At 51.9% G+C, this 126,246-nt stretch overlaps 2 protein-coding genes, 2 long non-coding RNA genes and 1 pseudogene across 9 annotated transcripts; 3 read left to right on the top strand and 2 right to left on the bottom strand.

Annotated features, from left to right (window-relative positions):
* Positions 1-15,478: 15,478 nt before the first annotated feature.
* Positions 15,479-33,943, bottom strand: LOC141581270 (uncharacterized). The gene is made up of 4 exons (XR_012513837.1): positions 33,863-33,943; positions 28,455-28,645; positions 26,108-26,337; positions 15,479-20,917 (listed from the first exon to the last, which is right to left on the bottom strand). It is a non-coding gene; the product is annotated as an uncharacterized LOC141581270 (long non-coding RNA).
* LOC120362793 (ATP synthase F(0) complex subunit g, mitochondrial-like) lies at positions 25,637-25,949 on the top strand (annotated as a pseudogene).
* A 1,407-nt stretch (positions 33,944-35,350) lies between the features above and the next one.
* Positions 35,351-60,763, top strand: ACP7 (acid phosphatase 7, tartrate resistant (putative)). Its single transcript, XM_003943126.4, has 12 exons — positions 35,351-35,471; positions 50,526-50,726; positions 51,020-51,202; positions 52,268-52,391; positions 52,626-52,688; positions 52,784-52,898; positions 52,996-53,103; positions 53,208-53,265; positions 53,346-53,413; positions 53,523-53,594; positions 55,897-56,034; positions 58,355-60,763. The coding sequence occupies exons 1-12, from the start codon at positions 35,351-35,353 to the stop codon at positions 58,418-58,420; spliced, it is 1,317 nt and encodes a 438-aa protein (XP_003943175.1). The 3' UTR covers positions 58,421-60,763.
* LOC141581271 (uncharacterized) lies at positions 41,283-45,008 on the bottom strand. The gene is made up of 2 exons (XR_012513838.1): positions 44,822-45,008; positions 41,283-42,554 (listed from the first exon to the last, which is right to left on the bottom strand). It is a non-coding gene; the product is annotated as an uncharacterized LOC141581271 (long non-coding RNA).
* A 12,158-nt stretch (positions 60,764-72,921) lies between the features above and the next one.
* Positions 72,922-124,574, top strand: PAK4 (p21 (RAC1) activated kinase 4). 6 transcript variants are annotated; one of them, XR_012513836.1, is made up of 11 exons: positions 72,922-73,080; positions 109,360-109,432; positions 110,436-110,661; positions 113,795-114,256; positions 114,459-114,899; positions 116,006-116,139; positions 116,395-116,521; positions 117,969-118,094; positions 119,044-119,178; positions 119,773-123,149; positions 123,410-124,574. XR_012513836.1 is itself a non-coding variant. In XM_039466423.2 (10 exons), the coding sequence occupies exons 3-10, from the start codon at positions 110,458-110,460 to the stop codon at positions 119,926-119,928; spliced, it is 1,785 nt and encodes a 594-aa protein (XP_039322357.1). In that variant the 5' UTR covers positions 72,922-73,080; positions 109,360-109,432; positions 110,436-110,457; the 3' UTR covers positions 119,929-124,574. The 6 variants fall into 6 exon arrangements, 5 of the variants coding, with proteins under 5 accessions (XP_039322357.1, XP_074242478.1, XP_010329265.1 ...); XM_039466423.2 differs by having other exon boundaries at positions 119,773-124,574; XM_010330963.3 differs by lacking the exon at positions 72,922-73,080 and adding an exon at positions 101,100-101,436 and having other exon boundaries at positions 119,773-124,574.
* Positions 124,575-126,246: the final 1,672 nt, after the last annotated feature.

Raw genomic sequence — 126,246 nt, 5'->3', positions numbered from 1 at the left:
CCCGCCTCTACCTCCCAAAGGGCTGGGATTATAGGCGTGAACCACTGTGCTCACTAAAACTAATATGTGAGTTTCAATGTAATGGGTAAGCAGTGGGAATCTTTTTGATAATGAGATACAATGACCCAACTCTATTATTATTATTATTATTTTTGAGACATAGTCTTGCTCTGTCACCAGGCTGGAGTGGTGTCACAATCTCAGCTCACTGCAACTTCCATATCCCGGGTTCAAGCAATTCTTCTGCCTCAGCCTCTCAAGTAGCTGGGACTACAGGTGCACACCACCACGCCCACCTAATTTTCATATTTTTAATAGAGACAGGGTTTCGTCATATTGATCAGGATAGTTTCGATCTCTTGACTTCATGATCTGCCCAGCTTGGCCTCCCAAAGTACTGGGATTACAGGCATAAGCCACCGCACCCAGCCATATATGAATTTTTAAGAGCTTTTTGAGACAGAGTCCCACCTTGTCACCCAGGCTGGAGTGCAATGGCTTGACCTTGAACTCCTGATCTCATGTGCTCCGCTCACCTCAGCCTCCCAAAGTGCTGGGATTACAGGCATGAACCACCACACCTGGCCTGAATTTTTTAACAGTTAAAGGGTTTAAAAAATTTAAGTAGGTTGGTCAGGCACAGTGGCTCACGCCTGTAATCCCAGTACTTTGGGAGGCTGAGGCAGGTGGATCACCTGAGGTCAGGAGTTTAAGACCAGCCTGGCCAACACGGTAAAACCCCCATCTTAAAAACCCCCTACTTAAAAAGTTAGCTGGGTGTGGTGGCATACACCTGTTGTCCCAGCTACTTGGGAGCCTGAGGCAGGAGAATTGCTTGAACCTGGGAGGCAGAGGTTGCAGTGAGCCAAGATTGTGCCACTGCACTCCAGCCTGGGCAAGAGAGTGAGACTTTGTCTCAAAGAAAAAAAAAGAAAAAGAAAAAAAAAATTCAAGTAGGTCAAAAGGGCAGATACTGGAAGTCAGTTTCCTTTTCCAGTACTCACTTCTCCTCCCAGAGGAAGACTCTTGGTCTTCACCCAAGTACATCACACCCAGATGTACATTCACCAATCCTTCCAAGGACTGCTACCTGAGAGACTTATTTGCAAATAAGACCACCTATGTTCTCAGTGCCGTTCTGCCCCTCACCCTACCACTGTCCAGAAGCCCCCTAGCCCCTATCTATTTCTGTAGCTCAAAATGCTATTTAAGCTTCAACCATCTGGCCCTTCTTTGAATCTCATACTTTGTGGGGTTCCTGTGTGTGCGCACATAAGGGATTTGCATGCCTTTTCTCCTGTGAATTTGTCTACCATCAAGTTTATTTCAGAGACTTAAATTGTCAAGCCTTGGAGAGGGTGGATGGAAAGTTTCAGTTGTCCGCCGGGCGTGGTGGCTCAAGCCTGTAATCCCAGCACTTTGGGAGGCCGAGACGGGTGGATCACGAGGTCAATAGATCGAGACCATCCTGGTCAACATGGTGAAACCCCGTCTCTACTAAAAATACAAAAAACTAGCTGGGCATGGTGGCGTGTGCCTGTAATCCCAGCTACCCAGGAGGCTGAGGCAGGAGAATTGCCTGAGCCCAGGAGGCGGAGGTTGCGGTGAGCCGAGATCGTGCCATTGCACTCCAGCCTGGGTAACAAGAGCGAAACTCCGTCTCAAAAAAAAAAAAAAAAAAAAAAAAAAGAAAGTTTCAGTTGTCCCTTCACTTGTTAAAAGTTTTAAAAAGTTAGCCGGGCGCGGTGGCTCAAGCCTGTAATCCCAGCACTTTGGGAGGCCGAGGCGGGTGGATCACGAGGTCGAGAGATCGAGACCAACCTGGTCAACATGGTGAAACCCCGTCTCTACTAAAAATACAAAAAATTAGCTGGGCATGGTGGTGCATGCCTGTAATCCCAGCTACTCAGGAGGCTGAGGCAGGAGAATTGCCTGAACCCAGGAGGCGGAGGTTGCGGTGAGCCGAGATGGCGCCATTGCACTCCAGCCTGGGTAACAAGAGCGAAACTCCGTCTCAAAAAAAAAAAAAAAAAAAAAAAAAAGTTTTAAAAAGTTCTTTGAGATGAGGTCTCACTCTGTTGCCTAAGTTGGAGTGCAGTGATGGGATCGTGGCTCACTGCAGATTTGACCTACGAGGCTCAACCCATCCTTCCACCTCAGCCTCTCAAAGTGCTGGGATCACAGGCATGAGTCAGGTCACTGCAGGCACGAGTCAGGTCACTGCAGCCCTGCCCTCCCGGCCTCAGGTCATCCTCCCACTTCAGCCTCTTGAAGAGCTGTGATTATAGGCACAGTTATAGTTCCACCATGTCTAGCTTTTTTTTTTTTTTTTTTTTTTTTGAGACAGAGTCTTGCTGTCACACAGGCTGGAGTGCCATGATACACTCGGCTCACCGCAGCCTCTGCCTCTGGGTTCAAGTAATTCTTCTGTCTGCCTGGGCCTCCCGAGTAACTGGGATGACAGGCGCAAGGCACCATGCCTGGCTAATTTTGTGTATTTTTAGTAGAGATGAGATTTTACCATGTTGGTCAGGCTGGTCTCAAACTCCTGACCTTGTGATCCACCCACCTCGGCCTTCCAAAGTCCTGGGATTACAGTTGTGAGCCACCACGCCCGGCCCAATGTCTGGCTAATTTTTGGTAGAGATGAGACTGGACTACAATGCCTCAAACCGTTGGTCTCAAGCGATCCTCCTGCCTTGGTCTCCCAAAGTGCTGGGATTACAGGTGTGAGCCACCACACTGGCCTTGTCCCTATACTTTATTGACAGAAAAGGGCTGAGGAAAGCAGAAACAGAAAACAAAAAACGGATTGGCACTTTCAAAATTACCTTCCTTGTAATGGATAAAGCAGAGTTGTTCTTCAGTTCAGCAAACCGGAAAATCTCTTAATCTAGGAGGGCCAGTTGTGGTTTTTATGGAGCTGTTGCTTCAGAGACTCCACACAGAGGGTCAAACATTCTAGAGCTACCACAAACCCCGTGGGGATTCCAAATCATCAGGTCTGCATTTGTAACAAATTCCCAGGAGATGCCAGAGCTGATGCTCCCAGGATCAAGCTTTGAGTAGCTGAATCTTACAGGAATCAAGCAAGCATCCCTTGCATGTTGCTACACATATTCCTTTGATTTTTGAGATGGAGTCTCGTTCTGTTGCCCAGGCTGGAGTGCAGTGACATGATCTTGGCTCACTGCAACCTCCGCCTCTTGGGTTCAAGCTATTCTCCTGCCTCAGCCTCCCGAGTAGCTGGAATTACAGGCACGTGCCACCAGGTCCGGCTAACTTAATTTTCTCTCCTTTTATTTCCCCTTTACATAATAGCTAGGGCATTTTGGAGCTAGGTTTTATTATCCAAGTATTTCATTTCAAGGTGATAAAGGCAGCGTGAGAAATGAGTTGCTGTAAATCGGGAGCATTGGCTTTGATGAGGTTGGGCGACACTGATGCAAAGCAAGAGATGAGTGGGGGCTGCAAGCTTCTCTCTCTGCTAGGGGTGTGGGTGGGAAGCTGGGGAAAGTCCTGTGGTCCAGTTTGCAGAAGCAGAAATGTCATGAGCCTCCAGGAATAGGAAGTGGGCAGCACAGATAATCCAAGGGTATTAGAGGTTCGACCAATGCAGGTTTCTTGATTACAGCTCCCCCTAGAGGCCACGGTGAGCAGGATTAGAGTGAGGTAGGACCAGAGGCGGGGTTGGTCAAACCGGGCGGTGGGAGGGTGGGAAGCATCTTTCTTTATTATTATTATTATTATTATTATTATTATTATTATTATTACTATTGAGAGGGAGTTTCACTCTTGTTGCCCAGGCTGAAGTGAAATGGCATGATCTTGGCTCACTGCAACTTCTGCCTCCTGGGTTCAAGCGATTCTCCTACCCTCCCAAGTAGCAGGGATCACAGGCATTCACCATCACACCTGGCTAATTTTTTGATATTTTTAGTAGAGACGGGGTTTCTCCATGTTGGTCAGGCTGGCCTCGAACTCCTGACCTCAGGTGATCCTCCCACCTTGGCCTCCCAGTGTTGGAATTACAGGCTTGAGCCACCACACCTGGCCTATTATTATTTTTGAGACAGGTCTCATTGTGTCTCCCAGGCTGGAGTGCAGTGGCACAATCTCAGTTCACTGTAACCTCCGCCTCCCAGGTTCAATTGATTCTCCTGCCCCAGCCTCCTGAGTAGCTGGGATTACAGGCGCCTGCCACCACGCCCGGCTAATTTTTGTATTTTTAGTAGAGACATGATTTTACCATGTTGGCTAGGTTGGTCTCAAACTCCAGACCTCAGGTGACCCACCCGCCTTGGCCTCCCAAAGTGCTGGGATTACAGGCCTGAGCCACCACGCCCCTCTGGAAGCAGCTTTCAATGAGATGGGCCCACCAGTGTTTCCACCTGGGACGACAGAGTGAGACCCTGTCTCAATAAAGAAATAATAAAGGCAAAAGCTGCTCTGTTTCCAAAGCCCTGTAAGGTGAAACGAGACCGATTTTTAAGAAATAAACCTTGTGCCCAATGTATGGGCCACACACAAGCTCACCAAACTGTCTGATGTCATGTCCAAAGACACAAACTGAAAATCAGGAGTAAAAGTTGATGTTTTCACACTGTAGACAGCTTTTCCCAAGACATTTGGAACAAAACTAACTCATAATAAGATTTTTACCCCCTTAATGCTATCTTTTTCATTTGGCAGGATAATGGTGTAATTGAAATTTTTTTTTCTTTTTTTTTTTTAAAGATGGGGTTTCACCATATTGGTCAGGCTGGTCTTGAACTCCTGACCTCAGGTGATCCACCCGCCTTGGCCTCCAAAGTGCTTGGATTACAGGTGTGAGTCACCAAGCCCGGCCAGTGTAATTGAAAATTTACAACCAGGCTGGGCTCTGTGGCTCACACCTGTAATCCCAGCACTTTGGGAGTCTGAGGTGGGAGGATCACCTTGAGGTCAGGAGTTTGAGACCAGCCTGACCAACATGGTGAAACCTTGTCTCTACTAAAAATACCGAAATTAGCTGGACATGGTGGCATGCACCTGTAGTCCCAGCTACTCAGTTGAGATAGCGCCACTGCACTCCAGCCTGGGACACAGAGGGAGACTCCATCTCAAAAAAGAAAGAAGAAAGAAAGAAAGAAAAAGGAAAGAAAGAAAGAAACAAAGAAATAAAGGAAGAAAAAGAAAAGAAAGAAAGAGAAAGAAAGACAAGGAACATCCATATCATAGGTAGACAAAGGTTCAAGGATGACATCCCGCTGGAACAAGGGCCAGAACCGCCTCATCATGGGAACATCTCGTAAATATCTTGCTGGGCAGCCGGCCATTCTGCCCAGACCCCTCCCACCCATACATTTAAATTGCCCCAGCCTGTAAGCAGCGGTGGGCTCTGGCATTAGGCTGGTCCCCAACTTCTGCAGGGTTTATGCCGGACATAAAGCCTGTATTTGCTGTCTAGCCGCCCTCTCTGTCTGTCTCTGTCTGTCTGTCTCTGTCTCTCTCTCTCTCTCTCTCTCTCTCTCTCTCTCTCTCTCTCTCTCTCTCTGGGTGTGTGTGTGTGTGTTTCTTTAACGTTTGCATTGCATTGAAAACCTAACAAACAAAGATGGGTTTTCACTATGTTGCCCAGGCTGGTCCTGAATTCTTGAGCTCAACCAATCCTCCTGCCGTGGCCTCCCAAAGTGCTGGGATTGCAGGAGTGAGCCACAGCACCTGGCCTGAAATTGTTTAGTTAATTAATTAATTTGTAGAGACAGGGTCTTGCTCTGTTGCCCAGGCTGGTCTCAAACTCCTGACCTCAAGTGGTCCTCCTGCCTCAGCCTCCAAAAGTGCTGGGATTACAGGTATGAGCCACCACACCCAGTGAGTCTCAGAACTGAACAGAATGAGAGGGCACCCAACTGGTGTCTGCTGTGGAATTGCTTGGTGTGGGGGAGAAAACCCCCCTATACATCCAGAGTCCCTGAAGTATTTTGCGTTGCGAGAATATATCAGGAGAAATAGGGTTTGTTTTTCTTTGTGTTTGGGTAAAATACTTAAGGACCTCTTCTCTATGCATTCTTTTATATCACTGATAAATCACTATATGTCACTTGGGTTGGTGAAGTTTGTAACAAATTCAAAGAGGCTGTAACAAATTGAGGGGAATAGGCACCAATTCTGTAACAAATTGATAGGGCTTGCAACAAGTTGACCAGGCATAGGATAGGGTTTGTAAGAAATTGACCAGGCATAGGACAGGGTTTGTAACACATTTAGGGGAGGCGCTGTCACAGGTGCCAATTTTGTAACAAATTGAGAGGGTACCATAGCCAGGAGAAGTGGCTGATTCTGGATAGATGTGTAGGTGCCCACAGGATCTGCTGGAGAATTGGGTGTGGGATGCTGGGCCACACAGAATATGTTCAGGGCAGCAGGTGATGTGTTTTGTGAACTCCCAGTCCATAGGAACAATGTGATTGAAAGATGTGGCTAGGTGTGGTGACTCACACCTGTAATCCCAGCACTTTGGGAGGACAAGGTGGGCAGATAGTTTCAGGTCAGGAGTTTGAGACCAGCCTGGGCAACATGGAGAGAGCCCATCTCTATATTAGTAAAAGAAGGGAATTTTTTTTTTCAATTTCTTTTTCATTTTTGACTAGAGATAGGGTTTAGCAATGTTACCCAGGCTGCTCTGGAACTCCTGGGCTCCAGGAATCCGCCCACCTTGGCCTCCCAAAGTGCTAGGATTACCAGTACCCTAAAAAAAAAAAAAAAAAAAAAAAGAATTTTTTTTTTTTTTTGAGACGGAGTTTCGCTCTTGTTACCTAGGCTGGAGTGCAATGGCGTGATCTCAGCTCACCGCAACCTCCGCCTCCTGGGTTCAGGCAATTCTCCTGCCTCAGCCTCCTGAGTAGCTGGGACTACAGGCACGTGCCACCATGCCCAGCTAATTCTTTGTATTTTTAGTAGAGACGGGGTTTCACCATGTTGACCAGGATGGTCTTGATCTCTTGACCTCGTGATCCACCCGCCTTGGCCTCCCAAAGTGCTGGGATTACAGGCTTGAGCCACCGCGCCCAGCCAAAAAAGGAAATTTTTTATAAAAGAAAACTTTATTACAAAATTCATGGACCCAAGTCAGGTATAGTGTGACTTATCGGTGATACAGAGTAATGCATAGAGAAGAGGTTCTTAGGTATTTGCTTATTGGTTTTTGCTTTTATTTTTGTTTTTGTTTTGAGACACAGTCTCACTCTGCCTCCCAGGCTGCAGTGCAATGGCACGATCTCGGCTCACTACAACCTTCTCCTCCTGGGTTCAAGTGATTCTCCTGCCTCAGCCTCTGGAGTAGCTGGGATTACAGGTGCCCACCACCACGTCCGGCTAACTTTTGTATTTTTAGTGGAGATGGGATTTCACCCTGTTGGCCAGGCTAGTGTCAAACTCCTGACCTCAAGTGATCCACCCACCTCGGCCTCCCAAAGTGCTGGGATTACAGGTGAGACCCACCACACCCTAAAAAAAAATGAAAATAAAAAGAAAAAGAAAAATTTGTTACAAAATTAATGGACCCAAGTGAGGCATAGTGATTAATCAATGTTACAGAATAATGCATAGAGAAGAGGTTCTTAGACCGGGCACGGTGGCTCAAGCCTGTAATCCCAGCACTTTGGGAGGCTGAGGTGGGTGGATCACAAGGTCGAGAGATCAAGACCATCCCGGTCAACACGGTGAAACCCCGTCTCTACTAAAAATACCAAAAAAAAAAAAAAAAAAAAAATAGCTGGGTATGGTGGCACGTGCCTGTAGTCCCAGCTACTCAGGAGGCTGAGGCAGGAGAATTGCCTGAACCCAGGAGGCGGAGGTTGCGGTGAGCGGAGATCGCGCCATTGCACTCCAGCCTGGGTAACAAGAGCGAAACTCCAACTCAAAAAAAAAAAAAAAAAGAGGTTCTTAGGTATTTGCTTATTGTTGAACCCACGGCCAAGAAATCCTCTGGAGTGTCCAGGTACCATCTCTTTATGTTCTTTTTTTGTCAACTCTGTCATTTTGGGCTAATTTAATATCCCTCAGCATATAAAAGAGGCAGCAATGCTGTTACCCTCAACATCCTTGCCTCTGCTGACCTCTAGAGCTATTTAACGCTGGCCATGTGGTTCTTGAAGACACTGCCTCGTCTGTTGTGACATCCACGAATACCGGTTTCTGGTGACTTTGTCAGAGGCTTTCCTGGGCTGGGTGGATAGCGAACACAATTGCAAATGCCCATCTTTTTCCATTTCATGTCAGATGGTAAAGTGCCGATACCGTGACAAGGCTTGAGGGAGACACACTGTATTACTCTGTTTTCACAATGTTGATAAAGACATATCTGAGACTTGGTAATTTATAAAGAAATTAATGGACTCACAGTTCCACGTGGCTGAGGAGGCCTCACAATTATGGAGGAAGGCAAAAGGCAAGTCTTACATGGCAGCAGATAAGAGACAGAGTAAGAGCCAAGTGAAAGGGGAAAACCCTTATAAAGCCCTCAGATCTCATAACACCTGTTCACTACCATGAGAACAGCATGGGAGAAACCAGCTTGATGACAAAATCATCTCACACTGAGTCCCTCCACAACACAGCCAAATTATGGCTGGGATTTGGGAACTACAATTATGGGAACTACAATTCGAGATGAAATTTGGGCGGGAACACAGCCAAACCATATCACACATCTCACGCAAGAGTGTGAAAAACCCTATCGGCAAATGCAAGTCTTTTAAAATTGTTTTTGCAGCCGGGCAGTGGTGGCTCACACCTGTAATTCCAGCACTTTGGGGGGCAGAGGCAGGCAGATTACAAGGTCAGGAGTTCAAGACCAGCCTGGCCAATATGGTGAAACCCCATCTCTACTAAAAATACAAAAGTTAGCCAGGTGTAGTAATGCACTCCTGTAGTCCCAGCTACTTGGGAGGCTGAGGCAGAAGAATCACTTGAACCCGGGAGGTGGAGGTTGCAGTGAGCTGAGATTGTGCCACTGCACTCCAGCCTGGGTGACAGAGCGAGAGTATATCTCAAAACTATATATATATATATGTGTATATATATATATATATATATATATATATATATAGACACACACACACATATATATAGTTGTTGTTGTTTGTTTTTTGTTTTTTAGTTGGAGTCTCTGTCATTCAGGCTGGAGTGCAGTGGTTTGATCTAGGCTCACTGCAGTCTCCACCTCCCAGGTTCAAGCAATTCTCCTGCCTGAGTCTCTTTTAAAATTTAAAAATATATATATATATTTTATATTTATATAAATATTTGTATATATATATATTTATATTTATATATTTTAACAGAGATGAGGTCTTGTTACATTGCCCAGGCTGGCCTCGAACTTCAACCTCAAGCAATCCTGCTGCCTCTGCCTCCCAAAGTACTGGGATTACAGGCGTAAGCCACTACACCCAGCCAAATAAAAGTTTTAACCAGAGTAATGTGGAGTAATGTGAGCAAGAACTTTTCTGGTCATGGTAAACGATTATATTTGGAATTTCCTGGTAGAAATGTAGAACCACACACCTTCCACCCAAGTCTGTCTTTAGGCTACCATCCCTGCATTCCTAGAGGTTTTTTTGTTTTTTGTTTTTTGTTTTTTTTTTTTGAGACAGGGTCTCAAGGCTGGCTGGCGTGCAGTGGAGTGATCTCAGTTCACCGAAGCCTCAGCTTCCCAGGTTCAAGCAATTCTTTTACCTCAGCCTCCAAGTAGCTGAGACTACAAGTGCATGCCACCACACCCGACTAATTTTCCTGTATTTTTAGTAGAGATGCCGTTTCCTCATGTTGGCCAGGCTGATCTTGAACTCCTGACCTCAAGTGATCCACCCTCCTTGGCCTCCCAAGGTGCTGGGATTACAGGTGTGAGCCACCTAACCTGGCCAAGATTTTTTAAACTTAAAAAAATTTTAGTTTTAGAGCTGAGGCCTCACTACGTCGCCTAGGCTGATCTCGAACCCCTGGGCTCAAGCGATCCTCCCGCCTCAGCCTCCCAAAGTGCTGGGATTACAGGCATGAACCATCGTGCCTGGCCCCTAGAATCTTTCGGCATTTACCTTGTCTTGGCCTTCAACACCCCTGCAACCTGTGAGAATAAGGAAAGCAAATATAGTGACCACATGTCTGTCCCTCCTGGAGCCCAGCTATGGCTGAATGGAGAGCATCTGGTGCCCATCATGTTATGGAGTCATGGTCTCCAAAACCCCGGGAGGGGAGAAGCCTTAGAATTTGCCCATTGTGGAGAAGAAACTGGCCAGTTCTTTAAGAGCCTGATGTCTCTCTTACCAGCAACAGGAGTTACAAGCCATGCATACTAGTTGCTGTGGGAGAAATAAAGGCATTTTCACAGATAGCAAGGGAAAAAAATAGCTCCTTTCTAAAAGGACATTGCCTGTCGGGCACAGTGGCTCATGCCTGTAATCCCAGCACTTTGGGAGGCCGAAGCAGGCAGATCTCTTGAGCTCAGGAGTTCAAGAGAGCTGGGCAACATGGTGAAATCCTGTCTTTACAGAAAAATAGAAAAATTAGCTGGGCATGATGGCACATGTCTGTGGTCCCAGCTACTGGGGAGACTGAGGCAGGAGGATGGCTTGAGCCCGGGAGGCAGAGGTTGCAGTGGGTGGAAATCATGCCACTGCACTCCAACCTGGGCAACAAAGCAAGACTCTGTGTCAAAAGAAATGATAATAACAATAATTTAAATAAAATAAAGGGACACATTGTCTTATTGTAAATCCCAGCACTTTGGGAGGTCAAGGCGGGTGGATCGTTGGAAGTCAGGAGTTTGAGATCCAGATCAGGGTGAAATCCCATCTCTACTAAAAATACAAAATTTAGCAGCGCACGGTGGCACCCGTCTGTAATCCCAGCTACTGGGATACAGAGGCAGGAGAATCACTTGAACCCGGGAGGCAGAGATCGCAGTGAGCCAAGATCGCATCATTGCACTCCAGCCTGGGTGACAGAGCAAGACTCCATCTCAAAAAAAAAAAAAAAAAAAATTTTTTTCCCAAGAATAGAACTCTAAAAAAAAAAAGAAAAAAGAAAGTTGATACATGAGCCCGTCTACTTGGCTCCAGTGCAAGAGATGGTCACGGACCATTGATGACCCAGTGCCCTGAATGTGTCTGGTGTCCAGGTGAGTGAGCTGGTGTCCAGGTCCAGAATCTTCTTGGCAGCACCATTCTGGTGGCCGCCAGGGGGCGCCAAGGGCTTGCCAGGTTCCAGCCACGAGGCCCCAGGACCACGCCACAGGGCGTGTCCTACAGCTGAACCTCTGCACACAGGGGCGGTGGTGGAGGTGGCACCAGATCCCTGCAGAGCATCCGAAAGTGGAGAAATGGCGCAGGCCTGCACAGGTCCCAGTCTGAACTGGGCATATCCTGCCCCGAGAGCCCGGTAGCCACAGGCTGGCCCCCGCTGCCGGAGAGGGACTTAGAGGAACTTGCAGGACCCCCACACAGTGCGGGGCCTGGGAGAGAAACAGCAAAGTCCAGCATTTCCAGACTTGGTCCCTCCAGGATTTCCAGTCGTGTTGCCATTGACTGGGAAGGGGACTGGGGCAAGAAGCGGGGAAGGAGGAGGAAAATCAGGGCTTACTTTTGGGGAAACTGAGGCCCAGAAAAGTTAAGCCCAGAGGCACAGAGCAAGGATGTGAAACCATTTGCCTCTTAACCCTCAGGTGACACCGCCTGCCCCAACTCCACATGAGGCTGTAAAGCACTGGTGATGCTCAACGATTTCATACACGACTCCATTTATTCTCATCCACAAGGGGGAATTTTGATCCCATTTAGGGGAAACAAAGGGAGGCTCTAAAGACCTTGCCGAGGTCGTAGACGGAGGAGGTGGCAGGTGTTAGTGCGCTCTGAGTCCAGGCCCATATTAGGCTCACAGAGCCACCTCGGCCCCTTCCTGCCCCAGGCGGGGCTTTTCTGAGCCTCCCTCTGCTCCCTTCCTTCCTCCTTCCAGGATCCAGGGCACTGGGGGACTTCCTGCCTGCCCACAAGGGGCCACAGGGCCCTGCTCCCGTCCATTCCTGCCTCTGAGCCTTGCTCTAACCCAGCTGGCCACAGTCCCACCCGGCCCGGGTGCTGCCGGCCCCGCTCTGTCCCCTTACAAAGGCCTGTGGGAGAGGCTGGGGAAATCGCCATCCACCTGAGTGGGAAACAGTCACCATCGCCAGCCTGTCCACACCCAGGACACACTGCTGCATCCCGGCTCTCGATCGGGAGCCAGAAGGCAGCACAGTCCCCGCAGGGCTGGCACGGGCAGCCTCACTGTGGCCTGTGCCAGGGGCGGTGCCGGGCAGCTCCATCCTGCGGTGGCCAGGCGGAGTCCATCTCTCACGCCCACGCCCAACCTCTCAGCAAACCCAGGCAGCTCCAGCTGCACAAAACCCTCACGGCACCTGTCCCCTCTCCCCCGACCGTGGCCGCCACCCTGGGTCCGTCCGCCCCGTCTCCATCTGGACCATCACTCCCATTCACGGGCTCCCCGTTCCTCTCCACGCCACCCTCGCAATCTGTTCCGCGGCCACAGAGGGGCTGTGAACTTCTGCGTCACTCCTCTGCCCAGAACCCTCCCAGGGTGTCATCCCACCTCGAGTAAAGGGCAAAGTCCTCCCCAGGGCCCACCAGGCCCAGCATGACCTGCCCCCCAACCCCCGGCTCTGACTCTGTGGCTCCCACGGGCTCCTGGCTCCCCCGGCCCGGCCCCTGCTTCGCATTCTATTCCCACCACAGGGCCTTTACTCAGCTGTCCCTCCCTGTGGGTCACTCCCTTCCCTCCTTCCAGTGTTTGCTCAAATCTTGCCTTCCCAGCCAGGCTTCTCCTGACCACGGCCTTTAATACTTTAACCACCCTGCCTTTTCTTGAACTCCTGGTATTTTGCTTTGTTTTGTTTTTGAGACAGGATCTAGCTCTGCTGCCCAGGCTGGAGTGCAGTGGCATGAACACAGCTCATTGCAACCTCGAACTCCTAGGCTCAAGTGATGCCTCCTGCTTCAGCCTCTCAAGTAGCTGGGACTACAAGTACATACCTGGCTGAGTTTTGTAATGTTTTGTAGAGATGGGGTCTCATCATGTTTCCCAGTCTGGTCTCAAACCCAGCCTCAAGTGATTTGCCCACCTCAGCCTCCCGAAGTGCTGGGATTACAGGCGTGAGCCACCACACCTGGCCATCATCCTGCCCTTTTTACCCCCTTCACCTGCTCTGATTTTCTCCAAAACCTTCCATGGACTTCTCAGTTCCCTCTCTCCATCCCACTCAACCAGCCACTGGCCATGGCCACCTTCTCTGTCACTGCGACTTGTGGACTGTGTGCAGGCTCCAGGAGAGCTGGTCAGCTCAGCCTCTCTGCTGGAGTCCTGTATTAGTTTTCCATTGCTGTTGTAACAAATTACCACAAACTTGGTGGCTTCAAACACAGACATTTATTCTCTTGCTGCTCTGGAGGCCATAGTCTCAAATCCGTTTCACTGGGCTGCAGTCAAGGAAGAGGCAGGACTGCCTTCCTCCTGGAGGGATAGAGGGGAGCCGTCTATTGACTCTCCTGGCTTTGGGGGCCGCCAGCATTCCATCACTCTGATCTCTGCCTCTGGAGTGATTCTGTCTTTTCCTCTTCTGTGTGCAACCTCCTTCTGCCTCTCATTTATAAGGACACTTGTGACAGCATATATGGCTCACCTGGGTAATCCAGGATGATCTCATCTCAAAATCATTAACTTGGCTGGGCATGGGGGCTCCTGGCTGTAATCCTAGCACTTTGGGAGGCTAAGGCAGGTGGGTCACCTCAGGTCAGGAGTTTGAGACCAGCCTGGGCAACACGGCAAAATCCCGTCTCTACTAAAAATACAAAAATTAGCTGGGTGTGGTGGCATGCGCCTGTAATCCCAGCTACTTGGGAGGCTGAGGCACGAGAATTGCTGGACCCTGGGAGGCGAAGTTTGCAGAGCCGAGATTATGCCACTGCACTGCAGCCTGGGTGACAACAAGACTCCATCTCAAAAAAAAAAAAAAAAAAATGTCAACTTAATCACATCTGCAAAGACCCTTCTTTTGTATAACATTCAGCATCTGATAAGGGCCTCACTTCCTCATAGACGGGGGCTTCTCCCTGTGTTCTCACATGGTGGAAGAGGCAAGGGCACCCTCTATGGCCTTTTTTTTCTTTCGAGACAGAGTCTTGCTCTGTCACCAGGCTGGAGGGCAGTGATGTGATCTCTGCTCATTGCAACCTCTGCCTCCTGGGTTCAAGCAATTCTCCTGCCTCAGCCTCCTGAGTAGCTGGGATTACAGGCGCGCGCCACCACACCTGGTTCATTTTTGTATTTTTAGTGGACAGAGGGTTTCACTATGTTGGCCAGGCTGGTCTCAAACTCCTGACCTTGTGATCCGCCCACCTCGGCTTCCCAAAGTGCTGGGATTACAGGCGTGAACCACTGTGCCTGGCTGAGGCCTCTTTTATGAGGGCACTAATCCTATTCATGTGGCCTTTGCCCTCGTAACCTAATCACCTCCCAAAGACCCCTAATACCATCACCTTGGGGGTTGGAATTTCCATATATGAATTTTTTTTTTTTTTTTTTTTTTGAGACAATGTCTCTCTCTGTTGTCCAGGCTAGAGTCATGGCTCACTGCAACCTCGATCTCCTAGGCTCAAGTGATCTTCCCACCACAGCCTTCCCAGGTAGCTGGGACTTCAGGTGTGTCCCACCATGCCTAGCTGATTTTTTGTAGAGATGGGGATCTTACTATGTTAGCCAGGCTGATCTTGAATTCCCGGCCTCAGGCGATCCTCCTGCCTCAGCCTCCCAAAGTGCTGGGATTACAGGTGTGAGCCACTGCTCCTGGCCTCGGTATGTGAATTTTGGAGGGGATGCAAACATTCAGACAGTCAAACAGACCTGAATATATTTGGGGGCCGTCACTCAGCCTGCCGATAATCAGTTCATGACTGAGGGTGGTTCCAGGAGAACAGAGCCTTAGGGAAGGGCACCTGCAGCAGATTCTCTAATCATCAGGGCTTAAGAGCATCATTAACCCTGTTGCCATGGTTAAGGGGGCACCTGCCATTCGCAGTACGCAGAGGCAAAATGGTGACTTATATTGTCACCTTTGGTCACCTGTCATTTACAGAGTCAGTTCCATTCTGCACTGGTCTCCCTGTTGAGCAAGGACGGTGGCTGTTGTCAATCCAGGCTGCCCACCTGCTTGTTCTTATTCTTACTGAGTCTCCCGGAAGCTCCTCTTAAACACTCTTTGTTGTTGTTGTTGTTGAGACAGGGTCTCACTCTGTCACCCAGGCTGGAGTACAATGGCATGATCATGGCTCACTGCAGCCTCTACCTCCTGGACCCAAGCAATCCTTCTGCCTCACCCTCCTGAGTATCTGGGACCACAGATGCGTGCCACGCCCCTGGGTAGGATACCTCCGCCAATTTTTTTTTTTTTTTTTTTTTTTAGCTGGAGTCTCACTCTGTTGCCCAAGCTGGAGTGCAGTGGCACAATCTTGGCTCACTGCAACCTCCGCCCCACCAGGTTCAAGTGATTCTTCTGCCTCAGCCTCCTAAGCAGTTGGATTACATGCAGATGCCGCCATGTCTGGCTAATTTTTTGTATTTTTAGTAAAGACAGAATTTCACCATGTTTTCCAGTCTTGAACTCCTGACCTCAAGCGATCTGCCCACCTTCACCTCCCAAAGTGCTGGGATTACAGGCGTGAGCCACCATGCCCAGTCAGTTTTGACAAAATTATTATTGTTACTATGCTGCAGAGACGAGGTCTTTCTCTGTTGGCCAGGCTGGTTTTGAACTCCTGGCCTCAAGCCATCCTCCCACCTCAGCCTCCCAAAGTGCTGGGATTACAGGCGTGAGCCACCACACCTGGCCAACAAGGGGAATCTTAAGTTCAGAGCAAAGTCTCCTGGTAGCTCGCCAGCCAGATGATAGAGAGGTGCTGGGGAGTCCACCCCAGTGGGGACTCACTGTAGCAGACTAGTAATGTGGGTAAACCATGGACATGACCCCCAGACCTAAGAATCGTGGACACTGGGGAAGATGCCTTACCCACTCAACCCTTTCTCCACTAAGGACCCAAGAGGGTAGAGGGCTAACCCAGTCCCTGGGCTTCATCCTGATTCAGCCAATCAGTCTAATCTCCTGTGGTGTGATTGGTTCAGGAGTGGGCACCCAACCTAGTTCTGGCCAATGGGATGCAAGGGGAGGGGGATGTTCTGAAAAAGTGTAGGAAAAAAGAGGATCATAGATCTAAAGTTTGTAGTAAGAGTTTGTGGTTTTCCGGAACCACATGGAAGAAGGAATGAGGGAGGGCACCTACAAACTGGGTGATGACTATACCCCATGGCTTCAGAAGTGTGGACTGAAAGCCACAAAAGAAGGAAGTAAAAGATCAGATAATGCATTTCCTTTAGGAATGTCAGTCATGGGGCCAGCTGATCACAGTGAAATCTCACACTGGGAAATCGTGTGGGCTGTTGACTTGACAACGGAGCCATAGATTCACCGCCATTTTGCAGAGCTATCTGTGAAGGTGCTGAGAGGATCCTCAGCACTCTTGAGAGGATCCCAGTACTGGTCCAGGGTGAAGAAGACACAGGAATCCATCATGTGGTGAGATTCTAACTTCATCCCTAACTGGCGGTCTACATTATGTGTAGATTAACTGTTGGAAACAGATGCTCGGTGCCACAAAGAAAAATCAGCACTGAGACAAAGGATCTCTCAGCTAGGCAATTTTACTTTCTGCAGAAAGGGTGCACCTGTGCGCCATCTTGCCACAAAAGTACAGTGGACAAAGGAAAAGCAGACTTATTTATCCCTTACGCATTTGGGGTTGTCTTTACTGCTGTAGCTGATCTCCATTGGCTGGAGCCAGACCTCACAGTCTAAAACGGAACCTGACTGGCTAATAACTTAAAACCTTCTTGAGTATTTAAAGGCAATGGAAAACAGAAGGAAAAGAGGAAGTCCAAATAAGGGACAGGAAGTTGCTTTGCAACAGGACTTAGAAAAGTGATAGCTGAATATCTTGGTTAAAGCACAAGGACATAGAATGTACTATGTGCTGGTGAGCGTGTCTAACAGCTACATAGGACAGGGCTTAACAAAGAGTTATGAGCAAAAAGCAAGAAGGCTTTGAAGAAAGTGTTTAAAACAAACTATTATTTTAAAACTTATGATTATTCTTTAACAAGAAAGAAAACTTTGGAGAGGGACTTTTCTACTCCCCACATTAAGGCAGTTAAGCTCTTTTTTGATGTGTCTTTGAAAGGGGTTTTCTAATTCCTCATTCCTCGTGTTACCAAATAAAGGAGATGTTTTCCATTGCACTCTCCGGGAAGGACAGGTGCAGGAAGAAGAGCTGCCGCTTGTCTCTGTCCCTCTGCCTTCCTTGGGGTTTGGTGGTTTATTGGAACTTATTCTTGTGCTTATAAATCAGCTAGTGAGGAGCCTCCATTTTATTTTACTTTTTATTACTTATTCATTTATTTATTTTGAAATGGTGTCTTGCTCTGTCGCCCAGGCTGGGGTGCAGTGGCACAATCTCTGTTCGCTGCAACCTCTGCCTCCCAGGTTCCAGTGATTCTCCTGCCTCAGCCTCTGGAGTAGCTGGGATAACAGGCATGGGCCAATACACCTGACAAATTTATTTTTATTTTTATTTTTACTAGAGACAAGGTTTCACCATGTTGTCCAGGCTGGTCTCAGACTCCTGACCTCAGGTGAGATCCACATGCCTCAGCCTTTCACAGTGCTGGGATTACAGGCATGGGCCACGCACCTGGCCAGGGATTCTAAAAAAAAAATTAGGAGAGGCTCCTCCTGCCAGGGAGCCTCCATTGCAGACAATAAGTTCAATTCCAGGATGTTAGGAAGTCTGTTGTGGCCACCCACCTAAATCTTTACTAACAGGCTGATACGTATTTTTCAAATTTTTATAGATACATAATAAGTGTATTTATTTATGGAGTACATGAAATGTTTTGATACAGGCATGGCATGTACAACAAGCCCATCATGGAGAATGGGGCATTCATCCCTTAAGCATTTATCCTTTGTGTTACAAACAATCCAATTATACTCTTTTAATTATTTAAAAATAGACAATTAAGTTATTGTTGACTATAGATGCCCTGTTGTGTAATCAAACAGTAGGTCTTATTCATTCTTTCTATTTTTTTCCTACCCATTAACCAACCTCTCCTCCCCCACAACCTCCCACTACCCTTCCCAGCCTACAGTAACCATCCTCCGATCTATGTCTGTGAGTCCAATTGCTCTGAATTTCAGCTCCCACAGAAAGTGAGAGCATGTGAGGTTTGTCTTTCTAAACCTGGTTTATTTCACTTAACATAATGGTCTCCAGTTCCATTCATGTTGTTACGATGACAGGATCTCATCTTTTTTTTTTTTTGAGAAAGAGTCTTGCTCAATAATAATAATAATAATAAGAGAGAGAGAGAGAGAGAGAAAAGAAAGAGTCTTGCTCTTTTGCCCAGGCTGGTATGCAGTGGTGTGATCTCAGCTCACTGCAACCTCTGCCTCCTAGGTTCAAGCGATTCTTCTGCCTCAGCCTCCTGAGTAGCTGGGACTACAGGTGCATGCCACCATGCCTGGGTAAGTTTTTGTATTTTTAGTAGAGACTGAGTTTCACTGTGTTAGCCAGGATGGTCTTGATCTCCTGACCTCATGATCCACCCGCCTCAGACTCCTGAACTGCTAAGATTGCAGGTGTGATCCACCACGCCTGGCCGGGGTCTCATCATTTTTAGTGGCTGAATAGTACTCCACTGTGCATACACTAGGTTGCTTCCAAATCTTGGCTATTGTGAGCAGTGCTGCACTACACATGGGAGCGTCGATATCGCCTTAATAAATACACTGATTTCCATTGTTTGGGGTATATACCCGGCAGTGGAATTGCTGGATCATACGGTAGCTCAATTTTTAGTTTTTAGTTTTTAATTTTTGTTTGGTTTTTGAGATGGAGTCTCACTCTGTCCCTCAGGCTGGAGTGCAGTGGTGCAGTCTCGCTCACTGCACCCTCTGCCTCCTGGGTTCAAGTGATTCTCCCACCTCAGCCTCCTGAGTAGCTGGGATGACAGGTGTGTACCACCACACCTGGATAATTTTTGTATTTTTAGTAGAGACGGATTTTCCCCATGTTGGCCAGGCTGGTCTCGAACTCCTGACCTCAAGTGATCCACCTGCCTTGGCCTCCCAAAGTGCTGAGATTACAGGCATGAGCCACCACACCCAGCCCAGCTCTGTATTTCCTTTTTTTTTTTTTTTTTTTTTTTTGAGACGGAGTTTCGCTCTTGTTACCCAGGCTGGAGTGTGGAGTGCAATGGTGCCATCTCTGCTCACCGCAACCTCTGCCTCCTGGGTTCAGGCAATTCTCCTGCCTCAGCCTCCTGAGTAGCTGGGATTACAGGCACGCACCACCATGCCCAGCTAATTTTTTGTATTTTTAGTAGAGACGGGGTTTCACTTTGTTGACCAGGATGGTCTCGATCTCTTGACCTCGTGATCCACCCACCTTGGCCTCCCAAAGTGCTGGGATTACAGGCTTGAGCCACCTCGCCCGGCCCTCCTTTTCTTTCTTTCTTTTTTTTTTTTTTTTTTGAAGATGAAGTTTCACTCTTGTTGCCCAGGCGGGAATGCAATGGTGTGATCTTGGCTCACTGCAACCTCCGCCTCCCAGGTTCAAGTGATTATCCTGTCTCAGCATTCCGAGTAGTTGGGATTACAGGTGCCCACCACCACGCCCAACTAATTTTTCATATTTTCAGTAGAGACGGGGTTTCATCATGTTGGGCAGGCTGGTCTCGAACTCCTGACCTCAGGTGATCTGCCTGTCTCGGCCTCCCAGAATGCTGGGATTACAGTTGTGAGCCACTGCGCCCAGCCTGTATTTTCTTTGAAAAAGTAGTAAGTGATCTTGGTTTTCCCTTTATAGTAGTGATACAATGTTGCCTTCAAAATGAATTAAGTTTAAAAATTATTCAAACAAGACTAAATAAATGAAAGTTGAGGTAGTCTTTGAATAGGACAAAAACATCTCAGGTGGTATGTGAGCAACTGAAGTCTGGGGAACGTGGCCTTAGAGAAACCCTGCACAATTTTTTTCCCCTGGCGATGGTCCCCAGTTTGTCTGGCTTGAACATGAGACTCACTCTTCTTTCTTGGGCTTTCTTTTCATGTGCACTGAGCCTGGCACTCAGCCGACCAACAAGAGGGCTGAGGGTTGTCACCAAGCAGTGATGTCTCACAGCTGGGAGCCTTTAAAGAGTCTACACTTGCAGTGGTTTAAAATAAACAGGCTTTTAGGAAATGTCTGCTGAAGCAGCTCCTGCTTCCGGAGAAGCGCCTATGGGAGGCCAAGGTGGGAGGCTCCACTTGAGGTTAGGAGGTTTTTTTTTTTTTTTTTTTTTTTTTGAGACAGTCTTGCTCTGTTTCCCAGGCTTGAGTGAAATGTCATGATCTCAGCTCACTGTAACCTCCATCTCCCGGTTTCAAGCGATTCTCCTGCTTCAGCCTCCCGAGTAGCTGGGATTATAGGTGCCTGCCACCACACCCGGCTAATTTTTGTATTTTTAGTAGAGACAGGATTGTGCCATGTTAGTCAGGCTGGTCTCGAACTTAGTCAGTAGTTTTACTAGTGTTTTTTCAGGCCTCTCTCCCACTCCTGACCCCCTAAGCCAATATTCTCTCCAACAAGGCCTTTCCCCACCCCACGCTACAGATCTCTGGGAAGCTGAGCCCGGTGGTCTGATTGACAGGTGACTCCAAGGTGTTGCTTGTTCATCATGCTGAGACCTCTCTGGAAACTGTCACCATGTTGGTCAGACTGGATGACAGAGCGAGACCCTGTCTCAAAACAAAAAAACAAAATTAGCTGAGCCCAGCACGGAACTCCATGACACTTCAAACAGGTTTGTTGTTGTTAGATCTTAGGGTCTCGCTCTGTCACCCAGGCTGGGGTGCAGTGGTGCAATCAGGACTCACTGTAATCTCAAACTCCTGGGCTCAAGCAATCTTCCCACCTGGGCCTCCCAAATTGTTGGGATTACAGGCATGCACCATTGTACCTGGCCTGTAAACGGTTTAAAATTTTTCAGGAGTGCAACTAGTGGGTAGAACCAGGGCCGTGTTTTCACTGTTCAGCATTTGGTGCCTGAGTCACAAAGCCAGTGTGCCTGTGTCTGTCTTCATTTGTGGGTGTCCAGCTGACATTGACAAAGCTTCTGCCCCTGGCACACCCCTAACCCTTTATTATGTGTTATAGCTTAGTTAAGTCTGAGCCTTTTGAACATTTTACTATAAATTACTTTCCTCTTATTCTTTCTTTATCACAATAAGGACATTATCTTGATTTAAAAAAATATTTTTTGTATGTGGGTGGGTTATATTGTCCATAAACTTCATTTCAGGGTGGTCAAGGGAGCATACAAAATATTTATTATAACATTAATCTATGCTAAAAATCTAAACAGCAGTTACCCCTGAGGGCAGGGGGTGGGCGGTAAGAGGGCTGACTGCAAAAGGGCACAAAGGAATGTTCGGGATGGAAATGTTCTCTGCCTTGATTGAGGTGGTGTGCAATTGTCAAAACTCATCCAACTGCACACTTAAAGTGGGCGCGTTTTACTGTAATTGTAATGTAAATTATACCTCACTCGAGTGGAATAAAACAAATTTTTAAATATCTGCATAGAAACTTTAAACACAGAGTTGACCAGGCGCAGTGGCTCAGGCTTGTAATCCCAGCACTTTGGGAGGCCGAGGCAGGTGAATTACCTGAGGTCAGGAGTTCAAGACAGTCTGGCCAACATGGTGAAACCCCGTCTCTACTAAGGATACAAAATTAGCTGGGTGTGGTGGTGGGCACCTGTAAGCCCAGCTACTTGGGAAGCTGAGACATGAGAATTGCTTGAACCCAGGAGGTAGAGGTTGCAGTGAGCCAAGACTTCGCCGCTGCACTCCAGCCTGGGCAACAGAGCAAGGCCCTGTCTCAAAAAACCCAAACCAAACAAACAAAAACGTAGACTTGTTCTAGAAAGCAGATAGGTGGGGATCTGATAAGGCCTTGACATTGACTGAATTGGATTTAGACTCGCATTTAAAAACAAAAGCAAAAAAACAGAAGAGACTGGAGGCTGGCACTGCCCACATTGTGAATCTTGCACAAGTTATATAAAACTTTTTAATTTTTGAGACAGAGTCTCACTCTGTCACCCAGGCTGGAGTGCAGTGGCACGATCTCAGCTCACTGCAACCTCCGCCTCCTGGGTTCAAGCAATTCTCCCACTCAGCCTCCTGAGTACCTGGGATTTCAGGTGCATGCCACCACCCCCAGGTAACTTTTTTTGTATTTTTAGTAGAGACAGGGTTTCACCATGTTGGTCAGGCTGGTCCTGAACTCCTGACCTCAAGTGATCCATCTGCCTCAGCCTCCCAAAGTACTGGGATTACAGGGGTGCAACTGGTCAAGTTATATAAACTTTAAATTACATAATAGATATACGTATACGCATGTGTGCTAGATTGTGATGTAAGTACATTTCTTATTTTGAATTGTAGTCAGAAACTTTGAAAAAACTCTAAAATGGTATTCGCCAGACTTTCAAACAGAGATCTCTTACTGCTTTTGCAGCAATGTCGGAGATGTGATTAGATCATCATGATTTTATCCTAGAAGCTTGACAGTCAGAAGCTTGTGTTTGAAAGAGGATTAAATGTGGTAGAGTGAGTTCTAATAACAGAAACCACAGGGACAGGGAATCAAAAGAGTGTTGGGGTGAGAACTGAATGCTCATCGTTCATAATGATGTCTAAATTTGATCAATGTAGAATTAACACGAACAAAACTGGAAAAATACTTCCAAATTGCACCACATGCAAAGGGCTAATTTTAAGAGATTTCCCACAAATGAATAAGAAAAGGAACAATCTCATCTAGGGAAAAAAAATCTCTTGAACTCGAGAGGTGGAGGTTGCGGTAAGCTGAGATTGCCCCATTGGACTCCAGCCTATGCAACAAGAGCAAAACTCCTACTCAAAAGAAAGAAGGAAAAAGAAACAGAGAGAAAAAGAAAACAGAATTTTAGAAACCAGACTTCTCGTCCTGGCATGGTGGCTCACACCTGTAATCCCAGCACTTTGGGAGGCTGAGACAGGAGGATCACATGAGGTCAGAAGTTCGAGACCAGCCTGGCCAACATGGTGAAACCCCGTCTCTACCAAAAAAACACACAGATTAGCCAGGTGTGGCAGCACACGCCTGTAGTCCCAACTACTCAGGAGGCTGAGGCAGGAGAATCACTTGAACCCAGGAGGCGGAGGTTGCAGTGAGCTGAGATCATGACACTGTACTCCAGCCTGGGCGACAAGAGTGAAACTCCATCTCAAAAAAAAAGACAAAAACAAGCAGGCGCTGGGAGATGACACAGGACTTGAGGCCTGAAACTCAGGACGAGATGGCAGAGGGATGAACTAGAGACAGTGGGGCCTGGTGGTGAAGGCCAAGGAGGCACAAGGGAATGAATCTCAGCTTACTTTTTTTTTTTTTTTTTTTTTTTTTTTGAAACAGAGTCGTGTTCTGTCGCCCAGGCTGGAGTGCAGTGATGCCCTCAGGTTCGAGTGATTCTCTTGCCTCAGCCTCCCGAGTGTCTAAGAACACAAGTGTCCCCCACCGCGTCCGACTAATTTTTGTATATTTAATAGAGACAGAGTTTCACCATATTGGCCAGGCTGGTCTTAAACTCCTGACCTCAGATGAGCCACCCGCCTCAGTCTCCCAAAGTACTAGGATTACAGGCATGAGCCACCGCACCTGGCTCAGCTCTTCTTACTGACAGTGGGACGTCAGCTAAGTGAGCTCACTTCTCTGAACCTCAGGTTCCTCTTCTGTAATAGCAAATGGGAGTATGCAAAGCAGTGAGGAATCCATGCTATCACACATGGCTCACAGTGAGTCTCCAGCGAACTGGCTGTGGCTGTGATTACGAGGTGAAGCCTTGGGTGTCCTGGGTCTGTCACAGGAAGCCACCCCATTGGAGAGGGTGAGTCACTCTTCCTTCCTGCTGTAATTTAAAGCAGGGTGGCATCTCTCGGGAGGTGAGCTGTGACCCGGGCATGCTGTCACCTCTGGTGGCTCACAGGTCCCCTGACATGTGACATCATACACAGTCAGAATGAAATCATGGAGCTCAAAGTTTGGGATCAAAGGAAATGTTTCTGGAGGGAGATGGAGGTTGTAGTGAGCCAAGATTGTGCCATTGCACTCCAGCTTGGGTGAAAGAAAGAGAGAGAGAGAAGAAAGAAAGAAGAAAGAAAGAAAGAAAGAGAAAGAAATAAAAAAAGAAAAAAGAAAGAAAGAGAGAGAAAGGAAGGAAGGGAGAGAGAAAGAAAAAGAGAGAGAAAGGAAGGAAGGAAGAAACAGAGAAGAAGGAAAGAAGGGAGGGAGGGAGGGAGGGAGAGCAGGCCCCACAAGCAGGGTTTGGCCTAGGTAACGGGGCAGAGATGTGGTTGGAGACTCTCCCGGGACTCGCTGCTCTGGGTGTGCTTGCTTATTCCAGGACTGGCTACTTAGTCCCTCCACAGGTTCATTCACAGGGGCCAGGAAAAAAAGGCTTGCTCATTTTACCATCAGTGGAATTTAATGGAAAGAAGCGAATCTCTGGAGTTGATCTTACTACGTGTCAAAGGGTTTGGAGAACATTGATTAAGGAAGCATTTTCCTGATTGATGAAAAAATAACTCAGTTATGGTCATCTACCCTGGTAGGTGATACAGTGCGTTATGTAGCATGCGGTGTGTCATGTAGTACTTAATAAAAATATAATGCGCCGGGCGCGGTGGCTCAAGCCTGTAATCCCAGCACTTTGGGAGGCCGAGGCGGGTGGATCATGAGGTCAAGAGATCGAGACCATCCTGGTCAACATTGTGAAACCCCGTCTCTACTAAAAATACCAAAAATTAGCTGGGCATGGTGGCGTGTGCCTGTGATCCCAGCTACTCAGGAGGCTGAGGCAGGAGAATTGCCTGAACCCAGGAGGCGGAGGTTGCGGTGAGCCGAGATCGTGCCATTGCACTCCAGCCTGGGTAACAAGAGCGAAACTCCATCTCAAAAAAAAAAAAAAAAATACATATATATATATATATATATATATATATATATATATATATATAAATAATGCACGGTGGCTCAAGCCTGTAATCCCAGCACTTTGGGAGGCCGAGGCAGGCGGATCACAAGGTCAAAAGATTGAGACCAGCCTGACCAACATGGTGAAACCCCGTCTCTACTAAAAATACAAAAATTAGCTGGGCGTGGTGGCGCATGCCTGTAATCCCAGCTACTCGGGAGGCTGAGGCAGGAGAATTGCTTGAACCCGGGAGGCAGAGGTTGCAGTGAGCCAAGATTGTGCCACTGCACTCCAGCTTGGCATCTGGGGACAGAGTGAGACTGTCTCAAAAAAAAAAAAAAAATATATATATATATATATATATATATATATAATGAAGAAGAAAGCAAGCAAGCATTCAGCTGGTCGTTTGGGGTGATGGACTCTCCATCCCAGAACCATGGCCCAATTCATCCGTAACCTTGTGGAGAAGACCCTGGCGCTGGTGAACGCCGCTGTAACTTATTCAAAGCCTCAGTTGGCCACATTTCGGTACTATGCCAAGGTTGAGCTGATTCCTCCCACCCCTGCCGAGATCCCTAGAGCTATTCAGACCTGAAAAAAAAATAGTCAAGAGTGCTCAGACTGGTAGCTTCAAACAACTCACCGTTGAGGGGGCTGCACTGAATGGCTTGGTGGCCACTGACGTGCTGATGTGTTTTTATGTCAGAGAGATCACAGGCAAGCATGGCATCACTGGGTGTAACGTCTGAAGACCAATCTTTAACATCTGGTTATATTTGATTTATTATTTGAGTGTTGTTGGATCATGTGTGATCAGACTGCTATCTGAATAAAATAAGGTTTGTCAAAAAAAAAAAAAAAAAAAAAAAAAAAGGAAAGAAAGAAAAGAAAATGCTTCTACGCTCACCTCCTCCTCCCAATCTCAAATTGTAGGATGCAGCACTTAGTTGGGCAGCAAGAATGAGTATAGGCTCCAGTAGTCATTAGGATTCATCCATGTATTTGATTGTTGAATAAATCCTCACTGAAAACCTGCATGTGCCAGACAGCCAACATCCCTGCCTTCCTGGAGCTGTTAGAAAGCCAGGGCTGACAGCTCCAGGGGGGTGCTAGACTGTTAACACAATAAACGAGGGGCTGTAATAAACAAGTAAATATTACAGTGTTAGAAGGTGATGAATGCCACGAACAAATATTAGCCAGGGTAAGCTTAGGGCAGGGGTCAGCAACCTCAGCCCGGGGGCCAAATCCAGTCTGTGGTTTGTTTTTGTACAGCCTGCAACCTAAGAATGGTTTTTATTTTTATTTTTATTTTTATTTTTTTTGAGACGAAGTCTGTCTCTGTCACCCAGGCTGGAGTACAGTGGCACGATCTCAGCTCACTGCAACCTCTGTCTCCCAGGTTCAAGCGATTCTCTTAATAGCTGGGATTACAGGCACCTGCCACCGTCTATTTTTTGTATTTTTAGTAGAGACGGGGTTTCACCATATTGGCCAGGCTGGTCTCAAACTCCTGACCTCAAGTGATCTGCCTGCCTTGGCCTCCCAAAGTGCTGGGATCGCAGACATGAGCCACCATGCCTGGTCTGGTTTTTACTTTAAAGAAGTTTTTTTTTTTTTCTTTTGAGACAGGGTCTCACCTCTGTCACCAGGCTGGAGTGCAGTGGTGTGATCACGGCTCACTGTAGCCTCAACCTTCCAGGCTCAGATAATCCTCCCACCTCAGCCTCCCAGGTAGCTGGAACTGCACACATGCACCACCATGCCCTGCTAATTTTAGTATTTTTTTTTTTTTAAGAGCTGGGGTCTTGCTGTGTTGCCCTGGCTGGTCTCAAACTTCTGGACTCAAGTGATCCTTTTGCCTCGACTTTCTAGAGCACTGGAATTACAGGCCTAAGCAACCATGCTTGGTTGGTTTTTACATTTTTTTAATGGTTGGAAAACAAAACCAAAAACAAAGTAATATTTTCTGGTATATGAAAATTATATGAATTTCGGCCTGGCAAGGTGGCTCACACCTATAATCCCAGCACTTTGGGAGGCCAAGGCAGGCAGATCACCTGAGGTCAGGAGTTCGAGACCAGCGTGGCCAACATGGGGAACCTCATCTCCACTAAAAATGCAAAAATTGGCCGGTCGCGGTGGCTCACGCCTGCAATCCCAGCCCTTTGGGAGGCCAAGGCGGGTGGATCACGAGGTCAAGAGATGGAGACCATCCTGGTCAACAAGGTGAAACCCTGTCTCTACTAAAAATACAAAAAATTAGCTGGGCATGGTGGCGTGTGCCTGTAATTCCAGCTACCCAGGAGGCTGAGGCAGGAGAATTGCCTGAACCCAGGAGGCGGAGGTTGTGGTGAGCCAAGATCACCCCATTGCACTCCAGCCTGGGTAACAAGAGTGAAACTCCGTCTCAAAAAAAAAAAAAAAAAAAAAGCAAAAAAAAAGCAAAAATTATCCTGATATGGTGGTGGGTGCCTGTAATTCCAGCTACTCGGGAGGCTGAGGCAGGAGAACTGCTTGAACCTGGGAAGTGGAGGTTGCAGTGAGCAGAGACTGTACCATTGCACTCCACCCTGGGCGACAGAGCAAGACTCCATCTCAAAAAACAAAACAAAGAACAGCGTGGAAGCTTCGTGCCTGAACCAGCCACAAGTAAGGGCACGTAGTGAAAGATAAGGACAGTGAGGTGATGGGCGGGTCACGTGGGGTCTCAGGGGCCACCGGGAGGTCTCTGGCTTTCCCCTGAGTGACAGAATCAGGAGGGCTCTGAGCAGAGGAGAGATGTGATCTGACTCAGGTGTTCAGAGGACCCCTCTGGTTGTCTCAGTGGCTGTCAGACAGAGTACAGGGGGTGGCTCCAAAGCCCTTCCAAAGCCCTGGCTTTTCTCCATGAATGCCGTCTCTCAGATTGGGTGAAGTAAGCCACACAATGGAATATTATGAGCCAGTAGCAAAGAATGTTTAGAAGAGTCCAGTAAAAATAACATCAGACTGTGGTATGATTGTGATTCAACCCAATTCCTGTGTATAAGAAAAAATGCTGCAAGCCTTCTCAATGGCCACTGAGTGACTGAATGAAATCTTTTGTAAATAATTGCAGCCATTATACGTGCAGCTCTTTCTCGGTGCCCCACCCCAGGCTACACGTTTTACATGCTGTATCTTTCCGAGCACTTGCAAGGTAGGCACTGTATATCAGTTTTAGATATAGGTCACCGAGGCTCACACAAGGGCAGACACTCAGCCAAGCTTACCCAGTCGCAAAGTGGCAGAACCAGAATTCAAAACCCTGGTTTGTGGCCACGTGCAGTGGCTCACACCTGTAATCCCAGCACTTTGGGAGGCCGAGGTGGGAGGATTGCTTGAGGCCAGGAGATCGAGGTCACAGTGAAGCTATGATTGCACCAATGCACTCCATCCTGGGTGACAGAATGAGACCCTGTCTCTGAAAACAAACAAAAACCCAGGCTTGTTAGTTCCTTGAATAAACCTCCCTGACTCTTTCTAGGTTTTCATTAATGAGATGCTAATATTTTCTTTTTTAGTTTTTTGGGGGTTTTTTTTTGAGACAGAGTCTTACTCCGTTGCCCAGGCTAGAGTGTAATGGCGTGATCTCAGCTCACTGCAACCTTTGCCTCCAAGGTTCAAGTGATTCTCTTGCCTCAGCCTCCTGAGCAGCTGGGATTACAGGCACACACCACCATGCCCGGCTAATTTTTGTATTCTTAGTAGATATGGGATTCCACTATGTTAGCCAGTCTCGAACTCCTGACCTCATGATCTACCCACCTCAGCCTCCCAAAGTGCTGGGATTACAGGCATGAGCCACCAAGCCCAGCTAATGATGCTACTATATTCATAATGGAGAAATACTTATTAAAAAAGAAGTCTCCTTAAGAAAGTAGACTCAGGCCAGGCATGGTGGCTCACACCTGTAATCCCAGCACTTTGGGAGGCCGAGGTGGGCGGATCACGAGGTCAAGAGATCAAGACCATCCTGGCCAACATGGTGAAACCCCATCTCTACTAAAAATACAGAAATTAGCTGGGTGTGGTGGTGTGCGGCTGTAGTCATAGTTACTTGGAAGGCTGAGGCAGGAGAATTGCTTGAACCCGGGAGGTAGAGGTTGCAGTGAGCCGAGATCGCGTCACTACACTCCAGCCTGGTGCCTGGCGACAGAGCAAGACTCTGTCACAAAAAAAAAAAAAAAAAAAAAAAAAAAAAGAAAGAAAGAAAAGAAAAAAGAAAAAGAAAGCAGATTTATTTATTTTTATTTTATTAGCCATGTGCATTGCTTTGATAAAATTTAAAACCCTACCTCACGCTGCACATAAAAATCAGTTCTAGATAGATTGCCAACCTAAGGGTAACTCAAATGAGAAAGCTGTTGAAAAATAACAGAAGAGTCCAGGTGCAGTGGCTCACTCCTACAATGCCAACAATTTGGGAGGTCAAAGTGGGAGGATCATTTGAGTCCAGGAGGCTGAGGCAGGTGTATCACCTGAGGTCAGGGGTTCAAGACCAGCCTGACCAACATGGTGAAACCCTATCTCTACTGAAAAGGCAAAAATTAGCTGGGTGTAGTGGTGTGTGTCTGCAATCCCAACTACTCAAGAGGCTGAGGCAGGAGAATTGTTGGAACATGGGAGGCAGAGATCATGCCATTGTACTGTAGCCTGGGCAACAGAGTGAGACTGTCTAAATAAATAAATAGAGATCGAAATAAACAAAATTAGCCAGGTGTGGTGGTTGTACATGCCTGTGGTTCCAGCTACTGGGAGGCTGAGGTGGGATAATTGCTTGAGCCAGGGAGGTAGAGGCTGCAGTGAGCTCTGATGATGCCACTCCATTACAGCCTAGGTGACAGAGCCAGACCCTAGCTCTAAATAAAATAAAATAAAATAAAATAAACCAATAAAAATGGACAACCCAATAGAAAACCAGGCAAGACACTTGAACAAGCACATCACTAAAAGGATATCCAAAAGGCTGATATGCAAATGAAGAGATGTTCAATTTCATTACTCAGCAGGGAAATGCAAATTAAAACTACAATGAGCTACCACTACACACCCACCCGAATGACTAAAAATAAAGCACCTGACAATGCTTTATTGGTGCCAAGTGTTGGCAGGGATGTGGAACAATGGAAATGTTCTAACATGGCTGGTGGGAGGAGAAGAAATTATTACAATCACTTTGGAAACCTCTTTGGCTGTATCTACCAAAGATAAAGATATATACACTTTATGACCCAGCCTTTTCTCTTTTTTTTTTTTTTTTTTTTTTTTTTTTTTTTGCACAATCTTGGCTCACTGCAATCTCTGCCTCCCTGGTTCAAGCAATTCTCCTGCCTCAGCCTCCCGAGTGACTGAGATTATGGGCGTGCACCACCATGTTCCAATAATTTTGTATGTTTAGTAGAGACGGGATTTTTCCATGTTGGTCAGGCTGGTCTCGAACTCCTTACCTCAGATGATCCATCCACTTCGGCCTCCCAAAGTGCTGCGATTACAGGTATGAGCCACCATGGCTGGCGTCAGCCATCTTACACTCTTGGCTTATACCCAACAGAAATGTGTACGTATGTTTAACAAAATAAGTACTAGAATGTTGAACGCAGCACTATTTGCAAAAGAAAAAAAAAAAAAGGAAGTAACTCAAATTTCCATTGACAACTGGTTTTCATAGATAAACCAACTAATAAATTGATAAATAAACTAGTGGTGGCCAGGCATGGTGGCTCATGCTGTAATTTCAACACTTTGGGAAGAGGAGGCAGGCAGATCACCTGAGGTCAGGAGTTCAAAACCAGCCTGGCCAACATGGAGAAACCCCGTCTCTACTAAAAATACAAAATTATTTGGGCATGGTGGCACATGCCTGTAATCCCAGCTACTCAGGAGGCTCAGGCGGGAGACTCACTTGAATCTGGGAGGTGGAGGTTGCAGTGAGCCAAGATTGTGCCATTGCACTCCAAACTGGGCAACAAGAACAAAACTGTCACAAAAATGAAACAAAACACAAAACAAAAAACCAACATTGATACATAAATGGGGGTGTATTCACATAATGGAGTGCTCCTTGGCAATGAGAAAGAAAATGGGTTCCAATTATACGCCCGACTCAGAGAAATTTCCCAATCATAAAGTGGAGTGAAAGAGTTCATCCTGTATACTTCTATTTACACCATGTGCAAAAATAGGCAAAATGAAACCACTGTGTATAGGGAGGCATACTTAGGTAGGGAAACCAAAGTCAGGTAAAAGTTAAGCTGATTCCTTCACCAAAAGGAGAAAGCTGTGCTGGAGAGGAAGCAGGTGGGGGCTTGGGGGAAGCTGTTAAGATTATTTTTCTTTCACCTGGTGGGTGGTTACACAGGTGTATTCTCTTTGTCATATTCGTTCAGTGGGACATTTATGTCTATGTACCGTTCTGCATGTATGTCACGTTTCATCATTTAAAAGGTTTAAATCTGCTGGGCGCAGCGGCTCGCTCCTGTAATTCCAGCACTTTGGGAGGCCAAGGTTAGCAGATCACTTGAGGTCAGGAGTTCGAAACCAGCCTGGCCAACACAGTAAAACCCTGTCTCTACTGAAAATATAAAAATTAGCCAGCTGTGGTGGCACACGCTTATAATCCCAGCTACTCAGGAGGCTGAGGCATGAGAATCGCTTGAGCTTGGGAGCTAGAGGTTGCAGTGAGCCGAGATCTCACTGCTGCACTCCAGCTTGGGCGTTAGAGTAAAATGACTTAGAAAACTAGGCTTATTATAACCATGTCTTGCAAACTGGGCAGACTAGATGTCTTGGGTATGATAATAAATAGAAGATTGTATGGGGGCACTTGCTTTGTGCTAGACACTGTTTGAAGGGGTTTCCATCTATGTATTATTTAATCCTTGCAACAACCCTATAAGGCACTACTATTGTTCCCATTTCTCAGATGGGGAAACTGAGGCACCGTGTGGTTAGATCACTTGTCTAAGCTAGTCAATGCTGGAGAGAGATTTATGAACAGGCTATCTAGCCCCAGAGTCGATGCTCTGTTTCGCACCAGAAGCTTACACCTGAGCTATCCGCCCTCACCCGCCTGTCAGGGTCCAACCAGATGGAATTCCAGTGGGCCTTTTTCACCTGGGCTGGTAGTTGGGCATTCAAGAGCTACATGAACTTCGATAGGGGAAATATTTTTTTACCTCTCCTTTTACTACGCTCTAATCTAGCAGTTCTCAAAATGTGGTCTGGGGACACCTATGGATCTCCAAGACCTTTTTCAGGAGGTTAGTGAGGTCAAAACTATTTTTTTTTTTTTTTTTTTTGAGACGGAGTTTCGCTCTTGTTACCCAGGCTGGAGTGCAATGGCGCGATCTCGGCTCACCGCAACCTCCACCTCCTGGGTTCAGGCAATTCTCCTGCCTCAGCCTCCTGAGTAGCTGGGATTACAGGCACACGCCACCATGCCCAGCTAATTTTTTTTGTATTTTTAGTAGAGACGGGGTTTCACCAAGTTGACCAGGATGGTCTCGATCTCTTGACCTCGTGATCCACCCGCCTCGGCCTCCCAAAGTGCTGGGATTACAGGTGTGAGCCACCGCGCCTGGCCCAAAACTATTTTTATAATTACAGTAAGATGTTTGTCCTTTTCATTCTACAGAGACTACCTTATCCATGATAATGTCATCACTCTGACGGCTAACAGAAATATATGCACGTATATTCGTGTGTTTTTTAAAATCTGTTTTCAGCCAGGTGTGGTTGTTCATGCCTGTCGTCCCAGCTACTTGGGAGGCTGAGGCTCCAAAATCACTTGAACCTGGGAGGCAGAGGTTGCAGAGCACTTCGGCCTGGGCAACAGAGCGAGACTCTGTCTCAAAACACACACACACACACACACACACACACACACGCACACACAGACACACACAGTCTCAGTAGCACTGCTTTCCTTTGTAATCCTGTACATTTATTTTATGCATGTATCAACATGATCCTGAGAAGGGCTTAACCAGTTTGCCAGAGGCACCTTCATCACGTAAAAGGTTAGGAACCTCCCATTCTGAAGAGCTAAGGATAAGGGGAGGTTGTCACTGGTGGCCACAGGAGTGGCGGGTACTCAAGTTTGGCTAATAGAGCTGCTTTTGTTATATTTTAGGCGGTAATGGAGACTCTGGATGTGGGAAGAAAAAAAAAAAAAAACAGTGCAAAAGACTCATTTTGAACTTCCCACACGCCTGGTGCCAATTTCTGAAATTAGTGTCCACAACCAGTAGAAATCCATATATTCTGAATTTACAAAGCCACGTGGTGGCGGGTCAATCAGGATACGACGACGGGGAAACTGGAAATCCGGACCCCCCAGACTTTTCCTGCTGCTTCTTTTGTGGCAAGCCCTCCCCACATTCAAACAGCTTGCAACGGTTTACAGGGAAGAAACCGACCTTGCTCCCTAGACGTCGGCTTCTGGACTTCATGCATTAATAACGACGAAAAGAACAGCTGATTCTTACCCAGCCCTTACTCTGGGCCGAGCCCTGTTATCAGCATGAAGTTTCAGACATCAACTGGCTTACTCCTCACAGCAGCCCATGGGGTATAGACGATCATCACCTCCTTTTTACAGGTGAAAACACCCGAGGTCCTGAGAGGTTGAGTAACTCACCCGGGTCGCACAGCTCAGAAAGCCCACAGCAATTCCGGGGTTCCGGTTTTGTTTTCAGGATGCCGCGGGCTTCTGAGGAGGAGTCACTGGGCTCAGCATGGAGAAGGTGGCAGCCGGAAAGAACTTAGAGGAAGATGCAGACAGGCTGGAAAGGTTGGGGATCCCCCGGTACTTGCACATCTGGGTACCTGGGTGGGGATCCGGCAGGGCCAGGGTAGGGGCCGGTGTCCGTGCCCTGGGAGGGTCCCCAGCTGATGAGTGGGCGCCTGGGGGGCGAGCGCAGGCTGACCTGCCCAGGCGCTCACCTGGTGGCCGGCTTGGAGGTGGCGGCGGCGGCGTACCAAGCCTTCCTGGGTCCCCCTTCCCGCGCCACGCCCGGGGGGGGGGCGGGTAGGCGGGTGGGCGTGGGGCGCCCGGGACCGGCCGGACCTGTGGGACCCGGGGCCCTGGCTGTCTGGGGAGCCCGTCACCCCGAGGCGACCGGCTCTTCCGGGCTGGAACAGCCGTAGGCGGCAGGCGGCCTCGGCACCCGCGAACTCATAAATACCGCGGTGGCGCGGGTGGCGGGAGATGCGCATGCGGGCAGCCCGCGCCCCCGAGGGTGAGCCGGGGTCTGGGAGGGCAACCCCGCTCCCGGATGGTCCCGACCTGGCTCCAGCCTGGCAGCTGGAGACCGAGCTGGAGCTGGGGTCGGGGGAAGCGCTGGGGGTCGGGGGTGGGTACAGGTCGGGGAAGGGCTGGGTGGCTAGGGGTGGGCAGAGAGGCTGCGGCCTCTCTGGCCAGGATGGACTCTAAGGGATCTGGGGGTGGCTTGGGAGGATTGCGATCATTAGGAGCAAAATGGAAGGCTAAGGATGGAGTAGAGCCGCCAGGTCCCGGGACGGCGGGGATGGGGGTGGGGCGGGGGGTGCAGGCCGGAATGCTTGGAATCTGGGGAGTGGGTAGGAGAACTGGGGCTTCTGACAGCAGGATGGAAAGCTGGGGGTGGGGCTGCCGAATGCAACCTCCTCCACAGCGTCCACCCCACTCCCAGACCCCCAGCACTGACAGTGAGCTCTGGTTGGGAGCAAGGCTCCAGAATCAGGCCCTCCTGGGTTCAAATTCTGGCTCCAGTGCATGCTAGCTGTGCAGCTGAATCACGCAGTTGCTCAGTTTCCTCATCTGTGATACGGGGATAATGAATGCTCACGGCCACCACCTCATAGCAATGTCGTGAGGCTCCCATGAGTTAATCTATGTCAAGCACTTGGCACACCGGCAGGTAGGCTCGGAGCTCTGCTGCTGCTCCTTAGCGATTCTTATTTGGGGTTTCTCTCTCCAGCGTCTGGATAACTGCCCGTCTTGAAGAAGACCTCCCTGCCCTCCTGCCTCTCTTCACCAGAGCACTGCCGCCCCCCCATCCTCCCTGCCCTTTCTGCTGTACCTGTGGGGAGCTGATCTCCTCAGTGCCCCCTGCTTTCCCCTGTCTGCTGTCACCACCCCACCACCATGCACTCCCTTCCTGGCTGGTGGTCCTGCTGCTGTCTGCTCCTGCTATGCTCCTTGGGAGTCCAGGGGTCCCGGAGGGCCTCCAGCGCTGCCCCAGAGCAAGTCCATCTGTCTTATCCAGGTAAGTGTCCCTGACCCCTCTCTACGCCTCTCCCAGCAAGGCCCAGCGCTGCTCTGCTGTGAAGGTCTCGGAAATCCCACACTGTGGGCCCCTAGGCAGGTGGCTCGTTCCTCCTGAGCCTTGGTCATCCGCCTCTGTGAACTGGGGCATACAGGCCGTGTTACATCTGGAAGTGCGGGGAATGATCACCGCGCTCAGCCCACAGTAAGGGCTCTCCCCTCTCCAAAGCGGGCTGCTGCTGTCCTTGTTCATTGATTGCGTCCCTGTCATGTCTCCAGGACCTGGCACATTCATTTGTTCATGGTAGGTCTTACAGCCAGTTGTGGAAAGAACTAGTAGATGAGTGATGACAGGACTGGGTTACCCAGTCCCTTCTCCGTCCCTCTTCTCCTCTTCCCCACCAGACTGGCTGCCTCCTGATCTTTGATTAGGATCCTTGCACTGTGGAGTGAGAGCTTGGACTCTGGACCCTTGGCACTCAGACCATGTGGGTTAGAATCCCAGCTTTGCTATGTAGCTGCTGTGTGATCTTGGAAAAGTGGCTTAACCTCTCTGGCCTCAGCCTCCTCATACGGATAATGGGGTAATATTGGTACAACCTCGGCTGGGCGCAGTGACTCAAGCCTGTAATCCCAGCACTTTGGGAGGCTGAGGCGGGCAGATCACAAGATCAAGAGATCGAGACCATCCTGGCCAACATGGTGAAACCCCATCTCTACTAAAAATACAAAAAATTAGCTGGGTGTGGTGGCATATGCCTGTAGTCCCAGCTATCTGGGAAGCTGAGGCAGGAGAATTGCTTGAACTAGGGAGGTGGAGGTTGCAGTGAGCTGAGATTGCGCCACTGCACTCCAGTCTGGCACCTGGTGACAGAGGGAGACTCTGTCTCAAAAAAAAAAAAAAAAAAAAATATATATATATATATATATATATATATATATATATATTAGTACAACCTCACTGTGAGGTGTAATGAGTTGCTACCTGTAAACAGGTAGAACTGAGGCTGTGTGTGGTGGCTCACCCCTGTAGTTCTAGCAGTTTGGGAGGCTGAGGCAGGAGGATCACTTGAGGCCGGGAATTTGAGACCAGCCTAGGAAACACAGTGAGACCTCTGCCTCTTAGAAAAAAAGAAAAAAATCTTAGCCAGGTGTCGTGGCATGCAGCTGTAGTCCCAGCTACTCGGGAGACTGAGGTAGGAGGATTGCTTGAGACCAGGAGTTCAAGGCTACAGTGAGCCATGACTGGCCACTATACTCCAGTCTGGGCAACAGAGAGAGACCCTGTCTTTAAAAAAAAAAAAAAAAAAAATGGGCCGGGCGCGGTGGCTCAAGCCTGTAATCCCAGCACTTTGGGAGGCCGAGGCGGGTGGATCACGAGGTCAAGAGATCGAGACCATCCTGGTCAACATGGTGAAACCCCGTCTCTACTAAAAATACAAAAAATTAGCTGGGCATGGTGGCGCGTGCCTGTAATCCCAGCTACTCAGGAGGTTGAGGCAGGAGAATTGCCTGAACCCAGGAGGCGGAGGTTGCGGTGAGCCGAGATCACGCCATTGCACTCCAGCCTGGGTAATAAGAGCGAAACTCCGTCTCAAAAAAAAAAAAAAAAAAAAAAAAAAAAAAAAAAAAATGGAGGAGGCGGAGCACAGTGGTACATGGTACATGCCTGTAATCCCACCACTTTGGGACGCCAAGGTGGGTGGATCGCTTGACCTCAGGAGTTCAAGACCGGCCTGGGTAACATAGCGAAACCCCATCTCTACGAAAAAAATATAAAAATTAGCTGGGCATGGTGGCTCGTGCCTCTAGTCCCAGCTACTTGGGGGCTGAGGCAGGAGGATCACTTGAGCCCAGCAGGCAAAGGTTGCAGTGAGCCAAGATCATGCCACTACCCTCCAACCTGGGTGACAGAGTGAGATCCTGTCTCAAAAAAATAAAGGTGGGGGAGACAGAACTGAGCTTGGCATGTAGCAGCAATTTCCATACATCTTTAATCTCAGGACTGTTTTACACTGCTAAAATTTATGGAGAATCTTAAAGATCTTTAGTTTATGTGCATTATAGCTAGCAATATTTACTATATTTTACTATATGTACTATATTTACTAATATTTACTATATTAGGTATTAAAACTGAGGCATTTAAAATCTTTTATTGTCGATCGGGGGTGGTGGCTCACTCCTGTAATCCCAGCACTCTGGGAGGCTGAGGTGGGCGGATCACAAGGTCAGGAGTTTGAGACCAGCCTGACCAACATGGTATCTGTCATTTCTCCCCATGCTATCTCTTCCCACCTCCCCATCCCCCGCCCCTCCCCCATTTCCCCCCAACGAACCCCAGTGTGTAATGCTCCCCTCCCTGTGTCCATGTGTTCTCATTGTTTATCACCCTCCTATGAGTGAGAACATGCAGTGTTTGATTGTCTGCTCTTGTGTCAGTTTGCTGAGAATGATAGTTTCCAGGTTCATCCATGTCCCTACAAAGGACACGAACTCATAGTTTTTGATGGCTGTGTAATATTCCATGGTGTATATACGAAATTCTTTAGTATCTGGTTTATAACTGACACCTGGATTCTCCTCAGATGTGTTTTCATTTCAGTCTGTTGTGTTTTGTTGTTTTGGATGTTGCCTGTGAAGAAACTGTTCTTGCACGGACATGTGGTTGAAACAGGGAGAAAAGCTGTTTGGTTTTTGAGACAGGGTTTGGCTGTGTCAGACTTTGGCACCGGAGTGTAGTGGGACAGACATGACTTACTGCAGCCTCAGCTCCCAGGGCTCATGCGATCCTCCCACCTCAGTCTCTCAAATGGCTGGGACCACAGGTGCATGACACCATCCCCAGTTAATTTATTTTTCTTTTTGAGATGGAGTCTTACTCTATTGCCCAGGCTGGAGTGCAATGGCACGATCTCGGCTCACTGCAAACTTCGCCTCCTGAGTTCAAGTGATTCTCCTGCCTCAGCCTCCCCAGTAGCTGGGATTAGAGGCGTATATCACCACACCCGGCTGATTTTTGTATTTTTAGTACAGATAGGGTTTTACCATGTTGGCCAGGTTGGTCTCAAACTCCTGACCTCAAGTAATCCACTCGCCTCAGCCTCCCAAAGTGCTGGGATTCCAGGAGTGAGCCACCGTGTCCGGCTCTAGTCCTGGTCTTTTCTGTCTGTGACAGTTCCTCGGTCATTCCTTATCTTTCTTTGTTTTTCATGTCTTTTACACCTTCAGAGAAGCTAGTTTCTTTTTAATTTTTTGAGACAGTCTTGCTCTGCTGCCAGGCTGCAGTGCAGTGGTGTGATCTCGGCTCACTGCAACTTCTGCCTCCTTGGTTTAAGCGATTCTTCTGCCTCAGCCTCCCAAGTAGCTGGAATTATAGACACATGCTACCACGCCCAGCTGATATTTTATATTTTAAGTTTGTGACCTGCCTGCCTTGGCCTCCTAAAGTGCTGGTATTACAGGCGTGAGCCACGGAGCCCGGCCTTTTTTTTTTTTTTTTTTTTTTTTTTTAGATGGGGGTCTCACTCTGTAGCCCACACTGGAATGCGATGGTGCAATCACAGTTTACTGCAGCCTCTAACTTCTGGGCATAAGTGATCCTCCTGCCTCAGCCACCTGAGTAGCTGGGGCTACAGATGTGCACTGCCATGCCTAACTAATTATTTTTATTTATTTATTTATTTATTTTTTTTTGGTGGTATAAGCAGGATATTTCGACATAGCTAATTCTTTTTATTTTTTGTAGAGACAAGGTCTCGGTATGTTGTCCAGGCTGGTCTCAAACTCCTGGGCTCAAGTGATCCTCCTACCTCAGCATCCCAAAGTGCTGGGATTACAGGCACGAGTTACCATGCCCAGCAGAAACACTTCCTTATAGGTTACTGCAATGTGGCAAATGAACTGGGTTGGCATTTGCCGGCCTAGCCACCTTGAACAAAGCACTTTGCCTGGAGGCATCTGTAAAAATGGTAAAGGCAGTAAAAACCCATCTCATAGTCCTAATATGACAATATATGCTTATAATGGCAAACATATGCTTATAAGTGCTTTAGATGGATAACTTGGATAACTCGGTTCATCTGATATCAACCTTAAGCCGTAGGTACCATTGGTACTCCCATTTGACAAGACAGTAAACTGAGGCTCACAGCAGGGCAAGAGTCTGACCCCAGATCACATAGCCTGGGAATCAATGCCAGCAGGCTGGCTCAGGAGCCCATGATCTTTTTGGGTTTGTTCGTTTGTTTGTTTGATTGTTTTGAGACAGAGTCTCACTCTGTCACTCAGGCTGGAGTGCAGTGGTACAATCTTGGCTCATTGCAACCTCCGCCTCTCGAGTTCAAGGGATTCTCCTGCCTCAGCCTCCTGAGTAGCTGGGATTATAGGCACCTGCCACCAACACCTGGCTGATTTTTGTACTTTTTCTTTTTTCTTTTTTTATTAATTCAGAGTCTCACTCTGTTGCCCAGGCTGGAGTGCAGTGGCATGATCTTAGCTCACTGCAACCTCTGCCTCCTGGGTTCCAGTAATTCTCCTGCCTCAGCCTCTCAAGTAGCTGGAACTACAGGTGCATGCCATCATACCCAGGTAATTTTTGTGTTTTTAGTAGAGAGGCTGACAATGTTGACTAGGCTGGTCTTGAACTCCTGACCTCAAGTGATCCATCAGCCTCGGTCTCCCAAAGTGCTGGGATTACAGGCATAAGCCACTGTGCCCAGTCCCTAATTTTTGTATTTTTCAGTAGAGATGGGGTTTCACCACGTTGGCCAGGCTGGTCTTGAACACCTGACCTCAGGTGATCCGCCTGCCTTGGCCTCCCAAAGTGCTGGGATTACAGGCATGAGCCACTGCGCCCGGCCTAAAACAGGCACCTGAGGTCAGGTGTTCAAGACCAGCCTGGCCAACATGGCAAAACCCCATCTCTACTGAAAAATATAAAAATTAGCTGGGCATGGTAGTGGGTACCTGTAACCCCAGCTACTCAGGAGGCTGAGGCAAGAGAATCTGGAAGGCGGAGGTTGCAGTGAGCCGAGATTGTGGCATTGCACTCCAGCCTGGGCAACAAGAGCGAAACTCTATCTCAAAAACAAACACTTTTTAATTTTGTACTACCTTTAGATTTAGCAGAAACATTCCAAAATATTAGAGTTCCTGCCTCCCCTCACTCAGTTTCCCCAATGTTAACATTTTACTTAATCACGGTACAATGATTAAAATCGAGAAATCAAGATTGGTACAATACTGTTAACTAAACTACAGCTCTCATTTGGATTTCACCCGTTTTTCTACTACTGTCCGTTTTCCCTTCCAGAATCTGATCCAGGATCTCACATTGCACTTAGCGGTTCTGCCTCCCTAGTCTCTGCCCATCCATCAGTTTCTCAGTCTCCCCTTATCTTTCACCCTCTTGGTATTGCTGAGTACTGATCAGCTATTTTGTACAGTATCTCTCATCTGGGGTTTGTCTGATATTTTCTCCCTACTGGAATTAAGTTATGTGTTTTGGGCAAGACTGTCATACATGTGATGTTGTGTGGTTCTTGATGCATGATACGAAGGATCAGGGTGTGGCTGTGACTTACTGCTGTGACTTATTGATGTTGACCCTGATTGTTTGATCAAGGAGGTGCCTGCTGGGTTTCTTCACTATAAAGTAATTATTCTTTCTTTGTAATTAGTGAATATCTTGAGGGAGATGGCTCAAGACAATGCAAATCCTGTCTCTCCTCAATGTTTGCCCACTAATTTTAGCATCCATCAGTGTATCTTATCGGCAACAATTATTAGCGTGGTGTTTGCCTAATGGTGATTTTCTAATTTTCTAATTCCCTCCTTCTGCTTTTTTTTTTTTTTTTTTTTTTTTTTTTTTGAGCTGGAGTTTCACTCCTGTCACCCAAGCTGGAGTGCAGTGGTGCAATCTCGGCTCGCTGTAACCTCCGCCTCCTGGGTTTTCAAGTGATTCTCCTGCCTCAATCTCCTGAGTAGCTGGGATTTCAGGCATCCACCACCACGCCTGGCTAATTTTTGTGTTTTTAGTAGAGATGGGGTTTCACCATGTTGGTCAGGCTGGTCTCGAACTCCTGACTTTGTGATCCACTGCCTTGGCCTCCCAAAGTGCTGGGATTACAGGTGTGAGACACTGTGCTCAGCCCTCCAGTTTCTTTTGATTGCAGAGTGGGTATTTAGAAGCTGAGATCTGAGTGCTAGGTGTGCTTATTGCCACTGGGGTGTCATTGCTTCTAGTTCCTCTCAACAGACACAGCGAGGCAATACATGCGTGTATATGAAGCTGCATATTCACACATTTATGTTTGAATCTGTATAAAAATTAAGTACCTGGCTGGGCATGGAGGCTCACACTGTAATTACAGCATTTTGGGAGGCTGAGGTGGGTGGATCACTTGAGGTCAGGAGTTCGAGACCAGCCTGACCAACATAGTAAAACCCCATCTCTACTAAAAATACAAAAAATTAGCCAGGTGTGGTGGTGTGCACCTGTAATTCCAGCTACTCAGGAGGCTGGGGCAGAAGAGTCACTTGAACCTGAGAGGCAGAGGTTGCAGTGACCTGAGATCACACCACTGCCCTCCAGCCTGGGTGATAGAGCAAGACTCCAACTCAAAAAAAAAAAAAAAAAAATTAATTAATTACCATGAGATCATTCTGATAGCCTTGATTTCAGTCCAGCACTGTGGGTTTATTTTAGCCTCATCTTTCCTTTTTGTAACTTCTTTCTCTAACACTCAGAAATTTGGCTCTGATTGTCTGTAATATACTTATTTGTTCAATCCTAGTGTATACATAAAGCAGTTCTGGCCAGGTGTGGTGACTCACGCCTGTAATCTCAGCACTTTGGGAGGCTGGGGCAAGCGAATCACCTGAGGTTAGGAGTTCGAGATCAGCTTGGCCAATATGATAAAACCCTGTCTCTACTAAAAATACAAAAATTTAGCCACAGATGCCTGTAATCCCAGCTACTTTAGAGGCTGAGACAGGAGAGTCACTTGAACCCAGGAGGCAGAGGTTGCAATGAGCTGAAATCATGCTATTACACTCCAGCTTTGGCAACAAGAGTGAAACTCTGTAACAGAAAAAAAAAAAAAAAAAGCCGTTTCAGAATCGTTTACAGGTGTGGCTGTGAGAAGCACCACTGCCAAGGTGACAGCCTTTATGCACAGACCTTTTTGTCCTTTGCCTTATAATACTGCCCAGTTAGGACCCTGCTTCTTGGAGTTATTTTTCTTCGTCACCCGCTTCCGTGTGGTTATGTTATTCATTTTTTAAATCTGGTGATGTCCACTTATTAGTGTTTCTGTTCCATATTGGGTTCCCTCCGCACCCTGATAGTTTTATTTGTTTATTTTGCGGGTGTGTGAGGGAAATGTGAAACACGTCTATAGTTCCAGGAGTCAAAATTACACAAATGCCTGACTCAGAGAGGTGTCTGTTTCCTCATCCCTACTACTCTATTCCCATTCCCCTTTCCCTCCTTCCTTCCTTCCTTCCTTCTCTCCCTCCCTTCCTTCCCTCCCTCCCTCCTTTCTTTCTCCTTCCTTCCTTCCTTCTTCCTTTCTTCTTGTCTTTTTTTGGGGAAGGATTCTTGCTCTGTCACCCAGGCCAGTGTGCAGTCAGTGGCACAATCTCTGCTCACTGCAACCTCCGCCTCCCAGTTTCAAGTGATTATTCTGAGTAGCTGGAATTATAGGCACGAGCCACCACGTCCGGCTAATTTTTGTATTTTTAGTAGAGACGGGGTTTTGCCATGTTGACCAGGCTGGTCTTGAACTCCTTACTCAGCTGATTTTTGCATTTTTAGTAGAGAAGATTTCACCATGTTGGCCAGGCTTGTCTGTAACTCCTGGCCTCAAAGCAATCTACCCACCTCGGCCTCCCAAAGTGCTGGGAATATAGGTGTGAGCCACCACGTCTGGCCTCTTTTTTTCTACCTCATTTTCCTCTCTTCTCTTATTTATTTATTTGTTTAGAGATGGAGTCTTATTCTGTGGCCCAGGCTGGAGTGCAGTGGCACGATCTTGGCTCACTGCAACCTCCACCTCCTAGGTTCAAACAATTTTTCTGCCTCAGCCCAAGTAGCTGGGATTACAGGTGCCCGCCAATCATGCTCAGCTAATTTGTGTGCTTTTTTTAGAGTTGGGGTTTCACCCACCCACCTTGACCATCCAAAGTGCTGGGATTACAAGTGTGAGCCACCGTACCTGGCCAGTAATTCATCTCTTTAGTACCTGGTGTATGCTATCTGGATTTCTTTTGTACAAATGAGCAGAGACACCTGCGTCTTTTCTTATATCCCCTTACATTAAGAGCAGTGACTACACTCTTCTGCACTTTGCTATTTTTGGTTTAACAATATGTCCTGGAAGCATTTCATAGCAGTTCTTGGAGCTTGTCCTCGTTCTTTTTTACAACATTGTGTGGATGTTATTCAGTCGCTCTCCTAAATATGGGCATTCAGGTTGTCTCCCATATTTTGCAATTACAAAGCATACTGCAATAAATAACCCTGGGCACATGCATTTTTGTATGGCTGGAGGAAGAACTCTTAACGTTACACTACACCACACGGCATTTTTAAAACCTTGACTTGGGTGCTAACATTTAAGAATTTGAGCCGGGCGCGGTGGCTCAAGCCTATAATCCCAGCACTTTGGGAGGTCCGAGGTGGGTGGATCACGAGGTCAAGGGATCGAGACCATCCTGGTCAACATGGTGAAACCCCGTCTCTACTAAAAATACAAAAAAATTAGCTGGGCATGGTGGCACGTGCCTGTAATCCCAGCTACTCAGGAGGCTGAGGCAGGAGAATTGCCTGAACCCAGGAGGCGGAGGTTGCGGTGAGCCGAGATCACGCCATTGCACTCCAGCCTGGGTAACAAGAGCGAAACTCCGTCTCAAAAAAAAAAAAAAAAAAAAAAAGAAAGAAAGAAAAAAAGAAAAAAAAAAAAGAATTTGAAACTATCCCTTTAAAATATGGATTTTCCTATCTATCTATATATGCTCCTGGGATATTAAAACCACTGTGTAAAGATGTGTTCTAGAAGTCAATAGAAAAGTCAGGACATGCTCAGCACTTTGGGAGGCTGAGGAGGGCAGATCACTCAAGCCCAGGAGTTCAAGACCAGCCTGGGCAACACAGTAAGATCCCACCTCTAAGAAACAAAAAATTAAAAATGAGCTGGGCATACTGGTGCATGCCTGTGGTCCCAGATACTCAGGAGGTTAAGGTGGGAGGATCACTTGAACCCAGGAGGTGGGGTGTATTAATTCGTTTTCATGCTGTTGATATAGACATACCTGAGACTGGGAAGAAAAAGATTTAGTTGGACTTACAGTTCCACATGGCTGGGGAAGCCTCAGGATCATGGCAGGAGGTGAAAGGCACTTCTTACGTGGTGGAGGCAAGAGAAAATGAGGAAGCAGCAGAAGCGGAAACTCCTCATAAAACCGTCAGATCTCGTGAGACTTGTTCCCTACCAAGAGAACAGTATGAGGGAAACCACCCCCATGATTCAAATGATCTCCCTCCAGGTCCCTCCTACAACTCATGGGAATTATGGAAATATAATTCAAGATGAGATTTGGGTGAGAACAGAGTCAAACCATATCGTTCCGCCCCTGGCTCCTCCAAATCTTATGTCCTCACATTTCAAAACCAATCATGCCTTCTCAACAGTCCCCCAAAGTCGGAACTCACTTCAGCATTAACCCAAAAGTGCACAGTCCAAAGCCTCATCTGAAGGCAAGTCCCTTCCACCTATGAGCCTGTAAAATCAAAAGCAGGTTAGTGATTTCCTAGATACAATGGGGGTACAGTTATTGGGTAAATACTACGCCCAATGGGAGAAATTGGCCAGAACAAAGGGGTTACAGGACCCATACAAGTCCAAAATCCAGCAGGGCAGTCACATTGTAAAGCTTCGGGATGATTTCCTTTGACCTCAGGTCTCACATCCAGGTCACGCTGATGCAAGAGGTGGGTTCCCATGGTCTTGGGCAGCACAGCCCCTGTGACTTTGCAGGGTACAGCCTCCCTCCTGGCTGCTTCCACAGGCTGGCATGGAGTGTCTGCAGCTTTTCCGGGAGCACAGTGCAACGTGTCAGTGGATCTACCTTTCTGGGGGTCTGAAGGATGGTGGCCCTCTTGTCACAGCTCCAATAGGTGGTGCCCCAGTAGGGACACTTTGTGGGGGCTGTGACCCCACATTTCCCTGCTGCGCTGACCTAGCAGAGGGCCCTGCCCCTGCAGCACACTTCTGCCTGGGCATCCAGGAGTTTCCATACATCTTCTGAAAACTAGGCAGAGGTTCCTAAACCCCAATTCCTGACATTCCTACACCTACAGGCTCAAAACCACATGGGAGCTGCCAAGGCTTGGGACTTGCACCCTCTGAAGCCATGGCCCAAGCTCTATGTCGGCCCCTTTCAGCCATGGCTGGAGCAGCTAGGATGCAGAGCACCAAGTCCCTAGACTGTACACAGCACAGGGACCATGAGCCCTACCCACGAAACCATTTTTGCTTCCTAGACCTCCAGGTTGGTGATGGGAGGGGTAGCTGCAAAGGTCTCTGACATGCCCTGAAGATGTTTTCCCTATTGTCTTGGGGATTAACATTCAGCTCCTCATGGGCTGGGCGCGGTGGCTCACACCTATAATCCCAGCACTTGGGAGGCTGAGGCAGGTGAATCACGAGGTCAAGAGATGGAGACCATCCTGGTCAACATGGTGAAACCCCGTCTCGACTAAAAATACCAAAAAAAATTAGCTGGGCATGGTGGCGCGTGCCTGTAATCCCAGCTACTCAGGAGGCGGAGGCAGGAGAATTGCCTGAACCCAGGAGGCGGAGGTTGCGGTGAGCCGAGATTGCGCCATTGCACTCCAGCCTGGGTAACAAGAGCGAAACTCCGTCTCAAACAACAACAACAACAAAAACAAAAAAAAACAACAACAACAAAAATTCAGCTCCTCGTTACTTATGCAAATATCTGCAGCCAGCTTCAATTTCTTCTCAGAAAATGGGATTTTATTTTCTATCCCATAGTCAGGCTGCAAATTTCCTGAACTTCTGTGTACTGCTTCCCTTTTAAAACTGAATGCCTTCAGGCCAGGAGTCGTAGCTCACACCTGTAATCCCAGCACTTTGGGAGGCTGAGGTGGGCGGATCACCTGAGGTCAGGAGTTCAAGACCAGCCGACATGGAGAAACCCCGTCTCTACTAAAAATACAAAGATTTGCCGGGCGTGGTGACACATGCCTGTATCCCAGCTACACAGAAGGCTGAGACAGAAGAATCGCTTGAATCTGGGAGGCAGAGGTTGCAGTGAGCCAAGACTGCACCACTGCATCCCAGCCTGGGCAACAGAGTGAGACTGTCTCAAAAAAAAAAAAAAAAAGAAAAGAAAAAGAAAAAAAAGAAAAAAAAAAAAAAGAATGCCTTTAACAGCACATCTTGAATGCTTTGCTGCTTAGAAATTTCTTCTGCCAGATACCCTAAAACATCTCTCTCAAGCTCAAAGTTCCACAAATCTCTAGGGCAGGGGCAAAATCGTGCCAGTCTCTGCTAAAATATGAGGGTCACCTTTGCTCCAGTTCCCAACAAGTTCCTCATCTCCACCTGAGACCACCTCTGCCTGGATTTTACTGTCCATATCATTATCAGTATTTTTGTCAAAGCCATTCAACAAGTCTCTAGGAAGTTCCAAAATTTCCCACATTTTCCTGTCTTCTTCTGAGCCCTCCAAACTGTTCCAACCTCTCTGCCTGTTACCCAGTTCCAAAGTCGCTTCCACATTTTCAGGTATCTTTTCAGCAATGCCCCACTCTACTGGTACCAATTTGCTGTATTAGTCCATTTTCACGCTGCTGACAAAGACATACACGAGACTGGGAAGAAAGAGGTTTAATTAGACTTAACAGTTCCACGTGGCTGGGGAGGCCTCAGAATCATGGCGGGAGGGGAAAGGCGTTTCTTTTTCTTTCTTTTCTTCTCTCTCTCTCTCTCTCTCTTTCCTTCTTCTTTCTCTCTCTCTTTTTTTTTTTTTTTTTTGACAGAGACTTGCTCTGTTGCCAGGCTGGAGTGCAGTGGCACCATCCTGGCTCATTACAACCTCTGCCTCCCAGGTTCAAGTAATTCTCCTGCCTCAGATTCCCAAGTAACTGGGACTATACGCATGTGCCACCACTCCCAGCTAATTTTTGTCTTTTTAGTAGAGATGGGGTTTCACCGTGTTGGCCAAAATGGTTTCACTCTCCTGACCTTGTGATCCACCCACCTTGGCCTCCTAAAATGCTGGAGTTACAGGCATGAGCCACCACGCCTAGCTGGTGAAAGGCATTTCTTTTTTTCTTTAATAAATTTTTTATTCTCCCTATTTTACAGATGAGGAAACTGAGACTTAGGAAGATTAAGTACTTTATTTTTCTTTATTTTTTGAGATGGAGTCTTGCTCTGTCACCCAGGCTGGAGTGCAATGTCATGGTCTCAGCTCACTGCAGCCTCCACCTCCCAGGTTCAAGTGATTCTCCTGCCTCAGCCTCCTGAGTGGCTGGAATTACAGGCACCCGCCACCATGCTTGGCTAATTTTTGTGTTTTTAGTAGATACAGGGTTTCACCATGTTGGCCAGGCTGGTCTCGAACTCCTGACCTGAGATGATCCACTCACCTTGGCCTCCCAAAGTGCTGGGATTACAGGCATGAGCCACTGTGCCCAGCCGGTGAAGTGAAAGGCATTTCTTACATGGTGGTGGCAAGAGAAAATGAGAAAGAAACAAACATGGAGGCCGGGCGCGGTGGCTCAAGCCTGTAATCCCTCACTTTGGGAGGCCGAGGCGGGTGGATCACGAGGTCAAGAGATCAAGACCATCCTGGTCAACATGGTGAAACTCCGTCTCTACTAAAAATACAAAAAAAATTAGCTGGGCATGGTGGCACGTGCCTGTAATCCCAGCTACTCAGGAGGCTGAGGCAGGAGAATTGCCTGAGCCCAGGAGGCGGAGGTTGCGGTGAGCCGAGATCACGCCATTGCACTCCAGCCTGGGTAACAAGAGCGAAACTCCGTCTCAAAAAAAAATATATATATATATATATAATCAAAGAAACAAACATGGAAACCCCTGATAAACCCACCAGATCTCACGAGACTTACTCACTACCATGAGAACGGTATGGGGGAAACCGCCCCCATGTTCAAATGATCTCCCACTGGTCCCTCCCACAACACGTGGGAATTATGGGAGTACAATTCAAGATGAGATTTGGGTAGGGACACAGAGCCAGATCATCTCACAGAGGTGGCAGTGAGCCAAGATTGCACTACTGCACTCAAGCTTGGGCAACAGAGCAAGACTCCACCTCAAAAAAAAAAAAAAAAAAAAAAAATTTAGCTGGGTATGGCGGCATGTGCCTGTGGTTCCAGCCACTTGGGAGGCTGAGGCGGGAAGATGGCTTGAGCCCAGGAGGTCAAGGCTGCAGTGAGCTATGGTGGCACCACTGCCTGGGCAACAGAGTGAGACCCTATCCCCAAAAAAAAAAAAAAAAAAAAAAAAGTCAATGGTTTTGCTGGTACTGGACTCATTCCCTGCTTGCTTGGCGGCTACTGCCAGATGTGAGTGATGGCTGCCCCTTTGAGATAGGGCGGGTCTCCAGCTGGCCACCTGCTCTGCAACTCCTTGCTGTCGTACAGGTGGCCCTTGTCTCCCAAGCTGGCAACCCTTAAATGATATCGTGTGTGCCATAGTTGGCACAAGGCCTGCACACCGTAAATAATTATATTAATAATACTCATTCCTCCACATAACCCTAAGTGTACTAGGCCCTGGTTCACGTGCTTTACTTCTATTTGTTCATCTAAGCCTCATAACAACCGTACAGGGCAGAGACTGTTATTCTTCCATTTTGCAGACAGGAAAACTGAGGCTCAGAGAGGTGAAGTGATATGCCCCAGGAAAGCTCAGCTGAGCTGGGGCTGGGTGCAGTGGATCACACCTGTAATCCCAGCACTTTGGGAGGCCAAGGTGGGTGGATCACCTGAGCCAACATGACAAAACTCTGTCTCTACTAAAAATGCAAAAATTAGCTAGATGTGGCACCTGTAATCCCAGCTACTGGGGAGGCTGAAAGCAGGAGAATTGCTTGAACCCGGGAGGCAGAGGTTGCAGTGAACTGAGATTGCACCATTGCACTCCACCCTCGGTGACGAAGTAAGACCCTGTCACACACACACACACACACACACACACACACACACACACACACAAGGCTGGGTGCAGTGGCTCACGCCTGTAATCCCAGCACTTTAGGAGGCCAAGGTGGGTGGATCATGAGGTCAGGAGTTCAAGGCCAGCCTGACCAACGTGGTGAAGCCCCATCTCTACTAAAAATACAAAAATTAGCCGGACCTGGTGGCGGGCATCTGTAATCCCAGCTACTCAGGAGGCTGAGGCAGGGGAATTACTTGAAGCCCGGAGGTAGAGGTCGCAGTGAGCCAAGATCACGCCACTGCACTCCAGCCTGGGCAACAAGAGCGAAACTCTGTCTCAAAAAAAAAAAAAAAAAAAGAGGGCCGGGCGCGGTGGCTCAAGCCTGTAATCCCAGCACTTTGGTAGGCCGAGGCGGGTGGATCACGAGGTCAAGAGATCGAGACCATCCTGGTCAATGTGGTGAAACCCCGTCTCTACTAAAAATACAAAAAATGAGCTGGACATGGTGGCGCGTGCCTGTAATCCCAGCTACTCAGGAGGCTGAGGCAGGAGAATTGCCTGAACCCAGGAGGCGGAGGTTGCGGTGAGCCGAGATCGCGCCATTGCACTCCAGCCTGGGTAACAAGAGCGAAACTCCGTCTCAAAAAAAAAAAAAAAAAAAAAGGAAAGAAAAGGCAGAGCTGGGATTGAACTTGGGCAGTTCCAGAACCTGTGTCCTTGACTACTAACTGTTCAACGGCAGTTACTGTCAACGACCCTCGCTTTTTCTGCACGTCCCTCCCACCCACCCTCCCCAGGCCTCACTCCCCTGCCACCCTCTGTCCCTTTCTCCCCAGGTGAGCCAGGCTCCATGACTGTCACCTGGACCACATGGGTCCCAACCCGCTCTGAAGTGCAATTCGGGTTGCAGCCGTCAGGGCCCCTGCCCCTCCGCGCCCAGGGCACCTTCGTCCCCTTTGTAGACGGGGGTATCCTCCGGAGGAAGCTCTACATACACCGAGTCACGCTGCGCAAGCTGCTGCCGGGGGTTCAGTACGGTGAGAGGGGCCCCAGGCCGAGCTGTTGATGGGAAGAGGAGTGGGATATGGACTAGAAGCTACCGCTGGCTGGTGGCTCAGGCTGGGCTGGTAACTGCTCTGCCTATCTGCAAGCCTATTGCATGAGATCCCAGGAGGAAAATGGAAGGTGCCAGGAAGGCAGACTGAAGGGGCATGGGCCAGCCCCCACTAGTCCCCCCCATCTCCAACCCTCCACCAGTCGAGGAAGGATGGGGGTTGGAGGGAGGGTCCTGGGGGACCCAGCTGACTGCAACTTTTTCTTCTCCCTTCAGTTTATCGTTGTGGCAGTGACCAGGGCTGGAGCCGTCGGTTCCGCTTCAGGGCCCTCAAGAATGGGGCCCACTGGAGCCCCCGTCTGGCTGTGTTTGGGGATCTGGGGGCTGACAACCCGAAGGCCTTACCGCGGCTGCGCAGGGACACCCAGCAGGGCATGTATGATGCCATTCTCCACGTGGGTGAGGCATCTGCATCCGCAGGGGCCTGCAGAGGGATGGTGGGGGCCGCGTGGAGGGTTGGTGGGGGAGTCGTGGAAGGATAGTGGAGGATGGGTGGGAGGTGCATGGAGGGTTGGTGGGGGGATCGCGGATTAGGGGTAGAGCCAGGACCATGGAGGGGACAGGGCTGGGGCCAGTGTGTCTCTGAAGGGACAGGGGATGGGACTGGCGGAGACGGTGTCGGTGGTCAACCAGCCTGCCCAGGTTAAAATCTTAATTCCGGCGCTCTTGCCAGGAGCAGGGTTTTCCCTGTGTATTTTGAACAGAGAAAAAGCTGGTTCCAAGTTCGCAGGACTGTTGTGATGACTACATGAGTTCCCGTTGCCCGGCAGGGTGCGGGTGCACTTCGGTGTCCTTGTGCTGGTTATTATTATTATTGCTGTTGTTATTTAAGAGGGAGATGGGTAATGGGGATTGAGAATTGTATGCTTCAAAGTGCAGACTCTGGAATCAGGCTTCCCAGGTTTTTATTTCTAAATCTTCACTAGCCAGCTGTGTGACCTGGGGCCTCAGTTTCCCCATCTGAAATGTGAATAATACTACTCATCTTGGGCCGGGTGCGGTGGCTCATGACTGTAATTCCAGCACTTTAGGAGGCCGGGGTGGGTGGATCACTTGAGGTCAGAGGTTTGAGACCAGCCTGGCTAAAAATACAAAAATTAGCCAGGCAGTATCTGTAATCCCAGCTACTTGGGTGGCTGAGGCAGGAGAATCGCTTGAACCCTGGAGATTGCAGTGAGCCAAGATGATACCACTGCACTCCAGCCTGGGTGGCAGAGGGAGACTCCATCTAAAACAAAACAAAACAAAACAAAACAAAACCTCTTGGCCAGGCACAGTGGCTCACACCTATAATCCCTTTGGGAGTCTGCGAGTTGAATTCCCGGGCTCAAGTGATACTCCTGCCTCGGCCTCCCAAGGTGCTGGGATTAACAGGCGTGAGCCACCGTACCTGGCTCTTTCAATTCCAATGAAAGCAGAGACCGGTCTGGGTCCTCATCATCCTTCTGCCCCCCCCCCCCCCAGGAGATTTTGCCTACAACATGGATCAGGACAACGCCCGTGTCGGGGATAGGTTCATGCGGCTCATTGAACCCGTGGCTGCCAGCCTGCCGTACATGACATGCCCTGGGAATCACGAAGAACGCTAGTGAGGACCGAGGGCCATGGCGGTGGATGAGGGCTGGACCAATGAAAATGGTCCTGTTCTTCTTAGTGTCTCCCCTGACTCTCTCTTGCTACAACATCTCAATGGTGGTAGCAAGAGGAGGTGGGGGTGGGCTGGAAGCCAGACTTAGGGCCTGACGGGGGCGGGGTGGGGTATAGGAGCAGGGCTATGAAATTCAGTCCCTCACCTCCGTCCCTTGTACTTCCTTTATTGTAGCAACTTCTCTAACTACAAGGCTCGCTTCAGCATGCCGGGGGATAATGAGGGCCTGTGGTACAGGTAATGTGGGGGTGCCGGGGGACTGGCCCTCTGCCCTGAAGGGTGGGAGATGCAGCGGCACCCCGGCCCTAACCCCTGCCCTTTGCCTCCCCCAGCTGGGATCTGGGTCCCGCCCACATCATCTCCTTCTCCACCGAGGTCTATTTCTTTCTCCATTATGGCCGCCACCTGGTACAGAGGCAGTTTCGCTGGCTGGAGAGCGACCTCCAGGTAAGCTGGCTGGAGGTCCCCGCTAGTTCCCCGGCCGGCCCCACCTCCACCTCCACCCCCGACCCCCCAGCCCCTCACTCTGAGCCCTTCTCCCTAGAAAGCCAACAGGAACCGGGCAGCCCGGCCCTGGATCATCACCATGGGGCACCGGCCCATGTACTGCTCCAACGCAGATCTGGACGACTGCACGCGGCACGAGAGCAAGGTGCCGGCCCTGCCGGGGAGGCCTCCGGGAGGCATCGGGGAGGGGCCGAGATCCAGGCGGGTGTGGGTCTGCGTCACCCTCACCTGCTCATTCACCCTGCCCAGGTCCGCAAAGGCCTCCGAGGCAAGCTGTACGGGTTGGAGGATCTTTTCTACAAACACGGTGAGCCACCCTCGGGACCCACGCCCCACACCCCGCCTCTCCCCGCCTCAGAGGTCTGATCCTCGCTTGCTCTGTCCCAGGGGTGGACTTGCAGCTGTGGGCTCATGAGCACTCCTACGAAAGACTGTGGCCAATTTACAACTACCAGGTGAGGCTCGTGAAGGGCTGAGCACCCACGCGCCTGGGGTCCGTGTGGTTGACGCCCCCGGCATGGTCCAGCGTGACTGCCCGCCACTTAACGCTGTTCCCCTCCACAGGTATTTAACGGTAGCCGAGAGATGCCCTACACCAACCCTCGGGGACCTGTCCACATCATCACAGGATCTGCCGTGAGCAGGGGGAGGGGTGCCTTTGGCTTCTCTCTCTCTCTCTTCCTACCTATCGAGGGCTGGCTTTGTTCCAGCCAGAGTGCTGGGTGCTTTACACAGTGCATATCACTTCACCCTCAGCCCTAAGGCCGGGAACTCCTAGCAGCATGTCCACTGGTGTTGGAAATAGATGCTCCGTGCAGCAAAGAAAAATTAGCACTGAGGCAAAGGATCTTTCAGCAACGCAGTTTTTACTTCCTGTATTGCAGGAAAGGTACTCTCAGCCATCATGCCAGGAGAATACCAAGAAAGGGAATACACACACATTTACTCCTTATGCATTTGGGGTCGTCCTTACTGCTGTGTCTGGTCTCTGTTGCCTGGGGCCAGACCTCACAATCTAAACTAAAACCTGATTGGCTAACAACTTAAAACTTTTCCAAACAGGTAAAAGCAATAGAGAGCTGGGACATGCTGTGAGAACTTCCAGCACAGATATCTTAAGCACAAGGACACAGAATGTACTACGTGCCTGTAAGCATGCCGTGTCTAACAGCTACACAGAATAGGGCTTAACAAAGTTATTAGTACACTTATGATTTATTTATTTATTTTGAGATGGAGTTTTGCTCTTGTTAACCAGGCAATGGCATGATCTCAGCTTCCCGCAACCTCCGCCTCCTGGGTTCGAGCAATTCTCCTGCCTCAGCCTCCCGAGTAGCTGGGAGTACAGGCACGTGCCACCATGCCCAGCTAATTTTTGTATTTTTAGTAGAGACGGGGTTTCATCATGTTGACCAGGAGATGGTCTTGAACTCCTGGACTCGAGCAATCTGCCCGCCTCGGCTTTCCAAAGGGCTGGGATTGCAGGCGTGAGCCACCAATCCCGCACCAGCTGCACGATGTCTTTTTAACCTCTTTGAGCCTCTGATTTCTCAGCTGAAAGTATGATATGGATTGGTCCAATTACTGATGATGTTCACTTTGATCACTTGGTTAGGGAGATGTCCGCCAGCCCTCTCCACTATAAAGTGATTCTCTTTTTTCCTTTGTAATTAACAAGCATCTCCTGGAGAGATACTTTGAGATTATGCAAACATCCTATTATGCCTCAAACTTTCCCTCCTAGTTTTATGATCCATTCATGAACCTTGCTTCAGTCTGGAATTACGACACTGGGTGCAAAACGGTGATTTTCCTCACTCCAACAACCTTTCTGCTCCTCGTGCCTGGCTTTTCTGCTGCAAGCACAAGCATTCTGTTTCCCCAGACACTGGTGTTTTAAAACACTTTCTTGGAGGTTCTACCATGCAGCCAGCTTCAGACCCAGTGATTTCTCTGTCCCTAAATTGCTTTTTCCCCTTCACACACATCTTGGCCATCTTTCCGTGTCGCCCTGCTTCCCTGCTTTGTGATGGCTATGCTATAATGTGTTTAACTGACTCCCTGATGAGTGTGGAGATGGCTTCTGGTTCAGAGTTTTTATTGTAATGCTATAGTGGGCAGCCTTATACAGCCATGTACTTTTTCTTTTCTTTTCTTTTTTTGATGAGAAGGAGTTTCGCTCTTGTTGCCCAGGCTGGAGTGCAATGGCACGATCTCCGCTCACTGCAACCTCTGCCTCCCAGGTTCAAGTGATTCTCCTGCCTCAGCTTCCCAATTAGCTGGGATTACAGGCATGTGGCACCACACACAGCTAATTTTGTATTTTTAGTAGAGACAGGGTTTCTCCATGTCGGTCAGGCTGGTCTCAAACTCCTGACCTCAGGTGATTCGCCCACCTCAGCCTCCCAAAATGCCGGGATTACTGGCGTGAGCCACCGAGCCTGGCCTACAGCCATGTACTTTTCTAGAAGTCAGAGACCTGGAGCAAGAGAAGCCTAGCTGGGGCAGAGTGTTCAATTGTGGGCATTATTGTGGCAAGGTCTTTCTGTTTTTGGTTTTGTTTGAGACAGTCTCGCTCTGTCTCCCAGGCTGTAGTGCAATGGCATGATCTCGGCTCACTGCAAACTCCGCCTCCGGGCTACAAGGGATTGTCCTGCTTCAGCCTCCCAAGCAGCTGAGATGACACCGTGTACCACCACATCAGGCTAATTTTTGTATTTTTAGTAGAGAAGGGGTTTTATCATGTTGGCCAAGCTGGTCTCTGACTCCTGACCTCAAGCGATCTGCCCTCCTCAGCTTCCGAAAGTGCTGGGATTACAGGAGTGAGCCACCACACCCGGCCTCTGGTGGCCAAATCTTGACTGTCTTCCTTGAGGGCAGCAGGATCTTGGGCTGGCAGGCCCCACCTGCCGTGGGTCTGACCAGTTCTCCTCCCTAGGGCTGTGAGGAGCGGCTGACGCCCTTTGCTGTCTTCCCAAGGCCCTGGAGTGCCGTGCGTGTGAAGGAGTACGGGTACACGCGGCTGCACATCCTCAACGGGACCCACATCCACGTCCAGCAGGTGTCGGACGACCAGGTCGGTGAGGGGCAGGCCCAAGTCACCCTACTGTGTAGCCAGGCCCAGCCAGGCAAGTGAGTTGTTAAAAACACGGCCAGGTGCAGTAGCACGAGGATGGCTTGAGTCCAGGAGTTCAAGACCAGCCTGGGCAACATGATGAGACCTAGTTTCTACAAAAAATACAAAAATTAAGCCAAGTGCACTGATTCACACCTGAAATCCCAGCCCTTTGGGAAGCTGAGGAGGGTGGATCACTTGAGGTCAGGAGTTAGAGACCAGCTTGACCAACATGGTGAAAATTACAAAAATTAGCTGGGCATGGTGACAGGTGTCTGTAATCCCAACTACACGGGAGGCTAAGGCAGGAGAATCACTTAAATCTGGGAAGTGGAGGTTGCAGTGAGCCGAGATGGCACCACTGTACTCCAGCCTGCGTGACAGAGTGAGACTCTGTCTCAAAAAAATAAATAAAAAATAAAAATTAAGTCAAGTGTGGTGGCAGATGTCTACAGTACCAGCTAGTTGGGAGGCTGAGGCAGGAGGATCACTTGAGTCCAGGAGTTAGAGGTTGCAGTGAGCTATAATCACACCTCTGTGCTCCAGCCTGGGAAACAGAGTGAGACCCTAACTCAAAACAACAAATGTGGACTGTAGAGCTAGAAATGTGCTCCTGCTACCTGGCAGCTGAATGACCTTGAGCCACTTATCTAACTTCTTTGAGCCTCAGTTTTCCCATCTGTGAGAGGGGATGATCATAGTTTCCATCTCACAGGACTATATGGGGGTTGAATGACTTATTACATATAAAATGCTTAGAACAGTGTGGAACTTGGTAAATTCTGTAGGTATTTACCATTGTGAGGCAAGGGAAGATAAAGGTGGGGGTGGGACACAGGCGGGGGTACACAGTAAGTGGGGTGTGTAAAAGGGGTGGCTTACAGTTAGGTAGACCCAAATAATAATGGCTCATCTTTCTTTATTTTTGCCATTGTAGTTTTAAAATAATAAAAATATTTATGATTTATTGAGCACCTACTCATACCAGGCACTGCCTAGATGTTCTATATTTAGTAGCACTTTATTTAATTAATTAAGTTATTTTTGAGATGGAGTCTCACTCTGTCACCCAGGCTAGAGTACAGTGGCGTGATCTCAGCTCACTGCAACCTCCACTTCCCAGGTTCAAGCAATTCTCCTGCCTCAGCCTCCAGAGTAGCTGGGACTACAGGCATGTGCCACCACACCTGGCTAATTTTTTCTATTTTTAGTAGAGAGAGAATTTCGCCATGTTGGCCAGGCTGGTCTTGAACTCCTGACCTCAGGTGATCTGCTGCCTCAGCCTTCCAAAGTGCTGGGATTACAGGTGTGAGCCACCGCGTCCGGCACCAACAGCTCTTTATACACCAAAATAATCCCACAGGAGTGGATTTTCTTTTCATTTTATAGGCGAGGGAACTGAGACTCAGAGAGGGGAAGTAATTTTCCCAGGGTCACACAGCTGGAGGACAGCGGAGCTGGAGTCTGATAACTACCATTGATTGAGTGGCACAGGCAGCGGCCACATGCTGTGTATGTGTGGTCTCAGTCGATTCTCGCCATCACCCTGGGCATCTATTACCTTGCGCATTGCATAGAACATGGAAGTTATGCTCAGAGAGTCCAGCCACATGCTTGAGAGTGGATGTGAAGGCTGGGCGTGGTGGCTCACGTCTGTAATCCTAGCACTTTGGGAGGCCGAGGTGGGTGGATCACTTGAGGTCAGGAGTTTGAGACCAGCCTAGCTAACATGGAAAAACCCCGTGTCTACTAAATATACAAAAATTAACCAGGCATGGTGGTGTGAGCCTGTATTCCCAGCTACTCAGGAGGCTGGGGCAGGAGAATGGCTTGAACCTGAGAGGCGAAGGTTACAGTGAGCCGAGATCGAGCCACTGCACTCCAGTCTGGGTGACAGAGCAAGACTTTGTCTCAGAGAGAGAGAGAGAGAGAGAGAGAGAGAGAGAGAGAGAGAGAGAGAATGTGCTGGAATATAAAGCAAGGTCTGTCTGACTCCCGAGTTTGTGCCCTAAAAATATCCTACACTCACACAGCCCTTTCCATATGCTGGGCTCCGTTTACAAATACCATCTCATTTAACTCCCACAACATCAGTGATGTGGCTACTCTTGCTCTCCCACCAGTTTTCCGATGAGGAAAACTGAGACCCAGAGATAACTAGCACCTTGCTCAGGGTTGCACAGTCCATCAGAGGGCAGAGGTGGGATTGGAACCCAGGCCGTCTGGCCCCGGAGTTCAGGCTTTCAGCTCTAACTACTGTTCCTATTTTTGTCCCTCACAGGATGGGAAGATCGTAGATGATGTCTGGGTGGTGAGACCCCTGTTTGGCCGGAGGACATACCTCTAGGGATGGGAGCCGCTCTCCTCCAGAAGCCTGTTTTGCCACCTTGGCTGCTGTGACCAGACACTGATCAGGCCTGGGTGGGGAGTTGGATGGGTCCTGACTCCCCTGCTCTCCAGAGGCCCCATGTAGGGTGCATGCAGCCCTATGGAGCTGTGGCAGCTGTCCCCTCCTAGAGAGGTGGGAGTCCTGGCTGGCTGTGGAGGGAGCCGGCACAGAGTGACACAGGGCGGGCCTCTGCTGGCATGGCCCCACCCTCCTGCATAGCACTGATGGAGCGAGGTGCCCGTAGGGCTTCTGGAATCAAGAGCCTTAAACTGTGGCTCCACGGATTTTGCATGTCTGCTGGGGGTGCCCCTGGGCTGCCTCCTTTCCTGCCCACCCCGCAAGGGCATCGCCAGCCTTCCATCAGCAAAGTGGGCACAACCATCGTGACACTACTCACCAGGAGGTGGCGTCGGGGGCTTTTTCTTCTGAGCCCCACAGGGAGAGTTGGTCTGAAGCTGGCTCCTGCTTCATGGCTCAAGGAGTGTGACCCAGGGTCCCTTCGTGCCTCAGTTTCCCAGGCTGGCATCGTCTTATCCGGGAAGAAGAGACGTGCTAACACTCCTGCCTCCCAGCTAGGACAGATGACAATCTGCAAGAGCCCACAGACTTGCCAGTTCCTTCCCTCTTTCCTTCCTTTCTTTCCCTTATTTATTGAATCATAATTTATTGAGTATCTACTATGTCCCAGGCTCTGTTCTCAGTGCTGGGGAGACAGGCGTGAATGAGACAGAGATCTCTGCCCTCACAGGTCTGACATTCTAAACAGAGTTGGAAAAAATACATGATAAATGAGTTGGTTAAATAGCGATTCATGCTCAGAAAATGCAGGGACGGTGAGGGAGCAGTTGCAATTTTCAGGGGGATCTCACTGAGAGGGAAACATCTGGGGAAAGAGCATTTCAGGCAGAGGAACAGCCAGTACAAAGCCTCTGAGACAGAAATGTGGCTGCCAGGCTGGGTACAGTAACACACCTGTAATCCCAGCACTTTGGGAGGCTGAGGCAGGTGTATCACTTGAGCCAGAGTTTGAGACCAGCCTGGGCAACATGGCAAAACCCCGTCTGTATCAAAAATACAAAAATTAACTGGATGGCCGGGCACGGTGGCTCATGCCTGTAATCCCAGCACTTTGGGAGGCCGAGGTGAGTGGATCACGAGGTCAAGAGACGGAGACCATCCTGGCCAACATGGTGAAATCCCGTCTCTACTGACATCCAAATAATTAGCCAGGCATGGTGGTGGGTGCCTGTAGTCCCAGCTACTCAGGAGGCTGAGGCAGGGGAATCGTTTGGAACCTGGGAGATGGAGGTTGCAGTGAGCCGAGATCATGCCACTGCACTGCGGTCTGGTGACAGAGCAAGACTCTGTCTCAAAAAAAAAAAAAAAAAAAAATTAGCTGGGCATGGTGGTGTGTGCCTGTATTCCCAGCTGCTCAGGAGGCTGAGGCGGGAGGATGGCTGGAGCCCAGGAGGTTGAGGCTGCAGTGAGCCATGATCGCGCCACTGCACTCCAGCCTGGGTGACAGAGCGAGACTCTGTCTCAACAAAAGAAAAAACAGACTTGCTCATTATCTGTCTACACCCTCAAGGCTAAGTTTGTGAGGGTGGTGACCGTGAATTCAACACCTCTGCCACATCCTCCCAGGTCCCTTCTTGGGATGGGGTGGGGACTGGGCTCCCTGCATTCCAGTCCTTCCTACTCCAGGCCATCACTGTCTGGAGATGGGTCTCTCTGACTCTCCCACTGGACTTTGACCTCAGAAGGATGGGGGCCCAGAGCTGCGTCCCAGCATTGCCCAGCACAAGATAGATTCGTAATAAATATCTATTGCCTTAATAAAGGCCACCACATGCCAGGCTCCGGCTGGGCAATGCCGGGAGCAGCAATGAATCAGCTACAGCCATGCCCTCTGGGAGCTCGCAGGCAGGTGGGGAAACACGGTTATGAAACACAGGTGATGAGCACTGAGAGAATGCCACGGCGGGCCAGGCCACGACCAGGAGGTCACAGGCTGGACAGTCATGGAGTGCCGTGGCCACCGACTGAGCTGGTGCCCTGTGTAGGCCTGGCATGCTCTGTCCCCGGCTGGGTGAGGCTGTGGACATGCCGGGAGCTGGCAACCTCCACAGAGGGCAGAGGTCGGACACTGGGGTCAAACAGAAACTGGTTCAAATTCCAGCTGTGCCACTTCCTGTGTGACCATGGGCAAGTCAGCAACCCTCTCTGAACCTCTGTTTCTTCATCTGTGATCCAAGAATGGTAATACTCTGCGAGGCTGCCTTGGGATTAAATGACATTGAAAGCCTTCGGATGGATGTTGACTCCTCTTTTGCTCATGCTCCACATCTGAGTATCTAGAAATCCTGTTTGCCTTCCAAATTGATCTAGACTCTTTTTTTTTTTTTTTTTTTTTTTGAGAAGGAGTTTTGACCCTGTTGCCCAGGTTGGAGTATGGTGGTGTGATCTCAGCTCATGGCAACTTCTGGATTCAAGTGATTCTCCTGCTTCAGCCTCCCAAGTAGCTGAGATTACAGGCGCACACCACCACACCCGGCTAATTTTTGTATTTTTAGTAGAAACAGGGTTTCACCATGTTGGCCAGGGTGGTCTTAAACTTCTGACCTCAGGTGATCCACCTGCCTTGGTCTCAAAGTGCTGGGATTAAAGGTATGAGCCACAGTGGCCGGCTCAATCTAGACTCTCTATACTTCTGCCACCCCCAAACCCCCACCCTGGTCCTGTCTGCACTCATTTCCTGCAGACTCCTTGGACTCCCTGCTCCCTCCTGGTCCCTGGGGTCCATTCCCCACACACAACCAAAGCAGAGACAGGGTTTTACCATGTTGGCCAGGCTGGTCTCAAACTCCTGACCTCAAGTGATCCTGCATCAGATCACACCCACCTCTGCTTGCAGCTCTCCGTGGCTCTGTCTCAGGCCCACGAGGCCCCAGATGATCTGCCCCCGTCACCCCTCTGTCCTCACACCCTCCGCTCACCCCCTCACCCACTCTGCTGTGGCCACACTGGCCTCTGCATTGGGTTCCCCACCCGCTTTTGCACTGGGAGTTCCCTCTGCCGGGGACGCTGTTCCCCCAGGGATCTGCATGGCTCCAGTTCTCCCTCCCTCAGGTGCCACCCTCAGTGCCATCTTCTCTGACCCTCTTTTTTAAAACAGCTCCACCCAACTGGAGGTCATCAGTTTCAGGGAAATAAGCCAGGCACAGGAAGACCAACCTTGCATGTTCTCGCTTGGTTGTGAAAGCTAAAAATCAAAACGGTTGATCTCACGGACAGGGAGGGTGGGAGGTGACCAGAGATGGGGAAAGGTGGTGGCGGCTGCAGGGGTGGGCATTTTATGTTGTGGGTTTGTTGTTTCTTGAGACGAGTCTTGCTTTGTCTCCCAGGCAGGAGTGCAATAGCAAGATCTCGGCTCACTGCAACCTCCGCCTCCTGGGTTCAAGCGATTCTCCTGCCTCAGCCTCCTGAGTATCTGGGATTATAGGCATCTGCCACCACATCTGACTCATTTTTGTATTTTTAGCAGAGACAGGTTTCCGCCATGTTGATGTTGAGCTGATCTCAAACTCCTGACCTCAAGCGATCCAACTGCCTTGGCCTCCCAAAGTGCTGGGATTACAGGCGTGAGCCACTGCACCCAGCCTTGGTTTTGTTAATGGGTTAAAAAAATTAGAATGAGTAAGACCTACTATCTGATCGCACAATAAAGTGACTCTACTCAATAATAATTGTACATTTTAAATAACTAAAAGAGTGTAATTGGATTGTGACTCAAAGGATAAAAGCTTGAGAGGACGGATACCCCATTCTCCATGAGGCGATTTCACGTTGCATGCCTGTGTCAAAACATCTCATGTACCCCATAAATACATACACTTACTGCGGACCCAACAAAAATTAAAACTTAAGGACAAGCACGGTGGCTCACACCTGTAACCTCAGCACTTTGGGAAGCCAGGGTGAAAGGATCACTTGAACTCAGGAGTTTGAGACCAGCCTGGCCAACATGGCAAAACCCTGCCGTCTCTAGCAAAAATACAATTAGCTAGGCATGGTGGTATACACCTACGATCCAGCTAGTCAGGAGGCTGAGGTGGGAAAATCGCTGGAGTCCGGGAAGTCAAGGTTGCAGTGAACCAAGGTCACCCTATTGCGCTCCAGCCCGGATGACAGCGAGCCTGTCTAAATAATAATAATTAAATTCTTAAAAATTAATAATAATAAAACAGTTTTACCCTCCCACACACCTCCCATCCCTCTTCCCTGCTTTATATTCCTTCAAGACACTTAGGACCAGGCACAGTGGCTCACACCAGTAATCCCAGCACTTTGGGAGGCTGAGGCAGGCAGGTCACCTGAGGTCAGGAGTTCAAGATCAGCCTGGCCAACATGGTGAAACTCTGTCTCTAGTAAAAACACAAAAATTAGCTGGGTGTGGTGGCACACGCCTATAATCCCAGCTACTTGGGAGGCTGAGGCAGGAGAATTGCTTGAACCTGGGAGGTTGCAGTGAGTCGATATCACACCATTGCACTCCAGCCTGTACAACAGAGTGAGACTCTGTCTCAAAAAAAAAAAAAAAAGGCCAGGCGCGGTGGCTCAAGCCTGTAATCCCAGCACTTTGGGAGGCCGAGGCGGGTGGATCATGAGGTCAAGAGACCGAGACCATCCTGGTCAACATGGTGAAACCCTGTCTCTACTAAAAATACAAAAAATTAGCTGGGCATGGTGGCGCGTGCCTGTAATCCCAGCTACTCAGGAGGCTGAGGCAGGAGAATTGCCTGAACCCAGGAGGCGGAGGTTGCGGTGAGCCGAGATCGCGCCATTGCACTCCAGCCTGGGTAATAAGAGCGAAACTCCGTCTCAAAAAAAAAAAAAAAAAAACATTTAGATCTTGTGACCCACTATATAGATACATGTTTAATTATTTGTTCCTTGTCTTCCCCAACAGAGTGCGAGTTCCCTGGACCGCAGGGTTTTTTGTTGTTGTTGTTGTTGTTTGCCAGTTCTGTTCCCCGGCTGCTACCCTGATCACTGGTATATAGTAGGTGCTCAACAAACGTGGTTTGCATAGAAGGAAGGAGTGAGAAATAAAGGTTAAAATGCTTAGCACAGGGCCTGGTACTGAAGAATGCACAACAAACAGTAGGAATGACGGTGACTTAGGTGACTGATAAAGGCTCAGTCCTTGGGAGCTTCCCATGGCTGGGTGTGCAGGAGACTGGCCGGCAGGACTGATGGCAACATCTGCCCCATGTGACCTGCACAGGAAGTTGCAGGTTGCAGGGCCAGAGACCCTGAAGCTGCTGAGAGGTGAAGATGAGCAAAGCCTTTTTTTTTTTTTTTTTGAGACGGAGTCTCGCTCTTGTTACCCAGGCTGGAGTGCAATGGCGCGATCTCGGCTCACCGCAACCTCCGCCTCCTGGGTTCAGGCAATTCTCCTGCCTCAGCCTCCCGAGTAGCTGGGATTACAGGCATGCACCACCATGCCCAGCTAATTTTTTGTATTTTTAGTAGAGACGGGGTTTCACCATGTTGACCGGGTTGGTCTCGATCTCTTGACCTCGTGATCTACCCGCCTCGGCCTCCCAAAGTGCTGGGATTACAGGCTTGAGTCACCGCGCCCGGCTTTTTTTTTTTTTTTTTAAAGATAGAATCTTGCTCTGTCGCCAGGCTGGAGTGCAGTGGTGTGATCTCGGCTCACTACAACCTCCACCTCCTGGGTTCAAGTGATTCTCCTGCCTCAGCCTCCTGCGTAACTGTGACTACAGGTGCACGCTACCACACCCAGCTATTTTTTTTTTTTTTTTTTTTTTGTATTTCTAGTAGAGACGGAGCTTCACCATGTTGGTCAGGCTGGTCTTGAACTCCTGATCTCAGGTAATCCACCCACCTTGGCCTCCCTAAGTGCTGGGATTACAGGTGTGACTCACCATGCCCGGCCTATTTTTATTTTTTATTTTCTGAGACAGGGTCTTGCTCTGCTGCCCAGGCTGGAGTGCAGTGGTGCAATTATAGCTCACTGCAGCTTCAACGTCCAGGGCTCAAGTAATCCTCCTGCCTCAGCCTCCCAAGTAGCTGGGACCACAGGTGAGTGCCACCATGCCCAGCTAATTTTCTAAATTTTTTTTTGTAGAGACAGAGGTTGGAGGGAGAGTGAGAGGTGGGGGGTGGAGAGGGTTGGGGGGTGTGGCTGTTTCCATGGCTGGTCTAGAACTCCTGGGCTCAGGTGATCCTCCTGCCTCCCACAGCGCTGGGATTCCAGGCATGAGCCACCACGCCCGGCCTGCATCTTACACTTTTATTGGCTAAATGTGGCCGCCCTAAGATTGAGCAAGGAGGACATGGAGGGAGATGACAGAGCATGTGGAGTGGGCAAAAATTTGAGCAGAAGCCTCGGTTCCTCCTGGATCCCCCACACATAGCCAAAAAGACAGGATGCTCCTGGAGGATTTTTGCAGGGGCTTCTGTTTTTTTGTTGTTTTTTGAAATGGAGTTCCGCTCTTGTTGCCCAGGCTGGAGTGCAATAGCGTGATCTCAGCTCATCGCAACCTCCGCCTCCCAGGTTCAAGTTATTCTCCTGCCTCAGCCTTCCAAGTAGCTGGGATTACAGGCATGCGCCACCAGGCTCAGCTAATTTTGTATTTTTAGTAGAGACGGGGTTTCTCCATGTTGGTCAGGCTGGTCTCGAACTCCCTACCTCAGGTGATCTGCCCGCCTTGGCCTCCCAAAGTGTTGGGATTTCTAGCGTGAGCCACCGCCCCCTGCTAGGGGCTTCTATTATATGGGTTCCCTCCTTGGGTATGAGTTCCCCCCTCCCAGCCCCTTCCTTCCTCCAGACCTTTTCAGCAAATTTTAAAAATGGTAATATTTTAATTTTATTTCAGGTGAGAAAGCAACACACTCATTGCTAAAAATATATAAACTCAAACTATGCAAAAAAGAATAAAGCAGTCACAAAAATGATAGTTATGTGAGGTAATGCATATGTTAATTAGCTAGAGTTAGTCATCCCAAAATGTATATATACTTCAAACATCGTGTTATACACATTAAATACATACACTTTTATCTGTTAATTTTAAAAAAAAGAGGGCTGGGTGCAGTGGCTCACACCTGAAATCCCAGCACTTTGGGAGACCAAGGCAGGAGGATCGCTTGAGACCAGGAGTTCAAGACCAGCCTGGGCAACAAAGTAAGACACTCTCCCTGTCCTTGCTAGCTAGCTAGCTAAAAAAAATAAATACATACATAAAATAAAACAAAAATAATGTAGGCCAGGCACGGTGGCTCACTCCTGTAATCCCAGCACTTTGGGAGGCTGAGGCGGGCGGATCACTTGAAGTTACGAGTTTGAGACCAGCCAACATGGTGAAAACCCGTCTCTACTAAAAATACAAAGATAAATTAGCCAGGCATGGTGGTGTGTGCCTGTAATCCCCGCTGCTCTGGAGGCTGAAGCAGAAGAATCGCTTGAACCCGGGAGGCGGAGGTTGCAGTGAGCCAAGATTGCACCATTGCACTCCATCCTGGGCAACAAGAGCGAAACTCTGCCTCAAAAAGAAAAAAAAAAAAAAGAATGTAGAACTGGAAAGTGCTGCTGTTTCATTGCTAATAGCTTCTAACTTTTAACATTTTAATATTTATCCTCATAACCTTTAATTTTGTTAAATGAAAATACTATCGTATGATATAGGAGAATTTGTGGCTTTTCTGCTTAAATTAACATGGGTATGAAATCATCTGCATTTTTTCTATTTTAAGAAATAAACTATTTTTTGAAACAGTTTTAAATTTACAGAAAAATTGTAAAGATAGTATTCCATAAACTCCACACACTGTTTCCCCTATTATTAAAATCTTATATTAGGATGGCCATTGTTAAAATTGATAAACCAATATTGACATTATTATTAACTAAAAACCGAATTTTATTCTACTTTTTTTTTTTTTTTTTTTTGAGATGAAGTTTCTCTCTTGTTGCCTAGGCTGGAGTGCAATGGCGCAATCTCCGCTCACCACAACCCCCACCTCCTGAGTTCAAGCGATTCTCCTGCATCAGCCTTCTAGAGTAGCTGGGATTCCAGGCATGAGTCACCACGCCCACCTAATTTTTGTTTGTTTGTTTGTTTTGTTTTTTGGAGATGGAGTCTTGCTTTGTTGCCCAGGGTAGAGTTCAGTGGCACGATCTCAGCTCACTGGGGTTTCACTATGTTGGCCAGGCCAGTCTTGAACTCCTGATCTCAAGTGATCTGCCTGCCTCGGCCTCCCAAAGTACTGGGATTCCAGGTGTGAGCCACTGCACCTGGCCCAAGTACATTATGATACATGAGTAATATTATATATAAAAAGCAATAGTTATAATAAACATTAAAATAGTACTTTGTAATGATGAATATTTACACATATATACCTTTATCTATGTGTTCTTTTTCCCTAAGGAAAGCAACACTAGTCTTTTTCTTTAAGATCAGTTCCAGCTGGGTGTGGGGGCTCATGCCTGGAATCCCAGCACTTTGGGAGTCCTTGGCGGGCAGATCATGAGGTCAGGAGATGGAGACCATCCTGGCCAACACGGTGAAACCCTGTCTCTATTAAAAATACACAAATTAGCCAGGTGTGGTGGTGTGTGCCTGTAATCCCAGCTACTCGGGAGGCCGAGGCAGGAGAATTGCTTGGACCTGGGAGGTGGAGGTTGCAGTGAGCCGAGATTGTGCCATTGCACTCCATCCTCGGTGACAGAGAAAGACTCTGTCTCAAACATATATATATATATATATCAGTTCCTAGAAGTGGAATCGCTGTATTAAGGGGTAGATAGTAATGTTAAGTCTCTTGATAGATATCACCAAAAAGCTGCCCAGATCCAGTCCACAGTGGGGTATAAGAGTGCTGATAGTGTGTACTTTCATCAGCACAATTTCATAATATTTACAAACATTTTTTCTGCGAGAACAATAGCAAATTTCAGTTTAATATTTATTTCATTTTTTATGCTTGCCTTATACTAATAAACTTTTATTTCAATCAAATTAGAGCAATATTTATTTCATTAATTGCTTGTTAACCAATTCAATTTTCTGTGTTCACTGTGTGTTTTTTTTAAGATCCTTTGCCTATTTTTTTTCTATTGTATGTTCACCTTTTTCTCTTCTTGATCTGCAGATGCTCTTTACATATGAAGGACAGAAAGCCTTGCTTGCCATCCATGTGTTGCAACTTCTCTCTTTTTTTTTTTTTGCTCTTGGTACCCAGGCTGGAGTGCAATGGCGTGATCTCAGCTCACCACAACCTCTGCCTCCTGGGTTCAGGCAATTCTCCTCCCTCAGCCTCCTGAGTAGCTGGGATTACAGGCACGTGCCACCATGCCCAGCTAATGTTTTATTTTTTATTTTTTATTTATTTATTTTTTTTGAGATGGAGTTTCGCTCTTGTTACCCAGGCTGGAGTGCAATGGCGTGATCTTGGCTCACCGCAACCTCCGCCTCCTGGGTTCAGGCAATTCTCCTGCCTCAGCCTCCTAAGTAGCTGGGATTACAGGCACGTGCCACCATGCCCAGCTAATTTTTTGTATTTTTAGTAGAGACGGGGTTTCACCATGTTGACCAGGATGGTCTCGATCTCTTGACCTCGTGATCCACCCGCCTCGGCCTCCCAAAGTGCTGGGATTACAGGTGTGAGCCACCACGCAACTTCTCTTTTTCCTTGATGTACTGAAATGTATCATTTTTATGAAGCCAAATCCTCTTCACCCTCCTCGCCTTTGTCCATCCTTCAAGGGTCACCTCCTCAACACCCCACCAGGAAGCTTTCTGTAGGAAGGAGGCTCTTTGGAGTCTGATTTTCTTCTCCCAGGGTCCTAAAGTAGCAGGGTCTGATTCCTTACCCTGAGTAAGCACTTGGGGTGGATCTGTCCCTGGGATTGTTCCAGGGGTCTGACTTCTGACTGCAATCCCCAACTAAGTTACAAGGGGGCTTCTCCAAAAATGTGTTTTAGAGCCTAAGGCTCTGAAGTTTGTGCAGGGCGTTAAAAAGGCAAGGCTGAACCTGCCCCTCCCCCTGTTACTATGACCTGATTAAGGTATTGTCATCTCAGCTCTTGGGCTTGGTATTTTTTTTTTTTTTTTTAATGAAGATTCTGCAAGACACAAGCATTTCAAAAGAGTGCTTAATGCTGACAAGGATTCTTTTTAAAGGGCACATTCTCTCTGAAGGCTGGTGGGAGTGGGAGTTGGATCCTTATAGCACAATTTGGCAATGTGTGTCCCAGGCCGTGAGGAGGCAGCAGAGGGCAGTCAATGAGAGCAGTGCCTGGGAGTCAAAGCTGGGTTTGCCCCACTGGTCCTTGACTTTGAGCAAGTGAAGTTACTTCTCTAAGGCTCAGTTTCCCCCTCTGCGAAAAAGGGGTGAATATTCATAACTTTCATTGTTAAAATTACATGGCTTAGCACCATGCTTCCTGATGCACAGAAATGCTTGAAATATGGGAACCGTTACTATTCTTTTTGGAGATGAAGTCTCGCTCTATCGCCCAGGCTACAGTGCCATGGCTCGATCTCGGCTCACTGCAACTTCTGCCTCCCAGGTTCAAGCAATTCTCTGCCTCAGCCTCCTGAGTAGTTGGGATTACAGCTATGTACCACCACGCCTGGCTACTTTTTGTATTTTTAGTAGAGATGGGGTTTCACCATGTTGCCAGGCTGGTCTCAAACTCCTGATCTCAGATGATCCGCCTGCCTCGACCTCCCAAAGTGCTGGGATTCCAGGCATGAGCCACTGCATCCGGCCACTGTTACTATTCTTAAATCTTAAAGATATACCTTCTCCTTGACCCAGAAGTTTCATTTGTAGCAGGAACAATAATTAGAGATAGGCACAAGAAAATAATTAGAGATGGGCACAGATATTTAGCTGCTTGGATTTTGCGCAACAGGGAGGGGCATTATTTATAATAGCAAAGTACTACAGCATTGATGTTCAGCAAGACAGTGATTAGACAAATTCAAGTTCACTGATAGGATGGCATCTTATGCAGCCATTAAAACTAATCTTGAAGAACATTTAATGACATGGAAAGACACCAGTGATATTTACAATCTTGTGTTTTAAAAGACAACATTCTAGGCCAGGCGCGGTGGCTCACGCCTATAATCCCAGCACTTTGGGAGGCTGAGGCAGGCAGATCACCTGAGGTTGGGAATTTGAGACCAGCCTGACTAACGTGGAAAAACCCTGCCTCTACTAAAAATACAAAATTAGCTGGGCACGGTGGTGCATGCCTGTAATCCCAGCTACTTGGGAGGCTGAGGCAGGAGAATCCCTTGTACCCAGGAAGTGGAGGTTGCAGTGAGCTGAGATAGCGCCATTGCACTCCAACCTGGGCAACAAGAGCGAAACTCTGTCTCAAAAAAAAAAAAAAAAAAAAAAAAAGACGTAACATTCTTTACAAATATATGTTTCCAATTCTGTTAAAAGAAAAAAGGGGCCAGGCATGGTGGCTCATGCCTGCAATCCCAGCACTTTGGGAGGCCAAGGTGAGAGTATTGTTTGAGACCAGAATTTTAAGACCAGCCTGGGCAACACAGTGAGAACCGTCTCTACTAAAAATTAAGAAAATTAGCCAGGCCGGGTGCAGTGGCTCATGCCTTTAATCCCAACATTTTGGGAGGCCAAGGCAGGCAGATCACTTGAGGCCAGGAGTTCAAGACCATTCTGCCCAACATGGGAAGCTCCATCTCTACTAAAAATTCAAAAATTAGCCAGTCATGGTGGCAGTCACCCAGGAGTTGCTTGAACCCCGGAGGCAGAGATTGCGGTGAGCCGAGATCGCGCCACTGCACTCCAGCCTGGGTGACAAAGTAAGATTCTGTCTCAAAAAAAAAAAAAAAAAAAAAAAAAAAAAAAAAAAAAAGCTGGTGTGGTGGCATATGCCTGTAGTCCCAGCTACCTGAGAGGCTGAGGTGGAAGGATCACTGAGCCCAGGAGTTGCAGACTGCAACCCAGCCGGGGTAACAAGAGTAAGACCACTCCCCCCGGCCCCCCACCGACCTTTCGAAAAGAAACAACGAACAAATCAAAAGAAAACAAGTAGGTAAACACAAAGAAAAATTAACTCATTATTCAATCATTCGTTCATTATTGCCACCGACATTAGTAGAAATTAATTAAATGCCCAGCTGTTCTGGGGCAGAGGAGAAGCACCAGACATTCAAAAGTATCTCTGAAGGGATGGAATTACCATTCATTCAAACATCCCTTCCACCATTCATTTACCATTCGTTTCAAACATCCCTTCTGGTGATATTTACAATCAATGTTTACTGAGCATCTACATGCCAGGGCGCTGGGAATGCAGCAGTGAACAAAGACAGAAATCCACGTTGTCATGGGCTGACATTCCAGCAGAGGAGACAACCAACGAGCAGTAACCACAATTAGCAATAAGCAATAAGTAAAACGCAGACAGAGTTGGGTAATATGTGAAAGAGACGTTTGCTGCTTTCCTTTGAGTGAGCAAGGGAATTATTTCACTGAGAAAGCGACATCTGTGTAAAGCCCCAGAAAAGGGAGGAAGGGACAGGTGCGGTGGCTCAGGCCTGTAACCCCAGCACTTTGGGAGACCGAGGTGGTTGGATCATCTGAGGTCAGGAGTTCGAGATCAGCCTGGTCAACACGGCAACACCCGTCTCTACTAAAAATAAAAAGTCAGCGGGGCCCACGTGGTGGTGGGTGGTGCATGCCTGTAACCCCAGCTATTCAAGAGGTTTACAGGAACCCGCAAGGTAAAGGTTGCAGTGAGCAGAGATGGTGCCACTGCACTCCAGCCTGGGAAACAAACTGAGACTCTGTCTCAAAAAACAAAACAAAACAAACAAACAAACAAAAAACAACTATTTAAAAAAAGAAGGGAGGAGAGGAAGGGAACGATAAGGATACCTAGGGGAAGGGTAAGTTCCAGACAGAGGAACAGCCAATGCAAAGACCATGAGGTGGGAGCGCACCTGGGAGTGTTGAGGAACAGCAAGGAGGTTGGCGTCCAGTAAACAAGATCGTGGAGGAAACAGACGTCTAGTCCGGCACGGTGGCTCATGCCTGCAATCCCAGCACTTTGGGAGGCTGAGGCAGGAGGATAGCTTGAGCCCAGGAGTTGGAGCAGCCTGGCCAACGTGGCGAAACCCTCTCTTTAAAAATAAAAGAAAAATGCCAGGTGCGGTGGCTCACGCCTATAATCCCGGCACTCCAGGAGGCCGAGGTGGGTGGATCAACTGCGGTCGGGAATTCAAGACCAGCCTGGCCCATGTGGCGAAATCCTCGTCTCTACTAAAAATACAAAAAAATTAGCCGGGCATGGTGGTGGATGCCTGTAATTCCAGCTACTTGGAAGGCTGAGGCAGGAGAATCTCTTGAACCCGGGGAGGCAGAGGTTGCAGTGAGCCGAGATGGTGACTTTGCACTCCAGCCTGGGCAACAAGAGCGAAACAACGTCTCAAAAATAATAATACATAAAAATAAAATAAAATAATTCTAAAAATAGGACGTCTGATGTTTGTTTCCAATATTTTGACTACTTTTTAAAAACTTATTTAAAAATTAAAGATCAGGCCGGGCGCGGTGGCTCAAGCCTGTAATCCCAGCACTTTGGGAGGCCGAGGCGGGTGGATCACGAGGTCAAGAGATCGAGACCATCCCGGTCAACATGGTGAAACCCCGTCTCTACTAAAAATACAAAAATTAGCTGGGCATGGTGGCACGTGCCTGTAATCCCAGCTACTAGGGAGGCTGAGGCAGGAGAATTGCTTGAACTCAGGAGGCGGAGGTTGCAGTGAGCCGAGATCGCGCCATTGCACTCCAGCCTGGGTAACAAGAGCAAAACCCCGTCTCAAAAAAAAAAAAAAAAAAAAAAAAATTAAAGATCAAACAGTATTATGTTCCCAGGCTCAGATAGACGAGCGTTAAAAACTCATTACCTTCTTTCTATGATGCCAAACCAGCTATTTCATCCTCTGAGCCTCAGTTTCTTTATCTGTAAAACGGGTATTAATGATATTATACCACAGGGTTGGGTATGCAGCGAGAAAAATGCAAATAAAGCATTTATCCAGGTGCCTGACTCCTAGTAAGTGCTTAAGAACTATTTCTGGCCATTATTAACCCATTAGTTTTTCCCAGCCCCTAACTCCTTTTAGGGGAAGTTGAGAAATCGATATCACACGAAAACAGTCATTTCCCCTTTAAGGACCTCAGTGGGCCGGGAGCCAGCGTTCCCGCACCTTTTCCAAAATTTCCAATCCCCGCTTGGCGTTTTCTACCCGGATGTCATCGATTGGACGCTCTGCACCAATCGGAGGCTGGAGCGGGCTTGGAGAGGCTCCCGGCTCCGCCCCTACCCTGGTCCTGCCCACTGCCCGGTCAGCTTCGTTGCTATGGGGACTGGTGGGCGGTGAAGGAGGTGGGGGGGAAAGCCCCGGATATTCGTTGGGGATTCAACATGGCGGCAGCAGTAACCGCGATGGAAGCGGCGCAAGAGAGCTGAAGGAGGCGCGAGGGCGCGGAGTTCCAGGCCGAGCATTTAGGCCGCGAGCGACTGCGGCGCCGAGCCGGTAGGATAAGGGGTCCAGCCAGGGTCTTGTAGTGGGCCGGGTACCGGCGGCGGGACGGCATTTCCGCGAGGAGGGGGCGGGGCCGCCGGGGTCAAAGTTCACTGGTGGAGGGCAGGGTCGTTTCCGAGGGGTCGGGGGTTAACGCTGGCTGGAGGGAGGGGTAGTGGAGCTTGGAGGTTAAACTGGCGAAGGGGGCGTGGCAAAGGGGAGTGCAAAGTTTGAAACTCGAATTGGGTGCGCGTTCGAGGGGATCTGGGCAAGTCTCAAAAAAGGGTGGGTCAAAGTTTGTAATTTGAGGGGAGGCTGCGCCTTCGAGGGTCAGAGATCACAGCCACGGGGGCGCCAGCTTGGAGGTTTTTAAAGCTGCCCCCGGCGAAACAGATGAATGAGTTTTAGGTTCGGGGGCATCTTTTAGGGCATTGAAGTTGGGGCGTGCCTAGAAGGTGCAAAGGTCAGAATCTGACAGCAGGGCAGGTGTTTTCTTCGAGACTCAGAAATTAAAACTCAAGGAGGGGCATATTGCAGGGGACCGGGGGCGGGGTGGGGGGAATCCAGGGGCGTGGTCAGAAATGCTTCCTGGTGGCTGGAGAAGGGGGAACCCTCCCGCAAATAATAATAGGAAACTGTAATGAAGCACACTTACTATGGGCTAGACCCTCTTTTTAACACTTTACTTGTGTTGGCTTATTCAGTCCTCACTACAGTCTTAGAGGGTCTTAACCTGGTATTAAGAGGTAACGTGATTTGCCCAAGGTCACCCGATGCATAAGTTGTGCGGTGGGATTCCAACTCTGGAGTTCTGGCCCAGAGCCCTCCTCTGGCGACGTGTCTGAAATCATCATAACGTCTGTTAATGTTTAATGAGGGCTCACACCGTGCTCCACACCCTGTGTGCGCGGTCTTATTTCACCCCTGCTGCATTCTTGTGAAGTGAGTGCTCAGGATGAACCTACTTTACAGACGGGAAAAGTGAGGCTCAGAAGCTTCTGCTGAAGGCAGAGTGAGAATCGAAGCTGGGCCTAGGTGATTCCAGGGCTCCTGCCCCTGGCTGCCACCTTGTCCGCAGCCAGCCATTTAGGTCCCTCCTGGAAGCAGGGGGCTGGGCAGGGCTGGGCCACTCCCTGGACAGTATCAGATTGTCTGCTTGGTTTCCTTGGAAGGGTGTGATCTGGCAGGGAAGATTCCTGTGGGCCTATGGGAGTGGGGTGTTTGTGTGTGGCCTGGAGTCCAAGTGAGGGAGTCGGATGAGTTTCTGACTGGGGAGGGTGTCCCTGGGTGGTACCCCGGGCAGAGTTGGGTGTTCACTCTTCTTAAAACCCTAAGCTCTCACTGTGGTCCTCAGTCACTCCCACCTCACTTCTATGGCTCTGCCCGTTTCTCCCTAGTCCATTTGCTGTTCTCTAACTCCCGGGCCTGTGCCTTCCTCCTGTTCTTTGACCTTCCTGTTCCTTCTGCTGGGAATCCTCTCCCCACCGTGTCCCCTGTCACCGACAGGTCGCTCACTCTCAGCTGGCCTGGGACCACCCTGGCTCGCACTGGCTGCAGGCTCTCCTGTCATCTGCGCAGCCCTTCCCTCCCTCCTTACCTGGTTTATTAGGGTGCCTGGCGGAATTGCTCTGCGGGATTCCTTGCCTTGGTCCTGGTCCCGCTGAAGCCCTGCCTGGCCTGCAGAGGATAGTTGCTGGGGGTTGACTGTTGGGCACTGCGCCGGGTGCTGGGAGTGGGGCAGGGGACAAGACCCGCAGAGCCCCTAGCCTCAGCGGGCACTCAATTCCCTGTGGGAGCAGAGTGGAACCAGCCCCTCAGCCAGTAACGCAAGGCTACATCTCTGCACGGTGATGTGGCTTTCGAGGACATATTCAGGGAGCTGGGAGAGTGCCCCTACCCTGGGCTGAAGCCCGAGTCCCTTTCCCCTGGGAGGGCTCTGAAGGATGAGGAGGAGGGCTGGGAATGGGCTCAGGAGGCAGAGGAGCAGAGTGCAGAGGCCCTGGAGTGAGTGGAGGGTGCAGAGTTGGGGGTCCAGGGCAACACGGAGCCTGTGCAGGTTCCGGTGAGACCCTGAGGGGGCTCAGCCTGGGAGGGACAGTGGGAGCAGGGGAGGGCTGAGGAGTACCGGCGTGTGGAGCTGCGTGAGGCTGTGATGGAGTGTGATTCGGAGAGCAGTGCTGGGCCAGCGATGCCTGGTACATACCCCGCTCCATCACTCACAGGGTGCGTGAGGACCTCTGTTGCCTCTTCTGCAAAATGGGCATAGCATTAGCACTGCCTCATAGAATTGCTGTCAGGACGCCGCCTAGAGAGCTGTGGCCCGAGGCCCCGCATCCAGTAGCTGCTGTGTAAGCGTTAGTCTTGCTGCCGCCGCCCCTCCGCTGCTGCCTGGGGAGGGACGGTCGCTCGCTCCTCCTGCCTCTGGCTTTCTCTGGCCGCCACCCCATCCCCACCTGGCTCTGGCAGGGTCGGGGAGCCAGCACACTGCCAAGCAGCCCTCTGAGGCTGGCCCAGACTCCCAGCCTTGCGGTGCCAGCTCACTCAGCATCTCAGCGTTTGGCACAGATAAGGAAGGATAGGGTTTGGGCATTGGAGACCCATATTCAGGTCCCTCCCCTGTCACTTACCAACCTTGGACAAACGATTTCTTATTTGCCACTTTTATTCCTTCGACACACACTGGGCTAGGGGAAAAAGTAGGGCTTTCAGTATAATGGAACTCTCATGCCTCCAGCCAGCCTCTGGCCTGGGACAGAACGCACCGTGATGCAGTTAGAGGCCAAGGGTCCCCTCCTCACACCCCTTCCTTCTTCCCCTCCAGGGGCAGCCCCTGTCCTGGGTTTAGCAGTCGCCATTCCTCTGCAGCCTTTCATGCTTTAACTGCCTTTGGATGTATTCACCAACAGTAGCTCTTGCCCCTGGCTGCACAGTGGAACCCCCCAGAGAGCTTTGAAAAGATGCTTTGGCCCAGGCCCACCATGGAAATATTCTTTCCAACTTACTTGGTCTGGGCTGGGGCTGGCCTCGGTCTTTTGGAAGCTCCCTGCCTGGGCAGTTCTTACAGCCAGCGGGGGCTGACCACCGTAGTTTCACATTTCATATAAATGGTGTCACCATAAATATGTCGTTCTACAACTTGCTCTGTATGCGCAACATTATCGGGATATTTGAGATGGGGTCTTGCTGGATTGCCTAGACTGACCTCTAACTCCTGGGCCCAGGATCCTCCCGCCTTAGCCTCTTGGGTAGCTGGGATGACAGGCGCACACCCCTGCACCAGGTTTTGAGCTGAGCCTTGGAGTCTGGCTCTCTCTCCGTGGGAATCTGTGGCGGTCTGGGCCAGGCCATTCATTTTTTTCTGCTGCTATCTCTTTTTGTGACGGTGTCACACGGGAGTTGGCTCTTCACCTGTTGAAGGCCACTGAGGTGGTCTCCTGTTGGGGCTGTAATGGTGCGGTGACGGGCCTTTTGGAACGGGTGTCCCTGTAGACCATGGCCAGAGTCTCTCCGGCGCGTGCCTGGCAGTAGAAAAGACGGAGCCCTTACCTTGCGGTTGCCAAGTGGCGCCCCCAGCGGCTGGACCACTGTGCTCCCAGCAGGCTCCAGGCCTCCCTTCCTTCCAAGTCCTGCTTTCACAGCTTCGTGGCCCTCACTGAAACGATTTCCTCGGTCATAAGATGGGAGGTTTATGGACCCACCCACCCACCAGGCTGGTTGGAAACAGCTGGGGAGATGGTTCACACGACCGGCTGAGCTGGGACCTTGTCTCCACCGAGTCCCCACGCTCAGGGGAGAAGGCAGGCCCAGGCCGGGAAGGCTTTCACCTTTACCCCCTCAGGCATCCGGAGGGTGACTGCAGCTTTGCCCCAGCTGCTCTTGGGGGCAGGTGCGGGGGCTGACAGCCGGGAAGGAGAACTGTACTGACTGGAAGCTCCCGAGAGGGAGGACGGAGGTGAAAGGTGGATGCTGGGCGAGGCCTTGTAACATTCTTTCCGATTGTTGGTCCTGGTGGTAACCAGCACAGCCCGGCTCTGCCTTGTAGGTTATAGTACAGTGAAGGAGACAGACCTGCTGTCCCCAGTCAGTGACAAAGAGGCCAGGGCTGTGAAGGAGAGGCCTAGGTGAGGGTTCAGGGTGGGATGGGGAGGCCCCAGGCCGAGGAGTCAGGGTGGATGGGGGCATACTCAGGCTGAGGGGTTGGGACTGGATGGTGGGGAGGGGCACAGAGAGTGACCATAGGAATCCGGAGGAGGCATGTGACCCAGCCTGGGGAGTGGAAGAGGGCTTTCTGGAGAAGATGACATCTGACTGATGAGAAAACGTGAGCAAGGCCTGGAAGGAAGTGGAAAGAATGTAGCAGGTCATGGGCACAGAAGTGCCAAGGCCCTGAGGTCGGAGTGAGCTAGGATGTTCGAGGGTCATCTAACAGGCCAGTGTGGGCTGCCCGGTGCACCCTGCTTGCGTGGTAGGCTTGCTCTGCAAAGAGCAGTTGAATAAATGCATAAAGTATAAAAGGAAGAAGTCAAACAGCCAGAAAAGGCCAGTGTGGCGTTGGAGGCGTGGAGACTGTGGCAGCTACAGCAGGGCCAGGCGGAGCCAGGTGGGGCGTGTGGATTCCATTCTGTGCATAATGGGAAGTCATCAGAGACTTTAGCGACATCTGGTTTTCCTTTTATAAAGATTGCTCAGGCTGCTGTGTGTGGGACGGATTGTGGGGGTGGTGACAGCGAGCCTGCAGTGGCAGTCGGGGCAGAAGAGGGTGGACAGGACGAGGGGCGGTGATGGAGGAGCATCCTTATGCCAGCCGAGGTCGTCAGCACTTTACCCGGGTTACCTCACTTCAAATTCCCAGCAGCCTGTCAAGTAGGTGCTAGTATCATCCCCACTCTAGAGATGAGAAACCCAAGACCCAGAGAGGTACGGCACTTGCCTGAGGTCACACAGCAGGCAAGTGGCAGAGGTAGGATTTGAACCCCAGGCCTCGGGGCTTCAGCGTCACTGCCCACCAGGGCTGCTCTCCCATGATTTCGAACTGGCTTGGATGAGACGGGCCCAATTCCTGTCCAGTAGGTTCTTACCCAGGCTCCTTTGTAGACAGAAGCTCCGTGGGGCCCTGTCTCCCCTGGGTAGTTTCCGGCGCTGGGTCCCTGCCTCCCTCAGGGCCTCCCTTTTCCTTTCTCACCTACTCCTCGTCCTGCTGGCTCATGGCGAGCCAGACTTCCTGGCCAGACACCGGTTAGGGGTGTCCCCAGCAGCTGTTTCTCCCATCACCCAGCCCAGCCTCGAAGATGCTGCCAGCAGGAAGCAGCCTCCTTCCAAGTCACGGCCAGGGAAGTGAGGCCCTTCCCGCCTAGTCACCCATGCGGGGCCACGGCTTCTTGCCCAGCTGCCTGGGCCCACAGGAAGGTTGGGGGGGGGGTCAGGGAGGGTGAGAAGGGGAACACGTTCCCATCCCAAGGGAGCCAGCTCTGGCAGATGCAACAGAAGCCCCCGCTCGCTGAAGCCCCCGCTCGCTGAAGCCTGTCTCCGGGGGTGCTCCCGTCCCGTCCTGACCCTTCCCAGGCTGGGAGGCCATCCGCTGCCTTCCTGAGGGGCACTGGGAACTTCCCTGCTGGGGCTGCCCAGTCCACACACACCCCTTAGCCTTCCGCGCTAGCTGGGAGCCCCTGGGGAAGGGATGGAGCTCCCCTAGGCCTCTGGTTCCTCATCTGTTACAGGGACTGTTGGCGGCCACCTCTCCAGGCTGTGGGAGGATGGGAGATTATCTGTGTGCGTCATGCTTAGCCCGATGCTTGCATACAGTAAGCGCTTGGTAAATGTTGAACTTGGTGCCATATATATATATATATATATATATATTTTTTTTTTTTTTTTTTTTTCTTGAAATGGAGTCTCACTCTGTCGCTGGAGTGCAGTGGCACTATCTCAGCTCACTGCAACCTCCACCTCCTGGGTTCAAGCGATTCTCCTGCCTCAGCCTCCCGAGTAGCTAGGATTACAGATGCCTGCCACTACGCCCAGCTAATTTTTTATATTTTTAGTAGAAATGGGATTTCACCATGTTGGCCAGGCTGGTCTCGAACTCCTGACCTCAAGATTCACCCACCTTGCCCTCCCAAAGTGCTGGGATTACAGGCATGAGCTACTGCATCCCGCCCGAACTTGGTACTTTTGACAGTTTCCATCTCCTTGCACCCTGTTCCCCCTCTGGGTTCTCATCCCGTAATGAGCATAATAACCCCCAGACTGCAGTGTCCCAGCTCTGTGTGCCAAGGTACCAGTGTGCTGTAAATCTGTGAGCATGGTCGTGTAGTTCTACCCAGAGACCCTGAGGAGGTGTTATTAACCTCATTTCTCTTCTCCTGTGTTTTAATTTGAAGAAAGCACGTTTTCGATCCATGTGCATTACCTGTTCCCCTAAATAATCACTGAAAAACTGCATGCGGTACAAAAGGGTGTACAGGGCGAGCGAATCTCTTTCCCAGCCGCCTGCCAGGCCCCTTCCCAGAGATAGCATCATCACTCCCAGTTTATTTTCTTTCTTTCTTGGAATATTTGTTCCCCAGGTGCCCCGCCCCTCCCTTTTGTTTTTACTCAGATGGGGCGGACTTCCCGTGTTGATATTCCGTCCTGCGTTTTGCGTTTCCTACTCCGAAGCTTGCTCTCTGGACAGAATGCTGCCTCGAGTGTCCCATGCACACGCATGCCCCCACGAATGGTTGGCTTTCCGTGCCATGAACAGGGCTGTGCCCGCCTAAGTGTGATTGTGCGCACGTCTCTGATGTGACTCTGAGCTTGTGGCCTCGTGGTCCATGCCAGACCGTTAGCGTTGCCACTAGTGTTTCACGCTGCCAGGGAGGTTGTCCAGCTAACGCCCTCACCCCCAGTGCCTGATGGCACCGGGGCTTCCTCGCTCCCCTGTTGGAATAGATGGTTGTCACCTGACGCTCTCACCTTTGCCTGTCAGATAGGTGACAAATGGTCCCATAGTGGTTCTGATTTTAATAAGAGCAAAGCAGGACAGCTTTGTGTTGCTGAAAGCCATCTTGAGCTTCCTTTCTTTGGAGCTGTCTATTCCTGATCATTTTACTTTCTCTGAGAAGGGGAAACTGAGGCACAGGCCAGCAGCCCCACCGCAGATACGTGGCAGATCTGGCACTCAAACCCTGGCTCCATTCTGGAGCTCCTAACCCATCTGACACAGCAGAGGTCAAGGGCTTGGCCTCCAGAGCCAGCTTTGTCTCTTACTAGCTGTGTGACCCCTGACAAGTCATGCCACCTCTCTGAGCCCAGATATCCTCATCTGTAAAATGGGGGTGCTAATGGTATCTCCTTCTAGGGTTATTTTGAAGATATAAAGGTATGTTCAGCAGGATGCATGCATAGGAAGTGCTCAAAGACTGTTAGGTGCATTGCTAGTAGCTGTGTTATTAACATGAGCAGGCACTGTTTGAATGCCTTCTGTGAACTAACCTAATGGAACCCTCCCATCAGCCCCAAGAGACACATGATATTATTATCTCCCTTTTCTTTTTTCTCTTTTCTTTCTTTCTTTCTTTTCTTTTCTTTTTTTTTCTTTTTTTTTTTTTTTTGAGGTGGACTCTTACTCTGTCCCCAGGCTAGAGTGCAGTGGCACAATCTCAGCTCACTGCAACCTCTGCCTCCCGGATTCAGATGATTCTCCTGCTTCAGCCTCCCAAGTAGCTGGGACTACAGGCGCATGCCACCACGCCCAGCTAATTTTTATATTTTTATTAGAGACCGGGTTTCACCATGTTGGCCAGGATGGTCTTGATCTCTTCACCTTGTGATCGCCCGCCTTGGTTCCCAAAGTGCTGGGTTTACACTTTGCGCCACCTCCCTGGCCTATCATCTCCCTTTCCTAAGGGAGGAGCCTGAGAGCCTGGAGACCTGCCCTCGGTTACAGAGCTGGATTTGGATGCAGGAGGCCTGGCTCCTAATCACTATGGCGGCTTCCCCTACCCCCTGGGGCTAAGCCCAAGGATGAGAAAGCTCCCTCTCCTGCTTTCCCCACCCTTGTTCTGCCATCTCCATTCCAGGCAGGCTGCCCGGGAGCTTTTGAGCAGACACCTTGAGGGGTGGGAGCACCGGGTGGGCGGGGTCCTCACCTAGAGAGCCTCCCTTCTGGGCCCTCCCTGCTCCTGCCATCAGGCACCTGGCCCTGTCCTGGGAACTCCTGATAAAGCGGCATTGTGCAGCGGTTTCAGTTCGCTTCCCAGCCTGGTTTCGCCACGCCCACACTTCACTCCCAAAGGCGGAAGGCGGCCGGCCTTCCTGGGCTGAGTGGGGTGCCAGCGCCCCTTCCCTTTCCTTCCCTCCCTCGCTGCACCCACAGTCCGTGGTCAGCACTGGGTGTGGGGAGACAGTAGGACCCTGCGGGGCACTGGCCCCTCCACAGACCCGTTCCCAGGTGAAGACCCCTTGCTGCCCTCCCTACAGGCGACCCCTGTCCCTCTCTCCCTGGGAACCCTCCTTTCCTGCCGCCCACAGGGGCCTCCATAGTTAGTTCTGTCATCCATTCCCTGAAAATCTGCTGCTGCAGCCTGGCCCCACGACGTTATTTGACTCTGAAATGCTATATATATACACAGCACTTCTAACTCCACTGCTTTGCAAAAACCTTTAATAATTGTCCATTATAACATGCCCACAGAAAAGTGCATAAAACACACAGGTAAGCTTAGCAAAGAATTGCACAGCGAACACCGCTTCCCCACCAAGCCCTCGGTAAAGACAGAGCACAGCGTCCCAGAGGCCCCCAATGTCCCCCGTCAGTCATGACCACTGTCGTGAGTGCTCTCCTGACCTTGGTGGTCACCGTGTACCTGCTTTTCCTGACAGTTTTTACCATGAGGTGTGCATTCTTGAATTACAGAGTGCCATCTTGCCTGCTTTTGAACTTGACATAAATGGGATCTTCCAGCATGTCCTTGTCTGTGCCTTCTTTCCCCCTGAGGCCTCTGTGTGAGATCCACCGTGTGCTGCCTGTGTCTGTAGTCATTCTTCTTTGTTACCTTGTAATATTCCTTTGTCTTTTTTGAGATGGAGTCTCGCTCTGTCGCCCAGGCTGGAGTGCAGTGGCATGATCTTGGCTCACTACAGCCTCTGCCTCCTGGATTAAAGCGATTCTGCTGCCTCAGCCTCCCGAATAACTGGGGTTACAGGTGCACACCACCATGCCCAGCTAATTTTTTTTTTTTTTTTTTTTTTTTTTTTTTGTATTTTTAGTAAAGACAGGGGTTCACCATGTTGGCTAGGCTGGTCTTGAACTCCTGACCTCGGGTGATCCACCCGCCTTAGCTTCCCAGAGTGCTGGGATTGCAGGCATGAGCCGCTGTGCCCAGCCCCGTATAATATTCTGTTTCTCTGTCTCCTGCAGCACTGGTGTGAGCCATCTCTGTAGCATCTCCTGGGGTGTCAATGCGTGCGTTCCTTCAGGGAATATACCCAGGAGTGCATGGCCCAGGGCAGAGGGTAGGGTGGCTTCACATCTAGTGGATGCTGCCGCCCAGCCTCCCAAGGCGGTCCTGTGTGTGCTCCTAGCAGTGGTGACTGAGGATCTTAGTTCCTCCACCTCCTTGCCAATATTTGGTACTGTCAGACTTTTTAGTTGGCTTCGGAACATTTTTATTTTTTTCTTCTGCAAAAGTAAGCCCACTGGTTGTCGTCGGGCTAAGCCTCTTGTGTTGTTTTCTCCTCCCCGTGCTCCTGTCCGTTCCGGTTCTCACCCATTCTGTGGGCAGGAGTCAAGCGCTGCTGCTTTTTTTTTTTTTTTTTTTTTTTTTTTTTTTTGAGATGGAGCCTTGCTCTGTCCCCGAGGCTGGAGTGCAGTGGCGCGATCTCGGCTCACCACAACCTCTGCCTCCCAGATTCAAGGGACTCTCCTCCCTCAACCCCTCAAGTAGCTGGGATTACAGGCATAGGCCACCATGCCTGGCTAATTTTGTAGTTTTAGTAGAGACGAGGTTTTACCATGTTGACCAGGCTGGTCTCAAACTCCTGACCTCAAGTGATCCTCCTGCCTCAGCCTCCCAAAGTGTTGGGATTACAGGCGTGAGCCACCACACCCAGCCCAAGTGCGTATTCTTTGACCAGCCTTGTGCTAGGGCCCAGGGACCCAAGGGTGAACCCAAGCAACAGGCAGCCCTCCCTGCGCTCAGCCGGGCAGGGAACCAAAGAGCGACGGGGAGAGACAGCCGGACTGGAGGCTCCCATTCCCTGTCATCCCTCAGTGACCCCGTTTTGGGAACAGGTACCTCCAACCCTCGTCTTGTTTCAGGAACAGGCTTCTCCGAGTCTGGCATCACCCTGACTCCTCCCTTGTCCCCTCCACATCCAAGTGTCCAGAAAGCCTGTGGCTCCACCTGAGAACATAGCCTGGCACTTCCCACTCCTCTTCCTCATCACTCCCTAATTCAACCCTCCCTCCCTCCATCCAGGCAGCCTGGGCCTCGCTCGGGGAGATCTTGCCAGGAGCAGCCTGTCACCCTCTCTCTAGCACCCCCCGTGATGGTTACTTACATTATGACGTGTGGGTCTGTCGGTTTATTTCATCTCCTGGCATAACTTAGCCGCAGGGCACTGCGGTAGGGGTAGAACAGCAGGGCCTTGCCCTGTGTCTCGCTGTGTTCTCAGGGATTGGGGTGTTGAGGTCTCTGGGTAAATGTTGATTGACTGACTGGCTGACTGACTGAACTGTCGTAAGCCAGGCTGCCAGCGTGTCTAATGGGGACCCGCCCTGGGTAGAGCACAGCAGGTAGGTTTTTTCCGGAGGAGGAAATGCCACTCGGGAGGAGGAGCTTGGCCTCGGCTAAGGGAGGGGCTGAGGCATCTGGCAGAGCAGAGGTCTCTGGGCGGGGGAGTGCAGGGGGTTCTTGGGTTGGTCTGGATTCCAGTCCTGACGGCCGCTTGAGCCTCTCTGTGCCTTCGTGTCTTCTCTAGAAGGGGCTGCTTCAGGTGTTCCTGGACATCGCTGAATTCTGCTCCTAACACACTTATCCTGGTTCCTGCCACATCAATATCAATGTGATTGTTTCTTTTTTCCCAACAAATTCGGTGATGGCCCTCGGTGGTGGGTAAACAGACTCAGTTGCTGCCCGTTTAGAGCCTGGCCTCTGGAGCCATCTGGGCACCCCTGCTTGGAGGCAGGGGAAGGCCTGGTGTGACCTTGGGCCTGGGGAGTCCTTATTCTGGATTCGGAAGATGATTCTGGATCATCTTCAGGGTGATTCCTGGGGAAGATGAATGGAGGGTTTGCGCGTGCTGGCCCCGTGTCCCTGCCAGTGCTCCCGAGTTGCTGCCTGGGCCTCCCTGAAATTCCAGGAGGTGGCTGCGTCTGTGTGACCCATTTCACGGATTAGGAGGTGAGGGTGGCACCACTGGTACGTCCTTGGCCCATTTTGTAAACTAGAGCTGATCTGGTGGGATCTTCTCTGTGGTCTCATGTGCATTTTTCTGGTAGCCAGTCAGGTGGGGGGCTTCATTTGTTCTTCAAGACCCCTGTGAAGGAAGGGCCACGTCAGGGCACTTTCCCCTTTTTTTTTCCTTTTTTCTTTTTGAGACAGAATCTCGCTCTGTCACCGAGGCTGGAGTGCAGCGGCGTGATCTCGGCTCACTGCAACCTCCCCCTCCCGGTTTAAGCAATTCTCTTGCTCAGCCTCCCTAGTAGCTGGGACTACAGGCACATGCCACCACACCTGGCTAACTTTTTGTATTTTTAGTAGAGACAGGGTTTCATCATGTTGGCCATCCTGTTCTCAGTTGTTTTTTGTTTTGTTGTGTTGTGTTTTTCGTATTTTTGTAGAGATGGGACGTCACCACGTTGCCCGGGCTGATCTCGAACTCCTGAGCTCAAGCCAGCCGCCCGCCTCAGTGCTGGGATTACAGGTGTGAACCACTGCACCCAGCCCATGCTTGACTTTTTGTAGTTCCCTTTGCATATTAGACAAGCATCTCGTCAGTGTATATACACGTGTGCTCGCGCACACACCCAACACTGAGTCTCTCGATCCATGAACGTGGTATGTCTCACCATTTGTTGATGTCTTCTCATTCAGACTTTTCCAGCCGAGGCCTTGCCGGTCTCTTGTGGGGTTTATCCAGGGGTAGTTCATGATGTGGCAGGGGGTCTGTGCCCCCCGCTCCCGTGAGATGCCCTGCACCGTAGGTTTGGCCCTGCTGGGGGAGGGCCTCATGGCTGTGGCAGGAGGCCACTTCCCCCGTTCGCCGCTTCTTCCCTGGCACGACCCCTGGACCCTGACGGAGGGTGGGCAGAGCGCCCGGAAAGGAGGCTATAATTTTCCTGAACGATTTCAAGGGCTAATTAAAGGTTTGCCTTGACTAATCAGCTTATGGTTTCATTATCAGGGAACAGGCTCTGGGATGCGGGGAGTAGCTCAGCTGGGGTCTCCCCACAGCATGGCAGGAAGGAGCCAGGGCCCCTCCCTACACTGCGGGGGTGGCAAGATACGGGGATACCCCAGCACCCTCCAGTGGGTCAGTGGGGGTTTCTCCATCCTCCTCCGCACTGTGACAGGTGGAGGACAGCAGGTGCAATGGAGATGACAGCCGATTCCCCCAGAGCCCCCTGCCGGGGAGGGGCCGGCTCATCCCTCCAGCAGCTCTGGCAGGGCCCGCCCCTCCCCGCTTGCCTGCAGCACCCCAGCCTCGCTGGCCTTTGTGGAGTGCTCTGACTTCATTTATTCTGTGGCTCTTGGCTTAAAGGTCAGCACCTCTGGGAAGCCTCCTCAGGCCTCCCTCCTGCCAGAGCTGGAAATCAGCCTCGAGGCCCCTTGCCAGCTCTGGGGGTCACGCTTGTTCATCCACTGCTCCTCCTGCAGACACTGGGAAGTACACTCAGGGGGATGCCTGAGCTGGGCCAGTGTCGGTACCCAGCAGGACAAAGGTTCGGGCCAGAGCTCCGAGGAGGGAGCTGGGAGGGGGTGTTCAGGCCGGGAGGCCCGAGTGATGGCTTGGAGGCGGCTGGACCAGCAGTGGCTCCTGGGAGTTTGTGAAGGGGGAGGGGACCCCGGAGATGGCCGTGCCAGGCCTGGCTTCATTCCTTGCATTCCTCAGCAGGCCCCAGACTCCTGATGGCCCTAGGTGGGGGAGGGTGAGCCGGAGAGGGCCTTCTAGGCACTGCCCCCCCATCACTCGGTCTCAGTCTCACTTTACACCCTCCCCTGCCCAGGCCTGGGGCTGGATCTGCCCTCCTGCCCACTCCCCAATCTCCTCCCCACCCTTTGGCTGCACCTGGGGTGGGGAGGGTTCTCTGCTGGGGCCCAAGCCGGACTGTTCGAAGCTGACTCTCCAGCTCTGGGGTCTGGGCCTGGGGTTTTCAGTGCTCCCCTGGAGACTCCAGCACGCTTCTGAGCTGGGGTGAGAGCTCCGGGCTTGCAGAAATGGCAACAACGTGTTTTAGCTTTTGGCGTGTTCTGGGTGCTTTTCCAGGCTTCTGACATGGAGGGGTTAAGTCACAGCATGCCACAGGGACGTGTGGCTGTGATTCCTGTGTTCCAGACGAGGCAACTGAGGCCCAGCAAAGGCCTCCGAGGGGGGCATTGCAGCCTCTGTCGCTGTCTTATCTTCCATTTCTGGTCTGTCAGACGTCTGTCTGGGCCTCCTCCATTTCACTCGTGTCTCCCTCCCTGCTTCTCTGCCTCTTATCTCCCTCCCCCACCCCACCCCCTGCCTTCCAGCTTCCCTCTGCCCCTGGCAGAAACTTCCCAGATTTCTTTTCTTTCTTTCTTTTTTATTTTTATTTTTTGAGACGGAGGCTTACTCTGGTGCCCAGACTGGAATGCAGTAGCACAGTCTCGGCTCACTGCAACCTCCGCCTCCCGGGTTCAAGCGACTCTCCTGCCTCAGCCTCCCAAGTAGCTGGGATTACAGGCGCCCACCGCCACGCCTGGCTAATTTTTTTTTTTTTTTTTTTTTTGTATTTTTAGTTGAGACGGGGTTTCACCACGTTGGTCAGGCTGGTCTCAAACTCCTGACCTCAGATGATCCACCTGCCTCAGCCTCCCAAAATGCTGGGATTGAAGACGTGAGTCACCGCACCCAGCAACATCCTTGATTTCTGTGTTTTGAGGCAGAATCTGGCTGAAGCCACAGAGGGGAGATGGCTTCTGCGGGCCCAGGACGTCCTTCTGAGGGGAAGGGTGCTGATGTCACCGCTCTGGCCTCCCTTACAGCTCCTGACACCTGGATTCTAGGGCTGGGGCCAGCACACCATCTGATTGACAGTCGGAGGGTGGCTAGGGCCAACTGCAAGCTTGCCGGGAGGACTGTCCCCGCCATGGGACTGTCCCCGCCAGCAGGCTCTGATATGCCCCTCGACACCAGCCCCCTCCACGGTCCCAGAAGTCCTCTACTGCCAGTTAGCATTTCAGCTCCTGTGGGTAGGACTGCCTGCCGCCCAGTAGTTTAATTGCTGTAAAGGTTTTTCCTAAAAAGGCGAGTATTGCAAGAGCCTTTATTATTTTATGGGAATGGGGGGAATGATAGCCAGTGGTTCTGTCTGTCCCTACTCACGGAGGGCTGAGGGCTCCCCTTGCCTCCTCTCCCTCTACCCCTTCCCCGCCCCAGGGAAGGGCTCAGGAATCCAACTCCCCCCTCTGGCCTCTCCCCGCTCCAGCACTGCAGCCTCTGACCCTGGGCAAGGCCCTGAGCCTCAGATGTTTCTGAGTTCCCACATCTGGAGCAGGAGAATAATGATTCCTGCTGCCTCCCAGGGTTGCTGGGAGGATGAAGTGAGTCTGCTGTGCGATGCTCAGAACGGGGCTGCTGTCATTATGTCATTCTGGTTACTAGTACTCTTACTACCATTACACTTATTAGTGAGGCAGGATGTGTGTGGATTTAGTAGTTAGGACTCACAGGGTGAGTGATCCATAATTCCTTGTCCTTTCAGTGAGGTCACATTTCCTCTGGTAAAATGTTGAACATGGAAATGTTCACACATATACTCAGAAGAATGATCTCGTGCCCACCTGGGGTCCCTGACAGCAGCTCAGCAGGTAGCAGCTGTGACCAGGCCTTGTCACCTGTGCCTGCACGCCTCACCTCCCTGATTATTTCAGAGCAAATCCCAAACGTCATGTAGCCAGAAATATTCCACACCTTTCTAAAAACAAACCTGCCTCAGTCTCCTCACTCTTCCCCAGTTGTCTTATAATCCCTTTTCTTTTTTTTTTTTTTTGAGCCAGGATCTTACTCTGTAGCCCAGGCTGGAGTGCAGTGGTGCGATCTTCGCTCTCTGCAACCTCCGCCTCCTGGGTTCAAGCGATTCTCCTGCCTCAGCCTCCCAAGTAGCAGGGATTACAGGCTCGTGCCACCACACCCGGCTAATTTTTGTATTTTTTAGTAGAGATGGGGTTTCCCCATGTTGGCCAGGCTGGTCTGGAACTCCTGACCTTAGGTGATCAGCCCGCCTCGGCCGCCCAAAGTGCTGGAATTACAGGCATAAGCCGCTGCACCCGGCTCAAGGTAACTTTTTAAAATAAAAGTTAAATCTTTTTTTAAAAAGCGAGTGGATTGAATAAAACACTCTGGAGTCACTCCTAGATCCAGCAGAAGTAGAGTAGGAGGGACTGAGGGACCGAGGCTCGGGACCCCCTTCCCTGCCCCGGGACCTGGGAATGAAGGGCTGGGTGCCCGGCTTCAAGTAAACCAGCGGTGTGAACATGTGGTCCTCAGGCTCCTGCGTTGCTAGGGCTGCAGGCCCCCAGCTGAGAGCCGCCCCCACCCCCACCCCGCAACCCCTTCTGCATCGCCTGCTGGTTACACCTTCAGGGCAGAGTGGTCTCCCACCCCAGCTCTGTCCTTGGCTGCCCTGTCACCCCAGGTGGCTGTCTCAGCCTCTCCACCTGCTTCCTTCTTGACAGCATGATGGTGGCCGGAAGTCCCCCCTGGGCCTGTACCTCCCAATGACTGGTCCTCTGGGAGATGCACTTCCACTTCTGCGTTTTCATATAAACCTCCTTGACCTCAGCTGCTCCATTCCCCGCTCCCTTCCTGCCACACGGCTTCCAGTCCTAGGGCCTCCGTGCTGACCATGCCCTCCACCCTCAGTGCTGTTCCCGGATTCTCCGCGTGGCTTCCTCACCTGCATCCCTTTGCTCAGATGCCACCCACTTGGAGACCTCCCCAACTGTGCCCTCTGAAAGAGCACCTTGTCACACCGTCTCTTCTCCCACTCGTTTACTTGTATATTGTCTAGTGTCTCCACTAGAATGTCAGCTCCATGAAGGCAGGGACTCTTGTCTTATTCACTGCTGTGTCTCCAGTGCCTAAAACAGTGCCTGGCACCTGCTAAGTGCGTGTTAAGGAGTTGTTGCTCATTGGGTAGAAGCATTAAAAAAAATGGCTGGGCATGGTGGCTCAGTCCTGTAATCCCAGCACATTGGGAGGCTGAGGCTGGGGGATCACTTGAGATCAGGAGTTCGAGACCAGCCTGGCCAACATGGCAAAACCTGTCTCTACTAAAAATACAAAAATTAACCAGGTGTAGTGGCATGCGCCTGTAGTCCCAGGTACTCGGGAGGCTGAGGCAGGAGAATTGCTGGAACCCGGGAGGCGGAGGTTGCAGTGAGCCGAGATAGCACCCCTGCATGCCATCCCGGGTGACAGAGCAAGACTCTGTCTTAAAAAAAAAAAAAAGAATTGTTGAGCGCATGAACGAATGAAAGAAGGAGTGTGACTGGGCACATGGCTCACATCCCAGCAGTCTGGGAGGCTGAGAGGCTGAGGTGGGCAGATCACGTGAGCCCAGGAGTCTGAGACCAGCCTGGGCTATAGTGAGACCTCTCTACAAAACGATTTGAAAATGATTGTTTCTAAATAATTTTTATCATTATTTAAAATTTAAAAGGGCATAGTGGCATGTACCTGTGGTCCCAGCTACTCAAGAGACTGAGGTGGGAGGATTGCTTGAGCCTAGGAGTTGGAAGCTGTAGTGAGCTACGAATACACCACTGCTCTCCAGCCTGGGTGAAAGAGCAAGACTCTTTCTCAAGATGGATGGATGGATGGAGAGAGAGAGAGAGAGAGAGAGAGAGAGAGAGAGAGATAAGATAGAACAACAGAGCAAGACTCTGTCTCAAGATAGGTAGGTAAGTAGAGATAGATAGACAGATAGATAGATATAGGGAGGAGAGAGATATATAGAAAGGAGATAGAGACATAGATAAGATAGAGATAGATTAGATGGAGAGATAGGTAAGATAGAGATAGATTAGTTAGAGATAGAGAGAGAAGATAGAGATAGATCAGATAGATAGATAGATAGATAGAGGAGAGATATATAGAGAAGAGATAGAGACATAGATAAGATATAGATAGATTAGATGGATAGACAGACATACAGACAGGTAGGTAGGTACATAGATAGATAGATAGATAGATAGACAGACAGATAGATAGAAAGAAAGAAAGGATAGGAGAATGGATGTGGTTAAGTGAGTGGACTGCCGAGGTGAGACCTGCCGCGGCATCCTGGTTCTGATACACTCACCGTGGGACCAAGGGCTGGCACATCTTCTCTCTGCTCTTCACTCGCCTCCTCTGCAAAATAGGGTGTGAACAGCACCCTTCCCCCGCTTTGTTTTGCACCAGGATGGAGCCTGCACATAACACTTTGTAGTGATCTCACTGCTGTCCTGTGGCTCCAGCACAGGGCACAGATGAGCCAGAAGCGGTCCCTGCCATGGGGAAGTTTGACCCAATCTTTAATAATAACTCCTTCCACTCTGGGTGGGTGACCAGCTGTGGTGCCCCAGGGCAGGGACGTGCTGGACCAGGTGCGTTCCCAAGGCCAGAAGGGCTTCCTGGGGACTGCGATTGGAGCTGGATTGCGAGTGCCTGGTATTCGGAGAGACCTGGCTGCCATGGCCTGAGCCTGCGGACTCAAGGGTGGGCTGCTTCCAGGCCTTTGTCTTCCTTGCAGGAAACAGGCCAGGAGCTACGAGGGGCCGGAGGCAGCTGCTGTGGTTATGGTGGAAGTTACGGCTTTCGGGTGTGTGTGTGTGTGTGTGTGTGTGTGTGTGTGTGTTGTGCTCATGGTAAAGAGAGAGACAGTAAAGCAATGAGGAGAGACTGTTTGCAGACACATGCAAATGCAGAGAGAGCATTCAGTTGTCAGGATCGCTCTCCCGGTGTTTCCTGCATGGTGGTGTGAAATCTGACGTGTGTACAGAAAAGTGCCTAAAACCTCCGTGTTCAGTTTAATGAATCGTTATAAAGCAAACAGCCATGAAACTACCACCCAGATCAAGAAGACAGGCATCACCAGCTCCCTGCAAGCCCCTCCTCCACCTGCCCTTCCCAGTACTCACAAACACATTCTCCTCCCTTTTCATCGCTACCTCTTTTTTGGTGAATTGTGAAAGATTTCAGATACCCCCATGAGAATAGAGAATCGCCTGCTGACCACCCTGGGGCCCGCTGCCCAGCTCAAACACGAAACACACGTTGTGGGTGCGGCCGCCAGGTGCCTACCCCGGGGACCCGGGCCTCGCTGGCCCCACATCTGTCCAGTATTGCTCTGCAGGATTTGAAACTGCGTGTAAATGGTACGAGGCCGGCAGCACTTGGCTGCTCCTCTCTCAATATTTGGTTCTTGAGATTTCTCTGGGTGGAGTAATGAAGCTCTGTGCCAGGAGAAATGATTCCCAGCAGGGGTCAGGGTACCCTCCACCCATGGCCAGAGGAAAGAGCTGTGTTCTGGGGAAGCCCCAGGAGGATGCTCTGGGCTCCTGTCATGCAGGCCCACAGCCTCCCTGCCCTACCTGGGTTTGAAACAGCCACCTCCAGTGGAAGTGGGAGATCACCATTGGCTTCCTTGGGCACCACATCTGACTCAGTTGCAGCCATGATGTGCATGGGGCCCTCTCTGAACTTTTTTTTTTATATTTTTGAGGCACAGTTTCGCTCTTGTTGCCCAGGCTGGAGTGCAATGTCGTGATCTCGGCTCAAGGCAACCTCCACCTCCCAGGTTTAAGCAGTTCTCCTGCCTCAGCCTCCAGGATAGCTGGGATTACAAGCATGCACCGTCCCGTCCGGCTGATTTTTCGTATCTGTAGTAGAGATGGGGTTTCTCCATGTTGATTAGGCTGGTCTCAAACTCCCGACCTCAGGTGATCCACCGACATCGGCCTCCCAAAGTGCTGGGATTACAGGTGTGAGCCACCGCGCCTGACTCTCTCTGAGCTTATGTAAGGTGTAACGGGGCACTGGTGCTGCCTACGTCTGTGTGCGCCACGGAGGGGCCCTCTCTGGAGGAGGGCCTGGATTGGGAGCTACAGACAGGAGGGCCTCTTCTCTTCACCTACCCTTTCTGCCCACTCCCCACCCCACTCCCACCGTTAGCCAGGCTTACGAAGCCTTTCTTGGGGAGGCTCTCTGTTGGGGAGATTACTGTCAAAGGCTCTGTATCTAGCTGGCCTGGGTTTGCCACTCAGCTCTGCCACCTTCTAGCTGGGTGGCCTTGGGCATGTGTTGACCCCTGCCCAGCCTCCGCTGGCCTCAGTTTCTCCATTTGTAACATGGAGTTGGGTAAGGGTTATTTCATCCATGTAAAGCACTCGTAGAAGCTAGCGTGTGGAAACCTCTTACTGAGCCTCAGCTCTTAGTACCGTTGTCATGCTTGCTGTTCGTTTATTCATTTTTGTAGATAATACTTTTTGCCTCCTCTGAGTCCAGCCCTGTCAGCCACCACGATGTCAGGCTGAGGTCCTGCCTTCAGATGGGAAAGGATCTGGTATTTTAAATAAATCATTACTGGTTTTTTTCCTGTTTATTTATTTATATTTTGACACAGAGTCTCACTCTGTCCCCGAGGCTAGAGTACAATGGCACGATCTCAGCTCACTGCAACCTCCACCTCCTGGGTTCAAGTGATTCTCCTGTCTAAGCCTCCTGAGTAGCTGGGATCACAGGTGCCTGCCACCAAGCCCAGCTAATTTTTGTATTTTCAGTAGAGACGGGATTTCACCATGTTGGTCAAGTTGGTCTCGAACTCCTGACCTCGTGATCCACCTGCCTCAGCCTCCCAAAGTGCTGAGATTACAGGAGTGAGCCACAGTGCCTAGCCAAATCCTTATTATTTTTAAGAAAACTTGAAATTCTGAGATCATTGTAGATTCTCACACAGTTGTAAGAAATAACTCAGAGTGTCCGGCACGGTGGCTCACGCCTGTAATTCCACTCCCATTTTGGGAGGCCAAGGCGTGAGGATCATTTGAGCTTAGGAGTTCAAGATCAGCCTGGGCAACATGGGGAGACACCATCTCTTCACAAAATAGAAAAACTTATCTGGTTGTGATGGTGCGCACCTGGAGTCCCAGCTACCTGGGAGGCTGAGGTGGATCACTTGAGCCCGGGAGGTTGCAGCTGCTGTGAGCTGCTACAGCACCACTGCACTGCAGCTGGACGACAAAGTAAGGCTCTGTTGCCAAAAGAAAGCAAAAGAGAAAAGAAAGAAAGAATACAGAGAGGAGGTCTGGCGCACCTTTGCCCAGTTTTCCCCAGTGGTTATGTCTTACAAGACTGTAGTACCAGATACCAGGGTGTTGATTGACACTGATACAGTCAAGGAACAGAGCATCCATTCCATCACAAGGATCCCTGGTAATACCTTCTTATAGCTAACCCTCCCCCTGCCCATCCCTAACCTCTGGCAACCACTCTATTTTCCCATTGTTAGGATTTTGTCAGTTCAAGAATGTTATGTAAATGGAGCCAGCCGGTATGCCCCCTTTTTGTGTTGACTTTATCCCCTCAGCATGATTCTCTGGAGATGCATCCAGATTGTTGTGTTGATCTTGACTCTGAGTAGTATTTGTGGTCTGGACGCCCCGCTGTTTGCTTAACCATTTCGCATTGGAGGACATCTGGGCTTTTCCTAATTTTTTGGCTATTACAAAACAAAGCCGCCGTAAACCTTGACAAATGGGGTTTCGTGTCAATGTCAATTTTTGTTTCTCCAGGACCGATACCCGGAAGTACAGTTGCCGGGCGGTGTGGCAGTTGCATGTTTTAAGGAAGCCATCAAACTGTTTTCTAGAGTGGCTGTACCGTGTTGTTACCAGCCGCGTTTGAGCGATCCCGGTTCCTTGCGTCCTCACCAGCATTTGGTGTTGTCACTATTTTTTATTTTGGCTCTTCTAATAAGTGTGCAGTGATAACTCATTGTGGCTTTAATTTGCATTTCTCTAATGGCTAATGATGTTGATTATCTTTTCATGTGCTTATCTGCCATCTGTGTGTCCTCTTCGGTGAAATGTCTCTTCAAGTCTTCTGCTCGTTTTCTTATTGGATTGTTTGGTTTTTTGTGTTTTTTTTTTGTTTGTTTTGGCTGTTGAGTTTTGAGTTTTCACTGTTCTTTTTTTCTTAGCCGCCCCCCCCCCCACACACACACAGTTTCTGATATGAAATCTTTATTCTCTCTCGCTCTCTCTTTTTTTTTTTTTTTTTTTTGAGACAGAATCTCATTCTGTTGCCCAGGCTGGAGTGCAGTGACATGATCTCAGCTCACTGCAACCTCTGTCTACCAAGTTCAAGTGATTCTCCTGCCTCAGCCTCCTGAGTAGCTGGGGTTATAGACGTGTGCCACCACGCCCAGCTAATTTTTGTATTTTTAGTAGGGTCTGGGTTTCACCATGTTGTCAGGCTGGTCTCGAACTCCTGACCTCACGATCCGCCCGCCTCAGCCTCCCAAAGTGCTGGGATTACAGGTGTGAGCCACCGCGCCCAGCTGTGGATATATTTAATGCCATGGAATTGTATACTTACAGATGGTTGACAATGATAAATGTGATGTTTATTTTACCGTAATAAAAATAAGTTTTGAGAAACCAGCTAGGTGTGTTTGTGTGGGTCTGTTTCTGGGCTCTCTGTCCTGTTCTGCTGCTCTATCGGTGTGACCGTCCCAACCCATCTAGGTTTCTTGCTGCAGCAGGCCTTAAGCGTGGGGAGAGGGATCCCTCTGGCTTTCTCTCTCTCTCTTTTTTTTCTTTTTCAAGACTGAGCTCTTGAAAAAAAGGGCTCTGGGGCCTGGCATTTTGGAGCTCCTCTAAGGTTCCCCTGGTAGAAGATGGCACTGTGGTGGGTCCAGGTTCAGAGTCACCCTTGACACCACCTCATCCTCAGCCCCAGTGTCTGACTCAAAAGCGAGTGTTGCCTTTTCTTGGTAGACATAGCCCAGGCCTGTCCCCCCTTTCCTGCTTCTGCTGTCCTGGCTGTCTCGTCAGTTGCTGGAGCATCGTTGCCTCCTCGTCACCCATCCTCACACCCACTCGGGTGAGGTGAGGCCCCTTGATCCCGTCCTTCACAGGGCAACCAAAGTTACATCTGCAAAACCCAGGCCTGGCTCCCACGTGTAATCCCGGCACTTGAGGAGGCCGAGGTGAGCAGATGGCTTCAGCTCAGGAGTTCGAGACCAGCGTGGGCAACATAATGAGACCTTCCCTCTAAATAAATAAATATTTTACAAATATAAAAACCCAGGCCTGTCTTCAGCGCCCACCTGGTCTCCCCGTGCTCTCCGACCATCTGCCTCTGTTACACCATCCCCCGGCAGGCCTGCTACCCACCCTTCCCTCCAGCCAGCTTGTGTCAGCTGGACTTGCACTTTTTTTTTGAGACAGAATTTCACTCTTGTTGCCCAGGCTAGAGCACAGTGGTGTGATCTTGGCTCCCCGCAACCTCTGCCTCAGGGTTCAGGCAATTCTCCTGCCTCAGCCTCCCGAGTAGCTGGGATTACAGGCATGTGCCACCACGCCCAGCTAATTTTTGTGATTTTTTTAGTAGAGGTGGGGTTTCTCCATCTTGGTCAGGCTGGTCTCGAACTCCTGACCTCAGGTGATCCGCCCGCCTTGGCCTCCCAAAGTGCTGGGATTACAGGCCTGAGCCACCGCGCCTGGCCTGGACTTTGGCATATTTTGGAGTGGTGCTTGACTATAAGCCTGATGGGGTGGGGCCCACGCTGCATTTCCAACCCCGCACGGGCGGCACGTGATAGACTCACATTGGATTTCTGTCGATGGACTCCATGAACCTGGAAGGAGGTTGCATGTATTGGGGGCAGGTGATTGGGGGCGGAGAGTGTGCAGAAATGGGGACAGAGAGGTTGGCCTGACCCCAGTGAGGAGACGGCTTTAGCTCTGCTGGCCGAGGAGGTTTTTAGCAGGAGAGGATACAATCAGATTAGATTTACAAAGGTCTCCCTGACCTAGCAGAAAAAGGCAAAGGCTTTGAATAGACACTTAGCGGAAGAGGACATTCTGATGGCTTTTATACGTATGAAAGACGCTCAGCCCTACTAAATAGAAAAATACAAATGAAAACTAGGCTGAGGGGGGCCAGGCCTCACATATCAGTAATGATCAGAGAGACTGGCCACACACGTGCTGCAAGGTGGAGGGGAGACAGGCCCTGGCCCTGCCAAGGGGCTGTGAGCGGGGACCGCCTTCACGAGGGGCCGCTCGGCAGCGGTAAACTCTGCTTGGCATTTACCCACAGACACCCTTGCACACCTGTGAAAGAAGAGCTGCACACAATGAGTGCTGCTTCACCGATTATAAGAGCAAAAGGCAGGAAACCACCAGTCTGGCCCCGTGGGGACCGGCTCCAGACATCACAGTCTTCCACACAGCTGCCAAGGCAGCCAGGCAGGGCTCCGCCAAGATCAAGGCAGGGGAGGATCACCAAGACACACACACGTGTGCAGCGCGTCTGTGGCTTCAGTTACCCGGGATCAACCACGGCTCGAAAGTGCATGGAAAATTCCAGAAATAACCAGTTCATTCATTTTCTTTATTTATATATTTTTTGAGATGGACTCATGCTCTGTCATCCAGGCTGGAGTGCAGTGGTACCATCTTGGCTCACTGCAACCTCTGCCTCCTGGTCTCAAGCGATTCTCCCACCTCACCCTCCCAAGTAACTGAGATTACAGGTGGCTCATTTTTGTATTTTTAGTGGAGACAGGGTTTCACCATGTTGGCCAGGCTGGTCTCAAACTGCTCACCTCAAGCAATCCGCCCACCTCGGCCTCCTAAAGTGCTGGGATTACAGGCGTGAGCCACCACACCTGGCAAGAATGAACCTTTTGTCTATGAAATTGTGAAGAAGGGAAAGAATTGTGCTAGGTTTACTGTCACACCTCACACTGCAAAAGCTACAGCCACAGGGCGTAAGTGCTTGGTTAAGATGGAAAAGGCATGAGATTTGGGGGCGGAAGACAGGAACTTCTGAAACGTGTTGCAGCTGACGGCAGTTGGGTTCGATGTTGTCCACAGTTTCAGTCATCATTGGGGGTCTCGGAACACATCCCCTGCAGATAAGGGGAACTACTGGATATATAGTTTACCCTCAGTATCACGGGTTCTGCACCCACCAATTCAACCAACCAGGGACTGAAAATGGCCTCTGGAGGGCCAGCTTTTCCATCTGAGGTTACGGAGGGCTGACCGAGGGACATGAGCGTCCCTGGATGGGGTACCCCCTGCGGCGGTTCTGGAGGCAGCCTCCTCAGCTGCCTAGGGACAACTGAATATATATGTATATATTCTTTAAAATCGTAATTATAAATTGTTAGGATACACACTGAAAATTACATAAAACAGAAATGTATAGCATAACCAATTACTATAAAGGGAAGAATATATGTAGCCACCCTCCAGGTGAAGAAACAGATGGTGCCAGCCTCCCCCAACCCCCAAAAGCTCCCAGGCCCTCCCTTCCTCAGAAGCAGCCACTCTTTTTAAAAATTTAATTTTTTTTTTTTTTTTTTTTTTTTTTTTACACAGAGTCTCACTCCATCACCCAGGCTGGAGTGCAATGGCACAATCTCAGCTTACTGCAACCTCCACCTCCTAGGTTCAAGCAGTTTTCGTACCTCAGCCTCCTGAGTAGCTGGAATTACAGGCATGTGCCACCACACCCGGCTGATTTGTGTGTGTGTGTGTGTGTGTGTGTGTGTGTGTGTGTGTGTGTGGTGGAGTCTCAGTCTCACTGTCGACCAGGCTTAAGTGCAGGGGTGCCATCTCGGCTCACTGCAACCTCTGCCTCACGGGCTCAAGTGATTCTCCTGCCTCAGCCTCCTGAGTAGCTGGGATTACAGGCACCCGCCACCACACCCAGCTAATTTTTGTATTTTTAGTAGAGACGGGGTTTCACCGTGTTGGTCAGGCTGGTCTCAATCTCCTGACCTCAGGTGATCCACCCACCTCGGCCTCCCAAAATGCAGGGATTACAGGCGTGAGCCACCTCGCCCAGCCTTAGTTTTTGTGTTTTTAGTAGAGTTGGGATTTCACAGTGTTGGCCAGGCTGGTCTCGAACTCCTGGCTTCAAGTAGTCTTCCTGCCTCGGCCTCCCACAGTGCTGGGATTACAGGTGTGAGCCACCGTGCTGGGTCAACTCTCCTGACTTTTGGGGTCATCACATGCCTGCTTTTCTCTCGGTTTGCCGGCTCTGTACGCAGCATGAAGCAGTTTCCTTTCGCCTGGTTTTGAAGCTTGAGGTCCGAGGATGGAGTGATGTTTTCTTCCGTGTGGCCTCGTCTTTGATGCTCATGCACGTGTAGCTGCAGTCATTCATTCATTCTCCCTGTCTGCACTGTGCCATGGAGCCAGTAGGTCACCCTTCATTCGCCACCTCCTGGGGACAAGCGTGTGTCCTGTTTCCAGTCTCTTCCCGCGCGTGCTCCCTGCTCATGGGTCTGCCTCATGCTGGGGTGTGTACCCAGGAGAGCTCTTGCCCGGTCCAGCATGTGTCCCCGCCTCCCCTGGATGCTGCCAAGCTCCTCCCAAGTGCCAGCAGCGTGGGAGAGCCACAGAATGTTTTCGAGAAGAGCAAAGTAGAGAATATTGCATGTTACATAGCTGCCATTTCTGTTTTTTTAAGAAAGCAGCTAATCATGTGTGTATCCATAGACACATGTAGGATTTCTCAGAAAGGAAAAAAAAACCCGAAAGTCTAGTAGGGGTTGCCTCCAGGGCTGATGAGCCAGGCCTGGGTGGAAGGAGGACATCCTGTCACAGTTCACCCTTTGGTGCCTTTTGGCTTTTGAACTGTATGACTGTATTATAGAGACAGAGACAGAGAAGGAAAGGAAGAAAAAGGGTAGATGGGCGAAGATGTGGCAAAGTGGGAATCGCTGTGAATCGCCCACTGCAGCTCCCGCCCCCTCCCCTGGGGATCTCGCTTCCTGCAGCTGTCCAGAGCTGTCCAGTCCTTACCTGCTCCCACCAGAGCCAAAACCTGCCCGTCTGGTTTGCAGAGCTGCCCCACCTGGCTCCACTCTGGGTGGTTACTCGACAGGTGCCCCACCCTTACCCCACCGGGAGGCGGTGGCCTGAGATCTGGGCCTTCTGATCCCCTAGACCTGCCCTGCTGTGGTCCAGGGCCGAGCCCCTCCCTGGACTTCCCTTCCTCACTGTGGGCAGGGGCTGGACAGAAGGTGGAGATGGGGGTTCTAGGCCCTCAGCGTGACTGCTCGCCTCCCAGCCCACGCTCTGTGTGAGATAGCATCTGTCCTCAGGGAGCAGGCTGTGGGGACAGGGGTGTGCCAGAGCAGGGCAGTGACAAGGACCCCGGCGCCTCTGTCTGCTGTGTGCCTGGGCACTTGCTCACTGTTGTCCCTGGGTTCCTCATGGCCTGGGCACCCGTCCTGGGTCTGGGCACCCAGCAGCCTTGGTCCCTGCCACCTACCGGACTGGAGCCCCTGGTGGAGCCCCCCTAGGATGTCAGCTCCCCTGGGCAGGGAGTTTTGTGGAGTTTGTTCAGGGCTGAATTCTCAGGGCCCCCCACAGGTGTGCCTGGTGTGTGCCTGGAGCTCAGTAACGGTGTGAATGAATGAGAGGCAGGCAGGCTGCAGACAGCGACCGCCTGGGTGGCCGGGGCTGACGTGAGGAGGTGCAGGGCGGAGTGGGCAGGGCTAGGGCGGAGCCCGGGGGATACCTGACCCAGCCTGGGGTGGCAGGCAGGGCTTCCTGGAGAACCAGGTGCCTGAGGTGGGGCCCGACGGTGAGAAGGGCTGAACCAGGCGGCCCTCCAGGGGGCTGCGGGGAGCAGGCGGTGTTCACAGGAGAAACAGTTACACCTGCGAGCTCTGCCTCGGGCCAACCTTTGCACAAGAAGTGGGACTGGAAAGGGAGGGAGGGGTGTGGGCAGAGCGTCTTTTTCTCCTGTTCCAGAATGGGGGTTGTGATCACACCAGGCTCATACTCGGAGCAGCTGGTTAAGGGCACAGACGCTGGGACTGACACCCTGCTTGGGAATCCCCGCGCTGACTTCCCCAAGGAAGTCAAGTCACTGCATAGCTCCCGGCCTCAGCTTCCTCCTTGAGGAACGGGGCCTTGCTGAAGGACCTGTCCCCTTTAGGGCAGCGGTGAGGCGAGGCGCCTGAGCCCACACCTGTGGCAAGAGCAGGGCCTGGCCCAGAGTAGCCCCTGTTGCGTTGAGCTGCCTGTTTTCAGCAGGGTTAGTTTCATCCCGGTGAGACGGCGCCAGCATGGAGTTCCACCGCCCGGCTTCCCTCCCTCCTTTTCGGGCCATCCACACCTCCCAGCCCCATTCTCCCACCTCCGGATGGTGATGCAGGGGCTTCACCGTGGTCTCCCCTGACCTCGCCCCTTCCCCGGTCATGCTGAGTCTCAGATTCCTCCTCATGGGTGACGGACAGAGTGGCCCCTTTCCTCTAGCCCATGCTGGGCATTTGCTGGAATCCCAGCTGGTCGGTGTGGAGGAAAAGTCGGCTCCAGCTTTCCAGTTCTGCCTCCGCGTCAGAGCCCACCCGCCCACCCCTCTAGTGGCCCTGTCACTCCCCAGCTGTCCCCAGGCACACACCCCAGTTCCTTGCTTCGAATCTGGCTGCCCCGTAGCTGCCTGGCCGGCCTCGCAGGTACTCAGCCTTGCTGTGTACTCACACTGCCTCTGGCTCCTGGCACCTAGCCGGGCCTGGGGGGGGTGAGGCGGGGTGTGCCCGTTGGTGGGAGACCGACCCTGCTGAAGCACAGGCTGTCTTGGGGTCCCCGCCCAGCCCTGCTCTCTGTCCTGGCAGCTGTGGGCCACGTGGCCCAGGCCCACCCACCCGGGGCCCCAGGCTCAGCCCCGCCTCCCTCCCGCCCTCCGTGGGTGGAAGCCACAGCCACAGCCGAGGCTCAACTCCTGGCCGCGTCACCGCTGCCCCGGAGGCTGGAGCACAGAACCCAGCCAGTCCTCAGTGAGTGCCTACGTCGAGGGCCTGCGGAGCCCTGGATCTACTCTCCTCTCCCAGCTGGAAGCCTGTCTGTCCACAGGCCCGCCCCGTTGAGGGTGGCCCAGGAAATGGGAAAGAGCGTGGTGGAGGTGAGCTGGCCAGGCCTCAGGAGGGAGGGGAGAGGGAGGACCAGACTGGCTACAGGGGAACGAGGGTCCACTGCCTGGCCACTGGAGCCAGCCTGAGCACGTGTGAAGGCCGTACCTTTCTTGGGGCTGGGGCTGGGTCACCGAGTGTCCACGTGTGTGACAGCAGGTGCCTGTCTGCTGGGGACTTCCAGGTGTCTGAGCGTAGGTCCCTGAGCCTCTCTGTGGGAGCACGTTCCTGGGGTCTGGCTTGCATGGGGGGCAGTTTCCGTGAGGCTAGGCCTCACTCAGTCGCTCTGGGTGACCCTGGAAGTACCTGGGTGTGCCTGTGTCCATGGAGGTCTCCTTGCGCCATATCTTCGTTCAGCCGCACTTTCTGCCATACCTTACCTTACCTTGTGCTGGGCAAGGCTGGGGACAGGGTGGCTAAGATGGGCCCGGGCCCTACCCTCCTGGGTCACCTAGTCCATGGGAAAGGCAGACCTATCATCAGACAGTAACAGCCCATCAGGTTCCCCACTCCCAGCCCTGGAGAAGTAAGACTAGCACATTTGCTCTGCAAAGGGGACCATGCCCAGCATCCTCTGTAGTTTGTTTCTTCATTCATTCATTCATTCATCATTCAGCAGCAAGAATGGCAATAATAACAGCAGCAAGGCTGCAGTGAGGCCCCACTGGGCACCAGTCACTGTTGTAAATATTTTACGTGTGTTATCTTACTCGCTTGTTCAACATTCCCAGGAGGTAGGGACTATCACTACCCCCTGTTTGCAGATGAGGACACCAAGGCCCAGAGAGGTTGAGTTACTTGTCCAGGGGCACACAGCTTGGAGTAGTAGAGCCAGTGCCTAGGACTGTGCAGTTGGCTCTTAACCACCAATTGACTGCTGAGCCCCTGTACTGGGCAAGGCCTGGGCTGAGGACAAAGCAGTGGCCAGAAGAGGCAAGCCCTGTCCTCATGGGGCTGCCCGTCCATCGCAGGAGATGTTTTAATCAAGGACCGTATGGACAGATGTAAAATGATAACTGTGGCAGATGCTGTCGAGGAGAAGGCTTTGGACTTGCAGGGGTTTTTTGGTATTTTTTTTTTTTTTTTTTTTTTTTAACAAGGAGCCTTGCTCTGTCGCCCAGGCTGGAGTGCAGTGGTGCGATCTTGGCTCACTGCAGCCTCTGTCTCCCAGGTTCAAGTGGTTCTCCTGCCTCAGCCTCCTGAGGAGCTGAGACTACTGGCGCATGCTACCACGCAGAGCTAATTTTTGTACATTTAGTAGAGATGGGGTTTCGACATGTTGGCCAGGCTGGTCTGGAACTCCTGACATCAGGTGACCCACCTGCCTAGGCCTCCCAGAGTGCTGGGATTACAGGTGTGAGCCACCACGCCCAGCCATGAACATGCAGTTTGAAGGAAGAGGAAGGGATAATAAAGTGAAGGATGGCTGGGCATGGTGGCTCACACCTGTAATCCCAGCACTCTGGGAGGCCAAAGCGGGTGGATCATGAGGTCAGGAGCTCAAGACCAGCCTGGCCAACATGGTGAAACCCTGCCTCTACTAAAGCTACAAAAATTATCTGGGCCTGGTGGCAGGTGCCTGTAAACTCAGCCACTCGGGAGGCTGAGGCAGGAGAATTGCCTGAACCCAGGCGGCGGAGGTTGCGGTGAGCCGAGATCACAGCACTGCACTCCAGCCTGGGCAAGAGTGAGACTCTAAAGAAAAAAAAAGGCAAAGGTAGCAGGTGGCGGGTGGGTGGCAGCACTTCAGGACCCAGGCCAAGGGCACAGTCCGTGCAGAGCCTGTCAGCCTGGTGGCAGGGATGGCACTCTACCCAGAGGAACGAAGGAGAGCAGAGCTGCTCCCTCCACTGAGGCTCCACTTCTGCTTCTGCTTCCAAAGGCCAGGGTGCTCCCGGGATCTGTCCCTTTATGAGCCTACCAGTTGTGGGGACTCCTGGATTTCCAGAGGCACCCCCCATGTGATTTGACTCTCGCCAAGACACACTGCCACTTCCTGCGATTCCCAGCCTAGGCCATGTGGCTGGGTGGGCCCCTGCCGTGGGGAGGGCCTGGGCACTCACAGCAGGGGGACCTTTTGTGGTGTTGGGACACACACACTGTTATTTCGAAACAGCCAGATTCAGTCTCCGAAGACCCACTTTCCCCCCAGGCGTCAAGCCAGGCAGCGAGTGAACGGCTTGTGTCTGCCTTGGCCGCATCCCCCTGCCCTGCGCCTCCTGAGGGACCAGGCTCATTACTTTAGTCATGGCATCACTCATCTGTTCCACAGATACGTCCCGAGCACCTACTATGTGCCAGCCACTGCTCTAGATGCCAGCAAGAACTAGACAGAGGTCCATGCCCTCTGGGCGCTGACATTCCGCTGGGGGCAGTTGGAATTGGGGACCGCGAGTCATTAGGTGTATGATGGCAGGGGGTGGTAAGTGCCACCGAGACATAAAAAGCAGGGCAGAGATTTTGCTAAGGGATCAGGACAGCCTCTCAGAGGAGGTTTTATTTGCACTAAGACCTGAATAGCAAGAAAGGCTGAGCAGCGGAGTTCTGGCAGCGGGAAGAAGACGTGCAAAGGCCCGGAGGCTGGAACAGCTGTGATGTGTCCAAGACACACATGGAGGAGGCCAGCGCTGGAGGAAGCGAGGGGAGGAGAATAGGTTTTCAAGGTTGGCGGGGCCCTCCCAGTCAGGGCCGTGTTGAATCACAGTGTTTCAGCCAAAGCAGGAAGCCGTGTAGAATTGTGTGTGTGCGCATTTGTTTAACATTTCTTGGCCAGGCGAGGTGGCTCACGCCTGTAACCCCGTCACTTGGGAGGCTGAGGCGGGCGGATCACAAGGTCAAGACCAGCCTGGCCAACATGGTGAAATCTCATCTTTACTAAAAATACAAAAATTAGCTGGGCGTGGTGACACGTGCCTGTAATCCCAGCTGCTCGAGAGGCTGAGCCAGGAGAGTCGCATGAACCGGGGAGGCAGAGGTTGCAGTGAGCCAAGCTCTGTTTTGATCGCTGCGTTCTTTTCCATCTCAGCATTTCTCACCTGACTTAGTAGATACTGTGTGATTTATCTCACACATTGACTGCCCCCTTCCTTCTAGAATGTGAGTGCTGCAAGGACAGGGATGTTTCTGACTGTTGGGTGCACTGCTAAGGGCCCCAGGCCCAGCAGAGAGTCAGTCCCTGGTAGATATTGACACATGCATGGGTCGATGCATGGGTGTGTGTGATGGGGTCACTTGTGGGTGGAGTAGATGTTTGCTAAGGAGGACCCTGAGGATGTGTCAGTCCCAAAGCCTGAGGACTCCTTGGAGGAACGAGGCTCAGTGCGGGAAGCCGGAAGAGAGATGTGGAGAGAGGAGAGCCAGGGGTTGTACAAGATGGGGGCAAGAGCTGAGCCACGGTTTGAGGCCGGACTGGCGTGGGGGATTTGGGACATCAAGGAGCCTGCTGTGCCGGGACGGGAGGCCAGACTCCCAGCGCCTCCACCATCAGAGCACATCCGCAGAAGGTAGAGGGTAAACTGAGGCAGGGGGTAGGTGAAGATTGTGGCAGAGTGGTGGGTGGGGACCAATGTCGGAAGCCTGAGTGCAGGCTGGAGACAGCGCTCTGGGTTCCCTTCCTGATTTGGGTTTCATTTTAGTGATGATGAAAAGCTGCCTCTAGGCCTGGCCACCTCCCCTGCTCTGCCCTGGGCCCCTGCATTCCAGCTAAGCCAGCCCTCTCCCTTCCGGGGGCTGCAGCTTTGATCAGAGCCTGGAGGTGGCGGGGCAGGAGGTGAGGGGTTCTGCGCACACATCTGCTGACACCGACAGCTTGTCACACAGTGGATCTTGCTTTGCCATTTGGGCCAATTACCTTGTGAGGGAGAATGGGGGCAGTGGTACCCTCTTCCTCCCGTAAAAGATGAGAGGACGCAGAGGGGACTGGAAAATCTGAAGTGTCTGCTAGACTGGGTCGACGCTTCCTGTCCCAGATGTTAAACAATTCAAAAGAGTTTTTTTAAATGTGAAATAAACATTTTAGAGTAGGATACAAAATGTGCCTGCATTTTGGGGATTAAATACTGTACTTTACAGGCATCCAGGCCCCGGCCGGGGTAGAAGGCAGCATCTTGCTGCTGCTCTAGGGTTCCTGCCCCCAGGTTTAAGCTGCTTATCTGAAAGGTTCCCGGGTGCTGCCAGGCCTCTGAGCAGGGGTGTAGTGCAGCGGGCAGGGACTACCATCTCAATAAGTCCCTACCTTGGGCTCCCCTGGACTATAAGGGGGCAAGACAGAGGACAGTCTCTGTCTTGTGGAGCTGACACATTCTAGGGGGAGAGGCAGATGCTAAAGAATTACACACACGGGCAGGGCGCAGTGGCTCATGCCTGTAATCCCAGCACTTTGGGAGGCCGAGGCGGGTGGATCACGAGGTCAAGAGATCGAGACCATCCTGGTCAACATGGTGAAACCCTGTCTCTACTAAAAATACGAAGTTAGCCGGGCATGGTGGCACATGCCTATAGTCTGCACTGCTTGGGAGGCTGAGGCAGGAGAATCACTTGAACCCAGGAGGCGGAGGTTGCAGTGAGCTGAGATTGCGCCATTACACTCAACAATAGGAGCTGAACTCTGTCTCAAAAAAATAATTTTATGCACGCGCACACACACACACACACACACTGCATATACGTGGTAAGAGCCCTGAGGGAAGATAAAGCAGAGACAGGCGAGAGGGCGACAGTACAGGAGCAGAGCCTGCGAGCACAGGCGGGCCTGGGAAGTCAGAGAAGGAGAGAGCCGCCTGCGGACCAGTGAGAGAGAGTCCAGGGGGGCACTCACCCATGCGGAGGCCCTGAGGTGGACCCATGCCTCGGATCTGAGGAACAGCAGGGGGCCCGCATGGCTGGGGCAGAGAGAGTGCAGGGGTGCCTGGGAGGAGAGGAGGACAGCCTGGTGATGGGTGTGTCCTGTGGGAGCTCTCAGGCCACGAGGAGGCATTGTGGGGGTCAAGAAAGGGTTTCAGGCTGTGGACTCCAGAGTGGGCAGGACTGGCTTCCGGGCCCAACTCTGCTTGGTGAACTTCCTGAGATACTTTACCTCTGTGAGCCTGCATTTCCACATCTGCAAAACGGGGCTCAGAATGGCCACTCCACCGAGGTTGAGGGCGCCGGTGAGCTCAGTGTCAGCGTCTGCTCTGGGCCATGGGTCCCTTGTGGTAGCAGCAATGGTGGTAGGGGTACCAAGTCGAGCCTCAGGCCACATTTGGTGGCAGGGATTGGTTTTAAGCATCTTTCCTGCTGCAAAGGCCTGTGGGAAAGCGTGGTGAACAGCCATGGGGGAGGTGGAGCCCAGGAGCCCACGTGATGCTCCTTCCCACCACCTGTGGGGGTCCAGGATGGGTCAGACAGGAGGGAGGGACCCTCACTCAGCAGAGACTAGGCCAGGAGAGGAAAGGCAAGGTCTGGGGGTAGACAGAAAGAATGAGGAGGGAGAGGGGGAGCCAGGACCAGCCTTGGGAGGATAATAATAATAATCAATAGTAATAAGCAAAACCAGGAGCATCACCGCAGCCTCAATAATAATAGTAATAGACAAAACCAGCAGCGTCACCCCAGCCCTTCAGGGCAGCAGGACAGGCAGGTGAGAGCTCAGCCTTCAGTGCCTTCCACACACAACCATCCATGTTCAAATCCTCGCTGCTTCTCACTGTCTGGGTGCGCTGGACAAGGGCCTTCCCCTCTCTGGGCCTCAGTTTCCCCACTTGTGAATTGGGATGAGGATGCTTGTGAGGATGGAACAGGATGAGACGCACAACAGGTCCAGGACCCGCGCATCTCTGCAGACAGGCCTGGAGTCTGGTGTCCACCCTGTCACTCTAGCTGGGTCACCTCGGTTAATGAGGCCCCTCTCTGTGCCTTGTTTTCTGTGTCTGTAATCCGGGGCTCATAATGGCCCCTCCCTGCCGAGTCAGATGTGGGACTCCGGGTAAAGTGCCGGAAGAGGGCTGGTATACAGTAGGTGCTCAGTAAGTGCTGGCTGCTATTGTAATGGTGCCCACACTTCCTGAGCATTTGCTGTGTGTGCTTTGCCTTGGCTCTGATCCCAGCTGCAGTCTCTGGCCCAGGCCTTTCTTGCCCTGTGTTCTCCCTAATTCCTTAAAAATCTCCAGGAAGCAGCTACTGTTATCACCATCTTTGAACAGAGGAGGAAGCTGAGGCACAGCGTGGCTGAGTTGCTCACGAAGGGCCACGCATTGAGGTCTCGGATTGGGTTAGATCCCCATTTCACAGACACAGAAAGTGAGGTCACACAGGGCAGGTTGTAGCAGCCCTGCTGAGGTTTGGAGCCCTGGGCGGCTGACTGCCAAGCTTGGAGCTGGTCTGGAAGCCCAGCCCCTACCCCTCCCTCCCTGCCACCTGGGCAGTCCCAGGCTTTCTGCTAGGCTCTTCTCCCTTCCCCCAGGCCCAGCACTGCCTCTGCCGGCCCCCATGACGTCAGGAGTGGATGGTGGGAAGAGAGCGCCTGCTGGGGGAGCCGGCAGCGCTTGGAGCTGCCCAGGAGGGGCCGGGGTGGGGTCCCTGCCTGGTCACTATAAACATGGTCAGTTCCTCTGTTTGTCCTGCCCTCTGTGCAGTGCCCAGAGGGAAGGGGTGGCCCCGGGCAAATATCCGGAGGCGTGCCCCTTGCCCCCTTCCCTTGGTAGTTTATGGGTGGGAGGGCAGGAGCCCAGGCTTCGGAGGACATCCCCAGCCCCTATGCTGCTAGCTGGGTCAGCCGCCCACCCTCCAGGCTGCTCCCACCAGTCCCAGGATCCCGTCATCCCAGACCTCAGGATCTGCCCCGCTCCGCTCTCCGCCCTCTGGGCTTATCGCGGGGTCACGTGGCTGATCCTGTTCCTGTGGCTGTGGGAACTGCCTAGTGCCCCAAAGTGGGGAGGGAGCGGGATGGGCGGGGCCACGAGTTCACGATGAAGAGGCAGGGGCTGGGCATGGGGCCAGAGTGGGTGGAGGGACCTCTGGGAGGACAGAGAGGCCGGAGGACATGGGACACAGATCTGGAGTGTCAGCAGGCAGAGTGGGGAGATGGGGATGGTCAGTCGGGGTGTGCAGATGACCCTAGGAGCTGGGCCTGGAAAGCTGTGAGAGAGTAGGTCAGGGCCACCAAGGGGGGGTGGGCAAGGCTAGAAGGCTGTGAGGGAGGGGTGGGCAGCACCCAGGGCGCTGGCTTTGGGCTCAGAGAAGGGGCTGGGCAGAGACAAAGGAGCCCCTCCCCCCTGCCTGCCCGCCATCCCAGGCCCCAGGGCACGCAGGGAAACTGGGCCATCCCCAGGGCCCCTGGCCAGGCCTGGCTCTGACCACCCGCTGGCCTCCTGGGACCAGTTGAGACAGGTTGGCTGCCGGCTCCCCACCCGCCTCCCACGGGGCTCCCGCTGCCAAACCGGTTCCCCTGGCTGGCTCCCATCGATGGTCCTATGTCTGGGCCAGGGCCTCACCTTCCCGAGCTGCTCCCAGGAAAGCAGCCTGAGCTGGGAGGAGGAGCAGGTGTGGAGGGCCCACCTGGATCTGCACGTCCTCCGTGCTCTCACTAGGGCCATAGGACTCGCTGGGCTGGGCGCCATGCCCGGTGCAGGGGAGCCAGCTGGGAGCAAGACAGAACTCTACCTGCGTGTGCCTTCGTCCACTGATCTCCGCTCTTCCTCTCGTCCAGGAAGCCCCCCTGCTGCCCACCTGACATCCCTCCAGGGTCCCATGCTCCCACCACTCAGCCCTGACCACTCTGGGCTGCTGTTGCTTGGGGACAGGTCTGTGCCCCACGTGAACGTCCCATGCGGTCAAAGGCTGTCTGGGTCCCTACGGTGGCCACAGAGGAGGCCCGTTGCTGAGTGATGCCTGAATGAATGAACGAATGAGTGAACAGATGCATTCTTCTCATTTCACAGATGAGTAACCCGACGCCCCCAGAGGAGAGGTCACCTGCCTGAGGGCACTTCTGTCCCACCAGCATCAGACCAGGTATGTGTGACTCCAGGGCCCAGGCCTGGAACAGCTGGGATGGGGCCTTCCAGGAGAGCACGACCCGGGCCCCTCCTCCCACAGGCACTGTGGGGACCGCCCCAGCCACCACAGTGGCCCCCACAGACAGACCCCCTGCATATATGCCCAGCCTTGCCCCGAGCTCTGTGCTCCCAGTCACTCACTACCCCTCACAGCAGCCCTGTGGGGGTTCATCCACGGCACAGAGAGGTGGTCACTTGCCCAAGGTCACGGCAGCATGTGGTGGGGAGCGGAACTCTGGCCGCCTGGCTCCCCTTCCCGTCTTTCTCCTGGCTCTCTGTGGGACGTCGCCACCAGCATGTCTCCCCTCAGCCCCTTTGTGGTTTTTGGGGGTTTTTTTGTTTTGAGACGGAGTCTCACTCTGTCACCCAGGCTGGAGTGTGCAGTGGCTTGATCTCAGCTCACTGCAACCTCCGCCTCCCGGGTTCAAGCTATTCCCCTGCCGCAGCCTCTCAAATAGCCGGGATTACAGGTGCGTGCCACCATGCCCCGCTGATTTTTATATGTTTAGTAGAGACGGGGTTTCACCATGCTGGCCAGGCTGGTCTCGAACTTGGGGTGGTCAGGAAAGGAGTCCTTGCTGCTCTGAGAACTAAAGGAGGGGAGGGGCAGCCCCGTGTGGACACTGGGAAGTGAGCTCCAGGCAGAGGGGCCAGCCCCTGCAAAGGCCCTGAGGTCTTCAGGGATGAGAACAGAGAGGCGATGGGGCCTTGTGGGCCCATAAGAGACAGGCAGGAAGGTTCCGAGCAGAGGGACATGGCCCCTCGGGTGCTCACAGGTGCCCTCTGGCTGCGTGTGCTGTGCAGATGGGGTAGGGGGTGAGCAGGGAGACCGGAAGGAGGCTGCTGCCTCTTGTGGGTCCTGGTGGAAGACGAGGATGGAAGGGACAGGGCAGGGGCAGCGGAGGAAGATGCGGGCAGGCTCACTGCTGCCACTCAGCCGCCGTGATTCCCTCGCTCAGGCTGCACTGAGACCCTGGCACCATGTTTGGGAAGAGGAAGAAGCGGGTAGAGATCTCCGCGCCATCCAACTTCGAGCACCGCGTGCACACGGGCTTCGACCAGCACGAGCAGAAGTTCACCGGGCTGCCCCGCCAGTGGCAGAGCCTGATCGAGGAGTCGGCTCGCCGGCCCAAGCCCCTCATCGACCCTGCCTGCATCACCTCCATCCAGCCCGGGGCCCCCAAGGTACACGGCACCCCCGACCACCTCCCCCACCCCCAGAGTGGCCTGGCCCTCACCCCACACTTGACCCTGTGACCAACACCTTCTCACTGACATGGAAACAGACCCACCCCCGACTTCCACCCTGATCCTGGGTCCAAGGCTGGCCTTTCACCCACCCTCCACCCACTGGCTCCAAGTTCTGAGAACGCCATGCCACCCCAACCTAAGGCTTCCATGACCCATCTGACAGCCCCACACCAGCCTCCAACCTGAGCCTCATGCCCTGGGCGCTATGCTTCTGTCCCTGGACCACACACCCGTCCCACCCTTGAGCCTTTCCAGAGCTCCTGGCGGTGGGGGACGGACCCATTCCCAGAGTGTGACAGCCCCCAGTGATCAGGGCTTGGATGGGGGAGCCCAGAGGAGGCACCTGACCCAGACCAAGGGTCCAGGCAAGCTTCTGGGAGGAGGGGACACCGCGGCCGAGGAGGAGGAGGGATGGCGGCAGATGCAGGGAAGCCGGCCTTTTGTGGAGGAAATCACCCCTGGGGAACACTGCAGGCTTTTAGGTTTGGGGTTTTTTTTTTCCTGCCATCTAGAGCAAAACGGCAAGGTTGGGATTTGAACCAACGTCTGTTTCCAAGCCCCATGCTCTTAACCCCTCTCCTGCCTCCGTGTGAAATAGTAAGAGTTGCAGAGCCGGTGTCTGGGTATGGCCTGGCATGAGGCTGGCCTGGCGGGAGCCTGTGCTGGGCCTCAGAAAGCCAGCCTCGGAGCCTGGACTCTCCCGTGGTCAGTGGGGGCCGGGAAGGGCCGCAGGCCAGGGGGAGCTCACCAGGTTTCTTTCCAGCGGGTGGAGATGGGTGTGCCTGGACTCACCCCTCCCGGTGCCCAGTCCAGCCTGGCAGGGAGGAGCGCCAAGACCCGCAAGTTGGCCATAGTCACAAGTGCAGCCTCAGTGTGGCGGCCCACAGAAGGGTCCGTGTGGCCCACGCAGGGCGTGTTTGAATGCCTTGACTTCTTTGCCACCACTTAAAAAGTGACAGACTTCACTTCCAAAGCTGTTGGCTTCTGGTGACAGACCAGCTGGAGCCGAGTGGCAGCTGCCTCCGCAGGTGTGGCCCTGGCTTTTGTGGGCCACAGGCCGCACCCGACCCCTTCTGCTCCACGCCCCACCTGGCTCTGTGGCCACTGGCATGTGTCTCCAAAAACCCAGCCCCTGCCTGGCCCGCCAGATGTGAGGCCTGGCTGTGATTGTCCCACCAGGAAGTAGGGCACCTGAATTCACACACACGGCCTCGTGGCCAGCACTGACCTGGGGCCCCGTGGGCGCTTGTGTACATTGCCCTTGGCCAGGCCACAGGTCTCCCAGGGCCCTCTCCACCCCCTGGTTTTTGTTTTGTTTTGTTTGAGACAGAGTTCCGCTCTGTCTCCCAGGCTGGAGTGCCGTGACACTGCGATCTCAGCTCACTGCAACCTTCGCCTCCTGGGTTCAAGTGATTCTCCTGCCTCAGCCTTTGGAGTAGCTCCCAAGGGATTACAGGCGCCTACCATCATGCCCGGCTAATTTTTGTATTTTTAGTAGAGATGGGGTTTCACCATGTTGGCCAGGCTGGTCTCAAACTTCTGACCTCAGGTGATCCTCCCGCCTCGGCCTCCCAAAGTGTTGGGATTATAGGCGCCCACCACCAGGCCCAGCTAATGTTTGTATTTTCAGTGGAGACTGTTTCACCATGTTGGCCAGGATGGTCTTGAACTCCTGACCTCAGGTGATCCTCTCACCTCAGCCCCCTCCAGGTGTTGGGATTATAGGGGTGAGCCATCGTACCCGGCCTCAACCCCCTGTTCTAACAGCAGTCTGGCCTTGTGTTTCCTGGGGCCCCTGGGTGAGGCCCGGCTTCAGGCAGACAGCCATGGCCAGGAGAGACGGGGCAGCAGCAGGCCACGGGTTTTGTGGGGTCAGTGTTTGCTGCACATTAGAGGCAGGCCTCCAGCTGCAGATGCATGGCAGCCCCGGGCAGGGTCCCTGGCAGCCAGGCCTGTGTCCTCAGCTTACTGTGGCCCTGCACAGCCACCTCATCAATGCGTGGTTTAGCAAAAGTCCACTGAGCCCTGCTGTGCGCCAGATGCTGGTCTAGGTGCTGAGATACAGCGAGACCCAAAGCAGACAGGAAAACACAATCCCTGCCCCCAGGAGAGTACACCGGGCAGAGTTGGGAGCAGATAGATGCCTGCGTGCCCCATGGCGGCTGCTGTCAGGCATTCTGGGTGGAATGCAGGCAGAGCAGGGGCTGGCATTTTAGATGATGGGCGGCCAGCAGGAGCTTGAGCAAAGACCTGAAAGAGTAGAGAGAGGGAGCCACAGGGACCCGGGTAGCTGATGTTCCAGGCATCAGCTTGGAATGATCAAGGGGTTAGGGTTAGGGTTAGAGTTAGGTTAGGAGCAGCCAGCACAGAGGCCCTGGAGTAGGGCAGGAGGGGGCGGAGCATCGAGGACACCCGTGTGCCTGGAAATGGAGCAGGGGGCAGAGGGGCCCTGTGCAACACAACTCAGACCATGGTGCGGGGGGATGGGGGGACTCGGGACGCCCTGCCTGGTTCCCACATGCGTTTCTATTTGGCACCCGGCTCCTGGAACACCCTTGCCCTCTACTTTGGGACCAGGCCTTTGTGACTCTCCCTGTCCCCCACCCCTTGTCCTTCATGGGAACAGAGAGTGTTTTGGGGCTCACGAATGCTGGCGCCCACAAGGGAGGAAGTGCCAGCCCAGGCCTGGCCCCAGCATCCTGTAATTTGTAGCCCTCGGCCTGATTATGGGGTGGGTCAGCTTCTGCCCTCCCTCCCCTCCAGCCCACAGGGCAGGACTGTGCCGCCCATCTGGGGAACAGGAGAAAAACAAGGGGTGCCCCTCCGGGGTCCCACCCAGCCCAGGGAGGCCGCACCCTGGCAGGGGCCATCACTGCTCTGACCCTGCAGCTGCGTCCCGGCGGGGGAGGGGCCACCGCCCATGCCATCGTCACTGCACGGCATCTCCTCATTGCGTCTCTGTCTTGTCTCTGTGTGTGTCGTGCCGTCCTGTCCCTGCGTGTTGGATGCCCGTCCTGTGTGCCCCACTCCTTGCCGGGCCCCCACCCACCATTGCCCGGGACCCCAGACCATTGTGCGGGGCAGCAAAGGTGCCAAGGATGGGGCCCTCACGCTGCTGCTGGGCGAGTTTGAGAACATGTCGGTGACACGCTCCAACTCCCTGCGGAGAGACAGCCCGCCGCCGCCGCCCGCCCGTGCCTGCCAGGAAAATGGGATACCGGAGGAGCCGGCCGCCACAGCCAGAGCGGTCCCGGGGAAGGCAGGGAGTCGAGGCCGGATCGCCGGTCACAGCGAGGCGGGTGGCGGCAGTGGTGACAGGCGACGGGCGGGGCCAGAGAAGAGGCCCAAGTCTTCCAGGGAGGGCTCAGGGGGCCCCCAGGAGTCCTCCCGGGACAAACGCCCCCTCTCTGGGCCTGACGTCGGCACCCCACAGCCTGCTGGTCTGGCCAGTGGGGCGAAACTGGCAGCTGGCCGGCCCTTTAACACCTACCCGAGGGCTGACACCGACCACCCATCCCGGGGTGCCCAGGTAACCCATCCCCCACCCCAGGGCTCCTGAGGTCCCCTGCCTGTTGCTCCCCTGTCCCCACCTTCCAGTCCCGCCCCACCCACCGTGCATCTCATCCTGACCACCCATGTGTCTGTCCCATTGCTGGGCCTCTCCCCTGCTTAGGGAGCAGAGCTGGCCCCAGACACCCTTCACTGACAGTTACCTCTCTCTTCTGTTTCAGGGGGAGCCTCACGACGTGGCCCCTAACGGGCCATCAGCGGGTGGCCTGGCCGTCCCCCAGTCCTCCTCTTCCTCCCGGCCTCCCGCCCGAGCCCGAGGCGCCCCCAGCCCTGGAGTGCTGGGCCCCCACGCCTCGGAGCCCCAGCTGGCCCCTCCAGCCCGCGCCCCTGCCGCCCCCACCGCCCCTGCTGTTCCCGGGCCCCCCGGCCCCCGCTCGCCACAGCGGGAGCCACAGCGCGTATCCCACGAGCAGTTCCGGGCTGCCCTGCAGCTGGTGGTGGACCCGGGTGACCCCCGATCCTACCTGGACAACTTCATCAAGATTGGCGAGGGCTCCACCGGCATCGTGTGCATCGCCACCGTGCGCAGCTCGGGCAAGTTGGTGGCCGTCAAGAAGATGGACCTGCGCAAGCAGCAGAGGCGCGAGCTGCTCTTCAACGAGGTGCGGGAGCTGCTGCCAGCCTCCTCGTCCTCGCTCCCTGCTGTCCTCGCTCCCGCCCTGCCCTCCCTCCTCTCCCTGCCGTCCTCCCGCCCTGCCCTCCCTCCTCTCCCTGCCGTCCTCCCGCCCTGCCCTCCCTCCTCTCCCTGCCGTCCTCCCGCCCTGCCCTCCCTCCTCTCCCTGGCCTCCCTCCTCTCCCTGCCGTCCTCTGTGCTGGGCCAGGCTCCCCTCCTCCCCTCACTCCTCCCCACCCCCAGGCCATCTCCTCCGCCCCAGGTAGGTCCCTACCTCTGTCCTCACAGCGTCCTCACCCACGTCTCTGTCCCTGAGCCCCAGACCCAGGGTTCCTTGGCCCACTGACCCCCAATTCAGTGTCTTCCAGGCCGCTTGCACCCACTGAGGCCCACCTGGGCACCAGGGTACAGTGTCCTCCAGACCTACCCGCCCTGGGTTCCCCGTGCCCTGCCCCAGCCTATCAGCCTCGGGCCGGCCGCTCCTCACCCGGTCTGCACAGCCCATCGTCTCCCACTCCAGGCCCCGCCCCGGCCTCCACTCGGGTGTCCCCTCAGCACAGCCCACACAGCCACCAAGGGGAAGTTTCTCACGTTCAGGCCTACCCCATCCCCATCCCACCGTACCCTGGCAGTGCCCTGCAGCACCCTGACAAGAGGAAGCCTGGGCCCCTTTGCCGGGTGTATGAGGCCCCTCTCGACCCACCATGCATCACAGCACCCGGCTGCACCAGGAGCTCCCCACCCGAGTTCCTCATCCACCCCCACGTGCACGTCTCTTCTCTCTTCCTTGCCCGATACCAGCGTATCCAGGGTCTCAGCACTGAGCTCGAATGCTCTTCCCACCTTCCCCCAGCACCAGCCCACGACTGACCTGGATGGGCGTGGTCCCAGGGGGGAGCGCACCCCAGAGGGGAGGCGTGGGCTTTAGGCTACCTCTGAGGCCCACGTGGCTGTGGCAGTAGTAGGGGAGGGCAGTCCAGGTGGCCCCATGAGCACAAGCTCGATGTAGGGGACCCGGGGGCGGCGGTAGCTGGGTCTGAGGCGGGCCTGGGCAGCCCTCCCGCCCCCTCCACCGCTGACCCGGCCCCTGCACAGGTGGTGATCATGCGGAACTATGAGCATGAGAACGTGGTGGAGATGTACAACAGCTACCTGGTGGGGGACGAGCTCTGGGTGGTCATGGAGTTCCTGGAAGGAGGCGCCCTCACCGACATTGTCACCCACACCAGGTACTGCTGGGGCCTCAGACTCCTCCTGTGACAGGACCAGCTCCCCTCCAGACTGCTTGGGGTGGGGCCACATCTCCAAACCAGCCGTGCTGCGTGCCCCTCGGCCCCCGGGCATGGGGTCGTGTCTTCCATTTCTCCAGCTAGAGTATGGTCAAGCCCCACTCCGGTCTCGGGTTCCTCCCAGCCCAAGGCAGGGCTTCATACCCCTCAGCGCCTGGGGGGCTGTCCACCCGCCTGCTCACCTCCCACCCGCAGGATGAATGAGGAGCAGATCGCAGCCGTGTGCCTGGCAGTGCTGCAGGCCCTGTCGGTGCTCCACGCCCAGGGCGTCATCCACCGGGACATCAAGAGCGACTCGATCCTGCTGACCCATGACGGCAGGGTGAGGGAACAGGCGGCGGGCTGCGGGGGTCGGGGTTCTCATGGTGGTGCTTCCCTTCCTCTCCCCATCTCCTTTGAGGGTAGGTGGGCTCAACCCCCTAGGCCTGTGTCTTGAGGAGCCGAGACGTCATCTGTCCCTCATGCAGCCCAGAGTCGGGCTCCAGCTCGGTGGGGGCTCTGTGCAGGGGGAGGGCACAGGCCGGTGGGGGCTCTGCCGTCAGCACAGGGTGCTGGGCCCAGGGGCAGGGATCTGGGCAGGCAGCGTAGCCCCCGCAGCAGGCTTTTCCCTCCACTGAAAAGCCGCTGCCTGCCCAGCGCCCAGGTTGGGCCGTGAACCCAGCCCTGTCTGCCATACTTTGGACTGAGGTTCTGAACTCCAGGCTGTGGCACTTATAATGCAGGGTGGACCTGACTTTCTGTAGGAAACGGCCCTTGACTTCAATCAAATTCTTGCAAAAGTGGATGACTCCATCCCTTCCCCCAAGGAAAATAAAGCCCCACCAGTCAGGCTAGGCAGAGGCAGAGAGAGCTCTGTTTCAGTGACAGTCTATGGAAATCTCAGGATGTCTGCAGATGTGTTTTGGGGGCGACATCTGTAGGCCACCTGAGATTGTCCTCCCATGGTTGTGGGGGTGTTCTCTGGAGACAAGAAGACCCATAGAGATCCTCGGAATTTGGAAAGTGGGCCAGGTGCAGTGGTTCACACCTGTAATCCCAGCACTTTGGGAGGCCGAGGTGGGAGGATCACAAGGTCAGGAGTTCGAGACCACCCTGACCAACATAGGGAAACCCTGTCTCTACTAAAAATGCAAAAAATTAGCTGGGTGTGGTGGCAGTCGCCTGTAAGCCCAGCTACTCGATAATCCCAGCTACTTGGGAGGCTGAGGCAGAACTGCTTGAACCTGGAAGGTGGAGGCTACAGTGAGCCAAGATTTTGACATTACACTCCAGCCTGGGCAACAGAACAAGACTCCCATCTCAAAAAAAAAAAAAAAAAAATCATAAAGGGGCCCACAGTTCCTAAGAAGGTGTCGGGGGCCTGGTTGTTGTAGAGGCAGGCTGTGGCCCCTCACAGCCCCAGAACAGGGCTACCTTCCTCTCCAACCCAACTCAAGATGCTCCAGGGCAGCAGGGCCCCAGGGCACAGGCTTTCAGGGCCACCCTTTCCCAGCCCCTCCTGGCCTTTGCTGTCTGCAGTACTCAGGCCACTGCCCCCAAGAGCCCCAGAGGCTGTCAGGGAGGGAGATGGGGGGGATCCTGTGGGAGGTGACTCCGAGGGCCCCCCCACCAGAAGGTGGTAGAGCTCCCCAGTGGTCTGGCTCTGGAGCCCAGCTCTGACCTCTGGGCCACACATCGTGTCTGAAGCTGAGGGATTACACAGGTGGACGCCCCTGCTCACCCTTCCACTGTGCCAGCTCTGCTGACCCCACTGCCTCTGCCCTGCCCAGGTGAAGCTGTCAGACTTCGGGTTCTGCGCCCAGGTGAGCAAGGAAGTGCCCCGGAGGAAGTCGCTGGTCGGCACGCCCTACTGGATGGCCCCAGAGCTCATCTCCCGCCTTCCCTACGGGCCAGAGGTGAGCCCCGGCGTGGCTAGGTTGCCCAGTTGTCGGCAGCTCTCGTCCAGCTGCAGTGCTGGCGGAGGCGGGGCTCAGCCTGGGGAATGGTTTTGGGGAATGGCTCTGGACGAGGAGGTACTGCAGGCATGGGTATGTTCATTCATTCATTTATTCATTCTTTTCTTTTTTTCTTTTTGAAATGGAGTCTGGCTCTGTTGCCCAGGCTGGAGTGCAGTGGCGTAATCTCGGCTCACTGCAACCTCTGCCTCCCTGGGTTCAAGTGATTCTCCTGCCTCAGCCTCCTGAGTAGCTGGGATTACAGGTGCTTGCCACCATGCCTGGCTAATTTTTGTATTTTTAGTAGAGACGGGGTTTCACCATGTTGTCCAAGCTGGTCTCCAACTCCTGACCTCAGGTGATCTTCCTGCCTTGGCCTTCCAAAGTGCTGAGATTACAGCCATGAGCCACTGCTCCCAACCTTGGCTCTGATTTCTGAGTGATGTCTTCACGCAGGCCGCTTTCCCTTTGTGGGAGCAGAGCCCACTCCAGCAGCTCTGGGAAATGTCTCCCGCCTATGGGCTCCCCTCTTTCTCTGGGTATTTTGGGTAAAGCCCAAAGTTTGGCTCTGATTGGCTTAGCCTGGGTCATGTGCCTGTTTCTGAACTAATCACTGTGTCTCAACTATGGTGATGAGGACACCTGGGTCCTGAACCCACCACTGGATGCTACCTGGGCTGAGGACAGGAGGGGACCTGGGGGCAGTTGGCAGAAAGCAGAGGGATGGGTGCTGGGTGGGCAGCTTTCTTCAGGGCTCCCGGAGGATTAGCACGTGGACTGCTGGCTGGGTGCCCAAGAGGGAGTGCTGAGCCAAGGACTCCAGGTGGCAGAGGCAGAGACGGCGCTGGGGCCTCCCCAGGACCCACCATCCCCCTGCAGCTCAGCCCTGCTGTTCCTTCCCCCGCCCCAGGTGGATATCTGGTCGCTGGGGATAATGGTGATCGAGATGGTGGACGGAGAGCCCCCCTACTTCAACGAGCCACCCCTCAAAGCCATGAAGATGATTCGGGACAACCTGCCACCCCGACTGAAGAACCTACACAAGGTGGGCCCCGCTCTGGCCGGGAAACCGAGTACCAGCCGGCAGGTCACCGGGCGGAGCGCGGGGTGCAGATGGGCTGGGGATGGCAGTGGCGCCTGGGTTGGCACTGTGTGCTGGGCCCCCACCCCGAGCCGTGTGTGTCTGTGCAGACCCCCTCTGTAGGGCCTGGGCGACAGAGGCAGCAGAGCCACAAGCCCCCTGCACCCTGACCGTTGCCTTGGCCCTGCCCGGCCCTAGAGAGATCTGCACATTTAGGGGTGGAGGGCAGGGCTGGGACCTTCCTGGCAGAGGACTCACCGGCAGGGAGAAGGGCACCTCTGGGGCGCAGTTGCCTCCAGCTCCTTGTGAAGCCATGGAAATAGGGAGTACCTGAGCCCCTGGGGATTTGTCACTTCCTCTGGGGCCACACAGCACCATCCCAGGCGCCATCACTGTCCCTGTCCTGTCTACACCCCAAGCTCTGGACACCCGTGACCTCTGCCCCGTCCCTGCACAGGACATGCTGCCAGCTGACCTGACGGAGGAGAAAACTGTGGCCCCACAGCAAACGAGCACTGGGTACCTTTGCCACTGACCCTCCCTCCCTTCTTCCCACAGGTGTCGCCTTCCCTGAAGGGCTTCCTGGACCGCCTGCTGGTGCGGGACCCCACCCAGCGGGCCACGGCTGCCGAGCTGCTGAAGCACCCATTCCTGGCCAAGGCGGGACCGCCCGCCAGCATCGTGCCCCTCATGCGCCAGAACCGCACCAGATGAGGCCCAGCGCCCCACCCCTCGACCAAAGAGCCCCCCGGGTCACCCCCACCCCACCGAGGCCAATAGGGGGCCAGCCCTTCCACTCCTCCCAGCCCAGGAGACGGTCCGTGTGGCACCACCCTCCTTGTTGGGGGTAGATGGGACCCTACTACTGAACTCCGGTTTTGATCTCGTGACTTTTAGAAAAACACAGGGACTCATGGGAGCAAGTGAGGCTCCCAGGCCCTCCCCCCTGTTCTGTCTCCAAGAAGGACAGTGGCCTCCCATCACTGGAAATCTGCAGTGGGGGTCGCTGGGGGTGGAGAGAACACTAAGCAGTGAGCGTGTGTGTGCGAGTGTGTGCACGCGTGCGAGTGTGCATGAGCGTGTGTGCCGAGGTCCGGCCACCCTGTCCTCCAGCCTGCAAGGGGGTGTCTGGCGCCTTGCCTGACACCCAGCCCCCTCTCCCCCTGAGCCATTGTGGGGGTCGATCATGAATGTCCGAAGAGTGGCCTTTTCCCGTAGCCCTGCACCCCCTTTCTGTGGCTGGACGGGGAGACGGGTCAGCGCCCCCCACCCTCTCCCAGCCTCTGCAGCAAATGACTACTGCACCTGGCCAGCCTCCTCTTTTCTAGAAGTCTATTTATATTGTCATTTTATAACACTTTAGCCCCTGTCCCCACGGGGGGACAGATGGTCCCTGTCCTGCGGGGTGGCACGGGCAGAACCACTGCCTGAAGAACCAGGTTCCTGCCCAGCCAGCGCAGCCCCGGCCCGCCCACCCCTGCCTCAAGTTAGTTTTACAATTAAAACTTTGTCTTGTTTTGTGTGTGTGTGTGGGTGGGTGGTGTGTGTGGAGGGGCAACTTGTCTGCCTGTCTTGGGTGGGAATTCACAGAGATAGGGTCTGGATCTGGAAGAGCAAACCATGATTCCAGCCAAGGCAGGGCAAGGGTAGGGTGGGGAGTGGGGAGTTCCGGTAGAAGCAGCCTGCAAGCCCCCTATCCACCCACCACTCCCCAGAATAGAGCAGGATTGTCCCACCCCTGGAAGCAGCCAGTTTGCCACAGTCCATGTGCAAACTGGTCCCAGTTGGCCAAATCTGCGATTTCCTGGAACTTTTTTCTTTTTGAGATGGAGTCTTGCTCTGTTGCCCAGGCTGGAGTGCAGTGGTGTGATCTCAGCTTACTGCAAACTCCACCTCCCAGGTTCAAGCGATTCTTCTGCCTCAGCCTCCTGAGTAGCTGAGACTACAGGCGCACGCCACCATGCTCAGCTAATTGTATTTTTAGTAGAGACATGGAGTTTCACCATGTTGGCCAGGATGGTCTCGACCTCCCTACCTCGTGATCCACCCACCTTGGCCTCCCAAAGTGCTGGGATTACAGGTGTGAGCCACCACGCCTGGCCTCCTGGAACCTTCTAAAGGCTGTTTGTCTTGAGCACATTTGGTGCGTAAGAGCTAACCCGAGTCTAAATTTAAGGCCATTTGGCACATTGGTCAGTGGGCCGATGGGCTTTGGGGGGATTAACTGAAGCTGGCTGGACTGGAGCTGCTGGCTTCGGAGAGACCCCCGTGAAGTGTATCCCTCCACACAGGAGCCCTGGGCTGAGCCCATGCTGCGGGGATCAGACTGGCATGGAGGTAGCCATGCCACCACGGCTGCTGCTACTTTCTGGCACTTCACACCAGAATGCTGGGCTTCACCTCTTGCATCCTCCCCAGCACCCAGGCAGGCAGTGGGGCACGGGAAGAGCAGGAGTGAGCCTCCATCCCCTTGGCACCAGAGACCTCAGCCTGGTCCTGTTAGGAAGTGAGTAGCCAGGGCAGAGATTCCAGGTTAGTCCACGCCTCCGGCCCTCCACTGCCAGGGCCCCGCCCTGCACAGGTCCTGACCCAAGAATCAGGGCACTGTATGCGGCAGGGCCTATGCCAAGTGCAGACACAGCCTACGTGGATTATCAGAGAGGGAATCCAGCGGTGCCGGCAGCTGTGCTCTGTGCAGTGTGTTGGAGGCCTAGGTGAGGTGGACGCCTTTCTGGAAAAAAAAAAAATGCTAACATTGGCAGAAGAAGAAATAGAAAACAAGACCAAAATAGCTGTGCCTCCTCACTGCACACACACTCCAGAATAAATAAAAAGCTTCAGGCTTGAATGCACTTCCAGTGAGATTGACCACACACTCTGAAGGAGCAGGTAATTCCTCCTGCCATGTACAAGTTGTTCCAGAAAAGGGGGAAAGAGGCGGTTCAGGAGGCCGCCGTGACCACAGTTCCAGACCCACATGAGGACGGTGAAGAACTGAGCTTGTTGGAAACGTTCCGTGCCACAAAGAAGAACGAGCACCGAGACGAAGGATCTTTCGGCAAAGCAGTTTTACTTTCTGCCCTGCAGGAAGGGTACCCTCCCTAGCCACCTTGCCGCTAGAGTACAGCCACCAAAGGAAAAGCAGACTTAGTCCCTTATGCGTTTGGGGTCGTCCTTACTGCTGGGTCTGATTCCATTGGCTGGAGCCAGACCTCACAATCTAAACAAAAACCCAGTTGGCTAACAAAACTGTTCTAAACAGTTAAGGGGCATAGGCTGGGAGCTGGGACATGCCTGTGAGCACATCCAGAACAGATATTTTTGTTAAGGTACAAGGACAGAGAATATACTGCGTGCCTGTAAGCATGGCGTGTTTAGCAGCTACATAGGATACAGTTTAACAAAGAGTTACTAGCAAATTTGTTCTTTAACAGGAAAGGAAACTTTGAAGAGGAACGTTTACTTCCACAGAGCGTCTCAAAACCGTGAGGCTCACAGCCCGGGTGCCTGGTGACCCCACGGGCACTGAGAACAGCTCTAGGAGCTGGCCACTATCCTGCTGAAGAAACCACGGGCTCAGAGATGGGACGTCACTTGCCCAGTCACATCTGTGACCCCACAGTGACTGCTGGTTCTGGTGCCTTCAGTCACTCACTGCAGGTTTGCTTCGTTTTGTTTTGTGTTTTTTAGAGAGAGACTAGATGTTACTGTGTTTCCCAGGCTGGTCTTGAACTCCTGGCCTCAAGCTATCCTCCTGCCTCAGCCCCACGAAGTGCTGGGATTACAGGCATGAGCCACCGTGCTTGGCCCACTCCCTGCAGTTTGAAGGCATGGCTCTGGGTGGCCGTGACATGAAAGCTGCCTGAGGCCCCGTTCCTCCGCCTGTGCCTCCTGCCACCGTTGCCAGTGCAAAAGGAGGTCCCGCTAGGAGACAGGTAAACAGACCCAGCTAGAGTTGTTTCAGCGACGGGGATTTAGCACAGGTGGTTGGATGATTACAAAGCTTTGCGAAGGCTGGAGGAGCCACATAGAGTCAGGTGCCCAGCGATCATTAAAGGCAGGAGATTGCTGCCATCTGCGTGGCTGGAGCAACAGAAGGGGCCAATGGCGTTCCCCAGATCCCAAAAGGCCACTCTCGCCGCCTGGCCAGAGCAGAATGGCCAATTCCAGCTTCCCGCCCTGTCCTCTCACCCAGGCGCCTCCTACTGCAGACCCTGCACCCACCGGCCTGGGAATCTACAGATCCGTGTTTCAGCATCCGCCCGGAGCAGAACAGGACATTGATTAGGACAGGGTGGCTCCAGAGGATTCGCTCTGCCCACATTTAATTGACCAGCCAAGGCACTGCACAGGAATGAATGACACTCGGCGGGATTTGCCCGCCCGGGGGCTGGAGGTGTGTTTATGGAGACCCAAAATAAACAATGCAACCAGGTCAGACGCAGGTTCTCACAGTGTGGTTCCCAGACCAGCAGCATCCCTGGGCACGAAAATAAGGCCCCGGGCACCACCCCAGCTGCATCAGACACTGGTGGGGCCTAGTGATCTGTATTTAAATGCCCTCCAGGGCGTGCTGGTGCCCACTCAGGTTTGGGAACCCTATGATCCACAACTTCTCTCCCATGTAAGAGGCCCACCTGTGTGGGATTCCGAGTCATCAGAACCACGGGCTCCTTCTATCTTTTTCCTTCCTCCTGGGACACCTGCCTCTCCCAGGTGGTATTAGAGGACTCCTTACGCCCAGAAGGGGGCACAGGGAGAGGAGGGCACTCCTCTTTAAGGACTGACCCAGAGGGTTCACCATTGCGTCACTGGCCAGAGCTTAGTCACGCTACCGCACCCAGAGGCAAAGAAGGTTGGGAAATGTAGTTTTTATTCTGGGCGGCTGTGTGTCTAACACAAATTCTATTACCATGCAGTCAGGATTCTCCACCCTTGCTGTTCATTAGATTTGCTGGGGTTCATCCTGGAAATTCTGATTTAGTGACAGAGAACCCAGAGGCAGACCCAGATGTGTACAGGAGCTTCATATACGATGAGATTTAATAATCATGCTGGGGGCCGGGGCGGCAGCTCACGCCTGCAATCCCAACACTTTGGGAGGCCAAGGCAGGCAGATCACTTGAGGCCAGGAGTTTGAGACAAGCCTGGGCAACAAAGCAAAACCCTGTCTCTACTAAAAATACAAAAATTAGCTGGGCATGGTGGTGGGCACCTGTAATACCAGCTACTTAGGAGGCTGAGGCATGAGAATCACTTGAACTCGGGAGGCGGAGGTTTCAGGGAGCCAAGATTAAATCACTGCACTCCAGTCTGGGCAACAGAGTGAAATTCTGTCTCAAAAAAAAAAAAAAAAAACAGGTGCAGTGGCTCCCAGCACTTTGGGAGGCTGAGGTGGGTGGATCACCTGAGGTCACGAGTTCCATACCAGCCTTGCCAACATGGTGGAACCTGGTCTCTACTAAAAATACAAAAATTAGCCAGACTTGGTAGCAGGTGCCTGTAATCCCAGCTCCTTGGGAGGCTGAGCCAGGAGAATTGCTTGAACCCGGGAAGTGGAGGTTGCAGTGAGCCAAGATCATGCCATTGTACTCCAGCCCGGGCAACGAGCAAAACTGTCTCAAAAAACAAAAAACAACATTCATCAAAGTCCGGCTGTGTTCAAGGTCTTTGCTAAGCTCCTAGTTTTGCCCCATTTAATCCCTGTAGTGGTTACCACCCCCCTGAAAAAAAAGATATGTTTCCCTCTCCAAAAAAAACATAGATCCTCCTGCCCCACCCCTGCCAACAACAAAAAAAAAAGATAGGTCCACGGAGAATCTATGAGTGTAGCCTTATTTGGAAAAAGGGTCTCTGCAGATGTGTCCTGAGTTACAAGTCTGGAAATGAGGTCACCCTGGTGTATCCAGGTGGGTCCTAATCTACTGAAAAGCAACCCTTAGAGAAATGCAGAGGGAGATTTGGGGCACACAGAGAAGCAGCCCAAGCTAGCACGAGGCATAGGTTACAGTGGTGATGCAGCTTCGACTCAGGAAATGCCAGAGGCCTTCCAGAAGCCAGAAGGGGCCAGGAAGCATTCTGCCCTGAAGGCTTCAGAGGGAGGCGGGCCCTGTCCACACCTTCACTAAGGACTTCGGCTTCCAGAACTGAGAGAATACGGCCGGGCACGAAGGCTCATTCCTGCAATCCCAGCACTTTGGGAGGCTGAGGCGGGTGGATCACTTGAGGCCAGAAGTTCAAAACCAGCCTAGCCAATATGGTGAAACCCTGTCTCTACTAAAAACACAAAAATTATCCAGGTGTGGTGGCAGGCACCTGTAATCCCAGCTATTCAGGAGGCTGAAGCAGGAGAATCACTTGAACAGGGAGGCAGAGGTTGCAGTGAGCCAACATCGCACTACTGCAGTCCAGGCTGGGGCGACAGAATGAGACTCCACCTAAAAAAAAAAAAAAAAAAAAAAGCCAAGTGTGGTGGCTCATGCCTGTAATCCCAGCACTTTGGGAGGCCGAGGTAGGCGGATCACAAGATCAGGAGATCAAGACCAGCCTGACCAACATGGTGAAACACCATCTCTATTAAAATAACACAAATTCGCTGGCGTGGTGGCGCGCACCTGTAATCCCAGCTACTCAGGACGCTGAGGCAGGAGAATTGCTTGAAGCCGGGAGGTGGGGGTTGCAGTGAGCCAAGATGGCGCCACTGCACTCCAGCCTGGGCGACAGAGCGAGACTCTGTCTCAAAAAAAAAAGCAGAGCTGAGAGAATACAGGCTGCTGTTTCAAGCCACGTTGTTTGGAATTTGTGATCGCAGCCCGGGAAATGAGGCTCTCCTCGCCGCCTTCTGCAGAGGTAATGCACCTTCCTCAGCCTGTTTCACAGGTAAGACAGGAACAAAGATGTCAGCCTTAGGCTGCACAGCCAGAAAGCGATCGAGGCGGGATTCGAATCCTAGCATCGGGCCTGGGAGTTCCTGCCCATCCTCAACATACCACACTGAGAAGTTGGTCAAGGCTCCCTTCACTACCCCACTCA

Source organism: Saimiri boliviensis, chromosome 14, assembly GCF_048565385.1.
Source record: "Saimiri boliviensis isolate mSaiBol1 chromosome 14, mSaiBol1.pri, whole genome shotgun sequence".
NCBI classification, from domain to species: Eukaryota; Metazoa; Chordata; class Mammalia; order Primates; family Cebidae; genus Saimiri; species Saimiri boliviensis.
Note: the sequence above shows the minus strand (reverse complement) of the source record. Positions and strands in the feature narration are given on the sequence as shown.

What these genes read in the sequence shown, in the direction of transcription:
- ACP7 (XM_003943126.4), top strand. Translation starts at nt 35,351, where the DNA reads ATGCACTCCCTTCCTGGCTGGTGGTCCTGCTGCTGTCTGCTCCTGCTA. An exon ending in GGATCTTTTCTACAAACACG is followed by an intron (nt 53,266 to 53,345) that starts GTGAGCCACCCT and finishes GCTCTGTCCCAG; the next exon opens with GGGTGGACTTGCAGCTGTGG. An exon ending in ACATCATCACAGGATCTGCC is followed by an intron (nt 53,595 to 55,896) that starts GTGAGCAGGGGG and finishes TCTCCTCCCTAG; the next exon opens with GGCTGTGAGGAGCGGCTGAC.
- PAK4 (XM_039466423.2), top strand. Translation starts at nt 110,458, where the DNA reads ATGTTTGGGAAGAGGAAGAAGCGGGTAGAGATCTCCGCGCCATCCAAC. An exon ending in GACATTGTCACCCACACCAG is followed by an intron (nt 116,140 to 116,394) that starts GTACTGCTGGGG and finishes TCCCACCCGCAG; the next exon opens with GATGAATGAGGAGCAGATCG. An exon ending in TGCTGACCCATGACGGCAGG is followed by an intron (nt 116,522 to 117,968) that starts GTGAGGGAACAG and finishes TGCCCTGCCCAG; the next exon opens with GTGAAGCTGTCAGACTTCGG.